Source organism: Macaca mulatta, chromosome 9 (assembly GCF_049350105.2).
Source record: "Macaca mulatta isolate MMU2019108-1 chromosome 9, T2T-MMU8v2.0, whole genome shotgun sequence".
In the NCBI taxonomy this organism is placed as follows: domain Eukaryota; kingdom Metazoa; phylum Chordata; class Mammalia; order Primates; family Cercopithecidae; genus Macaca; species Macaca mulatta.
Window position 1 is genome coordinate 123,249,635 of NC_133414.1, and position 144,179 is coordinate 123,393,813.

The 144,179-nt window shown below is 43.9% G+C and overlaps 1 protein-coding gene, 1 long non-coding RNA gene and 1 pseudogene across 3 annotated transcripts; all 3 read left to right on the top strand.

The window, feature by feature from the left end:
• The first annotated feature begins 4,173 nt into the window (after positions 1 to 4,173).
• Positions 4,174 to 7,970, top strand: ADRA2A (adrenoceptor alpha 2A). The gene has a single exon (XM_015148184.3). The coding sequence runs from the start codon at positions 5,140 to 5,142 to the stop codon at positions 6,535 to 6,537; it is 1,398 nt and encodes a 465-aa protein (XP_015003670.2). The 5' UTR covers positions 4,174 to 5,139; the 3' UTR covers positions 6,538 to 7,970.
• Positions 7,971 to 28,095: 20,125 nt separating this feature from the next.
• On the top strand, positions 28,096 to 32,333 carry LOC699307 (leydig cell tumor 10 kDa protein homolog pseudogene; annotated as a pseudogene).
• An 8,585-nt stretch (positions 32,334 to 40,918) lies between these two features.
• Positions 40,919 to 67,222, top strand: LOC144331348 (uncharacterized). Of its 2 annotated transcripts, XR_013398411.1 has the most exons (5): positions 40,919 to 41,672; positions 42,158 to 42,277; positions 45,853 to 46,140; positions 66,334 to 66,418; positions 66,982 to 67,184. It is a non-coding gene; the product is annotated as an uncharacterized LOC144331348 (long non-coding RNA). The 2 variants fall into 2 exon arrangements; XR_013398410.1 differs by lacking the exons at positions 40,919 to 41,672; positions 42,158 to 42,277; positions 45,853 to 46,140 and adding an exon at positions 46,745 to 46,950 and having other exon boundaries at positions 66,982 to 67,222.
• Positions 67,223 to 144,179: the final 76,957 nt, after the last annotated feature.

Sequence of the window (144,179 nt, forward strand, 5' to 3'; positions counted from 1 at the left end):
GATGAACATGGCAGGTGGTGAATAAACCAGCTCCTTACAGCACTCCCGGAGTTGATGCTTTTCTTTTGGCTTCCATTAACCTTCAGTAACTATGGGATTCCCAAGGGCTTTAGCACAGGTACAAAGAGGTGGAGGAATTAAGCAATAGCTTAGAGGAAGCAACAGAGTTTTCCCTATTGACTCTCCCTTTCCCCCTTGTCAGCAATACAGTGAATTGACAGATGTTTGTAGCTTACTGCAGCATTTGGTTCCAGCTGTGCACACGGCATGGGTAGTAGTGAGAACATTGTGTTCCCCACCTGTTCATCATGTTCAGACTAGCGAGTGTGTGTTTAAGTACAGGCTGTGTCCAGGGCGGGCGGGGGAGGGGGTGGGGGTGGGGGGGCTGGCCTGTATTTATGTGTGTATGTGTGTGTGTGTGTGTGTGTGTGTGTGTGTGTGTGAGCAAATTGCTTCTATTTGTGAGGATTTTGTCACAGCCTAGGAGTCCAGGCTAACAGAGTCATGTTTTCTTTTTCTTAGTCAACTCTTCTTTTCAAAAAGTAAGCAATTAATATTCTCTCCCAGCCAGCTCCCTCACTTCTGTTAGATGAAGTAGCCATCAAAGATATGGAAGTCAAGACAAATTTTGGTATTGCCTGACACTTTAATTTCAGATATAACTCGAGGACAGATGATTTATCTTAAGAAGCTTTCTTTTACTGGTAAATTACCTAGCTGATAGTTACAAATTTATCTTCTTCTACTTACATATTCCTTTTAGGAAAAAAGAGAATGAGAGAATCCTATACTTATATCCTTGAATTAGTTAAGCTACCTCAACTATTAAGAAATCCTGACTTTGGAATAAAATGCTAGCCATCATAGTCACCAACTTCACCAACTTTGGGCCCCTCTTGCCTCTTTGATAGCGTCAGTGTAAGTAGAATTCATTCATTTATTCATTCATTCATTCATTCATTCACTCGTTCATTCATTCATCACACAAACATGTATCAAGTATCCATGCGCGTGTGTCTTGCATTTTGGTATTTATTGAATTACTCATGCACTTGTTAAAAATGCAAATACCCAGGCCCTGACTTCATCCTACTGAATCAGAATCTCTAAGGAGTAGGTACTAGAAATATGATTTTTAAAAAGTCTGTTTTAGAGGTACTCTAGGAATACAGAGATGAAAAGGACAGTCCTTTCTCCCTGCTAGATCATCATACAAATGAATAGATAAGCTAGAGCAAGAAAAGTCCATCTAAGCCATGATAAAATATGTATGGCACCCATGACAGAGAGAGGTTGCTTCTACTAGGAGGAGGAGGGGTTGCCTAACCAGTTGGTGTAGTGCTTGCTCTCCATCAGCTTGGCTGCTGGGGAATGGCCAGTCTCCTAGAGTGTATGTGATGTTGCCTCCAAGAGTGGGCATTAGATACAGAAAGAAGGAATACATCTTGCCCTGTACTGTCCTAATCTAGCAGCCATCAGTGGACTGAAAGGAAAGGGCTAGAGGGAGGATTTGCCAACTTGTCAGTGCTCTCATTTCTGATGAACATTTTGCAGGTTTCTCTTTGGCAGTACGATCAAGGCTGGAGATTCACAGTAAGGAACTTAAAAAGCTCACTGGGCTTACCACCAGGAAAAATGGAGTTTGGCTCTGTCCTTGCCACTTATTAGCTGGGCAGTTTACTTAATCTGTTGCCTAGTTTCCCCCATCTACAAAGGCAGATAAGAATATCTATATTACAGGATTGTTTTGGGAATTATATGATATATAGTACATAAACTGCTTGACATTGTACCTGGCATGTGGTCAGTGCTAATAAGTAGTATTTATTTTTAGTAATAATATCAATAATAATGGACCCCCCTTTGGGTCCCCAGAAATGACTCCTTCTTAGGCCATCAAACCCAAACTCCATATTTACAGTGGCTCTCAACTATTTGCTCTGTCCCAGCTCCCTGGAGGGCTATGACACTGTCATAGCAGTCTCACTGGCTCAGGGCAGTGATTCTCACTCTGGGGTCTATTCTTTCTAGGTTTGTTTTTATTTCCCCTGTTGATTCTGAAATTAGATAGGAAGGAGAGCAGTGTGTTGGAAGCAGGGGTGGAGATGGTAAGTGATGGTCTCCCAAGACTCAGTCCCCAAGATCTGCAAACAGCAACACAGCAAACCCCAGATTGCCATGGGCTCTGATTTTTGTCTCTTAGCATGAGTGTAGCCATGTTTCCATCTGAGCCTAATGGTGATGTCCACAGCCCCTGCCAAGAGCCTCAGAGCAGAGACTTTAGTAGAAGATGGAAAATGAGTGACTCAACATAGTGAAGACATTCTCCAACTCAGCTTCCTTTAGATTGTCCCGAAAGGGAGATTAGAAAGGCTTCTCAGAACTAAGACTGGAAAGGGAGTTTATACCATTAGGGCAAAGATTGGGAGACAAAGGTACTGAAGTCAAATGAGACTTCTGTGAAACACTTTGGAAAGTACAGATTTTGAGACTAACTACATGAACAGCAGCAGCATCAATAACTGTATCACTGGTGCAGGCTGCAGACATCAGCTGGGAATGAAGGTGATTCTCAGGGCCCTTAATTTAGCCCTCAGCCCCCAGCCAGACCTAAGCCTGCAGCTGGCTGCACAGAGAGGCAGCCTGTTCCATCCTTGGAATTCCAGCTTAGGTGACTACATAAGGCATTTTGGTTTAGTGGTTCCTTAAATAAGACGACGTTCCTCTAAGTTTAATCTCTCTCCTGCTGAAATTTCCTACCCTCCTGGGCTTTACCCGTTAAACTACTGCTCATCTGAAAAGTGCAGCTAGCAGGGTGCAAACTAGTGCTCTAGTGACCGTTAAAATCTATCCTGGGCCAGCTAGCACGCACGGAAAAACTTGCCATTCGCCGCCCACCTCCCCCCCCCCACCCCCCGCTATTCTTATCAGAGAGAACATGGAAAATATTCTCCCTTCCTTGGCTACTCCCTCCTCCCCTTACTGAAGGATGGTGTGTGTACATCTGAATGGGGGTGGGATGCGGGGGGTGGAGTTTAGCTTTCGGTCCTCAACAAAAACATAATGGTTCCCAGTAGGCCAGAGCGGGGCAACCAAGGAGGCAGGATCCTGGCCTCTCTCGGATCTGCAGGAAGGGTGGGCTGTGCGGGTCCAGGGTGGGATGCCCGTTCTGGCCGGCGGTGCCTGCTGAGCCCCTCCTGATGTGACTTTATTAGACAAACCCCCACTCCCGCCAGGGGTAGACACACGAGTATCTGCTTTAGGAAGATTTCTGCAACACGACAGGGTGCAATTCAAAATCTGGGTTCTCCTTTCCTGAGCTCAGAAACCAATTTGTTCTGAGATAGGAGAAGGCTCTGTAGGCAGAAGACCTAAGAGATGGGAGGAGGCGCCTGGCGTCAGCGGGTCGCTTCTCAGCCGTGACCACGAGCGGCCAGCAGGTGTCAGTGCGTCCTCGCTTTGTCCTGGCGTTCGGCTCCTGGACCCCTCCCCACCTCTGTCTAAGGGGGCGCGGTCCAGACCCCCGGTCGCGCGTGTCCCGCAGACAGCTTCGTGGCTGGGAGGACACGTAGCCGCTTCTTCCCTAAGCCAAGGTCCGAAGTCTGGCCTGTGCCACTTACCCATAGGTGCTGTCCATTCCGCCCAGGGGTTCCATCCGAACCCGCGCCTTCCTCCCTCTCCAGCACCCCTTTCTCCCCAGCCGCAAGGAGCACCTGCGGACCAGGTCGGCTCTGGCCCGGAGCTGGGCTGCTCCAGATGTAACCCACACCGGAGGTTACTTCCCTCGATTTGGGCAGGGATTCCCCTCCACTTTTTCTTCCCTTTTCTTCCAAGATCCAGCTCCTTGGGGGCACTCACGGGTGCCCGTCGAGTTCTGCTCCGTCGGCCCGGAGCTGCATGGCCAACTCCTAGCAGGGGCCGCTCCCCCGCCCCCCCAACCACCGGGCTCCCTCTTTAAGCCTCTCGCTCAAGGTACGCGCCTCTCCAAAGGGCTGGTCCCGCATGAGGGCAACTCTCCCCGAGGTCCAGCGCTGGGCGCCGGCGCTAGACTGGCGGAGGGGTGGTGCGAGGGGCGGGGGAGGGTCGGCTTCCCACGTGGGGGCTGACGCTGGCTGCTCAGCAACGCCGGCTTGATCCTGGGGCTATAAAACGAGTCCACCGTGAGCGCAGCGGAGCAGTAGCAGCTGCGGCTCCGTGCAGACGCCCAGCAGCCGGCGTGCCGCCGCCCGGCAGCTCCAGCGCCTTCTTCCCCCAACCTTGCGCTCCAAGCCCAACTCGCGCTGTCGTCGGACCCCGGCCCATCCAGTCGCGCTCGGCGCCCACCTGGCGGACGCCCAGGAGACACCCTGCCTTCGTCGCAGCTCCTGCAGAGCTGATCGTTCACCTACCCCGGCCCGCCTGAGGACGGGGGTGCCTTCATGCGGTGCCCACACTCCTCACCCCGCCGCCGCCGCCGCCCCCGAGCTCCGCACAGTGCGCCCCAGCCTCAGCAGGGCGCACAACTTTGGAAGTCTCGCGGCGCTCCGAGAGGCGGCAGGGTCCGCGCCCCAGCCCCGGGCCGGGCCCGGCCAGAAGCGCAGCGTCTGGGGGAAGCCAGAGAGTCGGTAATCGCTTCGGGGATATAAGGAGACAGACATAGGACCCCAAGCTCGCATCAGCACCCCTCGGCTGCCTCCCGGGGTGGGGGCGGGCCCCGCACACGGTAAGACCTCTTGCTTTCGCTCAGGCTCAAGAGTCAAGATATAGATATCGATATGTATATATATATTTAATTTCCTGTCATCCTTCCAAGTTATCAGGCCACCGATGATTTTTGTTCTCCCTTCTTGAAGAATAAATCTCTTTACCCATCGGCTCTCCCTACTCTCTCCCGCCGCTTAGAAATAAAACTTGGCTGTGTTAGGAGCTCGGAGCGAGAAGGCGCCCACCGAGAGCGTCCGAAGCGCGAGCCAGGCGCAGTTCGCGGGACCCGGGCCATGGGCCGCTAGCGGTCCCCCAGCTCGGGCCCGGCCTCCCTGCGGCCCCCTCCCTATGTGAGCTGCAGCCAGGCGAGCGGGGCGCCGGAGGAAGAGGAGGACCCACGGGCGCCGGGCCGGAAGGCAGCTGGCAGCAGGCCCAGGCGAGCGGGCGCCCGCGTTCATGTTCCGCCAGGAGCAGCCGCTGGCCGAGGGCAGCTTTGCGCCCATGGGCTCCCTGCAGCCGGACGCGGGCAATGCGAGCTGGAACGGGACCGAGGCGCCGGGGGGCGGCGCCCGGGCCACCCCTTACTCCCTGCAGGTGACGCTGACGCTGGTGTGCCTGGCCGGCCTGCTCATGCTGCTCACCGTGTTCGGCAACGTGCTCGTCATCATCGCGGTGTTCACGAGCCGCGCGCTCAAGGCGCCCCAAAACCTCTTCCTGGTGTCTCTGGCCTCGGCCGACATCCTGGTGGCCACGCTTGTCATCCCTTTCTCGCTGGCCAACGAGGTCATGGGCTACTGGTACTTTGGCAAGGCTTGGTGCGAGATCTACCTGGCGCTCGACGTGCTCTTCTGCACGTCGTCCATCGTGCACCTGTGCGCCATCAGCCTGGACCGCTACTGGTCCATCACACAGGCCATCGAGTACAATCTGAAGCGCACGCCGCGCCGCATCAAGGCCATCATCATCACCGTGTGGGTCATCTCGGCCGTCATCTCCTTCCCGCCGCTCATCTCCTTCGAGAAGAAGCGCGGCCACGGCGGCCCGCAGCCGGCCGAGCCGCGCTGCGAGATCAACGACCAGAAGTGGTACGTCATCTCGTCGTGCATCGGCTCCTTCTTCGCTCCCTGCCTCATCATGATCCTGGTCTACGTGCGCATCTACCAGATCGCCAAGCGTCGCACCCGCGTGCCACCTAGCCGCCGGGGTCCGGACGCCGCCGCCGTGCCGCAGGGGGGCGCCGAGCGCAGGCCCAACGGTCTGGGCCCAGAGCGCGGCGCGGGCCCGGGGGGCGCGGAGGCCGAGCCGCTGCCCACCCAGCTCAACGGCGCCCCTGGCGAGCCCGCGCCGGCCGGGCCGCGCGACGCCGACGCGCTGGACCTGGAGGAGAGCTCGTCGTCCGACCACGCCGAGCGGCCTCCCGGGCCCCGCAGACCCGAGCGCGGCCTCCGGGGCAAGGGCAAGGCCCGGGCGAGCCAGGTGAAGCCGGGGGACAGCCTGCCACGGCGCGGGCTGGGGGAGACCGGGATCGGGACGGCTGCGGCAGGGCCGGGGGTGGAGCGCGCTGGGGCCGCCAAGGCGTCGCGCTGGCGCGGGCGGCAGAACCGCGAGAAACGCTTCACGTTCGTGCTGGCCGTGGTCATCGGAGTGTTCGTGGTGTGCTGGTTCCCCTTCTTCTTCACCTACACGCTCACAGCCGTCGGGTGCTCAGTGCCGCGCACGCTCTTCAAGTTCTTCTTCTGGTTCGGCTACTGCAACAGCTCGCTGAACCCGGTCATCTACACCATCTTCAACCACGACTTCCGCCGCGCCTTCAAGAAGATCCTCTGCCGCGGGGACAGGAAGCGGATCGTGTGAGGTTTCCGCCGGCGCCCGCGTAGACTCACGCCGACTGCAGGCAGCAAGGCACCAAGGAGTGCTCAGCCCCAGGGCACTCAGAAACCCGGGCCCTGTCTGCTCTGCGTTTCCTCCTCTGGGGTGGCTCTGCAGCCTCCTGCGGGCGGGCGTCTGCTGCTCCTACAAGGGAAGCGTTCTTGCTGCCAGACCCACGCATCCCCAGTTGTTGGTTTGGCCACTCTTGACCTGGAGCCATCTTCCCGGTGGGCCACCCCAATCAGTATTGCTTCCTGAAGGTATTTTCACCTTCTTCCCCTGGTATAGCCCTCACAGCTCTTCAGAGCAAGCACTGGACTACAAGGACATGGCTCACAAAAGGTTAATGGATGGTTACCTAGAGGATTACCTAGCCCTGGCTAATTCCCCTTCCATCCCCAGCTCTCTCTCTCTCTTTTTTAAAACCCACTCAGGGCAGCCCTGACTGCCCTCCCCACCACCCCCTCCACAATGTAAATATACACTATTTTTGATAGTACACATGGGGACCCCATATCTCTTGACCTTGGTTTTGACGGTGAAATCCTGGCCTTGGGAGAGATGCCTTCTAGGCAGACACAGCTGTGTGGTTCAGGCCAAGCCCCATTTGCAATGCAAGCCCTTTCTGGTGTTATGATGTCCCTCTATGTCGTCCTTTTCACCAGCAACTGGTGACTGTCCCTTTGACACGGACCTGCTTTGAGATTTCCTGACGGGGAAAAGATTTCTGTCCATTTTTTTTTCCTGTGCCTAACAGCATAATTGCCTTTTCCTATGTAAATATTATGATGATGGATCAAGACATAAGTAAATGAACCTTTCTGCCTCACATCAGCCCTGTGTATAAAGCCATTATTCTCTGATGCACTGTTCACCCCAGTAACTCACTTTAAAACCTCTCTTTCCAGTGTTCCCTCTCTCCCTGCAGGGCCACTGCTTGAAGAAGAATATGTATGTTTCTATCTTGTATGTATGTGCGCCCCTCCTGCCCCCAAAGTGCTGACTATGGGAAAATCTTTTAGCTGCTGTTTTTAGACACCAAGGAGTGGAAATTATGTGGAAGAAGCAAACCTGATACAATTTGCCCAAGGTAAACAGTTTGAAAAGACAAATGGGCCTGCCAAACTGTACAGTTCCTGCCCCAAGAGCTGTTAGGTATCAAAGTGTGGTCCTTTCCCCCCTCCCTGCTTTTCTGGTTGAGATCATGTCATTGATGAACTGCCAAAGTCAGGGGAGGAGGGCGGAGACCTTGTGTTTACATCTGCGTTTCTACATGTTTTAGACAGAGACAATTTAAGGCCTGCACTCTTATTTCACTAAAGAAAAACTAATGTCAGCACATGTTGCTAATGACAGTGGATTTTTTTAAATAAAAAAGTTTACAGATCAAATGTGAAATAAATATGAATGAAGTGGTCCTCTTGTCTGTTACCTGAGTTTTCAAAAGCTTTAAGGCTCTGGGAACATCTGATTTTGTGGATTTTTTAAAAATAAAAAATGTACATTATAAATTTTTTTAAACGTTCAATCAATAACAAAGCTACCATTTCCTAAGTGTTTCTGACATGCTAGACACTGTGGTGAACTGGTTGTAGGCATTGCCTCGTTTACTTTTCTCAAGAACCCTATGAGGTAAGTTCTGTTACTATCCCCATTTTTCAGGTGAAGAAACTGAGTCTCAGAGCAAGTGACTTGCTCAAGGTTAACAAGCGGTGGAAATGCATTGTACCTAACTTTATCTCGTTCTAGGGCCTGTGAACTTAACCCCAAAACCTTTCCAGAGTTTTGGCATTAGCCCTTCTCAGAACACTCCCAGTGGAGAGGTGTCTATGCAGTGTGCTATCTACACCAGGTGTGAGATATATCCCAAGTATGTAATAAACACAAGGTGTATACATACCCCAGTGTCTATATGACCTAATGTGTCTATATACCTCAAAGTGTGTATCTACTCCAAGGTGTGGTATATGCACCAAGTGTGGAATATATCCAAAATGTATATCTCACCTTAAAGCATGGTAATATATGACATGTAACATATACTCCATAGTGTGGTTATGCACAAAGTATGGTCTAAACACCTGAATAGAACCATGTATTAGTTGGTGGTTTGTGGTTTGAATTGTCTCTGGTCAGAAGGCACGCATCCTTCTTGTTGCATTGCTGTAATAGCAAAGTCTGCTCTGCTGTCTAGGAGGGCTTATGGTCCTCACACTATGGTTATGGCACTTTGAAGCTGGAAGGGGCCTTAACAATCCAGGAGTCCAACCCCTCATCTGACAGATGAGAGGGCAAATGCAGATTCAAGAGGAAGCGACTTGCTCAGGATCCCATGGCGCTAGGTGACAGGGCTCTGGCTCCAGGCTACCTGGGTTAGGGAGCAGCTGAGAGATGTGTAGTAGCCCTGTGCATATAGTCAGATGCAGTGCTGATGAATAGCCACTCATAGAGGAGGGGGGTTTGAGGGGCAAACCCAAGCATCAGGCTGTGGTTTTGGGGGAGGCCAGCTTTTGTGAGCCCAGCCACCTATAATATGTATGGATCAGCTTTGGACGCCCCCCGGAAGCAGGTCCTTTGCACCCTCTGGGCCGTACATGCAGCATCTCCTCATCTTCCTTTGCTTCTCTGGTGCAGGAGAGGGTGTCTGTGTGTGCAGCAGTAGGAGGGTGGAGAGCCCTGAGAAATGATCTGGGCACTGAGGGGTCTGGGAGAGGGAAGACCATGGCTCTGAGGGGGTGAGGAATTCCTGCTGTCACCTGGATCCTCTGAGCCGGCAGACAGGAGGGTGGCCAGGTGCTGGGCTCCAGTGACCCTGGCTCAGAGGCTTCAAAAACCAGCCTCCTGGCCTGTGGCGCCAAGGCTGGCTCCCTGGTCTGGTTCTGTGGCCTGCTCCCCATCCCACCCTCACCCCAGTCTCTCCTTTCCCTCCTCACTCCAGTGCACCCATCGCCCCAAAGGCAAACAGTGCCAGACAATAGTCTGCCTGGCAGGCCCCCAGGCCCCAGGCTGTGTGTCCCAGCCACAGGAGCAGATACAAACACTGCTTGCTGTTGACTCTCGGCTCTGTCCTGTCTGCCAGGGAAGTGTTTGCCTTGCCTCCACCCCCAGAGGGAGAAGAAGCATGGGCTGTGGTGCCACACGGAGGGGCCTCTGGTGTCATGCTCCTTCCTCCTCGTTACAGAAGCAGAGAAGCCTTAGAGGTGGATGGAGGCTTCAGAAAGTGGGGGAGAGAGGGCTGGAACCCAGGCATGGATGGGTTTCTGAGTTCACAATAGGAATCACTGTTTATTCATTTGCAAAGGGCTCAAGCAACAGTCTGGCAAGATGTGGGGTGGGGAGGGAAATTGAGGCAAAATGGCTCCCGCAGGGATCTTGGCTTAAAGAGCAGGAGATAAGACTCTAACCCCCACATTTTCCTGTGCATCGTATCTGTTCCCGAGTATCTGGGCCAAGAGGGTCTGTGTTCGTGGCTGAATCTCCTGTTTTATGTAACTTTGGTTGGGATATCGAAAGCCATTAGCTTTTGGGTCTGAAGTGCGTCTTGCTAGATTTACTCCTGCAAGTGCACTGGGTTGGGGGAAGGGTAGTGCCTTCGTTTGAGCCTGGGCACAAGCACGATCTCCTCCTCCCCAAGGCTTTGTTCAATTTCTTCTGTGCTAAAAGGCTGGAGGAGAGAATGATGAAAACATGGCTTAGGCTTTCCCCTGTCTAGGACCCTATAATCAAATCAGAGATTTAGAGCCAGAAGCATCGTCATCAATCCTTACCTCTTACCTTGTACTGGCAGATCAAGGGACCTGGGACCTAGAACAGCTGTTGGTGGTGTAGCATTCCAGGAGCCCTTGAACCCACTCCTCCCTGTGACTCTCCGTCTGATGCCACATACACCCAACATGAATTCTATTTTGTTTTGGGATGTGGTGAGTGGTTAATCAACCCCAGAGGACCCCCTGTGCCTGCTTTGTGTCATGGACCATCTTAGGCATTGCAAGGCAGTTCTCTTCCTTCCCTGCATGCACTGTGCAAAACTCACCACTTGTCCCTCTGGAGTGAGATGAGGGCCTGCCTCTGCCCTCTGGAAGCTTTGGAGCTACATGGGAAGCCAAGATGTGCCTGTGAAAATCACTAATTAGCCACACACAGCGACAGTGTGGCAGTAGGGGAGAGGATGCGATGTGCCCACCAAGGATAATGGGCATCCGTACTGTGAGTGAGCGGTGGGGGAGAGGTGGCTGTGGCTGGGAGCTCAGAGCATAGAATGTGGGAGTTGGGATGCCCACACTTTGAGAAGGAAGCCCGTGAAGGAAGCTCTGGTTCTAGCAGCTGAGTCCTGTGGGACCAGTGCCAGGCCTGAGCAGTGGCACCTGGGCCCAGGTTAGGCCTCAGCTTTCATCCAACCTTATCCTTGGGGATGGCATGACAAGGTCCTGTCCCCATTTGGGGACACCTGTAAGGAAGTCTACCTCCTTGACTCAGTAGCATAATAGGATCCAGGTACCCAGGTCCAGAGCCCAGTGCCAGGCTAGCCCTTGGGCCTCTGCCCTGGGCCCTGCCACCCCTCACAGTGGGCCTGAGAGTCCGGGGTACAGGATGGGGCACCTTCCTCAGCAGAGGGCACGCCGGAGAGGGAGACCACGTCAAGTCACGGAGCAAAATCACTGACACTCGGATTTGTTTTGGAAATAACATTGATCTATTTGATTACCAGAAATCCTGGGGCTTAGAGTTAGTTAAATACAAAAAAATAGAACAGGGTCTGTTGGAAACAGCCTAGATTGAGGATTAGGAGGCCTGGGTTCTAGGCCCAGTTTTGTCTTTTACCAGTGATGTGATCTTGAGCAAATCCCTCTCTGAGTCCCTGCTTCTTCATTTATGAAATGCAAGTGGTTGGTCTAATATTATTTAAAAGTGTGTTCTGTGCAGTTAATTTAACTACAAAATCTATCTATAATATCTACATTATCTATCGACATTACCATTCTATCTGTCTCTACTGTCTATCACCTCTGTATTAGCTCTTCCCTGTCTGCCACCTATCTGGTGAAGTGCTGGGGTAAGCAGTCTTTAATAGGTATCTTTAATCCTCTCCTTCAGGATCTCTCAGAGACTTTGATGTGCCTGTGTGGTTTGCGATTGTCTGAGAGAGGATGACATGGTGTGCTGATTCCCAAACTCCCTGGACTGTGGAATTTCTTTCTTTTTCTTTTTTTTTTTTTTTTTTAACAGAGCATCTCAGTGAATCATGTTTGCTGGAACACTTGTTGAGTAACACTGGGTTAAGGGATCTCATGGGGCTTTTCTGCTGATCCATTTTATAATTCTATGAAATGCGGGTCTGCTCTCTCCTTCTGTCCAGGCCATAGGTGAGGCACACTGGGAAGGGCCAACCCATGTTCTCTCTGTAGGGACAGCTGGCGCTAAGGGCCATTGGCCTCATGGAGGCTGGGGTAGAAGTGAGGGTTTGGTGTGTTTTCCAAACATAAACTAAGCCTATGTATATGTGTGTGTAACATGTGAGTGTCTATGGGTGTGTGTGTATATGTGTCTGTGTGTGTGTAAACAGGCACCAATGGACACTGAGGACCACTTTGCTCACCTGGGCCTGACATGTGAGGGTATACATGTATGCACCAGGGGAAGAGGTCACAAAGGAAATTAAAGGGGAGTGTGGTGTGTCTCACTGGTTGTCATGTCAGTTGGCCCCTCCCTGCCTGCGAGGCTGCTCCCCCGAGGTGGAATGCCACTCCCCTTCTAGGGCAATGAAGCCAATCTAGGAGGAGGATGGGATGATGCAACGTGCACATTCTGGGGCAGGCAACACTGCTTCTCTGGCAGGCGTATTCTGTAGCCTCCAGGCTGTCCTGTTCTCCGTGGAAGGGGCAGTTTATCTGACTACAGAGAATTCTGGAGGGGATGGGAGGCAAGAGTGAGAGGCTGTTAATGTTGTCCCCAGGTTTTTCAAGGGCAGGGACTTGAGACCTCTTTAAAATCTGTACCTGAGAAAAACAAGATGGCACCCTGTGAAGGGATGAGAGAAGGGGAATTGAAAACGGACTATTTGCAAGGTACAGGCAGGGTTAAGAGAAACTTACAAGGGCCCTGGGACATGCACAGTGGGAAGCTGTCAGCACCTTCAGAAGGGGCGAGGTGCTACCCACACTATTGGAACTGGGACTTTGGGGAAGGATGCCTGGCAGGCACTGCTGGCAGAGGACCCCTGCAGCCATTGCTAAGCTGTATCCAGACAGGGAGAGAGCAGGAAGTATCAGCACATTCTCCACTCTCACTCCTGCACCCTGATCTGCTGGTGGCTGCCCTTAGGCAGAACTCAGAGAGCACAGAAGAAAGAGTAAGGGGACAGCTCACAGGGCTCAGCCTTCCGGGGCTCAGCATGGACAAGGGCAGAGACTATAGCCAGAGGTGCAAGTAGAGAACATCTAGTGTAGAACCCAAAGCCTGAGAAAGGCAGAGTAACAGCACTTTGGGGAACAGGCTGGAGAGAGGCCAGCTGCCTTTCTGCAGTTTGTCCAAGGGCCAGCTGCTTGGGTCACTGGGCATCTGTAGAAGAAAAGCACAGGCCCTCCTTCTTCCCTGACTATGCAGATGCAAGGCTGTGTGTGGGGTTATTATGTGTGGCCAGACTGTGTGAGTATGTGCGTGCGCGCGCGCGCGCGCACACACACACACACTATCCTCTTCTCTGTCTTCCCTGTCACCTGGTCAGGTGAGAGAGAGAGAGAGAGAGATCCCCAGGGACCCATGTGGCTGGCTCTTGGCCACAGTTCTCTGGGTAATCCCCGTCCCATGTCTGTGGCTCAGACAGAGCTCAGAGCTGCCCAGCAGTGATGGCCACTGAGGCTGGGGCCAGTGGGGAGTCTGCTGCTCTGTTTTCAGCATGCTCCCTGGACACACTTAAGGGATTGTTTTTTATGCCCTAGCCCTAGAGGAGACACGGAGACATTTAATGAAAGAATGATAGAGTCCTTCCTTCGTTTATTCATTCAACTCTGTTTTGGAGCCGCCCCAAGCTAATGTTACTAACATTACTCTATTTGTACTAGGTGTTGGGGTAGAGTGGGGAGCAAACTAATTAGGATCTTTACCTCACAGAGCTTCTTCTGTTATTGGGGACAGCTTCCTCTTGTGTTGGGGGAGAGCTTCCTTTGTGGGGAGAGGGCTGCTTCTTTTGTTTGGGGAGAGCTTCTTTTGTAGGGGAAGAGCTGCTTCTTTTGTTGGGGGAGAGCTTTTTTTTTTTGTAGGGGAAGAGCTTCTTCTTTTGTTGGGGGAGAGCTTTTTCTTTTGTGGGGGAGAACTTCTTCTTTTGTGCGGGGGAGAGCTTCTTTTGTGGGGGAAGCTGCTTCTTTTGTGGGGGAAGCTTCTTCTTTTGTGGGGGAAGCTTCTTCTTTTGTGGGCTCCAGCAAGTGGTAAGCCTAGTGATGCAGGTGCCAGGGTGGGTGGGCTCACCATGGGGAAACCTGGCCCAGGTGAAGGCATTGGGGAGGGAGCCTAGAGAAGTGTGCAGTCAGATGAGAGATGAGAGATGGGTAGGAATAGGTCCAGCAAAGGGACTGGGAGTGCTAGGGGTGGGGGGCATTGCATGTTCAAGCAACTTATGAAGTCCACTTTAATAGGACCATGAGACGTGAGAATGGCGAGGCTGGAGGAGGACAGTCCAGATCATGCAGCCACAGGTAAAGGTTTTATCTTGAGGGCTTGGGGAGCCATTAGAGGTGTTTTAGGCAGGGAAGGGACATGATCAGATTTTTTTTTTTTTTTTTTTGGTTCAGAACAATCATTCTGGCTGCTGGGTGGAGACTGTTAGGGGAGGGGTATTGGGAGCAGTAACTCAGAGCGTTAATAGCCTAACTAGGGTGCTGATACCACAGGGAAGGCCAGGAACCCTCACTCCCTCAGGGTCACCCAGTGGCAGCGCCAGTCTCTGTGCAGACCCAGATATTGGGATTTTAGAGCTTCCCTTACCTGCAAAATACTGTATACCACTGCCCCTACCCTCTGTGAATTTCCATCTTCTCCTTGGCTCAGAGCTTCCTATTCATGGTCAAATGCAAACATCTCCTGGAGTGTGAATTCGGTCGGTCGTGGTGGTATGTTGACCTAACAGGCCACGGGACCTGACCTGGTCTGACTCGCTTCTTGTTTCCGAACATCACCGTCTATCGACACAACAGGCCAGGGAAGATTTGAGGAGAGACCGTGGAGCACAAGCACATCATGTCCCCAAAGACTAGTTGATTATCAAGGGTGAATGAGAGCTTGCAAGGACTCACCCCTGCCAACTCCATGGATTCTGCTTGGGAATCAGAAGATCTGATAAGCCCAAAATCTGGAACTCGCACTGCTGACTCCTATGCCAGGCTGTTCAGGCCCTCAAAGATAAAAGTCATCCATTTCCAAGAAGTTAGGGAACTTGCGACTTGACAGGGATGTCTACTTTGCCTGCCATGAGGAGCTCTCAGCAGCACACTCACTGCTCTTGGCTGGGCCTTTTCCTATGACCCTCCACATTTGCTTGTTTGCCTGAAACCTAATCCTTCCTTTTTGAACTCTTGCTGGGAATGGAGCTATCCCTCCCAGGAGCTCCCAGAGAGGGTGGCCCAGGTGAAGGCATTGGGGAGGGAGCATTGGGTTCTACACTAGATATTCTCTACTTGCCCCTCCGACTATAGTCTCTGCCCTTGTCTATGCTGGGCCCTGGAGGGCTGAGCCCTGTGAGCTGCCCCCTTACTCTTTCTTCTGTGCTCTCTGAGTTCTGCCTAAGAGCAGCCACCAGCAGATCAGGGTGCAGGAGTGAGAGTGGAGAATGTGCTGATTCTCCCTGCTCTCTCCCTGTCTGGACACAGCTTAGCAATGGCTGCAGGGGTCCTCTGCCAGCAGTGCCTGCCAGGCATCCTTCCCCAAAGTCCCAGTTCCAATAGTGTGGGTAGCACCTCGCCTCTTCTGAAGGTGCTGACAGCTTCCCACTGTGCATGTCCCAGGTCTTGGAGGGAATGGCTGGTATTCCTGAGAAGGGCACTTTAAAGCTGAAACTTTGGAATCAGGAAGATCGGAATTAAAATCCTGGTTCCATCACATAGCTTTGGTTTAACCTTGAACAGAGGGCTAAGCACCAGTTTCTCCACATGTAACTTGTAGAAGAAGTTGCCAGTGTTTTGGTAGGTTGCTTAGGCCTACGCTTGGCATCTGGTAGGGGCTCATTAGTGCTAACCTTTTCTTCTCCAGTTTGGAAGCTGGGCAGCTCCTTTTGCTCCCGTAACTGCTCTGGGCTGAGTGGGGCTGGGCTGGGCAGTGTTTTAGGGTGATTTGTGACAGAGATTTGACCTCTTAGGTCTTAGCTTTCTCTCTTTACAGCCTGATGGAAGACCTTATGTCTTCAATAGCACAAGAGGGTGGGCCTAGAAGAACTCCAAGACCCATACGTGACCTGAACGACCACGATGCATTTCTAGACTTGAAACTGAGGTCTCCTGATGCCAGGTTAGTGCTCCTTGCTGCTTCGCTGTACCACAGGTTGGTATAACTATCTTCTGAACATAATGCTCATTTCTGCCTCCATAACTCTGCTTCGATTCTCCTGCATGTGGAATGCCACATACATGCTCCCTCTGCTGCCTCCCAAAATCACACCCAAATTTTAAAGCCAAGCTACACCACCATACTTTAAAATTTTAATAGTGGAAAGAACCTGGGGTTTGGCATCAGTTATACTGAGGCTTAATCCTTGGGTCTGTCTTGCTGTCAGTTCCACTCCCCCTCTCCAAAGGTGGCAAATGCCCAATGGGGGTACATGGTGGAGGGCGCCATGCTGCCGCTGAGAGGAGTTACTCATGGGCCTGCCCCCTGCCCTCCCATTCTTGAAAGCTCTGAGGGAGGGTCTTTTCGTCACTCTTTCTTCTCATTCAAATGGATTGGGGCTAGAGACTTGTATCTTCCCCAGTTCTTCTGTGCCCACTGCTGGAGAGCTTTTGGTCAGAAGAGTTTCAGATCTAAACCAAAAGGGTTGGGTGTGGTGGCTCATGCCTGTAATCCCAGCACTTTGAGAGGCTGAGGCGGGCGCGTAATTTGAGGCCGAGAATTCAAGAACAGCCTGGCCAACATGGCGAAACCCTGTTTCTACTAAAAATACAAAAATAGCTGGGCATGGTGATGCATGCCTCTAATCCCATCTACTTGGGAGGCTGAGGCATGCGAATCGCTTGAACCTAGGAGGTGGAGGTTGCCTTGAGTGGAGATTGCGTCACTGCGCTACAGTCTAGGTGATACGGGGAGACTCTCTCAAAAAAGAAAAAAAAAAAACAAACGTAAACCTAACGGAAATCATGAGAAATGCAGATTTTCCCCTTAGAGGGAAAGGTTTCTACCGTATAAGCCGCCCCTAACTCATGAGTTCTCCAAAGCTCTCCAGCGTGGGGCTAAGACGAGCTTAGATTTTGGTGTCTGAGGGACTGGGGTTTGCATCCTGGCCTCAACTCTGACAATCTACATGACCCTGGATATGTTGTTTTTTTCCCCATGGCATCAAGTAAAAATGGGTAAAATATTACTTATCTCATGGGGCTGCTGTAGAATTAAACGAGGTGATGACTTTGCAGTAATAACTCAGAATTTGACATAGAAGATGGCTTTGGTCCTGTGAGCTACAGGTCTGGAGGCAGGGCTGCCTCTGTGTAATCTTGGACACTCTTTGATCCCATCTCCAACACTTGCCTCCTGCTCTGCTAGCTTTGTGGAATGTGGCCTGTGGATCCATATTTCACTTCAGGGCTGCACCAGGGTTCCCTGTTTTTGTCCCAGTGTAAGTTCTGAAAGGGCAGAGCAAATAGGAGGAAGTGAAGGGAACTAATTGGAGTAATTTCTTTACTGCTTTATGCTTTGGTTTACTCATATGTAAAAATTTTTGTTTTTTGTTTGGTAAGAAACAAACACGTTAATGTAAATTAAGTGTTTAGAACAATGTCTGGTGCAAAGTAATTGCTCAGTAATGGTTAGCTATTATTTACTTATTTATTTGGCACTTACTGTGAATTTGTCACTATGCTAAGTCCTGAGGATACAAAATGGGAAAGATCTAATTCCTGTCCTGAGTTTCATGTTGGAGATAAAGTAAATAACTAGAGTAACTCATTGTGTTATAGACAATGCAAGAAATTAGAATCAGTAGTTCTCACCAATAATAGGGCATTAACTCTGCAACATTTATTTCATTTATATACTGGAATATTTTGTGTATTTAAGAAGAAAACAAATCTATGTGAAAACTGTTCATAATACAGATTTAAGAGAAAAAGACAGATGATAACCAGCAGAGTATGATCTCATAGAAATTGAAAAATAAAAAGACAAAAAAACTGGAAAAACAGACTGTTAGTAGTTACCTTTGCAGTCAATTTTTTCCTAAAATTTTCTTCTTACATTTTTCTGTAATGATCATGTATAACTTTTGTAGCAAAATGAAAAATTCTTTGAAAGCAAGAAGGAAACACTATAGTGTCTCCAGTTTAGAGGGAAGATATGTTACTGTCTATTGAAGAAATGAAGGCTGTGATGAGAGAAGATGGACATAATCAATTCATAAAAATTCAAAAATAGATGTTTACAGCAGAAAAAAAACAGTCTCACCAAAAAGGAAATCAACACGATGGGAAAAGACATTAGGTAGAAAATATTCCGAAAAAATTCCAATCCTGCACATTTAAGACTGATTCCTTATAATAAGAGGAGTCTGATATCGATGTTGATGGTCGGCACATAGGGAAATAAATGCATCTCCAATTTGGTTAATGGAAGAACTTTCTAGCAATGAAAGAAATGAGCCTGAGAACAACTGTAGGATATCTCACAGTAAAAAAAAATACGGAAATAATAAAGTCACATAATAAAATCACAGTAAAAAGGAGAAATCACAGAACGCAAGGCCAGGAAAGCCACGGCTGTGCTGGAGGTCGACAGCAGGTGTCCGTTCTGACTGCTGCATGCTCATGCTCTATTGGGTGCCAATATTTTAAATAACCCCTCTAGAAACACATGTGTTCATACACACTGGTATGATATGCAAATTGGGCCTTATCTTCTGGAGAGAAATCTGGCAATATTGTAAGAAGAGCCATAACATTACTTACAATATTATTTTTCTCCATTGTCGCACTCTTGAAAAACACTCACTAAAGAACTAATATTAAGAGAAAAAAAGATGCCCACAATAATGCTGTTTATGTTAGCAAGCATTGAAAACTATCTGATGTCTACTCGTAGGGACATGGCATATTTTCATAACACCACATATCCATCAGGGTTGTTTGCAATGCCCTCTTCATATCTGAGTTCTCATGCAGTCCCACCAGTGGGTGCATATTGTCATTCTGACTTTGTGGTAGATCTATGTGACATGCCAAGGTTACTCAGAGTTCAGTTTCTGCTCTACCACTTCTTCAGGGGCACAGTCCACAGCTCTTCCCATAGCTTGTGGCTGCATGTTTATGATGCCACATCCAAGGACTTTGTTTCCTGCTGAGTTTCAGTCACCTACAACCCATAGTAGGCATCCAGTAAACATTTGGTGGATGAATGAGTTAATATGATGAAATACACTTAAGTCAGTAGACGTGACCATTGAGAACCACGTTAATGCAGGAATGGTGAATGTAAAAATGAGAACATGGTGTTGAGTGTGACAAAGCACACATATTACATGACTGCTCCACACTGGATGTGCACAAAGACGGAGGAAATCGCTCACCTCACAGGGACTAAGTTCCACAGGAAAGAGAACGTAAGTGCTTATGTTTTAAGGACAGAGGAAGTGCTGTCCACCAGGGAAGAGCCTGTCTCCTGGCTGGCAAAGTCCTTGCTCTTAAATTATCAGTGGTTGATATGGTACAAGGGCTAAGATAAAACCTGATGAGATCTGCAGGTGTTTGACTTCCCAAGAGCTGTCGCTCTGATGCATTTTTGTGCTTGAAACAACTCCAGAGTGAAGATGGGATGTACAAAGACTTGTGTGGATACACTTTGTATTAGCCAGGATTCTCCAGAGGGACAGAACGAATAGGATATATGTCTGTACGAAAGGGAGTGTATAGGGGAGAACTGGCTCACATGATCAGAAGGCAAAGTCTCATGAAGGGCTGTCTGCAAGCTGGGGAAGAAAGAAGCAAGTAGTGGCTCAGTCCAAAAGCCTCAAAAGCAGGGAAGCTGACAGTGCAGCCTTCAGTCTGTGGCCCAAGGCCTGAGTGCCCCTGGCAAACCACTGATGTAAATCAAGAGTCCAAAGGCCAAAGAACCTGCAGCCTTCCAAGGGCATCAGAGGAAGAGAAGGAAGCATCCAGCATGGGAGAAAGATGAAACCAAAAGACCCAGCAAGCCAGCTATTCCCTCTTCTGCCTGCTTTGTTCTAGCCATGCAGACAGACGATTAAATGGTGCCCATCCACATTGAGGGTGGGTCTTCCTCTTCCAGGCCACTGACTCAAATGTCAATCTCCTCTGTCAACACCCTCACAGACAACACCCACAAACAATACTTTACCAGCTGTCTAGGCATCCTTCAGTCCAATCAAGTTGACACTTAATAGTAACCATCACACACCTATAGGCTGTCAAGGGCTGTGATAAACACTGCCTGGAGGGTTGTGGAACAATCCTCAGAGAGAATAGCTTTGTGCAGGATCTTGAGGATATGGAGGAGTGGATGTGTTCATGCACAAGTGTGTGTGTATGGGATACACAAACATGTCATATACTATACATATATATGCCTTTCCTCCCTCTATCTTTCTCTATATATCTATATATATGGCAATAAGTGTTTTGAGTTGGGGGAAAGTCTTAGCTTTTAAACACAGGGACAGGGATTGAAAACAGAACCCTGATCTAGGAGTTTGCCAGTGCTCAGGACAGTGGAGTTAGAGGAAGGTGTTCTTGTCCCAGCTTTTAGGCCAGAGACAAAAGGTAGTCTCAGCTCGTTAAGTAAGGATGGCCCTGGATCTGTAGGGAAGAACCAGAAAGGGGAAGGGGGTCAGAACTAATCAGCTCATATGGCTCCGGGCTTCACAGTACCATTCCTGGTCATCCTTTGTGTGTGCAGCAACAAAGGTCAGCCTTTGTTTTGCTCTCTGGGTGACTCCTGTCCTCCATGCCACCCTCCATGGAACCTGCTGAAGCAGAGCCTCAAAGTCAGGGTCACCTGGGCATGTATTCACAGCCACTTCTTCTGGGTTCTCTGTTGTGTGGCCTGGGTCGGGCAGGGTCTTGGCACCCCGTCACTGCACTTGCTCATCTGCAGCATCTCGGGCCTGTGCTCACTGTTCGCGGTGTTAGTCCTGAATCACTCACCGCAACTCACTTGCCTCGTGCTGCCCAATCTTACTTCAGTTGTCCTGATGACTAATGTGGTTACTTGCTCTCAGTTTTTAATTGTTTTGGTTTGTATTCGGTACATGCTGTTGTTGTCTTATGGGTTTTGTCTCCTCTTAGTGATGATGATGATGATGATGATGATACCTATTCGGTGATAATGATTCCTCACTCTCTATCCCAGCAATACAATGAAGAATGTCTTATGCACATTTTCTCTGACCCAGCCCTGGGCTCCTACTATCATGGGGCAGGGATGACTCAGACTCTGCTGATCTCAGCTTTGCAGATGCGATCTGGACAATTTCCCTGCCTGGGAGCAGGATGGGAGCAAAATAGATGGAAGCAGTAGACATATGACACTCTTTGTGAGGTGTCAGCTCCAGGCTCTTTGTGGGGTTGGAGACTTTCTTGTACCTTCTGCATATTCCCTGCTTTTCTGCAGCACTCCCAGCAACCTCTTTTCACTGGGGCGGAGAGAACCATGGTGATGGTATTGAAGGGATTGGATTCTGTCTGTAGCTCATCAGGGTCATGTGTGGGATAGAGGCCACGCATGAAAATCAGCCCGCTTGTTTTGTAGTGAATGTCTGTGGTTTGCATTCCCAGCCATCATTCCCTCTTCTGGCAATAGCCTCACTCCCATCTATGTATTGCTCTCAGTTGGTGTGTTTGGGGTGGGCTCCAAGGTGACTCTATGAGCTAAACCCAGATTTGTAGCCTGCCATTGTATCCCCCACTGTGACCACAATGAGTGGGCCAGGGGCCCATCCCTGAATTGGTCAGAGCCAATGAGATGCCAGAAGACTTTCAATGGAATTGTTGAGAAAGAGGCAGTGTTTTTTCCCACTGCATGTGCCATGTCCATCCACAACCTGGGGCACCATGGAAGATGGAAGAACTCTGAAAGAGGAAAAGAAATGGAGCCCTAATGACACCAATTGAGTCCTTAATCTAGTTGTGTGTGAAGTGAGACCTATCTCTAGACTTTTAAAAAATTTCATGAGCCAATACATTCCCGTTCTTTTAATTAGGCCAATCTGAGTTGAGTTTTCTGTCACTTACAACAAGGAAGTCCTGACAGATATAGTCCTGTGACCTTTGGGTCAAAGTCACCTCATCAATATGCTCAAAGATTGCGTGAATTTGAAGTGAGTTTCTTTGTTTTGCTTCTTTAGTTGGGTGTCACTTTGTCCTTGTGTTATGATCAACTTTCTAATTCAAACTAAGTTGACACTGCCTTAAACAGTTCTTTGAACTTATCTAGAGTCCATCAAACCAAGGTCAGAAACCCATAACCCACATGCTGTCCTATGGGGGCCAACAGGTCAAGTATATAAGATTACTTGGAACAACTCCTTGGGAGGGTGGGAGGAACTTTCAGTTATCCATCAATTTCTGGGATTCTCTTATGTTACTGGATAGGAGGTAGAGGACTTCTGACCATCTGGGCTTCCAGTCTCGGGGTCCAACTTACCATTTGCATGTTTCTAAAGAGGACAGAGCAGTTGTTCTCACAACTATTTCCTGGCTCTGCAAATAGTACAACGCCATCATTGTCCCAGAGGCATGACCCAAATCCTGGCTGTCCTATAACAGGAGTTGTTGCCACCAAGTGACTTATTTCATGGTGAAACCTTCCAGAAATGGGTTTAGACATTGTTGGAATGTGTATGTATTTTTGTGCATTGCATTTTGGGGACATTATTTGATCTAGTTGGCAAAGTGAAGCCAGATGAGCTGAGAGCATAGGTCATTTGGGCTGCCAGCTTTCTGCACTTAAATATTCTGCTTTATTCCCCTCACATTTCTATAGAAGTTCAGCTTTCAAAACTATGCAACAGTATTTGAGCACAAAACTCTGTAAATGCCAATAATCTCTGTAAATCATCTATGTGTGTACATGAATCCAGTGAAAAATAAAGGAGCATTGTGGTCAAATGTGTGGACCCTGAAGTCTGCACACCTGTGTTCCTCATTCACCTGAGGAATGAGGAATGTCTGTCTTGAGGAAGAGAGGAATGTTGGGGATCACATTTCTTTTGTCTTTCCAAAACCAGCTGGGGTGTCACTGGCTCACCAAATTCCTCCATGTTTCCCATTTACAGTCTTTTTGGGCTGCTTCATCACACCATGAAAGGGGATGTATTCTGGATCCTTGTCTTACCATATTATTTGATTATTTATTATTTTTTGGTCTATGTAAGCCTTTCCTCCCTCTCTAGCCTGAAAGTGCTGGGTGGGTCAAGGCTGTGCCTATCCTGCTCCCCACTCGAGGTCTAGCACAGTGCCTACATGTCGAGGGTGTTGGGTACGGTCTTGTTGACCCTTGGGCCTTTGCTGCTATGGTGATGGGGTTGGCCAGTAGGTGTGAGGGAAGAGCCTGAGGGCAGAAGTTAGGGATGGGAGGAGAGGTGTGGGTGGGGTGGCCCAGGGAGTGGGGGTTCAGTGAAATAAGGAGGCTAGAACCTTGCTTCTTTGTACGAGGAAGGTTCATGTGGCCCATTAGCTTCACTGAGAATGGTCCTGGATTCATGGCTTGAGGGGGAGCTAGAGACCTGGAAGCAACCACGGCCATTTAACCAAGGTCCATTGCCCTGGTGATGTGGGGTCCTTCCCCTGGGCCAACTCTTCTGTTGGGCCAGTTCTGTTAGGTGGTCTGTGTCCTGCCCCATGGGGTCTGAAGGACATAGAGGGGCTAATGGCCAAAGAACTATGGGCAAAGGACTTGCCCTTGTTCTTCTTGGATGGGAAGCAAGGAGGACACCTGGAGTTGGTCCCTGATCCTCTGTTGTCTGCAGCCATAGCCTCAGGATCTCATGGAGGCAGGAAGACCTAGCCTTGCTCTCAAAGCAGCAGGCCCTTATTCCTACCACTTCTGCCTCAGCTCGCCCGCTGCGCCTCCTTGGGAGCCCCTCCTCAACCATAGCCCCCAACACATTGGCAGCATGCTCAATTGTTGACCAGGGAAGAAACTTACAGCTCACCAGAGGAGTGACCCTGCCCTTCCATTCCCCACCTGAGATGGTCTGGGGTCTCTTTCTGGATCCCAGATGTGCCTCTGTGTGTGTGTGTGTGTGTGTTTATGAGAGAGAGTTACTATAAAATTGGGGGCAGAGAACAAGTGGAAAGTCACAGAGAGCATTTCTTCCCTCTTGGGTGCCCCAGTCCCCAACCCTATGGAAGCCACCTGTCCTGGGCATGAGGAGGCTGGGAAGGGAGTACAGTACAGAGGGCACAGTGCTTCCAGGACTTCTGACCTCCAGGAGTGTACTTTTGGGAAAGGAACTCAAATGTACAGCAGCTTCTCTTGGGTTACCAAGTGTGTAGACTTGTATAGGCAGCTGGGCCTGGTCCCTGAGCCGAGCCCCAGGGGCTCTGACGCTCCTATTTACTGTCTTCCTGACTTGAGCACACCATCTCCCTTTCCACTGTCTCTACTTTTTCATCTGTAGAATGGGTATCCTACCACCTCACTCCAAAGGTAAGTCTAAGGAGACCACAGGTGAGGCAGCACTTTGCAAATTCTAATGTTCCTTGCCACAGTGCTGATGGACATGGTGGATGACAGAGCACAGGAGCCCCGCACTGAAGTGCTGGGGGTCTGCAGAAGGACAAGGAGGGACAGAAGAGGCTGCTCCAAGGAAGGGCATTTGGTTCCTACAAGAGTCTTGGATCTTTGTCTTCTTGCTCTGGGCCATAAGGAACCAGAGGTGCAGTCGGGCTTTGGGGTGGTGGATGCAGGCAGCTGCAGGGGATGGAAAAAACAGGCACCGTCCCTCATTGCCTCAGATTTATCCAGTTCTTTGTCCCTGGTCTCAGAGGGTTCCTTTCCAGACTATGTTGGGAACTACAGGGGCCCTTGGACCTTCAAGTGTGATTTTTTTTTTTTTTTTAATGGAAGTGGTTCTAGAGAACTCAGGAAGAAAACTGGCATCATAAAAATATGATGTGATGTGGCTAACAAGAAAGCATAACAGGCCTGGCTCTGCATGGCCTAATATAGCCTGGCATTCAAGCCCCAGCCAGGATGTAAATGGGGATTGGTAATTGAAAACACGAGAGGTCTCTCGGATGGGATGACGGAGAGCCTGCTGCGATCTCTGAGGCGGACATGCCAAGGGGATCTGAAAAGCGGCCCAAGGGGACTGTCCTGGGTTTCTAAGTGTGGGTGGGGTTGGGACCTGGATGAAGGCACCCCCCTGCAGCCTCCTGCCCACACTCTGCCTAGCGGGTCAGCATCGGACTGACCAGTTCAATTAGCCCTCATGGGGAGGAGTGGTGGGCTCAGCGCCACCAGAGATCATAAATTCCATCACCCTGACCTCTTGAGAGCAGAGTGGACCAACCTCTCCATTCCCCTGCCCTGCCAGCATCCTGGCTAGCTGGTTTTGGCCCTACATGGACTCTGAGAGAACATGGCCCAGTCCTCCCCCTCAGACAGCGGATTGACGCCAACTTCGAGTGTGGAAGCATCATGGGGGCAATGCCAGACACTTTTTCTTCCTCATCCTCTCTCCTCCTGCAAAGACACAGATCCATGAGTCAGCCAAGAAGCTAAAGGACTCTGATGCTATTTGGTGCTGACTTGTGACTCAGGTCTGGGGAGGTAGAGGGGGCAGAATGTGGGAGAGGAGAAACAAGTTTGGGAGTGAGAATGGTTTCCCTGGGGCCACCTTGCCGGGTGACCAGTTCATCTCTGTTTGCCTTGGGCCTTCCTGGTTTTGGCACTGAAAGTCCCAAATCCCAGAAAACCTCTCAGTCCAGGGAGAACCAGGATGGTTGGTCATCCTTTCCCATCAAAACCTCTGAAGTCTGCTCCTATGGGAGCACCATCTCTGGATTGGTGTCCCACGTGACTCAGCCAAGGACCCAGAGCCTCCTGCTGGCAGAGCTAGGACTTGAATACAAATCCAGGGCTGTTTGCCCCCAGCCTGCATTACTCAGGTCCTTCCAGGAAGTGGGACACCTGGATCTCTCCAATGATCTTGGCCAAGGCCTTTCCCCAGGATGGAAGTGGTGGTGAAATACCCAAAAGAGGGAGGAGAGGGGTGAATGAGTCACCCTTGGAGATCAAAAAATAAGACCCTGCAGTTCACCCTAGCTCAGAGATGTGGGATCCCAAGAGGGGAAAGATGCGATCTCTGCCCTTAAGAAGTTCACATCCTTCTTAGAAAGGTGCAGTGGGCTTGCCTTTGGGTGCCTGGCTCAGGTGCCACTCAGTGCCACCTACACACACTCACCAGGAAAAAATAGACAAAGGGTGTGGTTTATCAAGATTGCATTACTTTTAATTTCCCTTATAGAATGTATTCATTCAAGAAATATGTATTGAATATTTGTTCTTCAGTGTGTTGTTCCTTGTGTATGAAACATACTCTTCTCTTTTCCCCTCCTTCTGTCCTTCACCCCGACGTCCCAATTCCACCCATTCCTCAGGTCCCAGCTCAACAGGTAATATTTATTGAACACTTAGTACGGATCAGGTGCCATAGTAAGCACTTTGCACTGCTTTAATTAAATACATTTAATCCTCATGAAAACCATATGATTCTATTATATCCATTTTACAGATGAAGAAACTGAGTGGTTAACTGGCTTGCCCCATTATGACACATGGCTCTTCACTGTTAGGCTGGGTTGCACCCCGGCTTGCACTTTCCCTGCAAGGAAGGCTTTCCTGAGCCCTAGTGCCCAGTTTCCAAAGTCCCTTTGATTAGTCTCCGCTTGAGCACTTGTCACCAAGCTGTGACACACAGTCTCCTTGTCTGTCTCCTCCATGAGATGGGGTTCCTGGAGGGTTGGACTCCTTCCTGCTGTGTCCCTGAGAGTAGGCATTTAGGAGGAGTTTGGTAAATACATATTGGATGAGTAAATGAATGAATTGATGGATGAGTGAATGAGTTGCCTCAGTGGCCATAGGAGCTCTGAGGTCCTCAGCAAAAGCCTTTGTTTTGTCACTGAGGGGCACTCCACACTGGCAGCATTGGGCCGAGGAGCTCTTGATGGCACAAGGCAAACAGCCCTTCTGAGTAACCACATAACTATGACATGGGGAAACAAACTGATTTTTAAATACTAAAACAAGTTTAAACTTTTTACAGTAAATGACATCTTTTCATGAATTCTTGGGATGAAACTGAGATTTGGAGGAAATTTCATGCTTGTGTTGGTGTCGACAGGCACGTCTCAAATTTCACCCTTCACCCAGCCCCCTGCAAATTCTCCTCTGCTGTTGGAGTGATTTGGGGAAAAGTTTGAGAAATGCCACCCGGAGGAGCTGGCTGGAGCTCAGGACATGGGATGTCTGGACTCAGTGTGGGCTGAAGGAAGGGTATTTCAGGGAGGCGCACTGCAGGAGCAAAGGTGCAATAATGGGGACAGGTGGCCCTCTCCTTTTTCCTTGTTGCTGGAACTGGGTGAGCAGCCAGTCCCTGTGAATGGCTCTGAACATGCCAATAGCTATTGCAATATACGATTAGCAGCCACATAGTACCACTGCCACCACCACCACCAAGTACCATCACTTGGAAAACCTCACACTATTTTTAGTCCCTTTAGCTCAAGAAAATATTATATCATCTCTTTTCCTCCCTACAAGCCAATTCATTGTTGATCTTGTCCCGTCATAAAACCCTGTTCTCCTTTTTAGCTGTGCGAGACCAATCAGCGGTGGGGTGGAGTCCCTCTGCTATTTTCATATTTTGTGTCACTTGTTCACATGGGAAAAATCATGACATTTTCCCACGTTGGGGCCCTGTGCAACCTGGCTTTGAATTTTAAGCATGTAATTGCTCTGGATCATGCAAGGGGGCCGATGAGCTGACCAACCAGCAGGGCTCAGGGTTCCAGGCGCCTGATGTTGGCATGACTGGGGCTCGATGCTGACAATCTTATTGATTTTAGAACCATTTCCAAATAGAAGAGGAGGAACCAGTGCCCTGTAGAGTGGTGGGAGAAAAGAGGGGCAACGTCCTCCATTGAAGGAATCTGCTCTGATTCAGTAGGAAGGCCGGGAGATGCTTGGCAGTTCCAGTTCATTGCAGGTTTACAAAATGCTTTTCCACCTTGATCTCTTTTGGTCAAAATTCTGGGAGTTGGGGTGGGCAGAAGACATGATCTGCCTCCTACAATTGAGGAAACAGAAAGGGCCAGAAAAACAGCCCAGTGCCCCATGGAGCTAGAAATGGCAGAACCGGACTGCAACTGGAGCGGCGTAGTGGCTGATGTGATGGGTCAGGGGTTCAGACAAACATGGATGTATATCAGGCTTTTCCATCTGTTGGGTGAGTATCTGCACAGTCACTTCTCTTCTCTGAGCCTCAGTTTTCTCAGCTGTAAAATAGGGATGATATCCTGTCACAAGTTGAGTAGAATGTGATAATAGATGGGAAGTACGTAGTAAGTGCTCAATATATGGTCCCTATTCATACTATGAATACTACTTTTTGCTGCAGATGTCCCATCTCTCTGTGTATCTTGCCCAGTCTTCCCCTCTCTCCTTCCCAGAGGGTCCCATCTGTTATCTCTTTCAACTTGCAGCCAAATAAGCTTAAAGAATATGTAAATAGTTTAAAAATTCAAGGCACAGACGTGTCTGTTGTGTTCTGGATCTGCCAAGAGACATCGTTGCCATTTCTCTGCCACTTCTAGCTCCATGAGCCCCTGGGCTACTTTTCTGCCCATTTGTTTCCTCAGTTATAGGAGGAAGATGATGGCTTCTGCCCACCCCAAATCCCAGAACTTTGACCAAAAGAGATCAAGGTGGGAAAGCATTTTGGAAGCTGCAGTGACTTGGAGATGTGCATGTCCTTTCAGCAGTGAAAGGGGATTAAGAGAATCTGCCGCCATGGGCTGGAGTCTGACCTGGCATCACCTGGACAATGGCTGGCATTTGTGGAGCTGTGAGTTTCTAAGAAGGAAATTATCTTGGCACCTCAGCAAAGCAATGGGCAGCTGTCTAGAGTCCCATCTGTAGGGGACACACACACACAAAAAAAACACTGGAAATTTAATGTCACAGGCAATGTTTACCCAAGTGCTTTCAGGGAAAGTTTGATGAAATGGGAAGATCGTTTTTGGATAAGCTGTGTGGGATACAGCATAGTCTCCCAGAGTGAGTGCCAAGAGCACAAGATGGTCCCTAAATAGGGTGGAGACAACCTTCTGATGAGCTTTTAGTTTGCTGGGTATATTTGGGGCCAAAGCTGAATGGCTTGGGGAACCCCCTTGCCAGGGGATGCATGGGTCTCTCTATCATGAGTCTGGGCTGAGACTGGAAAGCTGGAAAGGGAGGAAGGTGCAGTGAATATCAGGCATGTGACTGTCCTGCTATTAAACCATTTACCCAGACTGTCCCACCCCAGCCTGAGGTTGACGTGATAGGGGTGCATACATTAGGCAGATGCTGTGGGAACTCCCTGAATGGTTGCCCAGCTCTGGGGTAGACCTGGCCATGCTTAAAGGAGAACAAACCCTGCCAGGATTTCAGGTGGCCTGGGAGGTGGGGGTGCTGGCAGTGAGTGTGTCTCACAAAGGCCACTGTCCTAGAGACAAAGGCTGGATGGAGGCTGGCCCAGTTCCTTCTGTTCCTAATCCTACAGAATCTCCTTGAAATTTCATGGGCCTCAGGGGTCACCATTGGCTGAGGGGTTGAACGCTCCATGGCCGAAGCTTCGCTCTCTGCTTGGTAGTGAAAACAGCCACCTCCCCACCACCCTGTACGGATGAGCCACGGCTCCTGGCCTCCTGCCGTTCACATGGTCTAGGTGGATGGTCCAGCTAGACAGACAGCTGGGCATGTGCTGAGCCCCTGCTGTGTGCCAGCTACCCTGTTAGGTGGCTCCTCCTGTACCCAGTTTTTAATCCTTCCAATACACTTGCAAAGTCAGTGTTAGAATTCCCATTTTATAGAGGAGGAAGCTGAGGCTGGGGTTAAGGATTCTGCCTCTAGTGGCTTGGGGACTCAGTCCTGGTCTAGAAGGACCCTCCCTCCCATGCATGTCTTCCAGTTCTAATGTCCACACTGGCTGAGATTTCCAGTGTCCCGCCCTGCTTGCTGGGTCCTTGTGGGTTTTTGCTGTGGGTCAGGGAACTTCAGGATTCACAGATGCCGGCTGACTTAGGGTCTGGGGTGCTGGGCTCCCACCCTATTAGGGACCAGCCATAGCTGCTGGGGCCTCCTACTCAGGTGAGGAGGAAGCAAAAAGGCAGTTTTTTGTGGGACCCTGCACAGAAGGTGGACGCATGCTCAGGGGAATGGGGTGGGACTCCTTCTCCCTGCACCTTTCCAGTTTTTCTGGGCACTTGGTGGTGGGAACCCCAGGGGACAGTATTGCTTTCCTTCTGCTTTTTGGGGTGGGGCTGGGAGGTGTGAAAAGGAAATGCAGGCCTTGGGCAGAGGTCAACTACAGAGGATCAAAAGACCCATGTGGTATTTACTTGTCCCATTTCCTTGCCAAAGGCCACCCCTGGAGCACAAAGCCCGGATCTTCAGAACTTGAGCCCTGCTGTTGTTCTGGAATTCTGGACTGAGATAGGGCAGGGGGCCATGACCAGATGGATTCTTGCCTCGTTCTAGCCAGGGGAACAGCCGACTTGTTGGGCTGGACCAGGAATATGGCTACCCCCTCACCCACTTTAGGAATCCTAATTGATTTCTTTTTGACATTGCACTTTGCAACTCCCTTCTCCTGCAGGTGAAAGGGCAAATTGGAAGGTAAAACCTGCGGCGGCAAGGCCTTGAATGTTGCTTATCACCTCCAAGAGCAGGGTGGAGAGAGTGACAGCTTTATGATGATTAACCTGTGAGTCTGCTGCACTGGAAAAAAATTAATCTCGAGGCCCAAGACCTCCCCGCCCCCAGCCACTTTTAAATGCTACTTTCTCAAGGCTGTGAACTTGATTCTTCCCCTCCAACTCATTGTGTTTATTTTGAATAGTACTTCTCAGGAACTTTTACATTAAGCTTTCCTAGCTGATGTTGCTTGGTTTGGACTAACGTCAATAATAGGCTTATTTCCCTGGTGTAATAATGGAAACTATGCTTCATTTCATGTGCTGCCTCGGCTAAATTGTGGTGGCAACATGGAGCTCTGTATTGGGAAGAATCTGGGGCTGAGACCAGACTCAGCAGAAAGTAGTGCTGTCATTGATTAGCAATGCCTGTCATGGCCATGGGAGGCAGGAGTGGGGACATCTGCGCCATCCCCTATTTAGGAGATTAAATTTAATTTCCCCACTCCTGTCTGTCTAGTCTGTAGCAAGAAGACCCTTAACATAAAAAGTCAATCCTCTTTTACAAGGGTCCAATATGCTGTGCCCAGTAGGGCACGTTATGCTCTCCAGAATGGTCTTGCTTTTCACCCAGCTTTCAGAGTGATTTTTCTTTTTCTTTTTCTTTTTTTTTTGTGACAGAGTCTCACTCTGTCGCCAGGCTGGAGTGCAGTGGCACAATCTCGGCTCACTGCAACCTCCTCCTCCCGGGTTCAAACGATTCTCCTGCCTCAGCCTCCTGAGTGGCTGGGACTACAGGCGCACACCACCACGTCCAGCTAATTTTTGTATTTTAAGTAGAGACGAGGTTTCACCATGTTGACCAAGATGGTCTTGATCTCTTGACCTCGTGATCCGTCCTCCTTGGCCTCCCAAAGTGCTGGGATTACAGGCATGAGCCACTGCGCCCTGCCCAGAGTGAATTCTCTACAAAATAGATACCATCAGCTCCCTGCCACCTACAGCAACACACGTAGCCCTTCAACACGTGGACCCAGCTTTCCTCCCCGGCATCATCAGCAATACTCCTGCACCTGCACCTTAGAGTCCAGGTGTGCGGAATTTTTCTCATTGTGTTCGGAATTCACAGTGCCCTTTCCTACGTTCTTGCATTGTCATGTGTGTTCCCTTTGTCCGGAACATCTCTTCCTTTCTTCTTATCCTTTAAGATCCAGCTGACCTCTTCTGCCGCGTGCTGGATCCTAGCGCACGGGCAGCGCGAGTTCCAGGCGCACAAGCCACTGAAGAGGCAGCGGCGGCCTCTGAAAGGAACCGGAGCCTGAGGAAAGACGGTCGTGTTACAGCTCCCAAGAAGGCGCGCGTCGGTCAGCAACAAAAGCTTAAGAAGAACCTAGAAGTCAGGATCTGGAAGAAGATCGAACATGACGTGGTGAAGAAAGCCAGCAACAGCCTGCCCAAGAAGCTGACACTGCTGAAGGCCCCGATCAAGAAGAAAGGGGAGGCTGCTGCCACCTCCTCCAACAAGGCACCTTCCTGAGGAGGCTGGCCCCAGCGCAGGCCAACATCGCAGCCCCCGCCTCCACGATAGGACCTTGCAGGTGATCCCACAGGCTGCACTGTCAGGAAGAGGACCCTGCCCCCCAGCACTGGGTCTCACCTAGAACTTCACTGGGAGCCTGGCCTTTGGGCAGCAGATCCTAGGGTGCTGAGAACCCAGCAATGGCCGGGAAGATACAGTCACCAACTTCATCTGCCCCGTCCCCCTTCCCAGGTCCTACCTTCATAGGTTCAACCCAGCGCAACAAACCTGAGTTTATCATTTAAAAAAAAAAATCCAGCTAACATGTCACTTCCTTCGTGAAGTCCTCTCTGATCCCTCCAGACAGATTAGTCCTTCTCTCCATCATCTGTATTCCCACAGCATTCTGTTCATTTCTCTGTCATAGCACAGGGACATATAGACAGACAACTAAAGATGCAGCAAGCTGTTTCCCATTAGACCGGCAGCCTCTGGAGGGCAGAGACGACCATGGGATGCCGCGGTGTTAGCACTGCCTCTGGCTCCCAGAAGACGCTTGGTGAGGGGTGACTGAAGCAATCAACATGAGGATGAATGAACTCCAGGATGTGTTGTAAAGTGACTTGAATTTTGATTCCCATTTGTTCGAGCCTGCCAAGGCTTAAATCGCGTTTGTTGGAATGTGAGAAAAGGAGGAAGAGTGGTGATTAAATGTGCTTGATAAAACTTCTCTATTTTGTGTTTGGAATAAAAATGAGAAGCTTGAGATAAAACGGTGCTTGTTTCAGTGCTGAACAGGCTTCTCCAAGAAGGGCCTCGTGTCTAAGTGTCTAATCTTCCGCTCCAAGTGGGGAGGGTGGCACCAGGCTGGGCACTGTCGTGGGGGGCATTATAAGGGGTGGCAGTGGGATGGAGGTGGGAGACACCGTTTCCCAGGTGGCAGGGCATGGACGATTCCACAGAGGGGCAGCCAGAGCCCAACATGCAAGGGTGGGAGTTAGTCGGGTGGGGCAGCTGTTCCAGGCAGGGAACAGCATGTGCAGGGCATGAGTTGTGTGCATTAACTTCCACCACACCAGGGCGCCATGCTGAGTAGGGGGAGCGTTCCCTGCTTCTTTCTCATCCAGATCCCCAGCTCCACCAGGCTGCATCCCCAAATGTAGTGTTCACTGGTCTGTTGATTTTACTTTTCTTGGGTGGCTAGTAGACATAATTTGTGTGTCTGTGTGGAATATGGCATCTCGTGGAGGTGACTGGTGGTGTAGGCTTCCCTACAGAGTTGGCTGTGACCCTGTTATCATTCTCTCACTTGGTGATATGGTTTGGCTCTGTGTCCTCACCCAAATCTCATCTTGAATTGTAATCCCCATGAGTCTAGGGAGGGACCCGGTGGGAGGTGACTGGATCATGGGGGCAGTTCCCTCATGCTGTTCACATGATAGTTAGGAAGTTCTCAGGAGATCTGGTGGTTTCATAAGGGGCAGTTTCCCCTGCACTCTGTCTCTCTCCTGCTGCCTTGTGAAGAAGGGGCTTGCTTCCCCTTCACCTTCTGCCATGATTGTAAGTTTCCTGAGCCATGTAGAACCGTGAGTCGATTAAACCTCCTTTGTTTATTAATTACCCAGTCTCAGGTATGTCTTTATAGCAGTGTGAAAATGGACTAATACACTCGGCTTCTCTGGCTAATGGGAAAGGCAGGGAGGGAGGGTGACACTTGCAGAGCCACCATTGCAGCCCACCATCCCTCCCATTTCATGACCAGAAAGGGCAGAACGTGAGAAGCAGAGCCGGGATTTGAAGGGAGTCTGTGGGCCCCCTGGGGCTGAGCATGTGTAATGAGCAGAAAGAGTTCGGGCCACTCTGAGTGTCCCCAGATCCTTCCCCCATCTCTTCCCACAGGGCTGAGCTGGTGAGGCTGCCTCACAGGGCCGAGGAAGGTCAGCACATTCAATCTGGTCCCGCAGAGTCTCCCCCAGGGGGCAGCAAGGATTTCACTTGGGGCTCTGCCATGGTTATTCTCTGCTGACCCTGACCAAGGCCATGTGGGGTGGCTGGCACCACGCCCTGGAGTTTACCTGTCCTCTGTGTGCTCATAGCTCAGTAGAGAAACAAGATTAATACTGACAGGCAAATAATACAGTTTGGATACAATCTGAAGCTATTTGGGACACAGGCACATCCTCGGAAAGTTGTGCGAAATGTGTTTGCCATCAATAGTATATGGCCTGACTAAAAGGTCTCCCATGCCCCCTTCTCCCTAACTTACACCTCAAAGCAGTGCTGCCCAATAGAAATGCAATGGGAGCCACCTGTGTCATTGTAAAATTTCTAGTAGCCGCATTAAAAAAACTAAGAAGAGAAGTTGAAGCTAATTTTAGTAAAACATTTTATTTAATCCAATCGATTTGGAATGTTATTTCAACATGCAAGCAATATAAACATTGTTAATGGGCTATTTTACATTTTTAAAAAATACTAAGTCTGAACTGTGTATTTTGTGCTTACAGCGCATCCCAGTTCAAACTAGCTGCATTCGAGGGCTCCATAGTGGCATGTCCTTAGCGCTATTGCATTGGGCGGCAAAGCCTCAAAGACTTAAGCAAGTTATCTAGCCTTTCTGTGCCTCAGTTTTCTCATCTGATGGATGGGGATGATAAGAGTACCTAGAGATAATACATACATAGGGTTTAGCACAGCCCCAGGCTCAGGAAAACCTTTGGTAAATGCTCATTCATTATATTGCTAGTGTTGAAGGCAGGACTGGGGGGTGTGCAGTTCTCCCACTTTGGGTTTGGCTTTGGGAAGCAACTTTCCTTCAACTTGGATCCTGTGTCCACCTCGGTATTAGCTCTTACAGCCCTTTAGTCTACTGGTCCATTCCTTCTGGCTTGCTGGGACTCCCGACACCTCCCTGGGCAACGAGCTGCCGGGCTATGATGTTGGTGGGTGGAGGGAGAGGTGTTTTTCAAAGGAGAGGACCACACTTCTGATCTCCTAGGGGACCACTTTGTTAGCTTGGTTTGTATCATGGGTATCTAGTATATTAAATCCATGAGGCAGCTCATGACTCCTTTCAGCATGCTCAGGAGAAAGCCCAAAAGCCGGTAGGGTAACCTGTATGGCATTTTGCCATTTGGCCAGTTTCTGTCATGTGCAAATACGACAGTCCTCATTGGGAGCTCTGGAAGTAGTGTTGTCCAGAGGAGAGGAGCCCAGCCTTGCTTCTTGCCTCTGGGCTGTGCTTAGTGTCTGCCATTCAGAAACCCTTCAGTGATTAGGGTTGAAGACCAGTGTTTCCTCAGCCCTTGGTGGGATCCATCAGCTCCCTGGAGAAAAGAGGTTGCTTATCACAGCCAAGTAAGGGGTCAGGGCTTGGTGTGGATGTCAGCCCTGGTCCTGGCCCCCCCACTGTGGGCTGCTGGGCCTAATGGGGTCTCCCTGAGGGGCCTGCTCCTTGCCTCGCCTCTTTGCCTTGTCATCTTCCTTTCATCGTTTCATGGATTCCACAATTCCTCCCATTATCATTCATTTAACTAATACTTATTGAATACCAACTGTTTGCTTGGCACATGGTATACAATGGTAAACCCTGCATCCATAAGCTCACTGTCTAAGAGAGTAAGGCACTAATCAAACACTACAACCCCAGCCAGTGCCTGGGTGCGAGGGAGGGCCAGCTGGCTTGCTTGGTTTAGTGTGTGGTTGGGGTATTGGCATTGTTTTTCAAGCTTTCCAGGTGATTCTAAGGTGCAAGCAAGCAGGGCTACAGCCCGCCAGTAGGGGCAGGGGCAGGGGCAGGGGTTGGGGGGTGTGGAGGGAAAGCATGTGGTGGGGTGGGGGTTGGGTGGGAGGAAGTGCTTTGAATACTATTCCTGGGTACTCTCTGCAGCCCAGGTACAGAATCCGAAGCACTTCCTCCCACCCCTCCCTTCCTATCTGTGTGACTGTATGTGGGACATTCTGATACAGCCCCATCAAAATGCAAAATTGCGGTTTTTAAATTTTTTCTTTTAGTTTTTAGAGATAAGGTCTAGCTCTGTCACCCAGGCTGGAGGGCAGTGGCGTGGTTATAGCTCACTCCTGGGTTCAAGTGATCATCCCACCTCAGCTTCCCAAGTAGCTAGGACTACAGGCAGGCCACCATGCCTCGCAATTTTTTTTTATGTTTTATTTTCATAGAGATGGGGTCTCACTGTATTGCCCAGGCTGGTCTTGAGTTCCCAGCCTCAAGCGATCCTTCCACCTGAGCCTCCCAAAGTGTTGAGACTATAGGCCTGAGCCACGGCACCTGCCCCTCCTTGTAATTTCCAAGTAACACACCCATCAGTTATTTTAACCTTCCGTGTTTTTGTTGTTGTTGTTGTTGTTGTTTTCCTAACTTAAATGGTACCTGAGCCTCACTCCAGGATTTGGGATAGGAGGCGGCTGAGGAAGTGGGGAAGGATATTTGTTTTCACACAGTACTTGGTAAATCATGAAGAAAGTTGAAAGCATAATATTACAATTTTTAAATTTATTTTGTTGAATAGGCAATATATTTATGTGGTTAGAGAAAAAGGTTTAGAGTGAAGAATCTCCCTTCCAGTTTTACTTCTGTGCAATTACCACCCCCTACCCTTAACAGGGAAGCACTTTCATTTTTGTTTTATAAATTTTAGTTTAAAACTCCTTTCACCTCCCAGTTTTTTATACCAGAAGCAGTGTAATGTAAACACTGGTCTGCCCCTAAACAATATATCTCTTGGAGCTCTTTCTATGTCAGCACATAAAGAGCTTCCTGATTCTTACTTTTTTTAAAAACAGCTGCACAGTACTCTGTTGGATGGATGTACTATAACATCATAATTTATTCAACCAGTCCCTATTGATGAACGTTTGTTTGTTTCCCGACTTCTTCTGCTATAATAAATTACGCTGCAGTGAATAACCTTATAAATATGTCACTCCACATGTTTGCAAGTCTGTCTGTGGGATAAGTTCTTAGAAGTGTGATTACTGGGGTTAAAGGGTATAAGCATTGCAATTTTGATAGATTTTACCAAATTGCCCTCTGTAGGGGTTCTCCCACCAGTAACGTATGAGGAAACTTGTTTCTCTACAGCCTCTCCAACGGAGTGAGTTCTTAAACTTTTGGCTCTTGGCCAACTTTGCTAGATAAATGATACTATCTCAGTGTAGTTTTCATTTGCACTTTTATTATGAATAAGGTTGAGCATCTTTTCATAGAGTTAAGGGTCAGTTATAAATTTGTTTTCTTTTAACATTTAAGTTCAGGGATACATGTGCAGGTTTGTTACATGGGTAAACCTGTGTCACGGGGGTTTGTGGTACTGTAAATTTGTTTTCTATGAACTCTTTACTCACATCCATTTGTGTGATTATCCTTTTCTTACCAATTTGTAAGAGCTTGTACATTTTAGAAAGATTAGCCCTCAATTTGTGATATGGCTTATAAATATGTCCGCTTAGATTTTTCTTGCTTATTATTATTATTTTTTGAGAGACAGGGTCTTACTCTGTCACCCAGGCTGGAGTGAGGTGGCACAATCACAGCTTGCTGAAGCCTCGACCTCTCAGGCTCGAGCTATCTTCCCCCCTCATCCAAGTAGCTGGGACCGTAGGTGTGTGCCACCATGCTTGGCTAAGTCTTAACTTTTTTGTAGAGACAGAGTCTTGCTATGTTGCCCAGGTTGGTCTCGACCTGCCAGCCTCAAGCAAACCTCCTGCCTACGTCTCCCAAAGTGCTGGGATTACAGGCATGAGACACTGCACCTGGCCTGCTTGTTATTTTTTTTTTCCATGCAGAAGTTTTAATTTTTATTAATCAAGTGGATCAGTCTTTTATGAGTTCTGGAATTTGAGTGTTGGCTAGAGATATTACCCATGGCTATATAGGAATTCTGCTGCTTTCATCCAGGCATTTCATAGTTTCATAGTTTTTAGTTTTAAGTCTTTGATCCCTTTGACATTTATCCTGAAATTTAGTGTGGGGTATGGATCCGACTTTATTTTTCTCCAGATGGCCACCCAGTTGGTCCCATACAGTTTATTGATTAAACTATATTTTCCTCACTCATCTGAGATGTCACCTTTATCACGTCCTCAGTTTCACACATAGCGGGGTCTATTTCTTACATTTATATTCTGTTCTATTGGGATATTTGTCTGAGCATATGCCAGTGACACTCTGATTACTGGGAATAGATAGCATGCTCTTTTTCATAGCTCCTCTTTTTCTGTTTCTATGGATATGTTGGTTTACTTTTCTACACGAACTTTAAAATCAGCTTGTCTACTCTTGTAACGTCACCCTCCACCCCTAATTGTGTTAGTATTTTATAGACCAGTGGTTAGGAATGTAGATGCTGGAATGAGACTGCCTGCATTCAAATCCCAATTGCCATTTTCTCTGTGAGTGGGCAAATTTCTTAGTTTTTAAAACTTTAATTTCCCCATTGAATATTCCACACAGTATCCTGTTATGAGAATATTCACAGAAGGAACCCAGCTAACCCTCATTTCATTTACTAGGTACCAGGTACAATACACTTATTGCTGATGTTATGATTCTAATAATCATTATTGGAGTGTCTCCATGACAAAGTGTCCCCACACCAAAACAGCCATATCTCAATGTCATGTGTCACTGGAGGGTGGCAGAAGGAAGGGCTCTGGTAGCTTAGTTTGTCTATGACCATGAGATTGGGTGTGGAGGGCCTTCATGGCCTCTTGTCTCCAGTGGAAGAGCCTCATGTGTCCTGAGATTTAACACATGTTGCAACCTCTGGGGGCTGGGAGTGTTGGCTGGACACACTGTGCCCTTCTCTCAAAACACAACCCCCATCTTTCCTCCTCCCTCCACTTCTCAGCACCTCTCCTCATCATAGATACATTCTTTGATTAAAGAAGAGAGAGGCCTGAATAATAGCAAGAATGATGAAAATAACAACATTTGCTGGTATTTCATGCGTCTTTATCCTCCCAACAACTTGGAAGGAGTAGCTGGGAAGGAATCTAAATCATGGTGACCATTCAACAGTTGTCAGGATTTTTGGTTTTGATGCATAGCTTCCAATAAACCCTGTTGGGCTGGAGCTTGACATCTTCCTCTTGCTACAGAGATGTGCAGCAGTGAAAGTCAGTCTCAGGCCAGATTCCACCATGTGAAATTCCACCAATGAGAGGTAAGTGTCCACCAAAGCCTCACCCCCATGCCTGTGAGTGCAGAAAGTCCTTGGCATTTGGACAAGCACCATGTGTAAGAACACTCCAGGAGAAGGAAACAGTGTTTTGGTGGCAGAACCTGCCATCCTTCTAGGAACACCAGGTGGCAGACCCCTCCATCATGTACGGGTTGGGGCACACAGAACCAAAGGGAATTCTAGTCCCAGAGCTGTGCTGGGCCCCTGGGTTTCTGCATGCTTGAACCCTGTTTATGCAAAGGCCAGAATGCTGGACAGTCTTTCTAACCAGCCCCAATTCTTGACCCCTGTTATTTACCCAGGACAAGTGTGTCTGACCTACATGAGGTTAGGCTATAAACCCTATGGTGTGAATTTAGATAAAGGTAGTTGAAGTCCTTGATAGCACCTTCTAGAGCATGTGTTCCTGACAGGGAATCTCAACTGTTTACTCTTTTTCTTAGGGTAAAGATGAAAGTAAATTTATACACACGTCTACATTTCCTTCACATTGTTTATACTTAAGTATTTTAAAGTAATGAGATAACAGGGATTTAATTCAACCTGACTTCACACATGGGGAAACTAAGGCTGAAGAAGGCAAGTAACTTGCCCAAGGTTACATGGCCACTAAGTGGGGTTCTGGAATTGAAACCTAGGTCTCTGCTGCCCAAAGCCTAGGCCTCTGCCCTGCCCAACTTTCTCTGAACAAGGCTTAGAGCTCTCAAAATCCTCAGTTCAAAGTCCCTCAGTAGTGTCTGATGTAAGGTCTCTAACTTAGGGTGGCTTCAGACCCTCAGCTATGGGTCCCTGAAAGCTGGTCCCTGAGGGACTGAAGGAACTCGGGGGGTAGGAGCCCAGGCCCAGATCCAGGCCTGGAGTCAGGCCTTCTGCATCCAGCTGTGTGACCTGAGGCAGGTTACTGCATGTCCTGAGCCTTAGGTTTCCCTTCTGAAGAGTGAGAAGGATGATTCCTGAATGAAACAGTATGCATCAATATTTAATTCAGTGCCCAGTACATACTAGATGTCTGCAAACTGTTGCTGTCATTGTAAGGAATAGAACACTCAATGCAAACAGGTTTAATCACATGAAAGGTGGTGTTTGGTTCATGCAACTGGAAAGTCCAGAGGTGGGTGGGTTGCAGGATTGGTTGGTCCAGGGCCTCAATAATGTCACCAGAGACCTAGTCCTTTCCACCCCTCTATTCTTGTCTACAATGACTGCCAGTAGCCCCATGCTTCATGGCTGAATTCATAGACCGAGCCACGGCCTGGTGATCCCTCTGAGTAGACGGGCTTCAGTCACAGGCTGTCTTTGGGACCGATGACTCTGGCCAGGAGATGGAATATGCTGGTTGGTGTGAGGCAGTGGGGCCTACCCCTCGAACTGGAGGCTTCATTTCCTCCAGAGAACACGAGTGTGTGTGTGTGTGTACATGGAAAGCAGGTGGCTGGTCCAGGGCCAACCAGGGTTCAGTTAGGAAGAGGAAAAGAGGGCCGGGAGATGAGTGGGCAGCTAACAAATATTGTGGTTTTTCTTATCCTTTCCCTTTTCTTCAGAAAGTACAAGGAAGATTCCTCCTATGACCCCATCTCTACCCTGTGGCGAACCAGTTTCTTCTCTGCTGCACAGGGGTCACCGCTGTCTTTTGTTGCTCACATCCGTTTGACACCTCCAACCTGTCCAAATGGGGTCCCCCAGAATGTTTCTCCAAGAAGCCTTCTGGAGACTTCCAGCCCTCAGGGAGCTGTCCACCTCTGAGGACCTCGGCCTCACAAGTGGTCTCTCAGCGACACTTTGTCCCACCATGCTTTCCTACCCTGTGGTGACTGACTCCCTCAGAATGAGTGGACGCTTAGGAGCCATCGTCCTGACCATGCCCCTGATCCCACTCTTGGCCCTTTGCCCAGCAGGTGTCACCCCAGCCTTGGACTGAGCTGCTCCTCACACCAGCGCAGGGCTGGGCACCGGCCTTGCTGCCTAAATCCTCCTGCCCTTTTCCCCCTTAGGGCTTTCACACTTGCTGTGTCTTCTGCCTGAAAAGTTCTTCCCAGCGCTGGAGCTTTCATTTCCATTAGAGCCCAGTGCACATGTCACTTCTTGGTGAGGCCCCTGACCACCCAAGAAAGCCACACTCCCTATGATTCTTTATCTCAGCACTTATGTTTCCTTCAGGCACTTTCCACAATGTGCAGTTGCTTCATGTGTAAGAACGCTGTCCCACAGAGGCTGGGGCATGGCTGCTGCAACTCTTTTATCCCCATAGCCCACAGCAGATGAGACAATCAACTTTCATTGAATGGACTACCGAGGGTAAGTGTTAGTAGGCCTGAAATCCAGCATGAACTCGGGGTATCCGTGTGACAACCGCTGCCCTTTATCCTCCTTCCTTGTCTCTGCCCATTAGTCTATTGTGGTTTCTGTTTGGGTCCCGGTGAACATCCCTGTTCCGGCTGGGCCTGGAGCCACCCTCTGAGTCACAGCCTGCCTGGTGGGGGTTCCAAGCTCCCAGCTAGCTGTACCAGTCTCCGCACTTCCCCAGGAAGTGGCCTCAGCTCCCGTATCTCGAGCTTGTCAGCACCCTGAGAGCATCTGGTTCTATGGGTGTGCTGGGGACAGGGTGCTTCCCCCATTCATTGCTTCCACACCGACCTCACCTGGGAGGCCAGCCTGGTGTCTTCATCTGTTTATCTCTCTTCGTCCTTGAAACTGCATGACCCCCAGCAGCGCTCCAAGCAGAGGTCTTACACTAGCCCAGCTAAACTCTCCCTTTCTTCCTCTCTTCTCTCCCCTTCAAGGGCCTCGTGCTTGCTTCGTCACCCCATGCCAGAGCCAGGGATGGTAATGGCCATAGCCCTCGTGAGCCCTCTCTGCGTGCCAGGCAGGCGTGCTGCAGGCTTACCCATGAATGAGCCCAGGTGAGTGCTCTTCTCCCCATCTCACAGATGAGGAAACTGAGGCATGCATAGGTTGGGAAGTGAGTTGTGTTTGTTGGCCAGGACTTATTTTGACTGGTAACTACATGGTTCAGGCTGGCTCATCAAAGGGTGCCCTTGTGAGTGGCCTGCCACCAGTGGGACCGACAGGGCTCCCTTGGTGCTGCCAATGAGAGCGGTGGATGCCTCCACGTGGAGTCCCGTCATTAGCCCAATATTCCTGACTTCTCTTCTCCCAAGGCGATAGGAAGGATAAATGATTTAGCTGATAGGTGAATTTGGGAGAACAAACAGGTCTCAGGAACCCTCACCTTTTTCTCCTGCCTGCAGGGTGCCTGGGTTGCTACTATTGTTGGTCACGGAGTGAGCCAGGAGAATGGCAGCCTCCCTCCCCTGCCTGAGCTGCCCTGGAGCAGGACTGGGAGGGTTCAGGGCTGCGGGAATGGAGTAGGTGATTTGTCTAGTTCTGGGATTTGATATCAGAAGACTCAGGTGCTTGCAGCTCTCAGCCCTATTCCCCCAAATCAACTTTCTCAGCTGCTAAAGTGATATTTCAGTCTCTCCTCCTCTTCGCTTCTCTCTCTTCACCATTGTTAGGACCTAGCAGGCAAGAGAAGGCCATTTATTGGTCCCCCTCCAGCCCTAACCCACAGCTATGAGGAGGTGCTGGGGGGTCAGTGGGGCTCTCTGACCCCTCCCAGGCCGCCTCAGGAGATGCCTGGGTGCCATCTCAGAAGCCTCTCTGGATGACAAACCATTTTGGAGCGTAGTCTGCTGCCAGGCGAGAGAAAGGAGGGGATTGGGGTAAAATACAGGGTGCCTGCTTAAAATAGAATTTCAGATAAACAATGGGTAATGTTCTTAGTATAAGTATGCCTCAAGTATAGCACGAAACATAATACATTAGAAAAATCACTCATTGTTTACCCGAAATTTGAATCTAACAGGGCACCCGGCATTTTCATTTGCTAAACCTAGTTTTGTTTGGCAACCCTAGTTTGGATAGGCTCTGGATGTTTCTCAAGCATGACGTAGGGAGAGAAGAGGAGATGGGGTCCCCATATCTCTCAGAAGGCCTGCAGCTATCAGTAAGAAAACTCTGAGTCAAGGGGCATAGTCAGTGAGGAAATTTATCGTTTCTCATATCAAGGAGTCCAGGGCCGGGCAGGTTCCCCCTTCAGGCTCAGGAGCTCCAGCTCCACCCAACCCGAGGCTCTCTCGGCTCTGTCCCTGGGATGCCCACCCCCAGGGTGCAGCATTCAGATGTGGGTGTGATGGCCCAGCCCCCCTACAAGGAGCCCTGTCCCTATGGCCCTCTGGCAGGCTTGTGCAGAGAGGAGGGTGGGTGTCTGAGTGATTTGGAGTCTCCAGCTCTGAAGGAGGGAGGAGGTTGAGATGATGCCCGCCCTTCCCCTCGGGGTGGGCTTTGGTGGAGGTGGTGAGCTCTAAGATCGCCCTCTACTCTATGGAAGCTTCCGGGACACAGCAGCACCTGCAGGCGCATGCCTTCCTTTCCCAGTCAGTGTTTCTCTGAGCATCCTGGGCTGCCAGTTTCAGATTCCAGGCACTGAAGGACCCTCCACAAATGTTTCCCTGCTTCAGGGGCTCACGCCTGCCACCCCACCAGTACTGACCCACGTTTCCCTGTCTCTGTCCTCTGCCAGGAGCACATCTCCTCCACCAGTCTGTAAGTTCCTCTCTGAGGAACGTGCCCTGTGTCCCCACGGAAGCATTTCCAGGAGCCCTATGAATCCACGTTGTTTCAGAATCTGTGAGAGGTCCCTGTGGCCCTGCCTAGCCACCCCAGGCAACAGGTGTTGGTGCTGCCATCTCCCTGCCTCCCTCTGCACCCCAAGTACTGGTTCTCCCCTGTTCCTGGCACACAACCTGGCACATGACAGATGTCCAACTGTTAACTGAGTGTCCCAAATAAGCCTAGTGGCAGGAGCCCAGGCTGGCTGGGGATTAGGGGGTCCAAGGCCATAGCCACCCTCAGGTCTGTCCCAATCCATAGGTCCGACAGTGGGCGGGGGTGGCCGTTTAATCGAGGGCAGGGAAGGGTCAGGCAGAGGCTAGACCATTCAGGCTAAAGCTGCTTGAGCCTGACAGAGCTGGGAGCAAGGCTTGCTGGGGAGGTGCCTGGAAGGAGATGTGATTTGAAGCAGCTTCCTTGGCATAAGCTGTGGGCTTCTGCAACCCTGCAGAGCTCCTGTCTCCCTTGGTAGGGCTTAGAGGGTGAGGTCCCAGCTTCCTGGCCTTGGCTCCTGCTGACAAGGGTGAGGAAGTGAGGGAGGTGACTGCCTCTCCGATGCCAGTATCTGCAAAATGTGCAGGAGGCACATTTTGTCAGAACGATAGTATGCTGGTTAATTTTATGAGTCAACTTGGCTAGGCCATGGTGCCCAGACACCTGATTGAACACTATTATAGATAGTTCTATGATGGTCTTTTTTAGATGAGATTAACATTTAAATCAGTGGACTGAGTGAAACAGATTACCATCCATAACGTGGGTGGGCCCCCTCCAATCAGTTGAAGGCCTTAATAGAAAAAAAAACAAAAACAAAAAAACTGACCTCCCCCTTAATATAAAAAGACTGAAGAAGAAGGATTTCTGCCAGAAAACTGCATTTGGACTTGACCCGGGAGCCGTGAGTATTCTCCAGCATGATTCAGTTTGACGAACACTTGCTTAGCGCCTCCTCTGTGGCAGGGTAGGATATCGCTCACGGGGAGTAACGCCCACATTTCTGCAGTACCAAATGCCAAGAATCAGGTTAAATGTTTTATGTATCTTTATCTCTTTTAACCTCATGACATTCCTGTGAGGTAGGTATTATTCTTATTCTTTGTTGTTGTTTTTTTTTTTTTTTTTTTTTTTGAGATGGAGTCTCGCTCTGTTGCCCAGGCTGGAGAGCAGTGGCTGGATCTCAGCTCACTGCAAGCTCCGCCTCCCGGGTTTATGCCATTCTCCTGCCTCAGCCTCCTGAGTAGCTGGGACTACAGGCGCCTGCCACCTCGCCCGGCTAGTTTTTTGTATTTTTTTAGTAGAGACAGGGTTTCACCGTGTTAGCCAGGATGGTCTCGATCTCCTGACCTCGTGATCCGCCCGTCTCGGCCTCCCAAAGTGCTGGGATTACAGGCTTGAGCCACTGCGCCCGGCCAGTATTATTCTTATTCTTGTTCTCATTTTTCAGATGAAGAAACTGACGTTCCAAGAGGTTCAATGACCTCACAAGTACATGGGCAATGCGCAGCAATGTGGAGGCTCCAGAGAGGGCAGCAGAGTGGGGCTGCTCCTGGGGGCCACTGCTACTGCTGAAGCATGGGGAGGAGGCCTGAGGGCAACCCTGAGGCCATGGAGCAGATGGCCTGTGTACCAGTGGTTGTCAGATGGGATAGTGTGACTCTCTGACTGTCCTGGCAACATGGTAGCCCTGGCCTGGGGGTCTGGGGAAAGGACAGGCCAGTGTTTTCATGGGGGGCAGGCTGTTTGGACACTGCCACTTCCCTGGCCAACATATGCATTGATTCTTTTTCCCATTTGGCTCCCACAGGGCCTGGTAATGGAATTGAAGATATCTGAATGAATTGTCTGATGCATCATGACTAAGCTTGGAATGTGCCAACTGTCCCCCAGGAGTGGCCCTTGGACAGCAGAGCTGGAGTGCTGGGACTCTGCGTGCAGGAAGGAGGCCATGCTCTGGGAGAGCCATTGACAGAGCTGCTCTGGAGTTCTGGAAGTGCTTGGAGGGTGTGGGCAGTTGTCACACGAATCTGTTGCACCAGCCTGTTGGCTTTCTGGTGAAGGGGTGGTGGCACAATCTGCTGCTGTGCCTCTGGTGGTAGGTGGACAATCAGTCTACACAACCTTCTTCATTTCTGGTCAGATTTGGATACTCCCAGGCTTTGTCACTGATCTCATTTTGACTTACCAGGAAGCTCCACATCTTGGTCTTTGTTAATTTCATGGAGAGGATAATTCTCATTTTATTTCCATGAACACTCCATTTCAAGTCTGTTCAGGAAGCCTTTCATCACCTCTTTTGGGCCTCCACTTCCCTCCCACCTCCTTCCTACATCTGTTCTTCTCCAGGGTGAATGGTTTCAATTTTATCAACGTTTCTTCCTGTGGCTATATGTTTAGGTCCTTTCCTCATGCGGATCACCAAATACAAGATTTATTTATATCCTACCTAACATGTACTCTTTAAAAATCAGGTGCCCATAATAATGATAGCAGCTAAGAACTTTTATTGAGCTCAAACTCTATCCACATACTTCATGTTCATTTTCTCTTTTAATCTCACAATCACCTTTCGAAGTCAATATTGTTACCTCCCACTTGATCAAAGAGGACACTGAGATTCTGGAAGGTTAAGTACCTCACTTGCTCAAAGTTACATAGCAAATGAGGAGTAGAGCTGGGATGAGACCTAGGAATCTAGGCTCTGAGGTCCTCTACCCTGCTGCTCAAAGTATGGCCCAGAGAACAGTGGCACAGGCAGCCACCAGGGCCTTGTGAGAACTGCTGACTCTTACACCCACATCCAGACCTCCTGGATCAGGAGGCCGGTGGTTCACATACATGCTCAAGTTGGACTTGAACTACAACTCTTCTCTGGATCTCCAACCTGCCCGCCTACCACTTTCATGTAAGCCAATTATTTACAATACATCTTTTTCCCCTCTCTATTAATCTCTCTCTCTCTCTCTCTCTCTCTCTCTCTCTCTCTCTCTCTCTCTCTGCTGTTTGTTCTTTTTCTCTGGAGAACCCTACCATACCTTCTCTTTTCTGGAGTCAGAATTTACAGTTTTAAGCAGACTTGGCTCTAGGGGTCAGAGGAGATGGATGAACACAGAGGGAAGCCTGGCTGATGTTTTACCGAGGGACAACCCTTATTTATCTGAAGAAACAGATAGTGTTCCTTATCCTATAACTCTCATTGGGCTCTTCTCTGCAGAGATGGACAGTGATGTACACCTGGGCTCTGACCTGGGTTATTCAGTCACATCTCACATGCTTACACCCATGCCTACTGCTCCCATGGCTCTGGATCCTCTCGGTACCTATCTCCCTGGTGACCAAGCTTAAGGGTACCTCTCCTTCAACTCTGCTGCTTGGCCCAGGGCAACTCTGAGGTCATAGCAATGTCCCAATCAGACTGGTTAGGAGGAGGAGGGGTTGGGGCAGAGTGAGGCAAGGGAGGCTTTCAGCCGTTCAAATATCATGTGTCAGGTTTTGCTGTTTTGTGGTTTTATTTCTAATTTTCTTACCCTACTTGAAAAAAACAGGGTAAAACACTGAGCTTCTTGGTTCTGTAAGTCAATAGTTTTCACCAAATTTGGAATTTTTTTTCTATTAATGTCTCCAAAGATTTTCCTGGAAAAATTCCCATTCTCTTTTCTTCTAGCATTCAAATTATAGACATACAAAGTCATTTGATATTTTCCTATTAGTTATCGAGGCTCTGGTTATTTTTCTTTAATCTCTTTCTGTTCTTCAGATTAATACTTCAAATGGATTGTTTAGTTTGTTAACTCTTTCTTCTGCTATCTCCTATTTGATGTTAAACCCATCTAGTACAATTTTTGCATTAGCAATTGTACAGCTCTCATTTTTCTTCCTGTTGAGATAGCCATTTGTTTATGAATTAGGATATTTTCCTTTGATTCCTTTAAGTCTGATGTCTTGTTGGGGTACTCAGCATGTTAATGAGGTGTGGGTCACAGCGCTAATATCCACCAGCACTCTTCAGCCTCTCTATTATGCTTTCAAACTTGTAGTAGGCATTCTCTGATAAGACCTAGATAGTTACACCCTGAACATATACAGCCCACTCCTCAGTCTTCAACTTCCAGGGTGCAAGACTTCTAGACTCTGTCCTCAGCTTTTCCCTCCATGATATCCTGCCCTGCAACCCTCAGTTGCTTCAGCTGCCTTGAAGTCTGTTTTCTGCCTCCTCAGTCCTTTGGTACTGCCATGCTTTGTTTGGACTCATATTCATTGCTCTGAAGTTGGGAAATTTCCCTAGAAAGAGAGTAGGGGTGATTATTGAGCGTTGCTTTTGTTTCCTCTAACATAACACCTAGTAAATTTGAATTTTTATCTTCTGTCACTTATGTTGGGCCATAGGATTGAGTAGTTTCTCTGGCCTTTCTTGTTCTTACACAATGGCATTTTGCCTTTCAGTTCATCTGATTGGTCACAAGACTCCCTTCCTCCTTTTTTTTTTTTTTTTTTTCTTTGTTTTTGAGACAGGATCTTGCTCTGCCACCCAGGCTGAAGTGCAGTGGTGCAGTCACGGTTCACTATAACCTTGACTTTTCAGGCTCAAGTGATCCTCCCACCCACCTTAGCCTCCTGAGTAGCTGGAACTACAGGTGTGCACCACCACGCCTAGCTAAATTTTTCATTTTTTGGAGAGATGGGGGTCTCGCTATATTGCCTAGGCTCATCTCAAACTCCTGGCCTCAAGCAATCCTCCCATCTTGTCCTCCCAAACAAAACACTGGGATTTCAGACATGAGCCACTGTACCTGGCCACAAAGGCCTTTTTTTATTGTAATAGGTAGTATTTATTCCCACTATATGGCACTCACTGTGTTAGGCATTGTGGTAAATGCTATGCATCTATTTCTCACTCTCATATCAGCCTCTTCAGGGAGGTGTTCATATCACCCCCATTTTACATGTAAGGGAGGGGAACGTAGAGGGGTGAAAGGGCTTTCAATGGTCACAAAATAAGGCAATGGCAGTTGAGACCCGAACTCAGGACTGTTCTGTCTCATGCCATGCTCTTAGCCATTGTTCTCTTGTTTCTATACACCTATACACAGCCAAACTTCTCTGCCATTTCAGCCACTTAAAGCACTAACATAGGTTTCTGGAAAACAGTTTCCTCTGGCACTGATTGTTTCTGCCAATGTACAACACAGTATACTCCTGCACTTGATACCGCTGCACTCACCAGACACTCTCTCCTTTCCGCACCATAGCAGCCTTTGATCAAATAGTTTCCAGCACCATCTATGGCTAGAGCACTGTCCTAGGGACCCTGGGACTTACAGACTCTTAGTTATGTCATCCATTTTGCAGAGGAAGAGAACCTAGAAGGGACGGGCCTTGCGAAAGGCATGTAGCTGCCACAGTGCCAGCACTAGAACTCAGCTCTTCAGATTTCCAGGTCTATCTGTTAAGATTCTGGCAGGAAGCACATGACACTTGGATTGTAATTGAGGAGAATTCAGTGAGGGGACTATTTACAAAGAGTGGGCAGAGTTAAAGGACACTAACAAGGGATGATGAAGGATGCCAGGATTAGTTACAGCAGAAAACCATTGCTACACCTGTGCCTGTAGAGTTTAGGGTCAGGAGAGCTAAAGCAAAGGAGAGGGCCACCTGACAGGAGCTATGCCCTTGGGTAGAGGAATGCAGCCCAAACAAGCTCTGGCCCATCAGGGAGGGAGTTGGGGAAATAAATACCCTGATGTGTCTCTCCTCCCACCTTCTGATCTCCTCTTAGCACCTCTCATTGGCTGAAACCCTCTGGAAGTCAGACACCAGGGAAACCTTGTTGATGCAGTTCATGGAGTTTGGCTTCCCTGGACACAGAGCAGAGCAGAGCAAAGTGGAGGGAGGCTCTGGAAGGGCAAATGGAGAGTAGCCAGCACCTCATACTGATGCCTCTACTCCCTCTGCTCCAGAAGACAGATCATCTCCACTCTTCAGAAGTGTGTAAGGCCAGATAGAGGGGCAGGTGTGAGCAGGTAACCAATAACCCAAGACTAAACCCCTGTGTGGAGCAGAAAGATTGCTCACCAGGCTGGATGTGCATCTGCCTCAGGGGATGGGGTTCTTAGGGAGCGGTTCTCCTAGGTAGGGCTTGCTGCTCTCTGCACCTCTGGAGAGAATAGGATTCTTTCAATGCAATTAAATTGAACAAGCATTTATTGCATGTGCACTGTTTGTAAGGCGTTGGGTCTCTAAAGATGCAGAGGCGTAATCTTCCTCTGCCTTTGAGAGATTCAGAGAGGCATGTAGGTGACCAGCACAACGTTACTTTTCTGCATGAATGTTGGGGGAGACAGATGTGCTTTTTGGTTCACCAGCTGACAGGGTGAGATTTCCGTGGTGGGTGTTGAGTGTGTGCCTGGACTTGGGCATGGCTTTGGGATAAAAATGTTTTAAATCTCTGCCTTCTGCCCTGCCGTCTCCCTCAGTTTCTAATTATAAGAGGAGTGGCAAAGTGTGGCCATGGCGTGAGCAATCAGGTCTGGGAACTTGCCAGGGTAGACGTTTTCCTGTTTGTTCTGAACTAAGACATCTTGATCCAGTGGCTACTCTGAGAGTATGGGGAGTGGGCACGGGTGATGGTGGAGATTCCCAAGTGTCTCAGGGACAGGCATTATAGAATGGTGGCTCTTTCCCTACTGGGGGTGGGGGGTCTGTGAGTGAACACTAAAGATTGGAGCTTCCAGTCCTCTGTAGGTCAAATCCTACAACTGTGCCTTGATGGTATAATCGTGAAAATCGCTAAAATACATTGCCAGACACTATGTTAACTGCTCTGCAAGCATTCTCTCGATATGTTCTTACAGCAATCTTAAGTAGTAGGTATTAGGAGCAAACCGAACCTATGAAGGATTAAGGGACTTGCCCAGGGTCACACAGTTGGTACATGGCAGAGCCTGAATTCCACTCAGGCCTGTGTGCCTGTGGAATGTTTCCTGGATGTGGAGGTGCTGACAACGGTGTTGGACTTCAGGAAACAGTTTGGCTCCTGAACCATTTTCTGCATCATTCTCTGCTTGGGAGGATTGGACCCTCTTGTTCTGAGCATATGAAGGACTCGCTGACCTTTCCTGATGCTCCTCAGAGCCCAGGGTTCTCTGAATGACAGAATATGCAGGAAGCCAGAGCAGGCCTCTGGAGGGCAACCCAACTTAAATAAGCTCTCTAAAAAGCAAGGAAGGTGGAAGGAGGCTGGGGACCAAGAATGCAATATAAAACTTCACCACCCAGGCCTCCCTCCCGACCTGACCGGCCACCTCTCCTTCCCGTCTTCCCATAAGACCAGGGGAAGGCATTAGAGGGCAAGCAGAATTGATGTGAGACATGGTGGGATAGAAGACACTCATCCTTCAAAGCTTAGACGCCCTTCCCTGGAATGCGACCCTGTTGTTACTCTTTGCTCTTGGTTGACCTGCTTTGGTAGGAAGCAGGATGTGCTCCACTCAGCCCTCTGGTTCACATCCTTCTCCACTGGGTGTGGTGTCCACTGTGCTGTTGACCAGGGGCTCATTCAGCCACTCATAATATGTGAGGACTCCACGGTTCACAAAACCCATTCATGTTTCATTTGATCTTCACAACGGCCTCATGAGGAAGGAACTCACATCATCCTTAGTTTAGACAGGAGGAAACTGAGGCTCAAAGGTGTCAGCTCATCCATCCCAAATCTCCAAGCCAAGATGGATCTGGCGGTTTATTCCACCAGCATTGGTTGAGCCCCTGTCAGCTCCAGGCCCTGCTAAGCAAGCTGCCTGGACAAATGTGGTGGCTGGGCACAGAGGGCAGAGTCAGCACATTTCCCAGTTTGCTGCCTCTGCCTTCAGGAATCAAGCCATTTCCTGAGTACCATCTCTGAGCTAGGCACTCTGGCGGGTGAGTGAGGAGGACACCTGCTCAGTTATATCATTCTTGCCCTCTAAGAGCTTGCAGTTTCCTTGGAGAGATGAGAATTTTGGGTGTAATAGTAACCAATGCCACTAGGCCAAATCAAGGCTGCTTGGGAGAAGTAAAAAATTCAATAGGCCAGTTGGCCTCAGCTGCAAATGGTCCTTAGAATATCAGAGGAGGTGGGATTTATGCTGTTTTCTACAGGAAGAGCAGTTCATGTTCATGTAGGGATGACATGTAACAGTATTCTAAGGAGGAAGACCATCATAACGGCCTGGAGGGAAGAGAGGAGGAAACTGGAGATAGGGAGGCCAGTCTGACATAGACTGGGGAGGAGAGGAAGGCAGTGTGGGTCTTTGTACAGGAGAAAAGAGAGATATATTGAGTTCCAGAGGGAGCTTTCAAGCTGGGTCCTGCAGGGGGAGAGAGAAGACTGAGACGGTGGGTGTTTATGGAGGGTCTTGTACCTTAGGTTGTTGGGTTTAGCACTAGTGTCATTTACCCTCAGGGCCTTGGCCTCAGCTTCAGGCTGTGTTGTCCTGCGAGTACAACTGACTTTTCCCCATGTGCTTCAGGATCACCTCCGACTCCCCTTGCCATGGGGGAAGGATACCCAAGGATCTGGGTCAGGCCATGAACACTTACCCAGGTTCTGCACAAGCGACCCCCCACTCACCTCTCTGAGCTCACCTCCAACCACATCTCCTGTCACTGACCACTTCATTCACAAAGCCCCTGCCACACTGGCCTTCGCCTATTCATCCAGCACAGTAATCTCTTTCTATCACTGGGCCTTTGCACTTGCTATTCCTTTTGCCTGGAATAATTTTCTTCTAGCTCAGCACATGTACGGCTCTTTCTCATCCTTGAGCTTCACTGGTCAGTGTGACCTTCTCTGACCTCTAATTTTACTAGGGAGAGGCCAAACTGTGCTCCACTGCCTAAGAGCTTCAATTTCCTCAGCAACTCCACTGTGGCTCTGCAGAGATGAATGCCATCAACCGATAAGGGTGCCAGAGGCCTTGGGTCACTGAAATCTTCTTCCCACAGATGCTCAGCCCTGGCCATGTCTGCAGGGGGCTGCAGTCTTTCTCTGAGCACAGTTTCCTGCTCATGTCCTCATCTATAACATGATAACAGAGTAGCATCACTCAGCCCCTGGAGATGAAAGCAGGAACTATAGGGTACTAAGATCTGTGTTCTGGCCACTGGCAGATCTAGACAACATGCAAGGTCTTCTGAAAGATTTAGCACCCACTGGGGCACTTCAAGATCAGATGCACCAAGTTCAATGCCAAGGGGACCCAATTCTGTCATCTCAGAGGCAGACATGTGACTGCCATTATCAAGATATTAGATATCATATCTTGATATCATTATCAAGATATCAAGAGTCAGTCCCTCCTACCTCCCAGTAACTCTTCATTACATCACGCTATGTATATTACCTTGAGGGCACTTACTATCTGCTGTAATTTCCTGATTACTGTCTTTGTATTCCCTGTAGAATATAAGCCTTGTGAAAGTGTGGACCTGGTCTATCTTGTTGCCCACACAACATGTACTGGTCATAGTAGACAATCACATTTGCTCAATTAACGAATGAGCACCATTTCTCCCCAAATCTCCTTGGTCACACTCAGACAGTATTAAGGGTGAACAGGGCTCAGGAAGTGAACAGGTCTGTGGACCTCTTGGAGTTATAGGCATGCTTCTATATTTGCATTTTTTTTTTTTTTTTGAGATGGAGTCTTGCTCCGTTGCCAGGCTGGAGTGCAGTGGTATGATCTCGGCTTTCCTCAATCTCCGCCTCCTGGGTTCAAGGAGGCGATTCCCCTGCTTCAGCCTCCAGAGTAGCTGGGACTACAGGCATGCACCACCACACCCAGCTAATGTTTGTACTTTTAGTAGAGATGGGGTTTCACCATGTTGGTCAGGATGGTCTCGATCTCTTGACGTCATGATCCACCTGCCTTAGCCTCCCAAAGTGCTGGGATTATAGGCATGAACCACCGCACCCGGCCTCTATTTGCATTCTTTTCCCTGGGAAGTAGATTGGTGGTAATCATTATATTCTGTACCAAATGCTTCTGGCTCTCCATCTTCTGGGCAGAGGATATAATTGTACTTCCTTGGCCCCTTGGAAATGAAGCATTGTTCTAGGATTTGTTTTGGCCTCTGAAATGTGAGTGGAAGTGATGTGTGTCTCTTTGGGGCAGACACTGTAAGAGCAATGTATGATTCACCATGCTCCTTCCCTCCACCTTGATCGCACCATGATCGTGGGTTGTATATTGAGATGGAACCTCTATTAGTCTGAGTCTCTGAATGACTTCAGTGAGCAGAGAACATACTGACCCATGCTGGAAATGTAGCAGGAGCAGGAATTAAACTTTGGCTGTGTTAAACCATGGGGATTTTGCTTATACGGCCTAACCCATCCAGACTGATAAAGAGTCCCAGGTTTTTATTAGGTTCTCAGAGGAGTCTATTAGCCAAACAAGATCAGGAACCACTGGCTCAGGGGTCAGCTGGAGTTGTGTGGAAATGCAAAGAAGGTAAAACTTGTGTGTAGTACATGTAGTTCCATTATGTGCGAGATGCTTTGCTGGGTGCTTAATGTATGTTATCTCATCAAATCTCCAACAACCTTGTGAGGCAACTAGTATTAGCCTTATTTTGCAGATGAAACAGGCTTAAAGAGTTTAAGGCATTGCCATTAGAAGTGTGGTCTGCAGACCAGCAGCATCAGTATCAACTGAGAGCTTATTAGAAATGAAGAATCTTGGACCCTTTCCTAGTCCTGTTATATAAAAATCTGCATTTTGACAAGGTCTCAGGTGATTTGTGTGCACGTTAAAATTTGGGACACATTGATTTGGGGAGTTCACCTGATGATCTCTGTCTAGCTCATAGACAGGGAACCCAGGCAGCGATCATTCAAGAGATGGGATGACATCCCCACTCTGCCCTACCATCCCTTGCAGGTAGAGTGAGAATCAGGATGTGCAGGACTTGAGTTAGGCATTTGATCTCCCTCCCAGCTCGTGTGCATTGGCTCCCCTGGCAGATACGTCTTCAGCCAGTTTGAATGGTTTGTGGTAACCAAAGCTATTTATTGACTTAGAAAACCACTCAGACCATATGTCTAGGGTGTGTGTTCCTCCCACCTGTGGATTTGTTGAACAAACAGCAGTCATGGGCTGGAGGTGAAGTCAGACTTGGGTCTACAGTGAAGAAGTCTCACCCGCACTATACCTGACATGAATGGGGAGCTGGGGTAATATCTTGATAATGGCAGTCACATGTCTGCCTCTGAGATGACAGAATTGGGTCCCCTTGGCATTGAACTTGGTGCATCTGATCTTGAAGTGCCCCAGTGGGTGCTAAATCTTTCAGAAGACCTTGCATGTTGTCTAGATCTGCCAGTGGCCAGAACACAGATCTTAGTACCCTATAGTTCCTGCTTTCATCTCCAGGGGCTGAGTGATGCTACTCTGTTATCATGTTATAGATGAGGACATGAGCAGGAAACTGTGCCCAGAGAAAGATTGCAGCCCCCTGCAGACACGGCCAGGGCTGAGCATCTGTGGGAAGAAGATTTCAGTGACCCAAGGCCTCTGGCACCCTTATCGGTTGATGGCATTCATCTCTGCAGAGCCACAGTGGAGTTGCTGAGGAAATTGAAGCTCTTAGGCAGAGGAGCACAGTTTGGCCTCTCCCTAGGAAAATTAGCAGACTGTTCTTAGCTGTTTTCTTTCCACGTATTTAGATTTTCCATGGAAAAGGCACAATGTCCTCTCCCTCAGTTAAGATCTAGTTATCCATTCAGCTAAGTGAGAAATCTCATATTACAGAATTATTAATTCGACAAATATATATTGGGTACCTGCTGAGTGCCAAGCACTGGGGCTAGGAAAAGTAATAAAGTGTTTTTTTGCATTTGTTTAGGCCCTGGGCTGGTTCAGATATAAAGAATAAAACAATAGTGCCCTGTCTTCGATTGCCCACAGTCCAGGGAGGCAGGATTTCACATTGCTGCTATGAGGACGATTGAGGTGTATGTAGAGTAATTCCTGGGCAGGCACAGAAGTAGACGACAGTGTGGGGCAGTGGCTTAGTGGGCTGGCTGAGGACTCAGACCCGGATTCCTGTTCTGGCTATAGAATTTGCTTCCTGAGAGCCACATCTATTAGACAGATATAGCAAGAATATCTGGTGGTAAGGATAGGAGAGCACTGCCATTGGTTGAGCCCTTATTATAAGCTCAATGTTGTGTTAAGGTACCCAAGACACAGGATTATTGGAGGCTTGTGCAGCTGGTACTGAGAGGAGGTTAGGGGTGAAGGGGCAGTACCATTTGAGAGCCTCATTTATTAGCTGGGGAGTGAGTTGCTCAAGGTGCCAGATCCAGCTGGTGGCAGAGCTGTCTGTTGTTCCCAGGCCTTCAGTTTCTTTCTGCGCTGACTGGGCACTTGCCCCACTTTCCAAAGCTGGGCTCGGGTTTTGTTCCGATATGGAAATGTGGCTGCAGAGGGGCTGAGGGTAGCAGAGACTCACCCAGGATGGCTGCCAGCTCCCTTCCTATGGATCAATGGAGCCCGCACCTCCAGTTGGCAATCTGTAGAAAAACAAATTAAAACACAGAAGCTCTCATTTCCTTCCCCCCCCTCACCCTGCCCTGACAGATTTATTTTGGAAAGCGACAGGAGGCTAATGGAATCACTTAATTTCCCTGATAATAAATTACCCCCAAGTGCAATAATTAAACGTTTCACAACAAACAGTTTCCTTCTGCAAAACCTCCCTCATAGGTCTCTCCTGGTCTGCCAGTCCTCTTTCCTCCCTCTTCCTCCCCCCTGCCCCCTGCTCTGCCCTGAGTTAGCCTGGTCTGTCTAGTGAGTCATCTTTCATTTCTGGGCTTAAGGAAGCTGATGCAGGCAATCGCCCAGGTCCAATAGGAGGACCCTATAGGATTGTGGAACAGAAAAGAATGTGTCATGAGAGAATCAACCAGATCAGGGTTTGAATCTTGGCTCTGCCACTTCCCAGCTGCATGACTTGGGAAAGTCACTTAATTTCCATTTGCTTCAGTTTCTTCATTTGCAAATGGGGATCATACCGCTCAGCTGGCAGAGTGTTGATAATGTTTAGAACCGGTGCGTGCAAAGTCCCTGGTGCATAATAGGTCTTCAGCAAATAGGAACTGTTAAAAATTAATGTTTCCAGTCTACTTTTGTTTTTTTGACGTACACTGCCCTGAATTGTTGGAGTGGGGGAGAGAGAGAAAGAGAGAGCCAGAAAGAGTGACAGACAGTAAGAAAGAAACAAATAGAAAGAAAGAGGAATAAAAAGAAGGAAAAGAGGTGAGCTGAGGTGGGCGTCTCAGATCATCGCAGGGCTGGAGAGAGCAAGTGAGGCTTTGTCAAGTGGTGCTCAAACCTTTATGTAATCAAAAAGCATGCCACAGCCAAGGGACGGCACATTAGCCAATCTTCCTAGCCAGATGTCTGAGGCTTCACAGCAAGCCGAAAGGAGCCAGCTGGAATTTGGAGACCTGCCTCTCTTCCCTTGCAGCTCAGAAGCTGGGTGCCTGTCTGCACATTAGCAGATTTGGAAGCAATGATGGCATTTTCCCCTATGATGCATGATTAATGTACAATTGACTGTGGAATGCACAGCTGTTGGATATTTTCAAGGCAAAAGACTCCATAAGACTAAGAAAATACGTGGGTTTGTGTGATACAAGGTCCAGCCTTGGTGTTAGTTATAGACAACAGGTAAGGGTCAACCCTGCTGGCCCTCTGGCCTGGACGATGGGAACAGGGTATTTGGTCATCTTCTCACTGTTAGCATCCCTGGGAAGGATGTTCTGCAAAGCATCCCGTTTTCTCATGGTTTCCTCCTGTGTCTTCCATGTGTCATCATGCATGTCTGGCTCCAGCACTGGGCCCAACTCAGTTGGGATCCACAATGGACAAGGCCCTCCAAGGCCAGTCCAGAGGGGTATTAAGGGTGTTCACATCTGTACTAAGAAGGCAGAGGAAGGGGAAAGTGTTCCAGGTTGGGAGCTGCAGAGAAGCAACCACTTTTAATTGGCAAAATGAGGAATGCTTTGCGGACTAGTGGGTGAAAGGAATTCTATGAATTAAGCCTCTGAAAAATGTTTTCAGCCTGTTATTTGGACCTGACAGAAGCTATGACTTTATTTTCTTGCAGGGTCAGTCTACCTCTTTGTGTCTCAGTTCCACCCTTTATAAAGAGAAAAGGATAGTTTCTGCCTTACTTGAAAATTAAATGAAGTAATGCCCATAAAGAATACAGCACAGGCTTGACCTGCCTGAGTGCTTAAGAGTGGGCAGCTACTCTCCTGCTCTTGGGTGGACTAATTCAGTCAGCCTCATGGGTAGCAGGGGTCCTGCCCTGATCCCAGGGTTCCCTTTCCGTCCTCTCTCCCTTGCTTCCATTAGAGAATCATGACTCCTTTGTGCTGGAATTGCTTTTCGGGGCCTGAGCTACCTGAGGGGCAGGGCAGAGTGGGGACAGGTTGCCACAGCTCTTCCTTCTCCTCCCCCTGTTCTTTCCTGCCTCCTTTAAAGGTGCTGAGCAGTGAACCCCTCATCCACTTAGACCAAGAGCCACCTTGGGATGTGCATTCTGCCTGCTTTCAGCCAGGAAAAGCAAGGTGCCTCTTGGGCCTTACTGCAGCTCACTTGAGAATGAATTTCAGTTTGTTTCAAAGGTTAAGTTTTAAGTTAAGGGAATTTATCTGGGAACTTGCGGGGGGCGGTAATCGAATAACCACAACACACCGAGGAGGAAAGCTGCAGACGCCTCGCTTTTTGTTCAGGCAACCTATGAGATTAACTGGGTGGGAAGGCAGTGTTATTTACCCATCAATCTTGTGGAGAATGTGGTTCAGGTGGGTAACCTGAGAGGCTTGAGTGGCTGGAGCTGAGCTGGTGAATTTCAGTTTCAATTTAGAACTGAAAAGGCCTTTACAGCCCAAGAATTTCCTTTACAGGAGCCAGGGGACCAAAGCTCAGAGAGTCCAAGAGTCTCTTTTATAAGCAAGGGACCAGTGTTCAGAGAGGGGCCCTTGGTTATCTGTGTCCACCCAGCTTTCTGTTCTTTCGACTGGGGCAGGTTAACTCAGACCTTCACGACAGCCAGCTGCAACACGTGAACTATATATCCTTGAAAGGAAAAGTGTTCTGTAGCTGTGTGTCCCATAATCAACAAATATTTGTCAAGAGAAGGGATTTGCTCCTTTGATTTAAACTATTGTTTCCAGAAAGCCCAGTGAAAATACAAATATGTTTTCTGGGAGTGTCAGCCTGTTAAACTATTAAGCCGATAACCCCAGTTTGTTGACTTAGTTCTGGTTACCTAACGCCATCATCTTCAGGAGCCCCAGCAGGTCATTTTGGTGGCCGGATATGGAAGCTCAGGACAGGACTACAGGGTGGGGTTGTTTTCAGTGCAGGGCCAGCCGGAGAAGTCCCACGCTCAGGAGAAGAATGGCCTAGTTCCACCTTTTGCCAACTCTGTTGGCAAGGTTTCGGACACTCCAGAGGAGGAATTGAAAATCATGTCCCTTCAGAATCTTCCAAGTGCAGATCTCCAGAAAGGAACTAAAGTTGGCCAACTTGGGAAGTGTCCCCCATTGCCAGCTTGCCAGCTATTGTATTGAAACAATTAAAGGGAAATTGAGAACTATCCCCATCACTGTGTTGTCACTGAAATGCAATATATATATATATATATATATATATATATATATATATATATATTTAAGTTCCCGTGTGTACTTAATGTTTAGCTCTCACTTATAAGTAAGAACATGTAATATTTGGTTTTCTGTTTTTCTGTGTTAGTTGTCTTAGGTTAATGGTTTCCAACTGCATCCATGCTGCTGCAAAGGACATGATTTTATTCCTTTTTATGGCTGTGTAGTATGTCGTGGTGTATATGTACCACATTTTCTTTATCCAATCCACTGTTGATGGGCACCTGGGTTGATTCTGTGTCTACTCTTGTGGGTAGTGCAGTGATGAAAATACAGGTGCATGTATTTTTTTGGTAGAATGATTTATTTTCCTTTGGGTTTATACCCAGTAATGGGACTGCTGAGTTGAATCAGGTGGTTCAACTCTCAGTTCTTTGAGAAATCTCAAAACTAGTTGCCACAGTGGCTGAACTAATTTACATTCCCACCAACAGTGTATAGGCATTCCCTTTTCTTTACACCCTTACCAGCAACTGTTACTTTCTGGCGTTTTAACAAAAGGCATTCTGACTGGTGTGAGATGTTATGTCATTGTGGCTTTCATTTGCATTTCTCTGACGATGAGTGATGATGAGAATTTTTCATACGTTTGTTGGTTGCTTGTCTATCTTCTTTTGAAAAGTGTTTGTTCATGTCCTTTGCCCAATTGTTAATGGGGTTGTTTTTTGCTTGTTAATTTAAGTTTCTGATGGATTCTGGATATTAGACTTTTGTTGGATGCATAGTTCATGAATATTTTCTCCCATTCTGCAGGTTGTCTGTTTATTCCCTTTATAGTTTCTTTTGCTGTGCAGGAGCTCTTTAGTTTAATGAGGTCCCATTTGTCAATTTTTATTTTTGTTTCATTTGCTTTTGAGGACTTAGCCATAAATTATTTGCCAAGGCCGATACAGAGAAGGGTATTTTCTAGTTTTTTTCCCCTAGATTTTTGTAATTTGAAGATTTACGTTGAAGTCTTTAATCCATCTCAAATCAATTTTTGTATACAGTGATAGGTATGGGTCCAGTTTCATTCTTCTGCATGTGGCTAGCCAGTTATCCTAGCACTATTTATTGAACAGCGTCTCTTCTCCATAGTTTATTTTTGTCAACTCTGTTGAAGATCAGATGATTGTAGGTGTGCAGCTTTATTTCTGGGTACTCTATTCTGTTCCATTAGTCTATGCGTTTTTGTACCAGTACCATGCTATTTTGGTTACTGTAGCCTTGTAGTATAGTTTGAAGTCAGGTAATATGATGCTTACCTTTGTTCTTTTTGCTTAGAATTGCTTTGGTTGTTTGGGTTCTTTTTTGGTTTTATATGAATTTTAGAATGGATTTTTTTCTAACTCTGTGAAAAACGACATCAGTAGCTTGATAGTAATAATGTTGAAATGTAAATTGCTTTGGGCAGTGTGGCCATTTTAATGATGTTGGTTCTTCCAATCCATAAGCGTGGGATGTTTTTCCAAATATTTGTGTCATCTATGATTTCTTTCAGCAGTGTTTTGTAATTCTCCTTTAGAGATCTTTCACCTCCTTGGTTAGCTGTATTCCTCGGTATTTTAGTTTAGTTTTTTTTTGTGTGTGTGGCTATTGTTAATGGGGATTGCATTCTTGAATTTGTTCTCAGCTTGAACATTATTGGTGTGTAGAAATGTTACTGATTTTTGTACAATGATTTTGTATTTGACACTTTAGTGAAGTCATTTCTCAGCTCTAGGAGTCACTTGGTGGAGTCTTCAGAGTTTTTCTTAAGGTATACAATCATATTATCAGTGACGAGACATAGCTTTACTTCTTTTCCTATTTGAATGCCTTTTATTTCTTTCTCTTACCTGAGCCCTCTGACTAGGACTTCCAGTACTATGTTGAATAGGAATGATGAGAGCAGACAACCTTGTCTTGTTCCACTTCTCAAGGGGAATGGTTTCCGCTTTTGCCCATTCAGTATCATATTGGCTGTGGGTGTGTCATAGATGGCTCTTATTATTTTGAAGTATGTTCCTTTGCTGCCTAGTTTGCTGAGGGTTTGTATCATAAAGGAATATTGGATTGTATTGAAAGCTTTTTCTGTATCTATTGTGATGATCATATGAATTTTGTTTTAAATTTTGTCTACATGGTGAATCATATTTATTGGTTTGTGTATATTGAAGCAACCTTTCATCCTAGGAATAAAGGCTATTTGAGTGTGATGAATTATCTTTTTGATGTGCTTCTGACTTCAGTTTACTAGTCTATTCTTGAGGATTTTTGCATCCATGTTCATCAGGAATATGGGCCTGGAGTATTTTGTCTTGTGTCTCTGTCAGCCTTTTGTATCAGCATGATGCTGACTTTGTAGAATGAGTTAGGGAGGAGTCCCTCCTTGATGTTTGGAATAGTTTCAGTAGAATTGGTACCAGCTCTTCTTTGTATGCCTGGTAGAATTTGGCTGTGAATCCATTTGGTCTAGGTCATTTTTTGTTTGGTAGTGGTTTTTTTTAAATTACTGATTCAATATTGGAACTTGTAATTGGTCTGTTTACGCTTTCAGTTTCTTCCTGATTCAATCTTGTAAGGTTGTGTGTCTCTAGGAATTCATCCATTTCTTTGAGAGTTCCTGATTTGTGTGAATGGAGGTGTTCATAACGGTCTCTGAGGATCTTTTGTATTGCTCTGGTGTTGGTTGTAATGTCATCTTTGTCATTTCTGGTTGTGCTTATTTGGATCTTCTCTCTCTCTTTTTTTTTTTTTTTTTTTTGTTAATCTAGGTAGTAGTTGTGTAAATTTTGTTTAACCTTTCGAAAAACCAACCTTTGGTTTCACTGATCTTTTGTATGGATTTTTTTTTGCATCTCACTTTCATTCAGTTTGGCTCCAATTTTGGTTATTTGTTTTCTTCTGCTAGCTTTTTTTTTTTTTTTTTTTTTTTTAAGGAAAAAAAAAAGCAAAAAAAAAATTTCTGATTCCTCTAGATGCAATGATGGATTGTTCGTTTGAGATCTTTCTAACTTCTTAATGTAGGTATTTTGCACTCTAAACTTTCCTCTTGACACTGCTTTAGCTGCATCCTAAGATTTTGATATGTTGTGTCTCTGTTTTCATTAATTTCAAAAAATTTTTTGATTCCTGCCTTAATTTCATTGTTTACCCAAAAATTATTTAAGGACATCTTCTTGGTATTGGTTTCTATTTTTAGAAGAATAGAGCACATTGGTCTGAGAATGTGCTTGGTATGATTTTTATTTTTTTGAATGTACTGAGACTTGCTTTATAGCTGAACATGTGGTTGATATTAGAATATGTCCCATGTGCAGATGAGAAAAATGTATATTCTGTGATTGTTGGGTAGAGTATTCTGTAGATGTCTATTAGGTCCAATTGGTCAAGTGTTGAGTTTAGGTCTAGGATTTCTTCATTGGTTTTCTGCCTTATGATCTGTATAACACCGTCAGAGGGATGTTGAAGCCTCTCACTATTATTGTGTGGCTGTCTGAGTCTTTTCGTAGGTCTAGGAGAACTTGCTTTATGAATCTAGTGCTCTAATGTTTGGTGTGTATATATTTAGGATAGTTATATTCTTGTTGAATATAACCTTTTATCATTATGTAATACTCTTCTTTGTCCTTTTTCACTGTTGTTGGTTTAAAGTCCTTACATTATATAAGAATAGTGACCCCTGCTCTTTTATGTTTTCTATTTGCCGGATTGATCTTTCTCCATCCCTTTACTTTGAGCCTGTGGGTATTGTTACATGTGAGATGGGTCTCTTGAAGACAGCAGACAGTTGGGTCTTAATTTTTATCCAACTTGCCACTCCCTGCCTTTTAAGTGAGGCATTGAGATCATTTACATTCAAGGTTAATACTGATATGTGAGATTTTGATCCTTTCATCATGTTGTTAGCTGGCTGTTTTGTAAACTTGATTGTGTAGTTGCTATATATTGTCTGTGGGCCATGGATGCAGTATTTTACATTCCTACCAGCAAAGCACAAAGCTTCCGATTTCTTCATTTCCTTGCCAACACTAGTTATTTTCCACTTTTCTTGGTTAATTGCCATCCTAATAGGTATAACTATATATAAAATATATATACACACACACACATATGGTTATATACATATGGCTATACCTATTAGGATGGCAATTAATATTTGGTTATATTAATAGGTAATACTAGGTTATACCTATTAGAATGGTAATTTTTATATATATATAAAATACATATATATTTAAAGTTGCTCTTTTCTTGGTCACAAATATCACAAATGTCTTGGAACAAGAGCCAACACATTGTTTTAATTTTTAAAAATAAAAACTGTCTGACTTCAACAGACAAGTGGCACATGATGAAGATTCAGAATGCATAGTGACATATAGTCAGGTGAAACGAGCAGATATTTGATAATGTGCATGTGCATAAAATTGGTCACAAATAGTAACTGTTTACCCTAAAGGAAGGAACTTTGTCAAATTTTAAATAAACAAAATAATGGATTTTTTCTGCTAATTTTTCCCAATATCATACTCAGCATCTCATGTGTGAGAGATGGTTTTCCCAGAGGGTTTCCCTGGGTCCTGTCTCTAGTTCAGATAAGGCACCTTTTCTGCCATAGAGTTAATCCTTCAGTTCTGGTCTCCGCTCTTTTTTCATCTTCTTGTTTTGGATGTTTGTGAGATAGATACAAATACAATTCTGGGTCCCAAAGCTGAGGGTCAGAAAAGAAATCTAGCAAAGCCACAGAAGCATGGTCTGTATACACGACAGATATCTATTGATCACCATGCCTGGCCTGGGTGACATATAGCAATTGCCCCCTTATCTGAGGGGGATATGTTCCAAGACACCCTGTTGATTCTTGAGGCCTCAGATAGTACTAAACCATATATATACTATGCTTTTTCTTAAACATACATGCCTATGATGAAGTTTAATTTATACATTAGGCACAGTAAGAGATTAGTAAACATAACTAATAAAATAGAACATTTATAACAATACAGTATAATAAAAGTAATGTAAATGCAGTCTTTCTCTCTCATAAAATATCTTATGGTACTGTATTCAACCTATATTTAGACTGCAGTTGACTTCAGGTAACTGAAACTGTGGAAAGTGAAAGTAAGGATAAGTGGGTCTACTGCAAGTATTGATCTTGCAGAACCCCTACAACAAGGCAGGCGGAGATACTCTTATTTTACAGATGAGGAAATTGTTACCCAGAGAGGCAAATGATTTGCCCAAAGTCCCCCAGCTGGTTAGTGTCAGAGCCAGCACTTAAACTTGGGTCATCTGACCGAAAGCTTTTCTTCCTTGCAACATTGCCTTTTCCTTCATAACTGAGGTAGTTGAATCAGAGGCGTGTGAATAGTTGACTTCCAACAGCACCACAGGAGAGCGCCTCACACAATAAACACTCATTGTGCTGCAAATATTTACCAGGAGCCCACTGTGTGCCTTCCTTGTGAACACAACCTCCAGTGTTGTCCAAAAGCAGGAGTCAACCTTCAAATGGCCTGTGTGCTTTTGAAATTTCATTGTGAAGAGATTGATCATGTGAGGAAAGTAGTTCCACCTCAGACCTCCAAGAAAGCCTCTTGAGTGCCATTGACATTTAGGAGAACAATGCAAGAAAATCGTCCGCAGAGGGTTTTCTCAGTTAGAAATAGGACCTGCATATTTAAAAATCTTATCTTGGGAAAGATATTATGTTTTTCAATTTCTTTTTCTTGTTTTTTTTTTTTTTTTAGTTACACAGGCTGTATTGCTGGGATCTTAATGTTCTTGACAACGATGACACTGAGGAAGGAGCTATTATTTACTTAGCCAGATGATTTTTTTTTTTTACTAACATTGAAGTTTATTTATTAACTTATATGTGCACTAAAAATTATTGACTTGGTACTTGATATGTACCAGGTATTAGACATTTAAAATTAAAAGTTGACCAGGACATGACCCTGACCCTTGCCCAGCTCACTATTCATGAATAACAGTGGAGGCAGATACAAAAACCTTTAACTAGCATAGAATGTAAGAAGGCCTATAGTAGACAATTGTACAAAGTACTGTGCAATGCGGATGTAGTAACAACGATCTCGCCCTACAGAGATCAGTGAAAGCTATACTGAGCAGGGGACATTGGAGTGGGGTATTGGAGGATGAGTAGAAGCTTGCAATATGTAGAAATGGAAGATTAATGTGGGAAGTGGTTAGAGACTGAGCTTGATAAGATTCATAGAGGGAAGGCTGAGGCAATTGGACTTTTATCTATTGGCATTGAGTACCTGTTGAAGGAAAGGTTCTGAATGAGTTACTGAGAACACAGGGCTCCTTTCAGCACCTTATTCCCTGACCACCCTTTCTCAGGAGGCAACGATGCTAGGAAAATTGGTAAACCTGTGCGTCTGAAAATGTGCTTGTGATAAACATTCTATAAACCATAAACTAGCTTTCAAATTACCTACAGGATACTTCTGGATGTTTTTTTTTAAATTTCTGAAGGATCTTCTAAGTTGCAGTAGTTTCAAAACACTTTTCAGCTCTTCACCTCAAGAGCCTCCCTGCTAAACTGATTTTACCTTTATTGGCTGTTCTTAGGGTTTAATGAGCTCATGGCCATGATGTTCCAGGTGCACAGGACTGAAAGAGTAGGATTTCATCGAGCCACCTTGCTGTTTTACAGGTAAGGAAGCTCAGTTATGAAGAAGGTGAATGTCTTGAACAAGGACACACAGCTGGTAAATGGCAGAGCCAGGATTTCAACCTGGTTGGCCTGGCTGCAGAACCATGTTCTTAACCATGATGCTGTTCTACTCCAACAAAAACTCTTAAGTACAGCCCAGTCACTCACAGTCTGCAGGGAGAGTCTTAACATTTACCAGGGAACACTGAATAATGGAGAGAATATGGATATGTAGTTAGATCTGTGGTTTAAATCTTGACTTCATACATTTTCAGTCATTAGACTTCTGGCATGTCACTAAACTTCTGCAGAGTTCAGACTTACCTTGTGGAATTATTGCGAAGATGAGAAACCATAGTCAGGGAACATAGAATAGGCCCTGGTTCATAGCCCCTGCATAGTAAACGAAGGTGATTTATAACAGTAATCGTTGTAATAATTATGGTGAGTTTCTTTTGTGAAGTAGGGATCTTTTCCTCACCTCAGACTTCAGAATATGAGGTAGGTAGGTGTTTATGTAATAAGGTTTGTTGGAAATGTTGATAAACCCTTCTTTTTAACAGGAAATCAGAACCTTGGAAACTCAAGCCAATGCACACCAACCCCATGTACATGGTTTTATACTCCATGCAGAGCATGGAAGAGCAAGAAGTGGTGGTCTTTCCTCCCCGTAGGAGCTGACATCCTTCTTCTTCATGGCTCTCCGCATCCTCACCTCACCCCCACTGTCTGGGAAATGCTAGAGAAAAATGAAAGAAAATGCCCTGTGAGCACTAGAGAGAGGTATAATTCTGGCTAGTGGGAGCTGGGAAGACTTCAAGAGAAGGTGGCTGCGGCTGGACCCTAAAGGACAGGAAGGACAAATGGAGATGCCTGGGGACAGGGGACCTTTTGGGTGAGGGGTAAGGGCAGAGACAGCAGCTGGGAGCACTTTGCTTCTTAGCTGAGGATTGAGCTCCCAGGGATGAGGGAGGCAAGCGGCCTGGAAAAGTTCTGGAAGGTAACGAAGATAGAGGAAAGGGGCTGTGAAAAGGCGGCATGGCAGTGAGTCATGGGACTGGCTGTCGTTCTGGAGATGAGCAACGAGGGCACTAGCGTGGAGCCAGCTCAGGGGTTTTCAGGATAAGCACACAGAGGTGCTTTGCCGAAGCCGACAGAACCTGCCCCTAATGCATCCAGGGGACACTAACCGCTTTAGTCTATTCTCTGATGAATAATTTCTCCAACTCTAACTACATTAGGGACACACGGGGCTGAGGCTGGGTGCTCTGTCTGTCAGATATCGTTGCCACTTAAGTGAGTGATGCAGTGTGGGCCGGCCACAGTGCCCGGGCCTGCGGACAAGGCAGGCAGCCAGGAGAGCTGGCCCCAGAGGTCTTATTTCTTTGGTAGTGTAATCAGATTGGAGGCAGAATGTTTTTCTGTCTCCTCCCTATAATCTCTGTTTTGGTACCGTTTCCTCTCCTCTACCATTCTGATCCCTGTTTTCCCTGCCTGTTGGTATGTCAAACTTCTCTGCCTCTCATCCTTCCAGGCCCACTGCCCACGCAGGACTGAGACAGAGGAAAGACCCCAGAGTGGCCCATTCTCTATTCTGTACTCCCAGTTGGCGGAGGAGGAAAGGGAAAGCGTGCTTATTAAATTTCCCAAAGGTGCAGCGCCAGGATGCTCACGCATCTCATGACAGCAACAGGAGTCAAAAGACCCCACCCAGCAGGCTGGAACTCAAGGAAAATGATGGCATTCTGCAGGGATAAATTAAAGGCTGGCATTTAGGTTCAAAAAGCCAACTATACAAGACCAAAAAAAAGTCTCTGAGTTGTATTTTTTATTAAAGACTTAACATGGACTAATTGTGTGGCAAAGCTACCCCAAACGCTGAAGTTTACAATACGAAATGCTGTTGTTAGAAAAGAAACTCATATCCATTGTAAAATAACTTGAAAATTTACAAATATGAGAGAGAGAGAGAGAGGTAGAGGTAGAGAGAGAGCTGTGTATATGGAGATTACTTAATCCCATCTCTGACAATTATCTGTTAATCCACTTGATTATAACCTTCTATTTCTTTTCCCTAGGCAGGTATTCGAGATATATCTATAATATAATTGTATTTTTGAAAAGATTTATTTGCAACTTGGCTTTTTTTTTTTTTTAAACAGAGTCTTTCTCTGTTGCCCAGGCTGGAGTGCAGTGGCATGATCACAGTTCACTGAAACCTTGTTCAAATAAGCGTCCTGGGTTCAAGTAAGCCTCCTACCTCAGCCTCCTGAGTAGCTAGGACCGCAGGTGTATGCCACCATTCTTGGCTAATTTTTAAATTTTTTGTAGAGTTGGGGGGGGGGGTCTCTCTATTTTGCTCAGGTTGGCCTTAAACTCCTGGACTCAAGGAATCCTCCCCTCAGCCTCCCAAAGTGCTGAGATTACAGGTGTGAGCCACCACACCTGGCCACAACTTGACTTTCTTATATAACTAAATATTGTAAATAACTTTCAAAGTCATTACTTTTCCATAATGACATTTTTATGTGTTGTAAAATATCCTATTTTACAAATTTGCATAATTTATTTATAAAATTCTATTTTATACATTGATTTTTCCTTGATTTTTCTGTAATGTAATGAATCCTGGGCAGAATAGCCTTGGAAATAAATTTTTATGTACATCCTTGAGTATTTCCTTAATATAAAGCCCTAGAAGTAAAAGGCATAGAATTTAAAGGGTTACGAACATTTTGAAGGTTTGCTTATTTGTTTTTGATGTGTGTGATCAAATCATTCCACACCACCAAGTGTGAGAGTATCTCTGTCTCTCCATATTTTCCCCAGGACTGGGCACTATGATGTTGAAATATCTTGCCAGATTTATATGGGAAATGTGGTATCTTGCTTTAATTTGTATGTTTTGAATTATTAGTGAGGTTAAATATTTTTTATTTCATATTCGACATTTTAAATCTTATGAATTACCTAGTTGTGTCTTTTGCCTAGCTGCTATTTTCCTTTTCTTAGTTGCTTTAAAAGTTTTAAATGTTAAGACTACTAGCCCTTTGTCTGCCATCTAGGTTGCAAATATTGATTTTCATTGCACTTCTTGCCTTTGATTTAGTGTATGCGTATTTCAGGTTTTATATTGGCAAACTCATCAAAACGTTACTTAATTTTTCTTTGGTGTCATATAAAAACATCTCTCCTGACCTCAGATTATATGTTCCCCTATATTCCCCCTGCCCATACATTTTAGGTTTTGTTTTTTACATTTAAATCATCACAGTTCAATTACAATGCAGTGTAATATCCAAATAAAAGGAGATAAGTTATGAGGAAAAAGATTTTGACTCAATACAGAATGAAATTTCTAATAATTAAGAACTATATAGAAAGTAAGGGACTGACAACCGAGGAATCAGCTAATCCCATTGCTTGACTTTCTATCAAGTTTTAAGAATTGCATGGCATTCTGTAAGTGCTCAATTAACATTTGCTGAGTGAATGATGGAACAAGCGACCTCCACAGGATCTTTCAACACTGATTCCCTAATCTTGGCTCACTTCATCTCCACAGATCATTCCAGACTTGGAAATTGTGGTTCCTAGGGGTGAAGCAGGCAGGCGGATGGGAGGTGGCATGGAGAGAGTCTACTTCTCAATTCTCAACTTCCAAATGTAGAGTAAAGGCTTGCTGGGCTTGGCCGTTTGCTGGACAGTGGGAAGGGAGGGAAATAGGTAAGTTAACCCATCCCTAGCCAAAGGGAATTACAAGCAAGTTGGGGATGTGAAGCAGGCATCCCTGAGAATTGAAAAAACAACATAAAGGCAGAGGGCTGTAGCAATGGGCGTGTGTGTCGGGGATGGGGTGAGAGGAGTGGGGAGTACTGCTGCTGTGAGTTCTTAAAAATAGGCACTATGCGTTTTATGAGTCCCAGAGGTTTGCTCCAAGTGGTTCTCTCCTGAAACACTCTTTGAAATTCTCCATTATGGAAAATGGAAGAAATCACACCGAGAGTTAAGAGTCTTTTCTCTACGTTTTCAAATGACTCTGACTCAGCGGAGAAGAAAATGTGCGTACTCATTGGATTCATAAATGAAGATGTGACTATACATGTGTCTATACACATACATACACATACAAACCCGTGTGTGTACAGGTACATATGTGCCTGTCTGCTGTTTCTATTTTTTCTGTATAGAGATCACTGTACTTTCCAGATTACACCAGCCTGGACTAAAAGTAGGGTCTTGATGATAGAGGAAAAATAAGGATTTCTCTGGCTCTACCTCATGCATTCTATGGAAATGCCAGCCCTCCTTAAAGGACTGGTGAGCACATCTGTTCTCCTGTTGGTAACCCAAGGCATCCGCTGTCTCTGCTGCTCCAGCTCTGGCTTTCTCAACTTGGGGGATGCAGACAGCAGCAGCTCTGCCTCCATTTCTGTGGCTGTTCCTGCCATCTGCTGTCTGTGCCCAGTTGGCCAGCACCCATGAGGCAGAGGATGATGTCTGCATCAAGGTGCTACCTGCTGTAGCAAATGAGTCTGCCATTTTTTACCCTCCATTGACAGGGTACATGTGGGTCTTTGAGGGCTGGGCTGGAATATGGTTTCATGGGCAGCTGTATGTGAAGCTTCTACCCCTTCCTGACACTGGCTTGTCATGTTTGGACAGAACTTGGACAACTCCACTTCTGTTTTTTTCTAGTCTCCTTATTTCTTCAGGCAAGGCCTTCTCATCCAGACATGGCTGAAAAGTCTAGGATAGGCATAGTTTATGGGATGTCCTTAGCTGCTGGGGACTAACATGGTAGATTTGAGCGTGGGCTCTGGAGCCAGCTGCTTCAGTTTGTATCGGGTGAGTGATCCTAGCCGGCCACATGGCTTCACCTCTGAGCCTTGGTACTCATATGTAATGTGGAAATGATAACAGTATCTACCTCACATCATTGCTATGGAGATTCTCTGAGTTAATTTACATGAAATGATCAGATGAGTGCCAGGCGGAGAGTTGACATGTAGGTCAAAAAAATGTTAGCAATGATTATGGTGACTTCAGACTCATTCTCTTGTTTATTTAGATTTTGTTTGGTTGGTAAGTTCTAATCTGCATACACTCTCCATGGACTCCAAAGAGTTGAAAGCATAAAGAATAAAGGAGAGTATTATATAAATATTATAATAATTGCAGGTTTGAATTCATATATTAGACTTTAGAGCCCTCTAAGTGCCAAGCCCCGGAAGACCAATGGCCTGCCTGGACCAGTTTTCCTTCCTTCTTTCCTGTGTCCCTCCTCAAATATTTTTTTGAGCAAGACAGACCTGGCTCATATTCTTAATGAGCTCCAGTTATTATAGATAAAATAATAATTGGGAGAGAGGGAGAGAAATGAATGATTCTTTGAGTGGAGAGTGGTGTAGGGCATGAAATATTGGATAAAACACAAGTTTTGGAGTCTGACAGACCTGGCCTCATCATTTCTAGTGTGAACTTGAGTTGATTCACCATTTTGAACTCAAGAGCTATAAAATGGTCTTACTAATTACCTACCTTATGGTGTGGGGGTGAGGCTTACAGGAGGATATTCATATGGTAGCTACTCAATAAGTGTTCATTTCTAACCCCTGTCTGGCCCTTTCCCCCACACAATCAAACCAGTGTCATCAATTGCCTGCCCCGATATAGACCTTGGAAGAATTTTTAAGTCATTAAAAGATAATTTTTAAAGAGTTTACCAGGAACATCCATCCCTATAATGTTTCCTCTTATCGGATTTGTTTTTGTTTTTGTCTTTTATAGGCCAGGGCTTGTCTACAGTGGGTACGCATGAAATCTGCCAATGGTAGTGGGATCCATAGATGGCAGTGCCATCATTGCTGACTGACTTCCACTTCCGACTGCTGGTGTGACGTGATGCGAGCGATTGGCGCATTTTGTCACTTTCTGTCTGTTCCCTATCCCCTCTCCTACCCACCCCACATCGGTGTTTTGGGAAGAATGGTTAAGTACATCAATCTTTAAGAAAAGTAATTATTAAATCTTTCTTGTCATCAAGATGTTGTGGGGTTGTGTGTCATGCATGACTCTTGGCAGCATCTAAATCTGGATTTTAGAAACAAGATAAATTTTTCCCTTGGCCTTTTAATTTTACCTTTTCCCTTTGAAAATGTTCAGCTTCTATAGCAATCTAATGGTTACTTTTCAGATATTTCCCTGACTTAACCAGTAATGAAATGATTTCCCCCAATTTTCCCATCTGAATAGCTCTGCTGAGGTCCAACAAATCACATAGGGCTGAGTGGTTACTGCAAGGAGTTTTGCTGCTTACAAAATATAGTTTTTTAGGTTGGTTAACTTCTCTTCCCTGGAGCCTAAAGTGTGAGGCTTTAGAAATATGCTCATTTGAGCCTACTGGCTGGTTGGGCTCTTGGATGAATGAATTGGGGCTCAAAGTGGCTGCCACTGAGGAGTAACAACTGTCATGTATTGAATACCTGATTACCCTGTGGGGGCAACTGGAAAAGTGCTTCCATACATTATTTCATTTAAGTTCCCTAAAAAACAGCTAGTATTAATCGAGGGCTCACTGTGGGCTAGGTTACGCTGAGTGATTTCATAGCATTTTTATTTGATATTCATATTATCTTATGAGGTGGAGTTACTTGTTTAGGATGCAAGTGACAGTAGTCAACTCAATTCCTTTGATGCCCACACTCATTTTATTGGTTGATGCAATGAAAAACAAGTCCTTGGGTTAGATCTTAATGACTAGACTTGACTGGATCCAGGTACTCAAATGATAAGATCAGGACTCCATTTCTTTCTTTCTCTTCATACTACTTAGCCTTCCTTTATATTGTGTTTGTTCTCAGTAGGAACTCCCTATGAGGTGACTAAGATGGTCATCGGTAGCTCCAGCTTCCATTCTACCAGCTTAGAAACCTAAGTCAAAAGAAAGTGCTTTTTGCCCAGTGGCTCCAGCGTTTGCTGTCAGTGGATACATTGAGTCTCATGTTCATACCTGGACCCAGGAGGAGGACAAGGCTGCTTGGCCAGAGCCAGGTCATGTGTGTGCCCCAGGTGCTTCAGGAGAGGAACAAGGTCCACTCCATCCACAGCACATGGACTGACAGTGGGAGGAGATGATGCTCCCAAGGAAAATTCAGGCCATTTAATCCAAAGATGACAAATGTCAGGCATCTAGCATTGTCCTATTATAGGGTCCATTTCATAGAGACCGAGGGTCAGAGGATTTGTGTAATTTGCTCCAAGATCTCACCACAGGAAAATGCCAGAGCTGGGATTTGAATCCTCATCTGCTGTATCCTAAAGCACATCTCCTTTCCATTATTTGGCTTATTTTTTGGATTTTCCAAAGATATTACAATCCCTGCCTCAGAAGCACCTACTGGGTCTTTCTGCTGGCTTGGGTTGCTGTAAGTCAACCGTGAGCAACTGGAGCCAATTATCAAATAAAAAGTTAGCCAGTAACACAGGCAGGATTATTAGAAAAGAGCTCTGAAGGACGGACTACTAATCTGGTTCCTGTACGTGGGGAGTGGAGCCCAAAGACAATGTCATGGCAGATAGGCACAGAGCCAGTGTTTCTCAGGAGGCAGAGAAGTCACCAATGGCTACTTCCTCTTGAATACTACTTCCTGGGGCCTGGGACCCTTTCCCCTTTGGTACAGGAAGCCCCAGAAGCCACAACCTGAGAGTTTTGAGGTGATGCCTCCTACTGCTGTTCAGGAAGGGATGTGATGATTGTGGCTTCTGCTGCTTCCCCTACTGAGGGAGAGGCATGAACCTGCCACCCTGATATGTCAGTAGAAGGCCTTCTGCTGGGCAGTGTTCTCAGGGTGCACAGTAAAGATGAGCATGTGGGTTTAGTCTGTTCTGGCACTAGCAGCTCCCCTGCAGTTACATCAAAGCAATTGCTCCCGACACTGAGAATAAAAGCCTTTCATGTGCTCCCTGGCTACTTGCCCACAACCCTGGAGTCTTGTATCTGCAAGTGCCGGATGGAAACCTCTGGTTGCACCTGGGATGATTTCAGATGGGACATACATGGATATAGCATTAAATAACAGGGATCACGTGGTTGGAAACATATTCTCTTCTCAATTCTCCATCACTCCTTCTGATAAGCATCTCCCTGAGATGTTGTCCTTGATGTACATACCTCCCAGCACCAGACCAACTTTCATTTTCTTTCTGACACTAGCAGGATGAGCCAGCTCCAAATGCTTGGAGCCTGTGGCAGGCAGGAGCATCGAACTGGAATTCCATGGCATTGCATTTGATTTTATTGTATTTCTCTATTATGAAAGGTGGCACTAGTTTTTTACTTACAGTAAGCAGGTAAATTTTGTGTGTAAAATACATTTATTTTAGTAAAATTAGGTGAGTGGATTGAAGGCAAACTTTCTAATGATATATATCTGTCAGAGTTCTACCAGAAAAAACAGAGGCAGTAGGAGATATATAGGAAGAGATTTATTGTGAGGAATTGGCTTATGTGGCTGAGGGGTGGTCTGGCTAGGCAACTCCAAAATCCAGTTTGCAGGTTTTCCAGAAGGGCAGTCTGGAACTCTTAAGCATGGGCTGAATCTTGAGTCCGCAGGTGGAATTTCTTCTCCATCAAGGAAGCCTCAGTTTGGCTCTTAAGGCTTTTAATGCTGATTGAATCAGACTCACCCAGATTACCTAGGATAATCTCTTTCTTAAACTCAACTCATTATGGGCCTTAATCACATCTACAAAATACCTTCACAGCAACACCTAGGTTGGTATTTGATGGAATAACTGGGAACTGTAGATAGCTAGGTCGACCTGTAAACCATCTCATTATATAATAGCAGGTGACACAGAGTCTGGTCCAGGCTGTGGAGATCAGTAAATGATGAGCAGTTGGCAAACCTGAGCCTAGCAGGTAGGGTGACTGGCTAAGATGTTAGACTCCGGGTGAAGGAGCTGGGGGTTTGAGGTCTGCCTGGGAGTGAGGCTGTCTATGTTGGGTAATGAATATTTCAGCAATCTTGGGGTTGGCAGTAGGGGGTGGGAGGTGAAGTGGTGGGGAGCAGAACACAGCATCCTGCCTTTTCTGCCTCCTCTTCTCAGGTACCTTTTCCAAGGGGCCAGCTTTTGCCTGCTTCTACTGCCCTGATTTCATCACTGGTATCTGTTCTACTTAATAGGGGTAAGTTTATTCTTAGTCTCTGAAAAAGGCGGATGCCAGTCATTTAACCACACAGTGACTGCAGTGCTCACAACCCCACCCTATCTCCCGTGGAACCCCTTTCACTGAAGACTTAGGTGTCAGAATCATTGATGGACTTCATTTTTGCAGCTCTGAGGTCACTTCATCCAATGAGACTGGTCACCGAATTGAAAATGTAATTACATAATTATTAATCAAGTGGTTTTTTCCTCCAGATTGAAGAAACAACTAGGAAGCAACTAGGAAGGTCCAACTAGGAACTTTTTCAGTGAAGGCAATTAGAAAGGGATATAGAAATTGTGCTAAGATGAGAAGGTTGACTTTATGTAAGTCTCCAGGGGACAGGAGGAAGAGGGGAGAGGAGTCGATTTTACTTTTCAAAGACTAGGATTTTCTGTTTGCTCTGGAGACCTTAATTAATTTTCTGGACCGTGAAGCTGTGTCTTCGTGAAACACAGAGGGCTGATCAGATTTCCAGGGCCTGACCTTGGAGTCATGGTGGTAAACCAACATTGCTGCTGACATCTGAGATTGACATGCTGACAGGTGAAGTGTGGCCTGGAAATCTCTTTTCCATGACTGCCAACTGTACAGCTGTTTGCCAGGGTAATTGCTTTGTGCCAGGCCTCTTCCTGAGCTTTGGAAGCAGGAGTTCCTGCTGGTAGACCAGTTGAAGGGTTGGATCGCTTTCCAGTGCTAGTGAGTGGGGATGGGGGATGGGTGGGTTTGGGTGCCTCTTTACTATCACTGGCATTTAGGAGACAAATAATTTTCTGAGGGTCTCTAGAGGTAAATTGTCATAAGTCCGTTGATATGAGAAAAATATATATTTTAACTCTGTTTTCGTGGTCTGAAATTTTCAAGTTTTCAAATAACATCAAGCCAGATAAACAGGTTTCGTTTCAAGGACCAACCTTAACAAAGTGGTAGGGATGGCCTGGAAGGCAGGCAGGAGTCCAAGCCTTCCCTGGGTGGAAAGGGGAAAGCATGATGCAGCTCTTACTAAGTTCGCCATGGTTAGTGTGCGTGTAGGTAAGACAGTGGCAGAGGAATGAAAGGCCAAGCTGATAGCGGTGAAACTATAGAATGTAAAGGTGAATACTAAGACCAGTGTAGAATTTCTCTGCTCTGTTTCCTTAATTAGATTGCAAACTACCTGAGAGCAGAGTTAGGGACTTGCCTATTTGCCTCCCAGATTCCAGTGATAGTAAAGACAGAGTGACTTTGTCATGCCCACCCCCCTCTCTGGACTCTGATCCTGCCGAGGATATTCAGCTGCAGTGATGAGTAATGCCGATTTTTCTGAACGATGAGGAGGTAGGCCTGCAGCTCACCTCGGAGCAGCCCTCCACCTGAGTCTCCTTTGGATTATTTAGGATTTGCATTTGGCTGCATGGGATACTAGCTTGACGTCATGGCTTAACCCCAGGTGGGTTTATTTTTCTCATATAACAAGAATTCTGGAGGTGGGATTGCCACGGGCAGCAGCTCTGCCATGCTGTCAGTTTTCCAGGTGTGACCTATCTTTGCACTCCACCATCTCCAGCATGTGGTTTTCATTCCCCTGCTTGTTATCTCGTGGTAGTGAGATGACTGCTTTCCCTGTTGGCCTCGGATCCATGGTCCAGGTAGGAAGGAGGAGAAGAGGGGAGGGCATCAGGCACTTGCCAGTCTCTTTTTTATCAGGAACATCCAGCAGAATTCTGTTGCCATATTTACACCTCACTGGCCATAACTGGGTCACATGGCTGCTTCTAGATGCAAGGGGATCTAGCAGGGTAATTGCTTTGTGCCAGGCCTCTTCCTGAGCTTTGGAAGCAGGAGTTCCTGCTGGTAGACCAGCTGAGGGGTTGGATCGCTTTCCAGTGCTAGTGAGTGGGGATGGGGGATGGGTGGGTTTGGGTGCTGCTTTACTATCACTGGAATCTGGGAGGCAAATAATTTTCTGAGGGTCTCTAGGGGTAAATTGTCATAAGTCTGTTGAGATGGGAAAAGGTATATTTTAACTCTTTTTTTGTGGTCTGAAATCTTCAAGTTTGCAGATGACATCAACGCAGGTAAATGGTCTCATTTCAAGGGCTAACCTTAACTGAGTGATATGGGTGGCCTGGAAGGCAGGGAGGAGTCCAAGCCTTCCCTGGGTGGAAAGGGGAAAGGATGATGTGGCTCTTACTAAAGTCCGTCACAGTTTGTGTGTGGGTAAGACAGTGGCAGAGGAATGAAAGCCCAAGCTGATAGCGGTGAAACTATAGAATGTAAGGGTGAATACTAAGACCAGTGTAGAATTTCTCTGCTCTAGTTCCTCAATTAGATTGCAAACTACCTGAGGGCAGAGTTTGGGACTTGTCCATTCGTAAGACAGAATGACTTTGTCATGCCCACCCCCCTCTCTGGGCGCTGATCCTGCCGAGGATATTCAGCTGCAGTGACGAGTAATGCTGATTTTTCTGAACGATGAGGAGGTAGGCCTGCAGCTCACCTCGGAGCAGCCCTCCACCTGAGTCTCCTTTGGATTATTTAGGATTTGCATTTGGTTGCATGGGATGCTAGCTTGACTTCATGGCTTAACCCCAGGTGGATTTATTTCTCTCACATAACAAGAATTCTGGAGGTGGGATTGCCACGGGCAGCAACTTTGCCGTGGTGTCAGTTTTCCAGGTGTGACCTATCTTTGCACTCCACCATCTCCAGCATGTGGTTTTCGTTCCCCTGCTTGTTATCTCGTGGTAGTGAGATGACTGCTTTCCTGTTGGCTTCAGATCCATGGTCCAGGTAGGAAGGAGAAGAGGGGAGGGCATCAGGCACTTGCCAGTCTCTTTTTATTAGGAACATCCCGTAGAATTATCTTTCCATGTTTATACCTTACTGGCCATAACTGGGTCACATGGCTGCTTCCAGATGCAAGGGGATCTAGAGGGATATACAGAGGTTTTGTGCTTAAGAAGGGCAGAACACACATTGGGCAGACAAACAGCAGGGATAAGCACAGTCTCCCAGACACCTCTTGTCCTGCTCCTGTGCCCCGAAGACATTCCCTTCACCTCTGACCACATTCCTTCCAGCCTGCAGCCTCCCAAGGATCTTCTCCGCTTCCTCCCCAACCCTCTTCTACTCCTGAAGCCCCTGGCTGGTCATGGAGATGGCTCTGCTCACAGATCTCCTCGCTGTGGGGAGCACAGTTGCCGAAGAGACTCAGCTGCCCACTTTTGGGTCCACTGTGATGTTCATGCTGAGACCACAATTCCTGTGGGCCTCACCCAGCCAGTGGGCACAGTGAGGACACGAGAGATCGCCATTCCTGCTCAGTGTGGGACCCCTCGAATGGGCAACCTTTGCTCAGAGCCTCTTGATCCACCCGGCAGAGACTTTCCCAGAGCTGGTCTACACTATGAGGCTCTTTCTAGCCAATCCTCCTTTTTCCCTCTTTCTCCTCTCGTTGGTGTTAGACTTGCATTGTGAACGAAACGTTCTCCTCTCCTCTACTGCTCTCTTTCCTTTCATCCTTTACAGACATTTCCCCAAATAAATCTCTTGCATATCTGTTGCTCTCTTGACATTTACTTCTTGGAGGACTGAAACTGACATGCCTCCCCTCGCACATATTCGTGTCCTTTCTCTTACCTGGAAAATTTTCTTTGTCTGTGATCTTCGGTTTGCAATGAGAGAGGCATAGTTTTACCTGTAATCTTCTCATTATCCCCTGACTTCTTAAAACAGGAGTGTCCAAGATGGATTCTTTGAATTCTTAGGCTACTTTTTTTTCTTGCCACAAAATCAGTCACATTTATTGAGCATCTGTTATGTGCTAGGCCCTGTTGTAGGTGCTAGAGGATACCAAGATTTATCTATCTCAGGCCCCACCCTGGTGAAGCTCACAGGTTGGTGGGTTTAGGAAAGAGCCTCATTTTCCATTGGTGGATGATGTGTTCTCCCCACCAACCATCTCTCTTAACTCCGTGGCACCTTTCTTGTCCGGCATTTCTACCTTTTGAGCCTCTCTGCCACTTTTCTGGCAAATTACAGAAGAAGCAAAGCAGTTGTTGCCCCTGCATCCAGCACATCAGAAGTCCAGGTAATACAGGCCTGGAGTAACCATGGCAACCTTAATGGAGCTCAATGACCCAGCATAAATCTGGCCGAGCTCATTGTGAAATGGGAGGGAGCTCTGTCTGTTCCAAACTGTTTGAAGGAAAGGTGCCTTGCACTCCGTGGGTGACTGACAGAAGGTTTCCCCAGAGCACAGAGGAAAAGCCGGGGGATGCGACACTCAGAGTGAAAAGGAAAGGAAGACTTGATGTTGGTGAGGAATGGTTTTCTATGGTCTGTTGACATGGCCTGCTGAACCAGGCTGATGTGTTCTTCTGGTCATTTATTTCCATGCTCTGGGCCTGCCTTGAACCTGCTAAATACATTTTAAAAAGGCTCCAGCTATGGAAGGAACATGAAACATTTTCGATATAACTACACACGTGCATGTGCACCCGCCGTTTCAGGTACAAAGATGAGGTGGAACTGCCTGGTGCTCAGTTCCTTGCAAATAGTCTGTTCTCTTCTTTCCCCTTACCTGGCTGGGAATAGCTTCATGCAGTGTGTACTGCTGATGCCGCTTTCTTTGCTCCCTTTGCTGGAAGCTACCTTCTGCATATCCTCTAGGCTTTGACCCAAGTGTCACACCCTTGGAGTGGCTTTCCTTGACACTCAGAGCAGGTGCCCCGCCTCGTGACTCTATCACCCTTTTCGTTTTTTTTGTATTCCCATGCTCATTTCTTTATGTGCCTGTTTGTGATCATTTTCCCCAGTATTGTGAATTCACAGGGAACACTTCAATCTTGAAGGATTTTTTTTTTTCCTAGAAGCTGCCCTTCCCTGTTCCTCTAGCTGCTGTGGCATTTAGGTAAATTCTGGCTGCAGGCTGTCCATTCATTCTCACCTGTCTGAGAGCACAGTGCTTCTACTCTTGGGTAGCAGGGAATCAAGCATAGAGGGGCGGTGTGGGAGGGCAGCAGGAAGAGCTGGTACGACTCTCCATTTCATGTGTGAGTGTGGTGTTTATACCCCTTTATCCTATTGCTTTATTAAAAGCAATCTGAGCCGTGTACAGCAAGCTGGGAGGTCGCAGGTAGAACCACACAAATGTCTCTATTTAATTCACAAGCTGATTACCTCCTGCTGTTTCTAAAAAGATAAAAGGAAAAATAAACACTCCTCAACCCTGCCTCTTTTGAACTTCTCTTTCAGAAGATGCAAGTCCTGATCCTTTGGTAATAGCTGTGCAGTAGAAAGGCTTGTGTCTACTGTCACTCTTCTAGGTTCTGATCTCCTACTTCCCTTGCAATCCTGATAGGGATAAGCAAGATTACTGATCGTTTGAATGGTCTATGGCTAGAAGATAATTTATTTTTATTTTTTGTCTTTTCTATTTGTTTTTAATTTAAGTTCTGGGATACCTGTGCAGAAAGTACAGGTTTGTTACATAGGCATACATGTGCCATGGTGGTTTGCTGCACTTATCAACCCGTCATTTAGGTATTAAGCACTGCATGCATTAGGTATTCATCCTGATGCTCTCCCTCCCTTTATCCCCCCATCCCCTAACAGGCCCCAGTGTGTGATGTTCCCCTCCCTGTGTCCATGTGTTCTCATTGTTCAGCTTTCACTTATAAGTTAGAACATGCAGTTTTTGGTTTTCTGTTTCCATGTTAGTTTGCTGAGATGATGGCTTTCAGCTTCATCCGTGTCCCTGCAAAGGACATGAACTCATTCTTCTTTGTGGCTGGTAATGCAATATTTTGGGGCAGGGTCTGGATTAAATGCCCTTTGGACAAAGTTTTGGGGAGAGGATGATGTAGTAGTCTCACGTGGTGTATATGTGCCACGATTTCTTTATACAGTCTGTCGTTGAAGGGCATTTGGGTTGATTCCATGTCTTCGGTGTTGTAAATAGTGCTGTAATAAACATACATGTGCACGTGTCTTTATAATAGAATGATACATAATCCTTTGGGTGTATACTCAGTAATGGGATTGCTGGGTCAAATGGTATTTGTGGTTCTAGATCCTTGAGGAATTGACACATTGCCTTCCAGAATGGTTGAACTAATTTACACTCCCACCAACAGTGTAAAAGTGTTCCTATTTCTCCACAGCCTTGTCAGCATCTGTTGTTTCCTGACTTTTTAATAATCGTCATTCTGACTGGTGTGAGATGGTATCTCATTGTGGTTTTGATTTGCATTTCTCTAATGACCAGTGATGATGAGCTTTTTTTCATATGTTTGTTGGATGCATAAATGGCTTCTTTTGAGAAGTGTCTGTTTGTATCCTTCACCTACTTTTTGATAGGGTTGTTCGTTTTTTTTTCTTGTAAATTTGTTAAAGTTCCTTGTGGATTCTGGATATGAAACCTTTGTCAGATGGGTACATTGCAAAATTTTTCTCTTATTCTGTAGGTTACCTGTTCGCGCTGATGGTAGTTTATTTTACAGTGCAGCAGTTCTTTAGTTTAACTGGATCCCATTTGTCAATTTTGGCTTTTGTTGCCGTTGCTTTTGGTGTTTTAGTTAGGAAGTCTTTGTCCATGCCTATGTCCTGAATGGTATTGCCTAGGTTTTCTTCTAGGGTTTTTATGGTTTTGGGCTTTACATTTAAGTCTTTAAACCATCTTGAGTTAATTTTTGTTTAAGGTGTAAGGACGGGGTCCAGTTTCTGTTTTCTGCGTATGGTTAGCTAGTTTTCCTAGCACCATTTATTAAATAGGGGATCCTTTCCCCATTGCTTGTTTTTGTCAGGTTTTTCAAAGATCAGCTGGTTGTAGATGTGTGGTAGTATTTTTGAGATCTCTGTTCTGTTCCATTGGTCCATATATCTGTTTTGGTACCAGTACCATGCTCTTTTGGTTACTGTATGTTCGTAGTATACTTTGAAGTCAGGTAGCGTGATGCCTTCAGCTTTGTTCTTTTTGCTTAGGATTGTCTCAGCTATACAGGCTCTTTTTTGGTTCCATATGAGATTTAAAGTAGTTTTTTCCTAATTCTGCAAAAAAAGTCAATGGTAGTTTGATGGGATTAGCATTGAATTTATAAATTACTTTGGGCAGTATGGCCATTTTCACAATATTGATTCTAGAAGATAATTTATAAATGATCCTGATATGCTTGTGTCTAGTCTGGTGCTGGTAATGCAATATTTTGGGGCAGGGTCTGGATTAAATGCTCTTTGGACAAAGTTTTGGGGAGAGGATGATGTAGTAGTCTCACATTCCATTGGTCAGTGAATGCAGCCATAGACAGACATTTGTATCAGTCCCAGTAATGTTGGAAGTTTTTCAAGCCGATGATTGCCTTCTCCCTTGTTAGATTGCCTGCATGCCAGCCTCTCTATCTGGAGAGGTGGGGGAAGCCCAGTCCTACCAGGATGAACGAGGAGGGACTGGCAACTGCATCAACACCATCTCAGCTTGCCTGCTCTCTGCCCCTCACCACCCCTCTCCCTTTCATTGAATTGTTTTTATCATAAACTCACAGAATGGCTGGGTTGTAATGGTGTGGTCCCTTGGTAAGGACTGCTCCTGCCTTTGGGTTGAGCTCTCCAGTTCCTGAGATTTCCTGATTCTTTTACTGTGAGCCCTCACCTTCTGCTTGTGGTCCTGGCACAGACAGGCTTGACTGTCCGTTGACTGTCTGTTGCTGAGGCTGGTGTGATGAGCTCCAAGTCTGTCCTCATTAATGTTGTTTACTAGGTGCTTTGTAGTTATTGAATAATTTTTATTTCCCAGCTTACTTGTCCCTTTAGCCACAATTGTCACTTTTCTGTACCTCTGGAAACATAAGGCTTTTGATGTCGGCTCTACCACCCCCCAATAAGACATGATAAATGGCTGCAGAGGCTGAGCTGTCACCTGATGTTGGGGAATAGTTTATTCGAAGTGATATTTTGTTTGCTCCCAAGTGGCTTTTCAGATTCCTCCAGCAAATATTTTCAGAATCACTTAATTCCTTGGAGCCCATCAGAATTCTTCTTGTGCAAACAGGGCTGCATTCTTGATCACATTAAGGCACTTAAAATGTACTTAAGGGATTTGATTTCCCCAGCCATCACCCACCTCCTCTCCTCATCAAGTGAGGGCTCCTTTGACTTGTGGGTTTTCAGGGTAAGATTAATTTTCTTTGCAACATCTTTGACTCTCAGGAGTGGTGAAATTGTGGTTGGATCAGTCCTGGGAAACCTTGAGAAGGTTCATGGGCTTGAGGGGTGCAAAGGTGGGATCAAAGAGGAAAGAAGCACTGGCATGTGAGACTGAGAATTTACAAATTGCCTTCACCTACAAGTCCTTAAGGCCATCATTCTTCCAGTTCTGGATGTTTCTTCTTCAGCAAGAAGAACAAAGTGGATCAGCTGTACAGTGTCAGATATCCTATGCTGGGCTAAGGGGAGGCAGAGAAAATCTCTAGGCAAGATGTCCCTGAGATTGAGCGGGCATGGAAGCTGTCATTCATTCCTGCGTCAGCAAATGGTATTTCAGAACAATAACAACAATAAGAAATGAATACTGATTTAAACATGTTCAGTGTGCCAACAAATATTTTACATTGTATCTATAATAATACTAATTAAAAATAGATATCATTCATTGAGCTGTTAGCATGTTTCTTGAGGTGCTTTGCATGTATCATCTCCAGTCATCACAAAAACCATGCCCAGGCAGGCAAGTGGAATTATTTCCAATTTAAAGAAAAGACACACCACAGTGAACATGTCCAAAGGGAGTTCTTGATTCACCCTGTTCCTTCCCAGGCTTGCCCATCAGAGCAAATAGCACTGCTCTCCACCATGTAAAAGCTACAAACCTGACTGTCATCCCAGATTATCTCCCCTCCCAACTCCTGGCCTTCAGCCCATAAACTTGTGCCATTTCTATCTTGTACCTTGAGCTCATACATCTCTCTATTCCACCTTTACCAGCCTTGTTCAAACCTGAATTGTCTTCTGATTTCTTTTGTTCCTCCAAATGTCTCCTCCACATAGCATCTGAGCAGTCTTTATAAAACACCAGTCACCAGAGCACTGTCCCATTTAGCATTCTCCACTGACTACCCATTTTCAATCTCTCCTTCCACCCCATCACACAAGACTCTATTCCAGTCCCTGAAGGACACCCCTATGCTGGAGGCTTCCTGAGTTGTTCCCCCTGCCTGGAGCACTCTGCCTCCTGCTGCTCCTATGACCGTTCCTTATATTCTTTAGGTCTTGTCAGTCTCCCTTGTGATTCTCCATCCATGGATTCAGCATAATTTCCTCATAGGTTTAGGGCAGGGCTCAGAATCTACAGTTTTAGCAAGCTCCCCCAACCCTGGGTTTCTGATGCAGCTGATCCGCAGCCTGCACTGTCATGGGAAATGCATAGGACAGTTTTCTGATGTGCTGCTACAGTTCAAGACAGTTTTTCAGGAAGCCCCTGCAGAAAAGTTGAATGAGACTTGAGACTTTCTACGTCCATGATAAGAGCAGCAGGTATTTTGAAAACCACAAACTCATTTCTCAGTTTGGTTCTGCAGTTGTGTACCAGGCTTGGCTCCAAATGTCTCATTCTTTGAACCTCAACAGGAAAAGTTGCCACCATTAAAGATCTGGAAAAGGTAGCTGCAAAATTAATTTGGGTAACAGCTTTGTATTTGGAATACATGTTCAGTCTCCCAAGGGGACTGCTGTGGACAGGGATGTTTGTGGGAATGGAGGTGTCTGCTCTGTGGTCTCTACAGTAGCCCTGCACCCAGGGAAAGCTCCTCTTGTGTGAGGGGTGCTTGTGCCAAGCTTCACTGCAGAGCATTTTGGGTTAGACATTCTCCATTTTCATTTGAGAGATCTGTTGGTGTCTCAGAGCCATGGATTCTAGAGCTACACTGATTCTGGCAAAGATTTGGAATATCTCCAAGGGATGTGTGCAATTTTTGGAAAGAGGAGAGAAAGGGTTATGTAAAGAAGATTAACATACAAAAAAGTGAAATAACCACTAGGGGATGCCTTCAGTTCTTGACTTATTTCAGTTATTTGGAATCTAGGAAAATGGAATTTTGCCATATTGAGTTTTCTCTACATAGATGGTCTTTATTTATAATTGGCACCTTTTCTTCAAATGATTCCATTTTTTACCAAGTTTTTGTGTAAGTCTAAGCTTGGATTTTTCTGGACTTCCCTTACTAAAGTAATGAAGAAAAAATATACATACACATACACTTTTTCAAAAAGAGTTTTCCTTCAAGTCATCTAGGAAACTATTTCCTCTATTCCAAACATAAAGGAGAAATCAGTTAAAAAAAAGAGAACCAACCAACCATCTTCTTTTCTCCCCTTTCATTTTTCATCTGTCCTTCCACAGACATTTACTGAGCATTTATTTTGAGTTTGTCTTATTCACATTTGCATTCCCAGAATGTAGGATAGCAACTTGTATAGTCTTTGTCCTCACTAAGCTTCCAGTTTTGGAATTAGAATGGAGAACAGGGAGATAGGCATTCAACAGATAATAACAATGTTATTTCTATTTTCCTAAATATGAAAAAAAATACAGGGTACCATGGGAGCTCAGTTTAGAGGGTCTAGAAGACATCCCTGAGAAGGTGGCATTGAAGCTGAGACCAGAGAGATGGGGAAGGGTGTGGTGCATTTGAGCAACTAAAAGAAGGCAAATATGGTGTAGAATGGTGAGAGATGAGATTGGAGGACATGCAGCCCTCTGTAAGCCAGAGCCAAGTCAGTGTACTTAATTTCAAAAGCAGAAGAAAGCCATTGGTGTTTATGTGAGGTTATGTGAGGGCTTAGTTCTTAAATCTCCTCTAGTGTTGAAATTGATTGAAGAGACAAGAAGACAAGCCAGGAGGCCACAGAAATATCCTAGCAGTAAGATCATGGTGGTTTAAAAGGTATGATAGAAATGAAGTTGGAGAGGAATGAATATATTGGAGAAATATCTGTAAGGTAAAAGTACCGATGAATGAGGGAGAAGGAGGTGTCAGAGTGATTGCAGCATTTCTGTTTTGAACATACAGAAGTGCTTTTTTTCTGAGATGTGGAGCCTGGAGAGGGCTGGGATGGGAGAAGATGACCGGTTCAGTTTTGTGCTTGTGAAGTTGAAGCTGCCTGTGAGTCGTCAAGAAAGCAACTCTGCCCCAGAGAGATACATTTTTGGAATTTCACCATTCGCTAGTGCAAATTTTCCTTGATTTTGAGTGACCCTTGCTTGCTTAAAGAACATTAAACTGCTATGCAGGATTCATGAAAGTGCCAGACATTTGTTCTGCCAACTTGCATTTTGAATAAGTGGTATACGAAACTCCTTCAAAGTGGAAGTCTCTTAGCACTGTTCTATTTCTACAACTTTTGTTGTTTAGCTGAGAGTCTAGTGTCCAGAGAGCTAGGGCAGTGGGCACAGTGGTACCATGCTTGCTTCATCAGCTAGGGAGCAGATGGAAATAGCACACCTGAATATCTAGGCTAGAGAACAACTCATGAGTTTCAAAAGCCATTGGAAAGTCAGGTAAGTAAGCTCCAAGGAAGGAGATCAAGGATGCCAGGGGTCAGAGAAAAGCCTTGAGTCAGGAGAGGTTGGTGGGAAAATCAGTAGAAACCAGCCTGTGGAATGCTCAGGGCATGGAGTCATAAACAAATGTGTGGTGCTGGGAAGGGTGGAGGCCCGTGCTGCCCAAGCTTCCCACGGGAGGAAAGAAACCATAACTGTTGGAACTTGAGCAGAGTGCCAAAATGACATGAAATCGCTGCAGAAATTGTGAAACGTAGCTCATAGCCCTATTTGTTTAGCAACAGCATAAAAAGCACCATCTTCTATACCCCCATCAAAATAGAAAATAGCAGCAGAGAAAAGCTAAGAAGAAAAGCAAGGGCTTTCGTTTGGACATTGGAATTACTTTTTCACGGGCTGTTCTATCCAACAGTCCAATTTCCTTAACATTCTCTCTCTTCTCTTTCTCTTTCTTCCTTTCTCCCTCCTCCATTTCCATCCCCTAACCTCCTTTCTCCTTTACTCCTTTTGTCCTATGGTTTCACATTGCCAGAAGAATTAGGCAGGAAACATAAGAAACATTGGAGAAACTTATGAAGTCTGGGTGGAGGACCGTGCCAGGTGTTTGGTGCTGGTGATGCAGCAGCAACTTGAATCTTGCTACAGGGCTGATGCTAAGACAGGTTCTGTTTTCCCTATCCCTCCTCTAGGAATGTCTTATTTGTTTGCTTTGAGAATGTGGAACCTCAGGTGAGAGGAGGTGAGTTTACTTATCTGTAAGGGAGAAGAGAGGAGATAGGTGTTCATTTGACTCAGTGCAATCAGTTCATTCTCATTTGTTTTTTTTTTCTTTAAGTTATAAAGTTGTGAAACCCAGTTAGATTTGTGAGTGTTTTCCCCTAGCTGTTACCATGTTGGGTGGACCACTTAATCTTCCTGCTCTTCATTGATTTTACCACAAATTTCAGATGACAGTGATAATCCCTCTCCTACCTTCATGACAACTTAAAAAATAAGGATTAAATAAAATAACGGGTAATTTCCTTAAAAAGAAATTAGTTATTGTTATTACCCTTACTAGGAGTTTGAGGTAGTTTGCAATAAAACTCATATACAATAGAGCTATAGAAATATGGGTTAAAAAAGGTAACAAAGCAATGCAATGGAATGCAGAAGAGCACCTTCATATAGCAGAAACCCTAGGCCAAAGGAAGTGCATACACAAGGCTGAGTATGGAGCTTCCTGGCAGACAGGGAATAAAGGGAAATTAGCGGCTAAAAGATGCTCAGCATTTCATCAGAAACCATAGATGTTTTACCAGCAATTACTGTTGGTAATTTCACCCAAGTTTCTAACTTAGGGTAGGCTCAGAAGCTATTTGGTGAACTGAAGAAACATAAATGAGAGCCATGATCCTTGCTCTCTGCCTAGTAGGGGAAGAGTTTATTATGTGAACCATTGTGTAAGGAAACAAGTACACAGGAAGGGGCCTGTCTCCAAAAGCTATTACCCCAAACCAGGAATTGTCTTTTTAGGATCATTTCTTTTATCGAATCCCACCATTTAGTCAGTTAATTGCTTTTGCATCGCCATTGGTTATGGATACTGTACCAGTTCTGTGCGGAGGTGAAGGAAGGCTGTATGTTTCAACTTCTAGAATTTATCTCAGTAAAACACCCCTTCATGGGCACAAAGAGATGTGCACAAAAGACTCATGGCGGTATAGTTTGTATAGCAAAAGTAATGTATATAACACAAAGCTATATACATTATATACAGAAGTAGTTATATAAACCACAATTCTCCCTAAAATGGAATACTATACAGCTATTAAAAAGAACAAGATAGAGCCATGTGCTTCATCAAGGAATCGTGCTCCTATTTTACATTGCTTAGTGATAAAAATAAGTTGCAAAACAGCCTGTAGATAATGATTTCATTCTTAGGAAAAATCTCAACATTGATAACTTATTATTATTATTTTTGAGATGGAGTCTCTCTTTTTTCTAGGCTGGAGTGCAGTGGTGTAATCTCAGCTCACTGCAACCTCTGCCTCCCAGGTTCAAGTGATTCTCCTGTCTCAGCCTCCTGAGTAGCTGGGATTACAGGCACCTGCCACCATGCCTGGCTACTTTTTGTATTTTTAGTAGAGATGGGGTTTCACCATGTTTGTCAGACTGGTCTCAAACTCCTGACCTCATATGATCCACCCTCCTCGGCCTCCCAAAGTGCTGAGATTACAGGCATGAGCCACCACGCCCAGCCAACTTATGTATTTTTAATGTACTACTTGTTGGCAGAATATGCACCCAGTTGACAGTGGTTATCTTGTGACAGTGAGAATCTCGGGACATTTCAGAGCCTGCACTTTGTATTTCCATAAGATTTGAATTTTATGTTGCCTAGTATTACATTTGCTATCAGAGAAAGCAATAAAGATACTGTGTGGGGAGCTGGGGAGAGCATAATGCATAGGTTATAGACCCCACCCTTGTAAAGGTTAAAGTCTAGTAGGGGAGAAAGCCACATAAAACAAGTTGTACCACCATCTGAGCCTGCAATGACAGAACCGTGTACAAGGGGCACAGGAGCTGTGGGGCAGGGCATGGGGTAGAGGCTAGAAGAGGGTAGCAGAGAAGGTTATCTGAGTGTGTTCTGGAAGGACACATAGAGTGACCATGACAAGGCAGCTCTATGCCAAGTAAAGATTCAAAACGGTCACGAGCATGTTGGTAACTTCAGAAAGTAGCTCAGTCCCCAGGACATTCTGACTCATGAAATGCCATGGGAGGCCAGACAGTGCAGGGGACATTTAGAGACAGATGGTCCAAGGGAGGAACAGAGGGTCAACTCAAATTTTCTACAGACCAGCCACATGATACTGCTTCTTCCCTCTCTTGGAAGAACTTGGCATTAAATCAGAGCTTAGTTGCTGATCTAAGGACAAATTCCAGACAATTCTAATTAACCCCCAAGCTTCCTGTAGCACATTGTTCTTAAATCTTGACTTGATGGTCCAGAGGCAAGACATGCATGTCATCAGAGTGAATATTTATCTAGAGATGAAATCACTGAGATACTTTGATTGATAGCAGGGTGAAGAACAGAGCTTCAAGTTTCTTGCTGACAAAAAGAACTCTGAATTTTTCACAGTGTCCTCGCATCCTTTTATCCCATGAAGGGGTCTCGTGGACACTTCGGAGACCTGCTTCCATTTTCTCTGGCCTTTAGAATTGGACTCTGGTGTCACAACTACCTGGAAAGCTCCTTGCTTGACCTTGGCATCCTGACTTGGTGAGGTTGTTAGGGAAGGTAGTTTAGGGAGGAGAAAGTGAGCAGTCTCTCTCCAACCCTATTCTTCTGCTAAAGAGTTAGGAAGAAGGAAACAAAGAGAAATAGGCAATTTGGTGGGAAAGATGGGAGAGAGTTAGGGCAAGGACTGCTTGTCTGAAAGGAACTATATATGATCAGAGATTTTAATCCATGCTGAGTGGGAGTCTATTTCCTATGGATTTTTTCCCTACTGCCTGGCCCCATACATAGCCTCTGGACTCCCCTTTAATCTGTGAAGCAGGCTTTGGGGTGCTCACATCTCTCTCCTAATACCATCCTCCCTTGCAACGCTCCTGAGGATCTTTTAGAGCAATGTATATGGTTTTCTCCCCACCCCCTAGCAATCTTATTGCACATAATATACATTTTGAAAACTACATGAGTCATAAATGTGTCGCTTGATGAATAGTCAGAAACAGAACACACATTTCTATTCAACGCCCAGATGAAGACAGAGTATTGCCAGCATGCAAGAAGCTTCCCTTGAATACCAGTCAGTACTTGTCCCCCACTACCCCACAAGAGACCTGATATCCTAACTTCTAATGCCATAGTACAGATTGTCTGTTTTTAAACTACAAATAGACTCATACTTTTGTGCATCTCTAGTTCTTTGGTTCAAATTTGTTTGAGATTTATCTCTGTTGCATTTATTTGTAGTTTGAACATTTTAATTGTGTAGTATTTTTATGAATACTCATCCTACTATTGCTGGATGTTTGGTTATTTGAATTTTAGGATGTTATGAGTAATGCTGCTATAAACGTTTTTGTACATGTCTGTAGGTTAACATATATGCATATATCTGATGGTTATGTTGCCAGGAATAAAATTTCTGGATAATAGGGAATGCATATGCTCAATTTTAGTAGAAATTGCTAAACAGTTTTCAATGTGCTTGTACTAATACACATTCCCACCAGTGGCAGCGTATGAGAGCTCTGGTTGCTTCACATTGTACCCAACACTTGCCAGTGTTTGCCTTTTTCATTTTAACCATTCTCGTGGGGTTATGGTGGTATCTGATTGTGGTGTTTTAATTTTGTATTTTCCTGATGACTAATGAAGTGAAGCACCTTTTCGTCTACTTATTAACTAACTTGGATATCCTCTTTTGTGAAGCACCTGTTCAAGTCTTTTGCCCGTTGTTTTATTAGATTGTCTGCCTTTTACTTATTGGTTGTAGTTCTTTATATATTTTTGGGCAAGTTCTTTTTTTTAAAAAAATCCTCTTCCTGATATCTTTTAATGTACAGAAGTTCTTAACTTTAATTTATCAATTTTTTCCTTTATGGCTAGTGTATTTTTGATTTAAGAGATCTTTCTCTACCCTAATGTACTAAAAATAGTCTCATGTTTTCTTCTGAAAGTTTTATGGTGTTGCCTTTAATATTTAGATCCACAGTTCATCTGAAACTCTTTGTGTATGGTGTGTAGTAGAGGTCAGGGCTAATTTTTTCCCCATATAGATATCTAAGCGAATCAGCATCCATTATTGAAAAGGTCATCTTTTTTCTGCTGAACTGTGTATCCACTTTTGTCGTAGACCAGATGACTGCCATCTTTCTATGTTTCTGGATAATCTTCTGTGTTGTTGGTCATTTTGTGTTCATCCAATACCTCACTGAAAATTTGATATCAGGTAGCGTAAGTTCTTCGTTGCTTTTCTTCAAGACTACTTTTTGCTTTACATGCATCTCTATATATTTCAGTATCACTTGTCACCTTCCAAAGGAAAACCTGCTGAAATTTTGAATGAGATTACACACAACTGTAGATCAATTTGGAATTTGACATCTTTCCAGCAATGAGTCTTCTAATTCATAAACATGGTCTATTCCTCCATTATTTGCACCTTCTTTCATTTATTTCAATAATGTGTTGTAGTTTTCAGTGTAGACATCTTTTTATTGTTTATTATTAATTGTATTTTATCGATCAGTTGTCCTAGGAATTTTTCCATTTTATTAATCTTTCAATGTCTCAACTTTGAAAACTTTGTTGATTGAAGCCGTGTGTTTTCTTTTTCTTTTTGGAAACATTTTTTTTCTTCAGAAGTTTTCTTCTGAAGTAATTTTAGAGTTACAAGAAGAATTGTGAAGATAGTGCAGAGTTTCACATATATTTTTCACTAGGCTTCCCCTAATGTTAACGTCTTACACAACTGTGGTACATTTCTGTAAACTAAAAAACTAGCATTGGTACAATAAATATTATTAACTAAATTGCAGGCTTTATTTGCATCCCCACAAGTGTTTCCACTAATGTTTTTTTTCCCCCTCCTCATTCTGGAGCCAATCCAATACACCACACTACATTTAGTTGTGATGTGTCCTTAGTCTCCTCCAGTCTGTGACAGTTTCTCATTATTTCTTTTTTTCTTCATGGCCTTGTCATTTTGTTGGTTCAGTGTTTTGTAGTGTCCCTCAGTTTGGTTTTGTCTGTTATATTCTCATGATTAGATTGAGATTATGGACTGGGGAAGGGTGCCTCCAGAGATGATGACTCCTTCTCATTACCTCACATCAAGGGCTATATGATATCAATATGACATAGTACTGGTGATATTAACTTTTATCACTTAGTTAAGGTGCTGTCTGTCAGGTTTCTCCCTTAGAAAGTGACCATTTTTCCCTTTCTATATTCTGTTCATCAGAAGATAGCTGCTAAGTCCAGCCCTCACTCAAGTGAGAGAAAGAAAACTCTGCTCCCGGGACAAAGGAGTAGCAAAAATTTTGTGAACATTTTACAACTTTCACTGTAATCAATTAATATTGGTGGAAGATACTTTAAGCTCTGCAAATATCCTGTTTCTCAAAGTTCACCCACTAATCTTAGTATAGATCAGTGAAAACTGCCTGCAGCAGCTATTGCTGTGGTACTCTGATAGTGATTTTCTACTTCTCTTATTCCTTCCACTTTTAAAAAAGCTAGATTTTTTCTATTAAAAATTGTCTCTTCTATCCGGGCGCGGTGACTCTCGCCTGTAATCCCAGCACTTTGGGAGGCCAAGGCGGGTGGATCATGAGGTCAGGAGATCGAGACCATCCTGGCTAACACAGTGAAACCCCATCTCTACTAAAAATACAAAAAAATTAGCCGGGCGTGGTGGCACGTGCTTGTGGTCCCAGCTACTTGGGAGGCTGAGGCAGGAGAATCGCTTGAACTCAGGAGGCAGAGATTGCAGTGAGCCGAGGTTACACCACTGTACTCCAGCCTAGGTGACAGAGTGAGACTCTGTCTCAAAAAAAAAAAAAAAATTCTCTTTTCCTTCATTTATTCACTCATTCATTCATTTAAATCAGTATGGACTCCTGAATATTTACTGTTTAGGTTATACTCTCATACTACTAATTATTTTGTTGCTCAAGTTTTTTGAGCTGTGGCCACTGGGGACTCTTTCAGGTTGGCTCCTGTGCCTTTTTGACTGATAGTCTCTCTCTCTGTACTCCCTTATTTTCTGGTACTATTGGGTGCTTCAGACCTCAGACTAAGAACCGGCCATTTCCTTTTATAGGGAAATGGTATTTAGAAGCCAAGATCTGCTGTTGTGCTCATTGCTACTGGGATGTCCACTGGTTCTACTCAGTGGGCAAAGCTAGTAAATGTTTATATTTATTATAAAAATATAATTAAGTGTTATGTAGAATTATATTATAAAATATAAAAGCACACACACATATACACAGCTATATGTACTATTCCACATCTAAATTTATTTCTGAATCCATTTATATATGCTTGTATAAAACATGAGTTTCTGTTGATATCTCTGACTCAAATCCGGCGCCACAGGGCTCATTTTAACCCCTTCTGCTTTTGCTTGTTTCTTTTTTCTCTGATAGTAGAAAACCTGGTTCTCATTATGTACCACATATTTATTGTTCAATCTTAGTTACATATGTAGTTTTAGGCTTGCTAACCTGGGCTACTGTGAGAAGCAAATTTATCAACTAGAGTGCTATGTTATTGTACAGTTCTTTTTTTTTTTTTTTTTCTGAGACGGAATCTCCTCTGTTGCCCAGGTTGGAGTGCAGTGGTGCGATCTTGGCTCACTGCAAGCTCTGCCTCCTTGGTTCACACCATTCTCCTGCCTCAGCCTCCTGAGTAGCTGGTACTACAGGTGCCTGCCACCATGCCAGGCTAAGTTTTTGTGTTTTTAGTAGAGATGGGGTTTCACCGTGGTCTTGATCTCCTGACCTCATGATCTGCCCATCTCGATCTCCCAAAGTACTGGGATTACAGGCATGAGCCACCACGCCTGGCCTATTGTACAGTTCTTTATGTCTTTAGTCTTTCAGTATCTAGACAAAACATTGTTTTCCAGAGGGACTTAGATCAGCTCCGTTTTTCCCTCTCCCCTCCAGGGAAGTTATGCCATACATTTGTAATTTGGTTAATTCATTTGTCACTCATGTAAACTTTAATCAGGATAAATCTTCCATTATCTGAGAGGAGCAGATTATGAATCCAATAATATACTTAAAAGGGGTTAGGCCAGGTCAGAACTCCCCTCTCCTTTTCTCAAGATTCTAACCATTTGGAATAAGCACATGATGCCAAGTGGGAATCAGATCATAGTATTAACCTTGTTATTGATGAAGATGAATTGCAGAATACATCAGGGCACGCTCCTCTCAAGCGAAACTTTCCTGAGGCAGAGATAGACAGCAGCTTCATTCATGTTCCTGCAAAGGAGATAAACTCATCCTTTCTTGTGGCTGCATAGTATTCCATGGTGTATATGTGCCAAATTTTCTTTATCCAGTCTATCATTGATAGACATTTGGGTTGGTTCCAAGTTTTTGCTATTGTGAATAGTGCTGCAATAAACATAAGTGTGCTTGTGTCTTTATAGTAGAATGATTTTTAATCCTTTGGGTATATACCCAGTAATGGGATTGCTGGGTCAAATGGTATTTCTGCTTCTAGATCCTTGAGGAATCACCACACTGTCTTCTAGAATGTTTGAACTAATTTGCACTCCCACCAACGTTGTAAAAGCGTTACTATGTCTTCACATCCTCTCCAGCCCCTGTTGTTTCCTGACTTTAATGATCACCATTCTAACTGGTGTGAGATGATGGTATCTCATTGTGGTTTTGATTTGCACTTCTCTAATGACCAGTGATCATTAGCTTTTTTCATGTTTGTTGACCACATAAATGGCTTCTTTTGACAAGTTTCTGTTCATATCCTTCACCCACTTTTCTAGTAAATTTGTTCAAGTTCGTGTAGATTCTGGATATTAGCCCTTCGTCAGATGATAGATTGCAAACATTTTCTCCCATTCTGTAGGTTGCCTGTTCACTCTGATGATAGTTTCTTTTGCTGTGCAGAAGTTCTTTAGTTTGATTAGATCCTGTTTGTCAATTTTGGCTTTTGTTGCTATTGCTTTTGGTGTTTTAGTTATGAAGTCTTTGCCCATGCCTATGCCCTAAATGGTATTGCCTAGGCTTTCTTCTAGGGTTTTTATGGTTTTAAGTCTTACATTTAAGTATTTAATCCATCTTGAGTTAATTTTTGTATAAGTTGTAAGGACGGGGTCCAGTTTCTGTCTTCTGCATATGGCCAGCCAGTTTTCCCAACACAATTTATTAAATAGGGAATCCTTTCCCCATTGTTTGTTTTTGTCAGGTTTGTAGATGTGTAGCGTTATTTCTGAGGCCTCTGTTCTGTTCCGTTGGTCTGTATGTTTGTTTTGGTACCAGTACCATGCTGTTGTGGTTATTGTAGCCTTGTAGTAGAGTTTGAAGTCAGGTAGCGTGATGCCTCCAGCTTCGTTCTTTTTGCTTAGGATTGTCTTGGATATACAGGCTCGTTTTTGGTTCCATATGAAATTTAAAGTAGTTTTTTCTAATTTTGTGAAAAGAGTCAATGATAGCTTCATGGGGATATCATTGAATCTATAAATTAATTTGGGCAGTATGGCTATTTTCATGCTATGGATTCTTTCAATCCATAAGCATGGAATGTTTTTCCATTTGTTTGTGTTCTCTCTTATTTCCTTGAGCAGTGGTTTGTTGGTTTGTAGTTTTCCTTGAAGGAGTCCTTCACCTCCCTTTTAAGTTATATTCCTAGGCATTTTATTCTCTTTGCAGCAATTGTGAATGGGAGTTCACTCATGATTTGGCTCTCTATTTTTGGTGTAAAGGAATGACCTTTGCACATTGTTGATTTTGTATCCTGAGACTTTGCTGAAGTTGTTTCTCAGCTTAAGGAGATTTTGGGCTGAGACAATGGGGTTCCAATCCAGCAGCACATCAAATGCTTATCCTCCACGATCAAGTTAGCTTTATCCCTGGGATGCAAGGCTGGTTCAACATACGCAAATCAATAAATGTAATCCATCACATAAACAGAACCAGTGACAAAAACCACGTGATTATCTCAATAGATGCAGAAAAGGCCTTCAATAAAATTCAACACCCCTTCATGCTAAAAACGCTCAATAAACTAGGTATCAATTAAACGTATCTTAAAATAATAGCTATTTATGACAAACCCACAGCCAATATCATACTTAATGGGCTGGAAAGCGTTCCCTTTGAAAACCAGCACAAAACAAGGATGCCCTCCTATTCAACATAGTATTGGAAGTTCTGGCCAGGGCAATCAGGCAAGAGAAAGAAATAAAAGATATTCAAATAGGAAGAGAGGAAGTCAAATTGTCTCTGTTTGCAGATGACATGATTGTATATTTGGTATTTCTTTTTTGACTCATATTTGTTTAATTTCCAGATATTTGAGGATTTTTCAGATATTTTCTCCGATTTCTTTTTAACCTAATTTCATTGTGGTCAGAAAAACATACTTTGCATGCTTTAAATTCCTTTAAACTTATTGAAATTTATTTTATGGTCCAGGTGATCTTTCTGGATCCATAAATGCTTGGAAACATTGTATATTTTGTTGTTAGGTGATGTGTCCATAAATATCAATTAGGTCAAATTGATTCAAAGTGCTGTTTAAATCTTCTATATCCTTAGACTTTTTTTCTATTTTAATTAATGAGAGAAGAGTGTTGATACCACGAATGATAGTTCTAGTTTTATCTGTTTTTCCTTTGGTCTGTTAGGTTTTGCTTCATGTATTTTCAAGATTTCTTATTGGGTACATATGCATTTAAGAGATATCTTCTCAGAATGCCTCCTTTATCTTTATAAAACACCCCTTTATATTCCTGGTAATGTTCCTTCTTCTAAAGTTTCTTTGGTCTGAGATTAAGATAATCATTTCAGCTTTCCTTTAGTTAATGTTTGCATAGTTAATCTTTTTTTGTACTTTTAATTTACCCGTGTTTCTATATTAAAATTAGATTTCTTGTAGACAGCAAATCGTTGATCTTGCACTTTCCCCTGCATGGCAGTCTGAGTTTTAACTGAAGTGTTTAGACTACTTACATGTAATATGATTATCAATATGGTTATGTTTAAATCTGCCATTTTACTAGTTATTTTTTAGTTGTCTGATCTATTCTCTTTTTTTCCTTATTTCCTGCTTTCTTGTGGATTATTTTTCATATTCTGATTTTACCACCAATGGCCTATTAGCTAAATGTTTGTTTTATTTTATATTTTAGTGGTTGCTCTTAGATTTACAAATTTGTGTATGATATAAGAAACTTGCTCTGTATACTTCAATTCCCTCCCTTTTTCTATTGTGGTTGTGCATTTTACTTCTGTATGTCTTATAAACCCCACAATGCATTATATTATTTTTGCTTTAAAAAGTCAAATAATTTTTAAATACTTTTTTTTAAAATGGGAGAAATGACTTTATACTTACCCATATATTTACCCTTTCTGGAACTCTTCATTCCTTTGGGTTAGGTTAAAATTTGCATATGAAAATTAGTTCTCCAATTTCCGTATTTCATATATTTTCTGTCTGAAGAACTTCCTACGATTTTTCTTGCACTTCAGGTCTACTGTAGACAAAATAACACAGCTTATGTTTGTCTGAAAAAGCCTTATTTTGCCTTCATTTTTGAATAGATTCAAATACAATTTTAAGTTTACAGGTTTGTTTTGTTTTTTTTTTTGATTTAAAAGAAATCACCTTAAAGCTGTCATTCTGACTTGTATCACTTATGACTGGAAGTTGGCAGCCATTCTTGTCTTGTCTGTATGTAATATTTCCCTCCCCATCCTCCATTGCTTTTAATATTATTAGTGTCTTCTCAGCAATTTTATTGTATAACTTGGTGTGGTTTTCTTTATGTTTATATTGCTTGGGATGTATTGAGCTTTTGGAATCTGTAAGGTTTACAGTTTTTGTCAAATTTAGAAAAATTTTGACCATTATTCTTCAAATATGTATTTTTTGCTCTTATCCTCCTACCTCCAACACTATATACTGTTCAATGTTGTCCCACAAATCACTGGGACTCTGGTAATTTTGTTAAAAAAAAAAAAAAAAAAATCCTTTATTTCCTTCTCTCTCTCTGCTTCAGTTTAGGTAGTTTGTATTGCTAAACCTTCCAGTTCTTTGGTCTTTTAAATATAGTGCCTGATGTACTTTTAATAGTGGGTGGTTAATTTTATGTGTCAACTTGACTGGGCCATCCATGGTGCCTACATAATTGGTCAAACATTATTCTGGATGTTCTTTGAGGGTTTTTTTTTTTTTTTTAATTTTGTTTTTGTGGATAAGATTAATGCTTAAATTGGTGGATTTAGGAAAGCAAATTGACCTCCATAATGTAAGTGGGCCTTATCCAATCAGTTGAAGGCCTCAGTAGAAAAAAGGCTGACTTCCCTTGACCCAGAATTCCTGGGAAGAAATTCTGTCAGCGGAGAGCTTGAACTGAAACATCATCTCTTCCCTGGGTCTTCAGTCTGCTGGCCCACCCTGTAGATATTGAACTTGACAGCCTCCACAATTGCATGAAGCAAGTCCTGGAAATAAATCTCTCTATGTATATTCATATCGTATTGATACTGTTTCTCTGAAGATCACTGACTAATATAATTATATTCAGTAAATTTTTCATTTTTGCTTGTTTTATACCTCTCAAATTCCATTTGGTTCTTTTTTCATGACTTTTATATCAGTACCTTCTATGCTCATGTTATGTTTTATTCCTGAACATGTTTATAATAGATGTTTTAAAACCCTTGTCTGCTATTTCCATCATTTCTGGATCTGTTTCATTTGACTGTTCTTTCTTCAGTTATGGGTCACATTGTTCTGCTTCTCTGTATGTCTATTCTATTTTTAAAAACTTTTATTTAAAGTTCTGGAGTAAATATGCAAGTTTATTATGTATTTTGTGTCACAGGGGTTTGGTGAACAGATTATTTTGTCACCCAGGTAAGAAGCATAGTACTTGATAGGTAGTTTTGCGATCCTTACCCTTCTCTCTTCCACTTTCAAGCAGGCCCCAGTGTTTTGATCTCTTCTTTATGTTCTTATGTACTTGATGTTTAGCTCCCACTTATAAGTGAGAATATGTGCTATTTGGTTTTCTGTTCCTGTGTTAGTTCACTTAGGATAATGGCCTCCAGCTCCATCTATGTTTCTTCAAAGAATATGAGTTCGTTCATTTTTATGGCTGCATAGTATTCCATGTTGTATATGTACCACACTTTCTTTAGTCTACTGTTGATGGGTATTTAGGTTGATTCTATATGTTGCTATTGTGACTAGTGATGCATGCATTGTATATATGGTAGAATGGTTTATATTATTTTGAGTATATACCCAATAATGAGATTGCTGGGTCAAATGGTAATTCTGTTTTAAGTTCTTTCAGAAATTGCCAATCTGCTTTCCACAATGCCAGACTAATTTGCATTTTCACCAGCACTGTGTGAGAGTTCCCTTTCCTCCACAACCTAGCCAGCATCTGTTATTTTTTGACTTTTTACTACTAGCCATTCTGACTGGTGTGAGATGGTATCTCATTGTAGTTTTAAGTTGCATTTTTCTAATGATTAGTGATGTCGAGATTTTTTTTCATATGCTTGTTGGCCACATGTATGTCTTCTTTTGAAAAGTGTCTGTTTATGCCCTTTGTTTATCTTTTAATAGAGTTGTTTGTTTTTTGCTTATAAATTTGTTCAAGTTCTTTATAGATGCTATATATTAGACTTTTGTTAGATGCATAATGTGCAAATATATATATTTTTACCATTCCCTAGGTTTTCTGTTTACTCTGTTGGTAGTTTCTTTTACTGTGCAGAAGCTCTTTAGTTTATTTGGTCCCATTTGTCAATTTTTATTGTTGTTGAAATTGTTTTTCACATCTTCACCTGAAATCTTTGCCAGGGCCTATGTCCAGAATGATATTTTCTAGATTATATTCCAGGGTTTTTTTTTTTTTTTTTTTTTTTTAATAATTTTAGGTTTTACATTTAATTCTTTAATCCATCTTGAGTTGATTTTTGCATATAGTGTAAGGAAAAGGTCCAGTTTCAATCTTCTGCATATGACTAGCCAGTTATCCCAGCACCATTTATTGAATAGAGAGCCCTTTCTCTCTTGCTTGTTTTTGCTGACTTTGTCAAAGGTTGGATGGTTGTATGCGTGTGGCATTATTTCTGGGCTCTCTATTCTGTTCCATTGGTCTATGTGTATGTTTTGGTAATAGTACCATGCTGTTTTGGTTACCGTAACCTTGTAGTATAGTTTGAAGTTGTGTAGCGTGATGCCTCTAGCTTTTTTTTTTTTTTTTTCTGCTTAGTATTGCCATGGCTATTTGGGTTGTTTGGGTTCCATATGGCTTCTACAATAGTTTTTTTTTTTTTTTTTTCCTAATTCTGCGAAGAATGTCATTGGTAGTTTGATAGGAATAGCATTGAATCTATAAATTGCTTTGGGCAGTATGACCATTTTAACAATATTGATTTTTCCTGTCCATGAGCATGGAATGTTCTTCCATTTATTTGTGTCATCTCTGATTTCTTTGAGCAGTGTTTTGTAATTCTTGTTGTAGTGTTCTTTCACCTCCTTGGTGAACTGTATTCCTGAGTATTTCATTTTTTTTGTGGCTATTGTTAATGAGATTGTATTTTTTGTTTGTTTGTTTTTAGACAGAGTCTTGCTGTGTCACCCAGGCTGGGGTGCAGTGGCTGATCTCAGTTCACTGCAAGCTGCACCTCCCAGGTTCATGCCATTCTCCTGCCTCAGCCTCCCAAGTAGCTGGGACTACAGGCGCCTGCCACCACGGCCGGCTGATTTTTTTGTATTTTTAGTAGAGACGAGGTTTCACCGTGTTAGCCAGGATGGTCTCAATCTCCTGACCTCGTGATCCGCCCACCTCGGCTTCCCAAAGTGTTGGGATTACAGGCATGAGCCACTGCGGCCAGCTGAGATTGTATTTTTTGATTTGGCTCTCAGCTTGAACATTATTTGTTTATAGGAATGCTATTGACTTTTGCACAATGATTTTGTATTGTATCCTGAAACTTAGCTGAAGTTGTTTACCAGATCAAGGAGCTTTTGGGCAGAGACTGTGGAGTTTCTAAGCATAGAATCATATTGTCTGCAAACAAGGATCATTTACTTCCTGTCTTCTTATTTGGAAGCTTTCATTTCTTACTCTTGCCCAGTTGCTCTGACCAGGGCTTCTAGTACTATGCTGAATAAGAGTGATTCAGCATAGTAGACAAGAGAAGGCATTCTTGTCTTTTGTGGTTTTCAAGGGAAATGCTTCCAGCTTTTGCCCATCCAGTATGATGTTGGCTATGGGTTTGTCATAAATGGCTCTTATTATTTTGAAGTATATTTCTTTAGTGACTCGTTTGTTGAGGGTTTTTTTTTTTTTTTACATGAAGTGATATTGAATTTCGTTGAAAGCCTTTTCTGCATCTGTGGAGATGATCATGTGGTTTCAGTTTGTGTGATCAGTCACATTTACTGATTTGTGTATCTTGAGCCAACCTTGCATCCCAGGGGTGAAGCCTATGTGATCATGGTGGATTAGCTTTTTGATTTGCTAGTGGATTCAGTTTGCCAGTATTTTGTTGAGTATTTTTGCAGATGTTCATTAAGGATATTGACCTGAAGCTTCCTTTCTTTTTGTTGTGTCTCTGCTAGGTTTTGGTATCAGGATGATCCTGGCCTCACAGAATGAGTTAGGGAGGTGTCCCTCCTCCTCAATTTCTTGGAATAGTTTCAGTGGGAGTGATATCAGCTCTTCTTAAACATCTGGTAGAATTAGGCTGTTCATGAAGTTTTTTTTTTTATTGGCGGGCTTCTTATTGCTGATTTAATTTTGGAACACATTACTGGTATGTTTAGGGATTCAATTTCTTCCTGGTTCAGTCTTGGGGGGTTGTATGTGTTTAGGAATTTATTCATTTCTTCTAAGTTTTCTAGCTTGTGTGTATAGAGATGTTCATAATAGTTTCTGAGGGTTTTTGTATTTCTGTAGGGTCAGTGTTAATGTCCTCTTTGCCATTTCTGATTGTGCGTATTTGAATCTTTTCATTTTTTCTTTATTAGTCTAGTGGTCTATACGTCTTATGAATTTAAAACTCCTGAATTCGTTGATGTTTTGTATGTTCTTTTTGTTTGTTTGTTTGCATTTCAATTTCATTCAGTTCAGCTCTGATTTTGGTTTTCTCTTGTCTTCTGCTAGCTTTGGGGTTGGTTTGCTCTTGTTTCTCCAGTTCCTCTTGTTGTAATATTAGGTTGTTAATTTGAGATCTTTCTTTATGATGTGGGTGTTCAGTACTATTCCCTCTTAATACTACCTTAGCTTTGTCCCAGAGATTCTGATATGTTGTATTTTTGTTCTCATAAGTTTAAATAATTTATTGATTTCTGCCTTAATTTTATTATTTACCCAAAAGTCATTTAGGAGCAGGTTGTTTAATATCTGTGTAATTATATAATGTTAAGCAACTTTCTTAGTATTGATTTCTGTTTTTATTGCACTGTGGTATGAGGGTGGTTGGTATGTTTTGTTCTTTTGAATTTGCTGAGGATTTTTTTTATGTCTCATTGTGTGGTTGATTTTAGAGTATGTACCATGTGCAAATGAGAAGAATGTGTACTCTGTTGTTCTTAGGTGAGGCATTCTGTAGATATAAAGTTCATTTGGTCAAGTGTCTAGTTCAGGTCCTGAATATCTTCGTTAATTTTCTGCCTTGATGATATGTCTAATACTGTCAGTGGGGTGTAGAAGTCTCTAACTATTTTTGTGGGGTTTTCTAAGTCTCTTCATAGGTCTCAAAGAACTTGCTTGATGAATCTGGGTGCTTCTGTGTTGGGTGCATATGTATTTAGGATAGTTAGGTCTTGTTGAATCAAGCCATTTACCATTATGTAATGTCCCCCACATTTTTTTCTTTAAAATCTTTGTTTCAAGTCTGAAATTAGAATAGTAATCCCTGCTTTTTTCTGTTGTCTGTTTGCTTGGTAAATTTTTCTTCACTCCTTCAGCCTGTGGGTTATTTCTCATGAGATGGGTCTTTTGAAGACAGTGTACGTTTGGGTCTTGCTTCTTTATCCAACTTGTCACTCTGTGCCTTTTAATTGGAGGCATTTAGCCCATTTACCAAAATTAGTATTGATATGTGTGAATTTGTTCCTGTCATCATGCTGTCTATTAGTTTTTGATTGCATGCTAGACATTTTGAATTTTACATTATTTAATGATGGATTTTTATTGTTACTATTGGTATTAGTTGGCTAGAATTGCCATTAAAAAGTACTACAGACTGGATACCTTAAACAGTGGTAATTAATTTTTTCACAGTTCTGGAGGCTGGAAGTCTTAAATCAAGTTGTTGGCAGGTTTAGTTTTTCCTGAAGCTTCTCTTCTTGGCTTGCAGACAGCCACCTCCTTCTTATTGAGTTCTTACATGGCCTCTTCTCTGTGTGTTCATTTCCCTGGCATCTTTTTCTTTTCTTATAAGTACACTAGTCATAATGGATTAGAGTCCTGCCCTTATGACCTCATTTAATTGTAATTACCTCTTTAAAGGCCCTGTTTCCAAATACAGTCACATTGGGGTTTAGAAATTCAACATATAATTTTTTTGGAAAAAACAATTCAGTCCATAATATTATTGTTTTAGTTTCATTTAATGAGTGCCAGGCTTTGTTCTGAAAGGTAGTTTTGTTGCTTGGGGATCAGCTTAATCTTTTGAGGATTGTTTTTAATTTCGTTAGGGCAATTTTACAGTAGCCTTTACTCTAAATCTGGTTTAGCCCTATTGTTGTGGCATGGCCTTCTAGACTCTCTACTGAATATTGCAATGATCAATAATGAGTCTCTACTCTGGCTGGTCAGAGCTTAAATTTCTCTTAGTGCTTTTAGTTCTGGGAAGTTTTCAGCTCATAGATTTTAATTTTCCTGGCTTTGTGGAATTTCACCATGCTAATATACAGCTTAGAACTTGGCAACAGACTAAAGGGGACCCTTGAGTTATCTGAAGCTCTTTCTCTGCATAAGTCTCTCACCTGTCTGGAATTCTGCCCGCACCGCCCCCCCCCCCCCCGTTCCCGCCAAAGTCCAGCTGTCTTAGCCTACTCAAATTCAGGTTGCTGTATCCTCAGTCCAGCAAGATTTCCAAGCCCTCCTTGGCATTCTCCTCCCTGTCTATGGTCTATAAAGTGCCTCCATCAAATTGCTAGGGCAATAACAGGGCTCACCTAATATCCATTTTTTTCAGAAGTCACAGTCCTATATTGAATATCTGGAAACCATTGGTTGTATGTCCCATTTTCTAGTTGCTTATAGTGAGAAGCCCTATCCATTATTGTTGCATATTAAGACCTGTACCGTCTAGACTTTTGATCTGCTTTAAAAAATAAACCTTCTTTCAAAAGTATTTTCCTCATCATTAAAAACTATTTAGGAACATCATTTTAAATGGTCGCCTCTTATTCTATTGTATAAGCCTGTATATTTTGACTGAAGAGCAAGGAAGGCCAGGAATAGGTTCAGGTGTGTGCTGGAACTTGGCCTGGGTCCTCATGGGGCATTGGCAGATGGAAGGGGGAGAAGGAGACACTGAGCTGGGGTAAGTAGGACATGAACTCTGGAGCTCCATAAGGACAAAGCAGGTGTCCTCTAGGATAAGAGCACTTTCATTCATTCTCTCAAATCATGTCCTGACTTTGCATTTTGTCAAATAATTACTTATACTTGTGAATAGGTATCCTGCTGTCCAAGCTGCTGGATGTAAGTGGGAAAAGTGTGAGTGTTGGAGGTCAGACATATTTAGCTTGAGGTTGAGCTTTTTCACTCAATAGTTATATGGTGTTAGGAAGGTTGTGCTACACCTTCACAGCTTCTTTTTGCTCAAGTGTAAGGTAGGGAATGAGCATAATTTGCTCATAGGGTGATCTGCAAGTTGAACTGAGATAATATCTTCAAGTGCACTGGGTATAGTGTCTGAGTCATGGTAGGTTCTCTCTAGTTGGCTGTAGGGTTTATTTATAAAATCAGGTGTAAAATGCTGGGCTGGGGGCCTCCAGGCCCCCAGGATTCCCCTAACCTGATCAATTAATTAACTAGGCTAGAGATTACCAAATAGGGTCCAGAAAGAATGGAACAAAAACAAGTACATTTTGGTGGAGCTAGACTCTGGAAAATCTGGAGTGTGGAAGATCAGGAGCAATTAATGTAAATAGGAGGAGGACAAAGCTTGGCCCCATGTAGCGTGCAGGAGTGTGAGAGTGGCACAGGGAGAAGGCATGGATAGGGATAGAGTAGAGAGGCACAGAGCACGGTACCACCTGATACCCCAGTTGACTCTCTGTGTCATTTCCTTGTCTCTCTCTGCTTACAGACCAGAAAAGGAAACCAGGCAGATGATCTCCACCAAGGTTATCATCAAATTCATGGTTGTGAAAGTCTGGTGAGTCTGCCAGATAAGGCTTACCTTTATCTGACAGTGGTCAGGCCTGGCTGTATGGGCAGCTGTTTTAGTCCCTCACACATAGCATGACTGGTCAGCCATCCAGCCTTCCCAGGAGGGCTGCCAGCAGCTGCTACCAGGACAGGCTGTTACACTAATGAGGATCACCACTGAATAATCTGCATTCAAGTTTTAGCCACTTAGGTGCTGGACCTTTACCAAAGAATTTTTTTTCACTCAATGTGAACAGAAAGGCTGGGCTAATATTTTTTATGAATTAGCAAAAATTAAAAGCCCAGAGAGGCTTCAAGAGCAAAATGTTAAAAAGCGCTATGGCAATAATTTATCCTAATCATCTTTGTTTGGATAGGTTCCTCATCCAGGCAGAACGAAGTAGTGTTAAGGGAAGTCTCAATGGTGCTCCTGTCTGTTTAGAAGGGCAATCTTGTCAGTGCTGCCATGCACACTGCACATTTGTGCACTGCACAACCTGTTCAACTGTGCATAGCAGGAACTCCTTTGTCAAGACTGGCCCTTGGGATGTTCGAGAAGTTGTGAAGTTGGTCTTTATCAGGCTTTCATTTCAATTCCTTTCTCTTTTATTTTCCTCTCCTTTTCTTTTTAAATAGCCAATATGTAAAGTGTGTATCTTGTACTAATCCCTGTGCTAAATACTTTGTATGCATTATTTCGTTTGATCCTCACAGGCATCCTGTGATGTAAGTGATACTCTCTCACCATTTTACAGACTGAGAGTTCAGGGGCTGCTTGAGTTTAGAGAGTTGATGAGTGGTTGAGGGTGAGCCACCATGCTCTGTGCTTCTCTAGTCTATCCCTGTCCATGCCTTCTCCCAGCGCCACTCTCATACTCCTGATTGCTAGACAAGGCTCAGCTTCAGCCTCCTCCTGTTTATATTAATTGCTCCTGATCTTCCACACTCTGGATTTTACAGATTCTAGTTCCATCAAAATGTACTTGATGTGTTCAGGCCCAGCTCTGTGGACAGCCATTTCTGTCCCATTGTTCTTTTCTTCCCCTTGTTCTTTGTTTCATTCTTTTGGGACACTGTTTGGTAGTCTCTAGCCTGGTTAATTGATTGATGCAAGCACAGTGGGTAGGTGCTAGTGGGTTAAGACTACCCCTTTGAGTCTGGCTATGCATTTTCATCTAGACAGAGAGCATATATTATTCTCAATGATTTCTGAAATGGTGGAAATTTCAGGTACCATAGTGGTTGCTGGGAGATCTTTAGATTGAGGAGCTGTTCAGCCTCCTGTTCAAAGCACTTCAGCAGTGAGAAAAAGAAAAATCACTGCACATACTATGAAAATCTGGATTTCAGTCTTGGTTTTATTGTATTCTGCTTGTTAGAATTTCTAATTTACCACATTCTTCTTGTTAAAATTTCTGATTCCTGTTTTCTTCATCTTTTAAGAAGGGAGGTGTCCGATATCTATCACCCACATGAGTATTTTAAAGCTTAATCTTTCTTGTGAGAGTGTGTGTGTGGAATTCATGTGTTCTAGGCATCCTCCATATGAGTCTCAGCTCCTGTACACCATTGCAACCATTATTTCCATTGCAGGAGGTGCGAGCAGGTGTTAGTGGTGAAGGGTAAACAATGCATGTTCACTTCATCTCTTTTGTTTCTTGCTAGTAAAAGAAACCCAAGTTTCATTTTCTTGTTCTCCCACTTCTTTACTTCATCTGGCCAGTTATTTCCTGATCTGTTCATCATTTCTGCTGTTCTAGTATCTCTGTCTTTTACTACCTCCTTCTGGAAAGCCTATTTCTCCATCTTGTTTGCCCACCCTGATTCATCCCGTAAAACTCACCCCCTTGTTGGGTCACAGCTTCTTTCTTGCCACTTACTCTGATTCTAGTTCTTATTGTACCAGTTAGTCATTTCCTGTTTGTTCCTACACATGGCCTGACACAGAGCAGGTATTTTATTGAATAGCTGAGGAAATGAGAAGGGAAGATAGTTAATCATTTAATTTGATAAATAAAACAATAGAGGTCAGAGAGATTACACAATGTTCTCAGCACCCACTGCCAGCTAGGAGAGAGTTGTTAAAAGAGGGCACGGTTTCATGTTGCAAGAATGTCTTGAGATAGTCACAGATGAGTGGCAGCATGGGAAGATTCTAAAGATGTTTCCAGAATCTACTTGAGACATGGCCAACTACTTGTTTGCTTGGTTGTTCCTTTATTTCCTAATTTATTCAATATTTATTGACCTCATGTGCCATATTATTGTACGTGCTAGAAATATGACTAGTGAACAAAACAAAAATCCATGTCTTGGAGCTTATATTCTAGTCAGAGACAATATAATAATAAGTAAAGTCAGGGATAGCTACTACTAATAAATAATAATAAATAAACTAATAATTTCTTCAATAAATAAAGAGATCTGATAAGCCACATGGGGATTGGCATTATGAAGAGAAATAGATAGCATTAGGGACAGGTGGGGTAGGGGGAACTACATTACCTGGAACGATCAGTGAAACTTTCTTGGAGAAGCCACATTTGAACAGGTACCTGAATGAAGTAAGGAACCAGCTATTCATACATCCTCCTGGTTTTAAAAAAATGTTCTAGGCAGAAAGAAGAGTGAGGTCAAAGGCTCTGGGGTAGAAGCAGGCTTGAGAACAATAACCACTATATTTTCCCTAATTACAAGATGACTGCAGACCTTTCATTTTGTATTTTGTCCTTTTGCATCATAACTCTTGTAAGATAAGCCAAATAATGTTACAAATCCACCTGATTATAGATAGTAGGCATATTCCTGGAACTGTGGACTTGTCCATATGAATTTAATTTTTGTAATTGAATCTTATTTCAAGACATACAAGGAGCTTGCCATTTTAAGAGCCCCCATGGTTAATCCTTTTATGGGGAGAATAATCAGCCTTAGAGGATGCTTCAGGGTCTTCTCTTTCTAAAACCTTACGGTTTTATGTCCCTAGAGAGGCTGAACTTTCATATATTTTCATGAAGGTGGAGATAACATAGAACTATATACATGTAAATGGCAGCCAGCAGTCAGGTGAAGTTTCATCAGAAAAGATTTTTTTTGTTCTTTCCTGAAATGTAAGGCTTATCAATCTTCTACCTTCCTTCCCAGCCTGTATTAATGTTATGCAAAGTTGACAAATCTTGGCATAAAGAAAACAGAAATGTCTGTTGACTAGGAAAGACAAGACCATCAAGCAGCTGTTTCCTAAATCTCTGTTTAAAAGAATAAGGCAACATTTCTTCTCTTAATGTCAGTAACTCTCTGCCTTTCTTTTTTCTTTCCTTTCTTCTCCTCTCCTTTCCTCTCCTCTCCTCTCCTTTCCTCCCCTCCCTTCCTTCCTTTCTTCCTTTCCTTCCTTCCTTCCCTTCCTCTCTTCCTTCCTTTCCTTTCCTTCCTTCCCTTCCTCCCTTCCTTCCTTTCCTTTCTTCCTTTCTGTCTTCCCTTCCCTTCCTCTTTTCTTTTCTTTTCTTTTGACAGAATCTTGCCCTGTCACCAGGCTGGAGTGTAGTGGCATGATCTCAGCTTACTGCAACCTCTGCCTCCCATGTTCAAGCGATTGTCCTGCCTCAACCTCCCGAGTAGCTTAGGACTACAGGCATGCACCACCACACCCGGCTAATTTTTGTATTTTTAGTACAGATGAGGTTTCACCATGTTGGCTAGGATGGTCTTGATCTCTTGACCTCATGATCTGCCTGCCTCGGCCTCCCAAAGTGCTGGGATTACAGGCGTGAGCCACTGACTGGCCCTGCCTTTTAAATTTCAGTTCACATTTACTGTGTAGTGATAAGAACAGGTAAGGATGGTTCAGTTCTGAGCCTTCTTCCACTTTCCTGATATTATTATCTTGGTTATTATAAACAAATAAGGCATAAAATGAATCATGCCAATTTCATGTGGGATTTCACATGAGAGTATTCTCACGAAAAGTCTTGGTTTTGGCATAGTGATATGGTTTTGCTGTGTCTCCACCCAAATATCATCTTGAATTGTAGTTCCTGCAATCCCCACATGTGGTGAGAGGGGCCTGGTGGGAGGTAATTTAATCATGGGGGTGGTTACCCTCATGCTGTTCTCATGATAGTGAGTAAGTTCTCATGAGACATGACAGTTTTATAAAGGGCTTTTCTTCCTTTCCTCAGGACTTCTCTCTCCTGCTGCCTTGTGAAGAAGGACGTGTTTGCTTCCATTTCTGCCATGACTGTAAGTTTCCCGAGGCCTTCCCAGCCATGTGGAACTGTGAGTCAATTAAACCTCTTTCCTTTATAAATTACCCAGTCTTGGGTATTTCTTTACAGCAGCACGAGAACAGACTAACAAACACGGTGAGTCCTTTTAAGAGCACAGCACAGGGATGGTGTTGACAACATGGCTCCTCCTTGAGATATTTCTTGTGAATGGATTGTTTTGGTGCCTAGCTAGTGTGTAACATGACAACTTCATAAGCTGTTTAAACCATTCATTAAAATTTTTTTTAGCTACTAAAGCAAAAAGAAGAAAGAAAGGCAGAGAACAATAAAGTAATATCCAAGGATAGAGTAATATTCTAGCCAGAACACAGAGCCAGCCCTCAAAAAAGCTAATTCAGAGGGCATCAGCCATTCATGGATCCTTTCAGGCCATCATCACTAAACAGAATCACAGACGTAGTCTGGACCCTGTTTGCAAGTCTGCTTTGCTCAATAGTTGATGGGGCAGGAAGGCTCTTTTGGCCACTTGTTTTTACCAGTGGTGAGGCAACAGGAATGTGATGGCTGAAGATGATTTTCTATGCTGTGTTTGTTTCCCAGCCGTATAGAGAGGTAATTGTTTTATCATGATTTTGTTGTGTCTTCTGGAACTTGGGAGGCTCAAGCAGTTCCACATTTAGGCAGTAAAGATGTACAGAGAGTTATAACCCTGAGAGTAACTCCCATCAGCAAGGGCCATTTATTTGGTATCGGTAAACTACTATCACCCTATGAGATCATCATCACCATAATTTTGTAGCTATCATCTTCATCTCCATCCTCAGTCTGATGGCGGACAAATGAAGATATGTATGGAAAACCAATGGCTGAAGTTGTTAGCCTTTCCATCCTCAAACACCTTCTGAGTTCTTTTTGCCTTGAGCTGATATGGCTCTGATTTGACCCACTCATTTGTAGCTCTTCACATTCAAATTTTGAGTGGAGTTTGTCTGTCTTTAGCTGGATGGTAAGCTCTTTAGAGATGCCACTCAGGCATTCTCCCTATAGATAGATACTTTATGGCTGCTCTGGGTCAGGCACAGTTCCTGGGTCTGGCTGCGTAGGACTCACATGGCCATGGCAGTGCTTGTTACCACTCTAGAGTCCACTTACCCCTGGCAATCTTATATGTGGACATTGCACCTCCAACAGGCCCTGAATCACTGCCAAGATGTTAGTGCTGATGGGAGCATTGACTCTGACCACTGCTTCTTTGGTCCAGTTGCCTGCAAAGAATGTTTATGTTAATGATACAGATGGAATGAATGGCAAGGATCATGATTCCATTGTGGAGTCAGCGAAAGACACAGTCACTTAATTCACTTTTATCCATTTCTTCTCATATCCTCGAGGTAAAGGTCAAGATTTCTCTCTGTCTCCCTCTTTCCTATTGGATAGCTGGGCAAAGATCTTCCTCATGTTTTCAACTCTAATAAAGAGTTTTTATATTAGAGTTATTTAAAAAGTAAATTAAACAGAACACAACACAGATATTTAAAAGGTTTTTTCTTCAGAATGTTATTGTTGAATTAAATATCTTGTGAGAGGTTAAAAGTAAAATGATCATTGAGTAGACCTCATTGCATGTGCTTGACCTATTCTTGGAGGGTTGCTTGTTAACTGAATTTTGTAACTCAAGTTCTATTTTAAATTCACCCTGAAGAGTTGTTATTTAAAGCAATCCAGTAAAGAGAATAATTACCAGACCCCCGCTGCTGAATATTAGGGTTGGCGGGGGCAGTGGATTTTTTTTTTTTTTTTTTTTTTTTTTAAGGAGGGTGGGAACATGACTCTTATGGCCACCCTGGTTTTATCCCCAGGCTGGTGGGGCCTGGGAAAGTATTTTTTTTTTCCGAAGGAAGTTTGGGAATAGTGAAAAAAGAGAAAGTGAATTGAAAGTTCTGTAGAGAGTGGACAATGGCTGCATTTTTCTCCATTGTGGGAAATGGATTCCCCTCTGGAAGGGATTTGATGAAATGGCCTCAGTTCATTCTGAAATGGCTGAAGGAGAGTGGGGACATGCCCTGCTCTCACAGTACCTAATCATTGGACAGAATGTCATTTCCAGGAGCCCAGGATGCAACATTATAGGGAAAGGGGGATTTCCATTCTTATGGGGAGAGGTTCCTAGGATGTATTTGGAGAAAAGGCAAGATCACTTGTTGGAATATCTGGATTAGCCACAGAAATCCTATAATTTGCATTTATTAAGACATTTTGTGGGTTGTGATCTTGAGAAGAAACACAGAGAAACTTGGTTCCAAACTTAACATTCCACAAGGAAATGGAATTTTCACTGCTCCTTTCTGACATAAAAAGGTCATCTTGTTGTTTATCTACAAAGCCAGGGGAGCCTGAGCTGTTGAGTATTTTGCATTTGGAAACACTGGCCCAAATTCAAAGAAGCCTGATGCGCTCTCTCTCCTTCCTGCCCTGTTTTGATTTAAAGACACTGGCTTCATGAATCATTAGATGAAGTCTTGGATTAAAGCTTCTTATGTTTCAGAAGATGAGGGCCTTGGTCCAAAGGAGGAACCCAAAGTCAGGGACACCCCAAAACTCCTAAGAATGTTGATACTGAGAATAGAGCTGCTATAATGCTCCTTGTCTCTGGATTACAGGATACATAGACTCTCTTGTACTGAATGAAATCACTGAAAACCTTTGGCAAGATGGGAATCTTAGACTCATTCTGAAGTTTCCTGCAAAACCTCAGAATAGTTACCCTCTGAGCAGGGTGGTGACATCATAAATATGGCCCAGTGAAAAATGAAAATTAGGAGCCCCTTGTTCAAAGAGCAGGAAAAAAAGTACGAAGTTATTAAAATATGTTTTTCTTCTAAAATATTTTACTATATAATGTACTTATAATTTTTTATACTATTTATAGTTATATAATAGTGATACATGAGTAACAAAAATATTTTCGGTGTCATACAATAAAAAGTAATTTATTAATTTGGCATCTTATTGACAATAAGGTTTTTCTGCCTCTCTTTTTCTGCAAATTACTAGGTTATCAAAATTTATCAAACTTTTATCAATTTCATCTTCAATTGATACAAAAATGAAAAGGACATTTGTTGCTCTTTGCCAAGATGACAAATAATTTTTGACAATTTTTAATTTTCAGAAGCATATTTCTGCTAACGCAATGGTTACTGGAATTGTGTAGGAGAATCTTATTGGCTGTAGCAGGATTTGGATACATTTTTGAGAAATTATTTTGAAAAAATACTTTAGGATCTGGGCATGGTGGCTCACACCTGTAATCCTAGCATTTTGGGAGGCAGAGGCAGGTGGATCACTTGAGGCCAGGAGTTTGAAACCTGCCCGGCCAACATGGCGAAACCCTATCTCTACTAAAAATACAAAAATTAGCTGGGCGTGGTGGCGTACACCTGTGATTTAGGTACTGGGCGTGGGGGTGGGGGAGAGCTGAGGCACAAGCATTGTGTGAATCCAGGAGGTGAAAGTTGGCAGTGAGTGGAGATTGCGCCCTGTTCTTCAGCCTGGGTGATGGAGTGAGATGTTTCAAAAAAAAAAAAAAAAAAAAACTTCAGTATATACCTAGAACTGATGATTCTTGTCAAACCGTTTTTCTAAAAAGATTTAACTCTTTATACAAATCTGTTTTGTGTAAGTTTGGATTTAATTATCAATGTAAATATGTGTGTGTATATATATATATACACACACACACACACACAGTGGCATTTTAATGTTTTCTCAGGCATTTCCTGTAACTTATAGAGAGCCTATAAGCAACTGAAAGTAGCTTTACAATTTGCATATACAGTTAACACTTGAACAACACAGGTTTGAACTGTGAGTCCACTTACACACTTTTTTTTCAATAAAAGTACACTGAATGTGCCTGCCTCTTCTGCCTTCATGTCCGCCTTCTCCACCTCTGCCACCCCTGAGACAGCAAAAGCAACCCCTCCTCTTCCTCAGTGAGAAGACAATGAGGATGAAGACCTTCATGATGATCCATTTCTACTTAATGAATTGTAAATATATTTCCTCTTCCCTATGATTTTTGTTTTTTAAAATTTTTATTTATTTACTTCTTTTGAGATGGAGTCTGGCTCTCTAGCCCAGGCTGGAGTGCAGTGGTGTAATCTCGGCTCACTGCAACCTCTGCCTCCGGGGTCCCTGTTCAAGCAATTCTCCTGTCTCTGCCTCCCGAGTAGCTGGGATTACAGGCACGTGCCACCATGCTCTACCATATATTCTTAGTAGAGATGGGGTTTCACCATGTTGGCCAAACTGGTCTTGAATTGCTGAATTTGTGATCGGCCCGCCTCCGAAAGTGCTGGGATTACAGGCTTGAGGTACAGCGCCTGGCACCCCCCTCTTCCCTATGATTTTTAAAATAACATTTTCTCTTCTCTAGTTGTATTGTAAGAATACAGTGTGTAATACATATAACATGCAAAATACGTGTTAATGGACTATGCATGTTATTAGTAAGGCTTCCAGTCAACCGCAGGCTATGTAAAGTTTTGGAGGATTCTAAAGTTACCTGCAGATTTTTGACTGTATGTGGTGGGGTGGCATTCCTATCCCCGACATTGTTCAAGGGTCAACTGTGATCAAAATGCCTGTTTATATAGCCTAATGTGTTTCTTCAGTACGAGGAAAACTTAATCCAAAAATTATTTCTTCTTAATAATTGGTTCATTGAAGTTTTACATGAAAATGGCATTCTTTTCTGTTGTGACAATTTCAAAATTTAATTTCTAATTCAAAGCCTGTGAATATTTGTAATGTTGCAGGAGTTATCAAAACTGGAGATTCTAAACTCTAAAACATTCTAATAACTCTTGGATATATTTTATTGCAATGTTCATGTGTACATTTTTATTTTGTAATGATTTACTAACAAATTACATTGCCTGAGCACCAGCAAGTTCTGTCCTGACACTGAAGATGGAGAGTTAATGTTTATGGGGATATCATAGGGATGGGCTCCAAGGACTGATGGGCAAGCTGTCTTCCCACCGCTGTGATCATTGCTGCTGCTTTACTGCTATTGCTGCCACTGTCATTACCCATCTGGGCTCAAGTCCCATCCCTAGTTGTCCCCTGAGGACCCCATGGCAGGCTGGACTGCCTCTGGTATGCCAGTTCAGTTGCTTGGCATGCACACAGCCCCTTGCATGCAGTGCCCCAAGGCCTGTGCTTGCATGGGTTGCTGCCTGGTATATCCTGCTCTGCTCACACACGTGCTCTGTTGTCTCATCAGACTTCATTTGCAAAACTCTTGTCCAAAGATAAAATTATTAAGAATTTCAAGACAGTACCAGTAGATCATTAAACCAAGCACAGGGCACCTTCTGAGAACATTTCTGGCTGTGACTCACATGAGGAGGCCATGTACTCATGAAGTCGGTCCCATCTTGAGATACAGAGTATGGCAAGTAGAAGGGATACAAGTTACTCACCACTTGCAGCCTACCTTAGTTTTGGTAGAGCGTCTCCATTGCCAGGAAGTTCACCCTCATATCTAACCCTGGTCTCAAGTTTATCCTTTCTTCAAAGATTTTACTATTTATATTAATATGCATAGCCCCTCAATTGATTTATCAAAGTTCACCTAATAAGCACAGGCTCACCTGAGCAAAGACTAGCACCTGTTCTGTTATCTTGGGACACTGATTTCTGATATTCCTGGCTTTGTTTATAAACCATGAGATTTCAAAACTAGCAGGGGCTTCATTGTTTACCCAGTCCAGTGGGAAACCGACCTGGCTGGTTATCTGAATATCATGGGGGCTTATGAAATAATTGTATTTCCTGTTCATACCCCTAGAGATTCAGATTCAGAAGATCTGGGATGAAGCCCAGGAATCTACACTTTAACAAACAGCTGGGGATTCTGGTGAACAGCCTGGCTGGGGAATGCCTGGTGATTTTTCCAAGGTTAGGAATTTGTTTGAGGCTCTATAGTCTTGTTTCCTTCTCTGTCCCTGAGTCCAGTGCTCATCTCACTTTCTCCGCTCTGTCTTGGCTTTATCTGATTCAGCAGTCCACGTCCCATCTGCTGTGCTTTCCCCTCCTCAGCCCAAGGTTATAAAATGGAAGAGACCACTCTGGCTGGTTACTCCTTTTATATGAAATCCGTCTGTAGCTCTGTGTAGCTTTCAACCAATGGAAGAAGGAAGGTACTGGATTGTCAGGTCCTTGATAAGCTGGCACCATCCAGTGAAGCAGGATGTGTGAGTGTGTGCATGTGTGAGTGTGTGCATGTGTGGGTGTATCTATGTATGAATGGGCTAGGCAGAGATCATGGTGGATGAAATATATCATGATGGACTCTAAGTGCTAGGGTACTTCGGACTGGAAATACCAAACCTGTTGAGGGATTGTATCAAAGCCGAAAACTCATGAATGGTTCAGAAAAGTCAGCATGGCTTAGCTCATCGAATATGTGAATATACATTTTGAGGCATAAAATAAGTAGTACTTTTACCACTACAAGACTGTTTTGTGTCTATAATAAACAACCCCCCTCCCAGTTTTAGTGGCTTTAACAACTCACATCACATGTCCATTGCACATCTACTGGAAACTTGGTTCTATTTTTTCTCTTCCTGAGATTGTTGGTTGATGAAGCAGCCCATCCCAAAATACCGTAGTTTTTCTAGCAGAGGGAGAGATAAGTTTGGAGCATCCTGCACAGCTTGTAATGCTCTGGCCTATAAATGACGCATGACTTCTGCTCACAACTCGTTGGCAAGAACTGGTTACATGGGTCATAGACAGGAGAAACAGGATCATGCTAAAATGATTTGTAAGCTGTAAAGCACTCCACAAGTTCATTGATTTTTTGAGATATCTTAAAGATGGTACAGCATTATCCAGTAAACATACCATCTGAGGAGTGGGAAAATCCAGAAATAGGCCCTTTTAGAAGGACTAGATCTATGTATGAATAATAGATTCCTGTCAGTGAAAACTGAGAAGCACTCCTTAGCTGTAGGAGCCACTTTGGAGGCTCTGGCTGAGATGAAAATGTTTTAATATAGTACATTGTATCACAGACCCAGGTGGTAAACTGGGCTTCTTCTTGGTCCATTTTCTGGGAATTTTTCTAATTCTTAGTCTTCTATCCCTACCTCCTTGTAAATCTTGATGTTGAGGTTGGAGCTTGGTGGAAATGATTAGAGATCTTAGAGTCTGGAAGGGGGGCAGCATGGGAATTGGATTTTTAGTTCTCCTACAATTTTATGTTGTCACCTAGCTCTTTAAACTTTTATTCCCTGGCTGCCTTGTCTCCTCATCTCAGTATTTGATACGCTATTTGCTTACTTTGGACAAAAATTCAGATGAAACTGGAGGCCCTCGTTCTGTCTTGGAATTCAGGAAGGACTTTGAGGTTATTACCAAGAGATGCAAAACTGTGTGTCCCCACATGTGATTTAGGAGAGCCAAATAGGATCAAAGCATTCTATGTTCGTATTTCAGTAGCAGTGAAGAGTAAGGCATGGAAGCAAAACTCTCTCTCTCACATACACCCCTCCCAAAACAGAAACAAAAAGACCTCAACTCTAGACATACTAACACTTGGAGGAGACATTCAACTTTTAGGAAAACAAGTTGATTTTTTCATTGCCATGTTGTGTCTTAAAGAAGGTAGCATGGGGAAGGTGGCACATGAATTCAGAGCACGGCTCTGCTACATATAAGCTGTGTGAACTTGAACAAGTTACCTAACGACTTTGTGTCTCATTTTTCTCCTTTATAAAGTGAGATGATTCAAGTGCTTATTCCTAGGGTTGTCTTTGATCATAATGGGAATACATAATAAACTTGTAACTACAATCTATTTAGTGCTCAGGGTGCTATGTATACCTGGTGCTGTGTTGCTGCTGGTGTTGGTATTGTTGTCATCCTCATCCACAACAGCAAATTCTTCTCTCTGGTCTCTTAGCCAGAATGAATTGGGAAAGACAGAGTGATGGGGTATGTGGAAGAGTCTAGTTGTCTTCTGGTACTATTATTCCAGGTTCAGTTGCTGTATAAGTTTATTTTCAATATTTTCCTTCTCCTTTGTATAATAAATGTCAGTCTCTCTTTCAAGGAGCATTTCAGTCAATGTGCTTGTGTTTTCAGTTAACACATCGCTCAGTGAACTAGTAAGTGTCGCTTAAAGAAATATGGATCTTCTGAGCCTCTTTAAGAAAGGCAGAACACAGGAGTTTCTGCAGGCAGCAAATTGCTTTGCCCAGTTAAATGAATCTGGGACCCCAAAGGTGAATGTTGGCCTAGAGGCTCATAATTCACAAAGTTCAAGAGAGTTCCAAGATTGGAGGGAGGGCTTCCCATCATTGCTTTATTTCTGTTAACTAACTTTATATTTAATACACCTGACAAACTCCATCACATTTTAAAATGTCAGGTTTATTGAGGCATAATTTTCATAAAATTTACCATTTTAAAGTTTATAATTTGGTGAGATTTGACAAATGTATATAGTCATGTAGCCACTACAATAAACATACATTTTCATTACCCTCCAGAAATTCCCTGTGTTCCTTTGCAGTCGGATTCCTCCCTGCGAACTCTACCCCCAAACCCATGGATCTGTTTCCTGTCCCTATAGTTTTAACTTTTGTGGAATGTAATATAAATGGAATCATAGAGTATAGTGGAGGCTTTTGTGTTTGGCTTCTGTCACTTAACATAATGCCTTTGAGATTCATTCATGTTGTTGCATGTATTAGTAATTTTTAAAAAATTGCCAAGTAATGTCCTATTGTACTGATGTAATTTTGTTTATCCATTCACTTAATGAAAGAGATTTGATTTACTTGCAGTTCTCAGCTATTCTCAATGAACTGCTATAAACATTTGCATACAGGTTTTTGTGTAGGCATAGATTTTCATTTCTCTTAGATAATAAACTAGTAGATTGCTGGGTTGTATGGTAAGTATATATTTAATTTTATAAGAAATTGTCAAGTTGTTTAAAGTGGATGTTCCATCTTTTCTGCTCCACACATCATCAATACTTGATGTTGTCAGTTCTTTTAATTTTAGTTACATTAAAGGTAAGTAATGTGAACATCTTTTCATGGATTAGCTAATTGTTTACATTTTTTGGTAAAGTGTCTATTCAAAGTTTTTATAAAATTTCTAATTGCTTTTTTCTTATTGAATTGTAAGATTTCTTTATGTATTCTGCATTTTCATGCTTTTAGTCAGATATATGATCTTCAAACATTTTCACCCAATATTGTTGCTTTTCTTTTAATTTTTACAGCAGTCTTTTAGACTTTTGAAGAACAAAAGTCTAAAGTTGTTATGAAGTCAGATTTATCTTATTCTTTTTCTTTTATGGTTTATGCTTTTTGTGTCCTATCTAGGATATCTGGAGTAATCCAAAGTCATAAAATTTTCTCTTGTTTTCTTTAAGAAATTACATAGTTTTAGCTCTTGCATTTAGGTCTCTATATATGGTCTGAGATAAATATTAGAGAACCTCCTTTCCCCTCCCTCCTCCCTCCTGGTCATCCGTCCATCTGTTTATTAATATCCAACTGTTTCAGACCCAGTTTTTGAAAAGACTCTCCTTTCTCTACAACATTGCCATGAATTTTTGTTGAAAATCAATTGGACTCTCCATTTTATTTTTCTATGTTTATTCTTACGCCATTACCACACTGTTTTTTTTTTATTTCTGTGGCTCTATACTAAGTTTTGAAGTCTGTTAACATGTGTCCTCCAATTTTGATGTTCTTTTTCAAAATTACTTTGCTATTCTAAGTCATTGGAATTTTCATATACATTCTAGAATCAGCTTGCCAATTTCTACAAAAAAACCTAAGATTTTAATTGGCATAACTTTTAATCTATAGGTTAATTTGCGGAGAATTGACATCTTAGTTATGAGTCTTCTACTTGCATTGTGGATCTCTTATTTATTTAAGTCTTTAATTTCTCAGTAAAATTTGTACTTCTTGGTGTACAAATACACTAAAAATTTTGTTAAATTTATTCATAAATACTTTTTCTTTGAGGCTATTGTAATGGTATTTTAAAGTTTCAATTTCCAATTATTTGCTCTTAGTATATAGAAATATACTTGATTTTTGTATATTGACCTTGTATCCTGCAGTCCTCCTAAATTCACTTATTAATTCTGGTAGGTATTTTGTTTGGTAGATTCATTGGGATTTCCTACATATTCAATCACGCCATCTACAAATAAAACACTTTTGTTTATTCCTTTCCAATACATTAGCCTGTGTTTCCCTCCCTCACTCCCTCCTCCTCTCCCTTCTTGTCTTCCTTCCCTTCTTTCCACCTTACTGCACTGGATAGTACCGTTAGTATAATGTTCTAGCAGAAGTAGTGAGAGCAGGCATCCTTGCTTGTTGCTAGTCTTAGGTGGAAAACTTTTTTTTTTTTAAATCACTAAGTATAACGTAAATTGTAGGTTTTTCATAGATCCTTTTTGTCAGGTTGAGTAAATCCCATTTTTCCCTAGTTTACTGAGTACTTTCATCATGAATAAGTGTTGAATTTGTTAAACACTTTTTTTCTTCATCTTTTGAGTTGATCTTTCTCTTCTAATCTGTTAATGTAGTGAATTATTACATAGTTATTTTCAAACTTTGAACCAAATCTTGTATTTCTGTGACAGTACCAACTTGCTCATGATATATTATCATTTTTATATTTTACTGTATTAGATTTGCTAATATTGATTTTTTGGCTAATCAATATTATTTGATAAAATTTGCTAATATTGCAGAGATATTGATCTGCAATATTTTTTTCTTGTACCATCTTTGTCATATTTTGGTATCAGGATAATTTTGGTTCATGGAATGACTTGAAAAGTATTACCTTCCATTCTATTTTCTGGAAGTATTTGTGTAGAGTTGCTTATATTTATTTCTTAAAAGGTAGGGCCAGTTCCAGTGGGTCACGCCTGTAATTACAGCACTTTGGGAGGCCAAGGTGGGTGGATTGCTTGAGCTCAGCAGTATAAAACCAGCCTAGGCAACATGGTGAAACCCTGTCTCTACAAAAAAAAAAAAAACACAAAAAATTAGCCAAGCTTGGTGGTGAGCACCTGTAGTCCTAGCTACTTGGGAGGCTGAGACAGGAGTGTTGTTTGAGCCTGGGATGTAGAGGTTGCAGTGAGCTGAGATTGAGCCACTACACTCCAGCACTCCAGCCTGGGTGACAGAGTGAGAGTCTGAAAAAGAAAAAAAAAAAAAAGTAGCATTCACCATTAAAGCCATCTGGATGGACTTGGAAATTTCCTTGTTGGAAAGTTTTAAACTACAAATTCAATTCTTAAATGTATATTATATTATGATTGTTATATTTTATCTTGAGTGAGCTTTGAGGGTTCATGTCTTTTATAAATTTGCCATTTCATCTAAGCTACTGAATTTGTTGGCATAAAGTTATAAATTATGTTTCCTTATTGTAAAAGTTTATACTATCTGTGATGATGTTCCCTTTTTAATTCTTGATATCAACAATTTGTATCTTTTTTTTCTGTTTAATTGACTTTTTCAAAGAAACAACTTTTTTTTCTCTCTTCCATTTATGTTCTGACTTGTATTTCTTGATGTCTCTTTCACTGATTTTTGTTCATTATTTCCTTCTACTTGCTTTGGGTTTAATTTCATGTTAATGTTCTAGTTTCCTAAAATGCAAGCTTAGATATTTTTCTTTTTTAATTTATGCAGTTAATATTATAATTTTCCTTCTAAGCACTGATTTAACTGCATCTCATACATTTTTATGTGCTGTGTTTTCATTTTAATTTGCACCAAAATATTTTCTAATTACTATTCTTGTAATTTCTTTTTTGGCCCATAGGTTATTTAGAAATGTGTTGCTTAATTTTTAAATATTTGGGAATTTTTTAAAGCATCTTGTTTTTAATTTTTAGTAACTCCATTGTGCTCTGAAACATATTTTTTATAATCTAAATACTTTCATATTTGTTGAGATTTACGATCCTGGATATCTTAGTGAATGTTCCATTGCACTTGAAAGAATATGTATTCTGCTGCTGTTAGAGCTCTGTAGATGTCAATTTGCTCGAGTTGCTTGAAACTGTTTAAGTCACATATCTTATTGATGTTCTGTTACTTGTTTTAAAAATTATCAGTAGAGGAGTGTTGATATCTTCAACCATAATTGTAGGTTAGTCTGTTTTCCCTCTTTGTCCTTGCTTCACATAGTTTGAAGCTCTATTATTAAAGATATAAATTTAGGATTGTTATTTTGTCTTGATTAAATGACCCCCTTATTACTGTGTGATGATCCTCTTTATCCCTGGTAATATTCCCCATTTTGAAGTCAATTTTTTTCTCATACTAGTATAACCACTCCAGTTTTATTTTGATTCATATTTGCATAGTTTATCTTTTTGTCAATCCTTTTTTAATATATGTTTTTATTAAAATGAGTGTCTTTATGTAAAATTAGATATATTTAAAATCCAATTTGACAATCTCTGCCTTTCAATTAGGCTGTTTAAGCTATATTTAATGATGTTATTGATGCGATTGAGTTTAGACCTATTTTGCTGTTCGTTTTCTATTTGACCCATTTGTTATTTCTCCCATTTTAATCTTTGTTTGCCTTTCATTGAATTGAGGATTTTATGATTCTATTTTATCTGTGTTGTTGGATATTAGGTATTTTTTTTTGTTTTACCTTTTACTGCTTACTTTAGGATTCACAATATACACTCAACTTTTTAATAGTTTACTTTAAAATAATATCACTTCATATATAGTATAAAAACTTTAAAATATAATTCCATTTAATTTTTCCTATTCTTTGTGTTACCATTATCATCTATTTTACCCATTTATCAAACATTGTATGCATGTTTGATATATGCATACAATGTTGATATAATAAACTGATTATTACATTATACAGTTATCTTAGAGACATTCAAAGTAAAATAATATCTTTTACATTTACCCATTTGCTTCTGTTTTTGTGGCATTTTCCTTCCCTACTCCTTTTTTTTCCTTCTGTTAAATCGTATAGCCACACGTGTATCTAGTATCATTTTTCATTTATTTAAGTCACTTTACTTAACATTTCTCATAGTGTGAGTTCTGCTGGCATTGAATTCTTTCAGATTTTGTTTATCTGAGAAAACAGTTGTTTTGTCTTTATTTTTGAAGGTCATTTTTACCATGTGTAGAATTCTGTTTTCCTTCCTCCCTTCTTGTAGTACAAAAAATGCCATCCTTTTTTTCTGACTTGTGTAGTTTTAGACAAGGAGTCAGCTACCATTCTTCTTTTGTTCCTTCGAAATTTTTTTTCTATTTGCTTTTAAGATTTTCTCTTTATTATTAATTTTATTAGTATGGTTATTATGTACCTAGGTATATTTTTATCATATTTTTATGCTTGAATTTTTCAGAGTTTGTTGTACCTGTAGTTGGTTGTCTTTCATTAATATTTGAGGATTGTTGGTGATTATCTCTTCAAATACTTCTTTTGCTTTGTTTTCTTTCTCTTCTCCTTGGAAGGAGAAGCATTGGGGTTGGAATTCCAATGCTATGTTTTTTATATCATTTTATGTTCTACAGCCTTTAGATGCTCTGTCATGTGGGTGTTTTTCCTTCTTTTTTTGTTATTTTCTATTGACCGATCTTCAATTTAACTAATTCTTTCTTTTACTCTTTTCCGGCCTTCTGATCAGCCCATTTAAAGGATTCACATTTGATATCATGTTTTTCATTTCTAGTATTGCAGTTAGACTGTTTTGGTGTTTCCATCTTTCTTTTGAAATCTCCACATGCTTATCCATATTGTACACCATTTCCACTAGATCCCTTAGTAATAACTATTCTAAAGTCTCTTCTAATGTCTAAGCCATCTCCTGGTCTGACTCTGTTAACTTCTTTAAGATTTGACAATGGATCATTTCAGACAGTATTTTTTCTTGCTTTTTTAAGTGAATCTTGTAAAATTTTCCAGGCGTTTTGTATGAAAGAATAGTAGAGCTGAGGCAGACAGTATTTATGCCTAGAAATGGGCATACTGCTTCTGTTTTCAGCTAATTAGTGTTAAGTCGATGTAATCAGGAGTTCAACTGGGTCTGAGTTTTGCTGCTGTTATTGTTACCCCTAGTGCAACACACACTTTAAATTACTCCAGTCCTGCATTGCTGCCACCTTGTGCTTAATGTAAGGCCTACAGTACCTAATGTTAGTGTAGGCCTTAATGTAAGGCCTACAGTACCTGTAGTATCAGTGTTCCTGCTCCACCCAGCTTTCAACAGGTTCAACATACTATACCATAGACAATTCCCCTCTCTGTGCTCCTTTCCTTACCATAGGTAGATTGCTGTTGTTTACAGCTCAGTGCAAGTTTCATGGTGGGAGGAGGGGGAATCTTGGTTCTCCTGTGATAGCCTCAGTCTTATCAGGTCCTGTATTTTAGAACCTCAGGGGTAGAGTTTTCTTAGCAACTCTGCCCTTCCCCCAGTGGGAATAGACCTCTGCTTTATCAATGTAGCAATCTTGGCTTGTGTGTTTCTTGGCCCTTCCCTGCAGTCAGTGGTTTCCATCTACTGTCAATGTAGCTTGAAGAAACAGCTTTGCTTTTCTTTTTTTTGAGATGGAGTCTCGCTCTGTCGCCCAGGATGAAGTATGATGGCGCGATCTCTGCTCACTGCAAGCTTCGCCTCCCAGGTTCACGTCATTCTCCTGTCTTAGCCTCCCGAGTAGCTGGGACTACAGGCACCTGCCACCACACCCGGCTAATTTTTTTGTATTTTTAGTAGAGACGGGGTTTCACTGTATGAGCCAGGACGGTCTCGATCTCCTGACCTCATGATCTGCCTGCCTCGGCCTCCCAAAGTGCTGGGATTACAGGTTTGAGCCACCACGCCCAGCCTTGAAAGAACAGCTTTTCTATCCTACAGCCAGTGGCAACTGGCATTTGTCTGAGACTGCGAGGTCAGAGGAATGCCAGTGAGGGAGAGCTTCTCAGATGTCTTGTCCTTCACTCAGTCTTTCTCCTGGGCACCTATTAGAGGCCTATACAAAAGAGCTAGTTAGTGGATGTGGGCTTTCCTTGTGTTTGGGACTCCCAGGGATATTAAACTGTCATGTAAACTTACAATTAACCTTTAAGAATTTGTTAAACTTTCCGTTGTTTCTTTATTACCAGATTTTATAGTTGCTGCCTTTTCTGTCATGTTCTGCAGAAGGCAAATAGCTTCTGTGTTCCCATCTCTGCTCTCAGAGGGGATCACTACTCTTTGGAACTCAGTTCACCTGATTGCCTTTCAATTGCAACTCTCTGCTGGGCTTAAAAAAGTTCTTGTTTTTAGATTATCCCACTGGTTTTGTTGTTAGAATGGGAATGATATTCCTTTGTGACTTGCCACATCTTAAGTGGAAGTGAAATGCTCTATCCATATTAAACTGTGTATGTACACTTCTCATATCTTCCTTGAATTCTAAAAAAAAAAATGAGTGCTTCCTTAAGATTTACTCACTGGTTCAACTAATTGTATACCAGTTACTTAAATTTTTTTTTAATCAATCACTTTGGTAATATAAAGAATGATATGGAAAATCCACTCCAGAAAAATGGATATTTGTTCATACAGACACAATTTTTAATATAGCTTAAAGTGATTCAATTTCAAGAAGGTGGGTCTTGGTAAATATAAAAAAAGGTAAGAGCCTACTGTGGTCATACTGGCTGATTCATTCAAATATTAGATGCTTTTTGCTTTTTTCTTCCTGGTTCACTTATTTTCTGTTACCATGATTCCTGGTTACTTTGTTAAGAGGGCTGAAAAGGCCTTGAAACAGTAGAGTGCAGCAGAATGTACTGGAAAGTGTCCTTGAGCTTGGAAACAGGAAAACTTGGGTTTAATCTTGGGTCTTTCACCAGCTAATTGTTTGCCTTGTGGTAAAGCTCTTAATCTTGCTATTCTTCAGCTTTATTCTCTGTAAAATGGGGACATTGAGGGAGCAGAATCTTCAAGCATACAGGAGACAAGAATTGGGTCAAAGCAAGCATATATAATTTGTTATTTAGCCTTATCATTGTAATTGAAAGGATACTAAGGCAACAATTATACGACCACTCACAGAATGCCTCTATTCTGATAACACACACACAAGTGTGTGTGTGTGTGTGTGTGCGTGTGCATATATATATGCACATATGCATACACATATATATATATATATAGAGAGAGAGAGAGAGAGAGAGAGAGAGAGAGAATGAGAATGAGACAGGGCCTTGCCCTGTCACCCAGGCTGGAGTGCAGTGGTGCCATCTTGGCTCACTGCAACCTCCGCCTCCCAGGTTCAAGTGATGCTTGTACCTCAACCTCCTGAGTAGCTGGGATTACAGGCACACGCCATCATGCCTAGCTAATTTTTGTATTTTTAGTAGCAATAGGGTTTCACCATGTTGAGCAGTCTGGTCTCAAACTCCTGACCTCAAGTGATACACCACCTTAGCCTCCCAAAATGCTGGGACTACAGGCGTGAGCCACCACACCAACCTTTACACACACATATTTTTTACCTTTGCTTATTATCCTCTGGAATCTAGCAGTCATATTGAATTAAGACCCTACTCTTATGACTTTAACCTTAATTACCTCATTAAAGGTCCTATCTCCAAATACAATCATATCATGGGTTAGGGATATGAATTCTGGGGGACACAATGCAGTCCATAGTATTATTTCACTGTTGTCTAGATTAGAGAAAACACGCGCATATGTACACACAAATACATGGTTTCAAGTTAGGCAAAAGAATCCAGTTTTGCAGGAGAATTCTGCCAGCTATATTCAGACAGGAAAGCTGCCAAGTCTAAGGGAGTCAGATGTTTGGCAGGAGGTCACAGTAAGCTGAGGGCCTTGCCTGATGTTCCCTCTGAGCATGGCCTTGGCCCACAGGCATTGATCATATAGCAGTAATATTGAGCTCATCCATTGGATGTGCAACTCACTTGGTTCTAAGTTGACAATATTTAGGGTAGGCAATACTTATTTATTAAGTTGGTGCAAAAATAATTGTGGCCATTGAAAGTAATGACAAGGCTGAGGAGGGTGGCTCACGAGGTCAAGAGATCGAGACTATCCTGGCCATCATGGTGAAACCCTGTCTTTACTAAAAATACAAAAATTAGCTGGGTGTGGTGGTGCATGCCTATAGTCCCAGCTATTCAGGAGGCTGAGGCAGGAGAATCGCTTGAACCCAGGAGGCGGAGGTTGCAGTGAGCCGAGATTGAGCCACTGCACTCCAGCCTGGTGAAAGAGCAAGACTCTGTCTCAAAAAAGAAAAAAAGTAATGAAAAAAGTGCAATAACTTTTGCCCCAACCTAATATTTATTTTTTGGAGACAGAGTCTTGTTCTGTCATGTAGGCTGGAGAGCAGTAGCATGATCTTGGCTCACTAAAACCTCTGCCTCCTGGATTCAAGCAGTTCTCGTGCCTCAGCCTCCTGAGTAGCTGGGATTTCAGGCACCCGCCCCCATGCCCAGCTAATTTTTTCGTATTTTTAGTAGAGGTGGGGTTTCACAATGTTGCCCAGGCTGGTCTCAAACTCCTGAGCTCAGGTAATTCACCCGCCTGAGTCTTCCAAAGCGCTAGCATTATAGGCGTGAGCCACCGTGCCTGGCCGAGGGTAGGCCATATTTAAATTTATAGATGCTGTGAGTTCACTCCTGATTATTAAATGTATAGCCATTAATTTGGGTTTCCCCCATGGTCACTCTCTCCTGCCCCGTTGCCGTGCCTGGAGAGCCTCAGAGACCACAGCAAAGACTTTGACCTACATCCTCTGAAATTTAGTGGCCTCAGATCACCAATTCCCCCAATTCCTCCACGGTTCTTCTCTTATCTCAAATCCTATTGATTTTTCAAGTCTTTTATCCCCACCCACCACCTGGTGTGATTTGAAAGCCGGCTTTTCACCTCTGTCCTCTCTCAGATTCCTCCTTATCAGGACAATTTAAAGTGCTCCTTTCCTCCTAGACCAAGTGCACCTGTCGTACACCTGGCTTTTCTCATGGGCTTCTCCCCTGCAGCTTCCACATGTTTATTTCCTTAAGAGCCAGGTGGTGTGGGTGCAGAAAGAGACTGAGAGATCGGGAAGGAGAGCTTTGGAGGAGGTGTGTCCTTTATCTAAAAGGCTGAATCTACAGGCTTTGAATTCACCCGAGGAAAAAGAGTGATGGGAGGGAGGGTTCTTATTATCGAGAGAGTAAAAGGCTCAAGCAATACACGCAGTGAAAAATAAGCATCCTATTCAAAGAAATCACAAGCTCATGAATGGTCCAGAAAGCCACTTTGATCTACCTGCCTTAATGATTCTCTTCAGTTTGTGTCAAAATCAAAATGTACTAGTCTTATTTTAGGAAAGCCACACTTGTAGATGAACACAGTATATGCCTCTCTAAGGGGCCCTGAAATATTCCAAATACGTTTTTTTTTCAGTTGTAAAAACCAAGTCATGGTAAAGTCAGAGGCACAATGTGTGAGCTCCATAGCTCCTTTGGGGGTGGAGGCAGTGGCATTGTTGATGCCCTCATGTTCCTCGTTCATGATGGCTCCTTTACCTGGGCTTTTCCCATTGAGGCCTGAGTGATGATAAACGGGTTTCTGAGAGAGGACCCAGGAGTACTTTGTCTTGATCTAATATCAACGGACACTTTGGGAGGCCGAGGCGGGTGGATCACTTGAGGTCAGGAGTTTGAGACCAGCCTGGCCAACATGGTGAAACTTCATTTCTACTAAAAACACAAAAATTAGCCAGATGTGGTAGTGCACACTTGTAATCCCAGCTACATGAGAGGCTGAGGCAGGGGAATTACTTGAACACGGGAGGTCAAGGTTGCAGTGAGCTGAGATTGTACCATCGCACTCTGGCTTGGGCAACAGAGTGAGACTTCGTCTCCAAAAAAAAAAACAAAAACAAAAAAAAACCAAAAAAACGATAGAGCCTCCTGGGCTCCCAGAAATGGAAAGGGAGAGACACAGGGGCTTTTCCAAGCCACACACTCTTTTATGCGAGGCAGCAGCTTTCTTCTACACACCTCCAACCCCTCTAACCCCTCTTGTGATGTTTCTGAGAAGAGCATTTCAGTTAGTATAGTGCTAACTTCGCCCACAGGGGAAAAACATGCACACTTAAGGTGTCAGCAAGGCAGACATCCCAATGAGGAATTCATTTTCTTTTATTTTAATGTCAATATCTATATTCATACACACATATATACGATGCAGATGTAGGTACCATATATATTATATACATAGATCTTAAAATGAGACTAATTGCACATGAATATAAATCTTTTCTTGTATCTACATCTATATCTACATACATATATATACTGGAATGATGTGGGGTAGCAGTTGGGGCCTCAGAACTTTCATGTGTCCCTGAGGAGACAGGTTCCTTGACTACTGTAAACCCTGGGATGGGCACCAGGACCACCTGCAGCATTCTTTTCCCCGGAATTACTGAATAAGGAGAGGAAAATAAATCTTTCTGGGGGGAAGCTTGGCCTTTTCCAGATGTGCTAGACATCTCTGAGTGGTGTGACAAGCAGCTCAGGACTTCCCTGCCATTCACAGTATGGGAGAGGTGCCTGTCTTGTGACACTGGTCAAACAAATACCCTCAATTTGGGTCCAGCTGGGTGCAAATGTGACAGTAAGCACAGCGAGTTTGGAATCTGTTGAGTTTCATGATTTATTTTTTTATTCCTAGGCAATTTGCTAACTTCTAACAATTCCAGAAATGAATTCACTCTTGACTCATCGGGAAAATGTGTAGGATGTGAACTGGGAGCCAGGGAGTCTTGGGTTAAACTGTCAGCTCTTGCACTGGTCAGCTGTGTGAACTTGATAGTTACTGAATCTCTCCGGGGTGAATTTCCTTGTCTGTAAAATAAAGCATTACATGACCTACTTCATGGAGTGGTCAGGATGCCTGAGCAATGTTCTCTTCCCTCCCCAACCACCGCCCTTCTTTTCTGAATTCCTTCCTCCTCTCTTTTCCTCCAACCTTCCCTCAGGTTCTGTATTTCCCATACCAAATCTTGGTATATTTTTTTGGAAAGATCCAAAAGCTCAGCTGGAGGAGCACAGACAGAGCCCACGGATGGGGCTGGCTGGGAGAACACTATGGGCATGGGAGGGCCCAGCAGACAGGATTGTCTAGGTAGGGAAGGTTAGATCAGGATTTGGGGACCTGCAGCCTACCAAGGGCAGAAGGCCTGGCTGTGCACCCCACTTCTTGTCAACAGAGTCAGGGGCCTACTGGAAGATACTACACGCCAGTCATGGGTCATGATCAGAGGCTTCAGATGACTGACTGTGGGTGACTGCAGCAGGTGTTCAGAGTGGGGAGGGCCACTTCAGGAGCCCTGGAGTCCATCTGTGACCCAACAGGCTTACGCCGAAGGGTGCTTGGGAGAGTTGGATTGGGACAAGTCTCCTTCTGATTGGGTAGGACTCTCCTGCTCTTTTTAAAATTTCAGTTCTAATTTCCTTCTCACCATTGCTTAGCTGGCTCCAAATCCGCAGAATGCACTGGGAATATGGATCACATTAGAATCACTTGAGTGTCATTCTGATTATTTGCCACGGCTAATATGGATATTTTTCTAAAGCAGGCTCAAAGGAGAATGGATGTATGTTCTCCCCAAATTAATTTGTTGTGAAAACAAAGTCACTTCAATTCCCTGGATTCCTTTAAATACTTGATCTTTCCTCTGGTTTTCTGGCCCTGGTCCTTCATGACCCATCTCTTTTCTGGGAACTATTTTCCTGGCTTAGAATCCCAGCCCTGCTCTGAATGAGGAAGAGGGGAGGCTGTCCCCAGATCACTTTGGAGGAGCCAATGGGAGGCCCCCCTCCCCAGTCTTTTGAGCAATAGAGGCGCACGCCAAGGTCCTCAGCAGAGACTGTTTCTTAACGTCTGTCTGAAAATAGCTTCCCTGTCATAAAGTGGGCCCCAAGGGAGTTGCCAAACTGTCCAAGGAAACTATATATATGTACATTTTTAATATGTGCATTACATATATGTAAATATATATGCATTATATATAAAATATAAAACATATATAAAAATAATAAGTTTTATTCATGCAATCTTCTATACAGTTTGAATTTAGTTTTTTGGCTTTTGAAAATGAGTCATTTAATGTCAACTGTTTTCCCAGATCGTTCTCAAACCTCCTTCTCCCAGTCCCTCTCCAGCCTGGCTAGAGCCTGAATCAAAGCTGACACATGAGAGTATGTCCTGGTAGGAATTAGGGTTTGCTGCTGTTGCCCTTTCAGCTGGCTTCCTGGCTGATTGGGCATGGCTTAGATCAGGGTACTGTGGATTTTGTGAATAAATTTTTCTTCTATCCTTCTCATTTACTTTAAATTATTTTACTTATTCTTCAAGCATATATAAAATATTTGCTATATCCCAGATGCTGTGCTCAGTGCTGCAGGGAAGAGGGATCTGAAATTGAATGTGGGTTGTGGCCTTGGCAAGGGTCTTGCAGATTGGTCGGAGGGGTAAGCTATGTTCCCAACATTACAAGGGAAATAATAATGACATTTGTTGAATTCTTACTATTTGTTAGACTGTGTTAACTAGTTTTCATATATGATTGTCTTTAATTTTTATAATACTCAAAGCATGTATTTTTCCCATCTTAGAGACGAGAAAGCAAAGGGTGGTGGAAGAGAATAGCTTGCTCTAGCTCCTAGGACTAGAGCAAGGATTTGAAGCCAGATCCATTGAGCTCCAGGCCTGATAATGTAAAAAGTGATCAGTACCACAATAGTGATAATTCTTTTATTTCTCAGTTTCTTATCCAAAAAACAGGTATGGCCACCCTGCCATCCTCCTCACAGGGCGGTTGAAAGGATAACAGTGAACGTGAGAAAGTGCATTGAGCTGTTTTAAGAGCCACAGGGAGAGACCGGTGGTACTTGTGTGTGTGTGTGTGTGTGTGTGTGTGTGTGTAGTTTATGGTTAGAGAGTCCAGGGAGAAAAGAAGACAGCCTGTTTGACCTTTCCACCCACATCAACTGCATCAGAATCTCTAAGGAAGGGGGGCCCCATGTGACGCTATGCTCATTAGTAGGGAGCAAATCCAGACCTGCCCTGTCCTAGCTATGTGACTGCTATGGTTTGAATGTTTAGCCCCTTGAATACCATGTTGAAATCCAATCCCCAATGTCGGAGGTGGGGCCTAATGGGAGGTGTTTGGGTCATGAAGGTGGGCGTCTAATGAGTGTCTTGGTGCCATCCTCATGGTAACCAGCGCATTCTCTCTGTATGATTTCCTGCCAGAGCTGGTTTGTAAAAGGAGCTTGGTGCCTCTCCTCTCCTCTCTTGCTTCCTCTCTCACCATGCTGGCTCTCCTTCCCCTTCCATCATGAGTGGAAGCAGCCAGAGGCCTTTACCAGATACCCAATTGTACAGCCAGCATAATTGCAAGCCAAATATTAAATCTTTTTTTCTTTATAAATTACCCAGCCTCAGGTATTATTTCATAACAACACAAACAGACTAAGACAATGACCTTGGCCAAGTAAATTCCCGTTGGAGAGCCTCAGATGTCTTATTTGTAAGTCAGGAAAATGATACCTGCTCTTATAAGGATTGCAGTGACAATGGATCGCGGCTGTTAAGCCTTTGGCATAGGATGGGTGCCTGGTCAGGGTGTGTTGGATATCCCTTCCTTCTTCTGATTTTTCCAACCTCCTGGAGTCTTGCTTTCTCTGTAGTCCATATTGTGGTCCCACTTTCATGAGGACAAGTTAGCAGCATATGCTAAGTTAACTTCTGAGATCTTGGCTACTAAGTGTTTCTGGTTTAATACCCACCTTCCTCAGCTACTGGAAGAGGAAAGAGATGGGAAAACACTCAGAATCCACAGGGATGACTCTGTAACATGGAATTCCAGGCTCTGCCAGAGGTTGGGGAGAAGGTCAACATGGAGGAAGTGGCTAACTCTAAGCCCCTGCTAGGCTACCTTCTGACTCTTTGAGAACATCTAGTACTTGAACCCCTGTACCTTGCATTTTTGTTTGTCTGCAGTTGTTTAGCCCCTCTTCTCTCTGGTTTCCTTTGCCTTGATTTTTCTCCACTAAAAAGTGGAGGAAAAACAGAAGAAAACAGCCATCTCCCTTCAAATGGGCTGTGTTCACAGTTTCCATGGAAAGAACCCACCCCTTGAAGGGCGGCAGAAGAGGTGTTAGAGTCTGACAAATGTCAAGAGAAATTGATCACAGGAAGGTAAGATGGCAGGGAATCAATTGCTCTCCCTCCTGGGAAGACACATTGGACAGACAAGCTGTCAGGAAGGACATGCACAGCTTGTACCTTGTAGCTGTGTTTGGGGTGGAGGAGGGTGCCACCTCCTTTCATCTTTGTTTATCCAACATCCTCAATGTGTGCAGTATAGCTCTCGGTAATATGAAAGATACATATGTGATCTCTGGCCCCAGGAGCCCCAGACTCACCAAGGAGGCAAAGCATAGAACTCAGGAAACTCTTGGCAACTCATCTTGGGGATATTGGGTTCTCAGCCAAGGTGCAGGAGACCCAGAGTTCAGTTCATCCTACTAGGCTCAGAGCAGCTTCCTGAGAGAGCTGATCCTGATGGCCATGACAGGGCAGGGGTGTGACTATTTTTTAAAACATGTTCACATCTTTGCACAGAGTGAGATAAGTCAAGCATGTTGCAATAAAACTCTGTTCATAACACTAGGGCGGGCTCATTCTGGTGCTTGCCATGCTAAGTGCTGTATGTCTGTGAGCTGCTCTAGTAAGTGTTATTATTTTTGCTGTTGTGGTTTTCTAACATTTTCTGTCAAAGGCTCAGATACCATGCCTAGGTGAGGCAGTCATTGCACAGGTATACTGCTGTGACTCACTTGAAAATCCTTTGATGACTCTGAAGCCCAAATTTCATTGTGGGCCCCTCCCCAGGAAATTGCTGCTCTACTTATGAACTGAGAGAAGATACTGTGTTCCTGGGCTCCTGATGACCTGTCCCAGGTCATCACGGCCATGCCCCTTGAACTGGATACTTCTGCCATGCTGAGCTATCATGTGGGCCATGCGGACTCATGCCTTTGCCCAGGTAGCTCCTTCTGTTCCTCAGAACGCTGCTTCCTCCCACCGTGCTCCACCTGGAGGACACCTACTCATCCTCAGAAGCTTCCAGCCTCAGCCCTTCCCCTGTACCTCTGTACAGTCTTCCCAAAGAAGGCTGAAGTGCTCCTCCTTTGTGTCCCAGCACACTCTACACACACCTTCATCACAGCAATTCCTTTGCATCAATTTTTCCCACCAGCCTCTAAACTCCTTTAAGCGTGGGGACTGGACCCTGCTCACCACTGTTTCTTCACCCAGCTCCTAGCACTGGCCTGGTCCATGGTAGGACTCTACACATGTTTGTTCAATGACTAAAGGACCATGAGGGGGACAGAAACAGTACCAGACTGAGAATCAAGGGACATGAACTTTAGACCAAACTTGGGTGGGGGGCAAATAACCGTGTGACCTTGGCCAAAGCAGCCCCACCTGTGTGAGATTCCCTTCACAAGAGCACGTGGGGAAGTACAGGTAAGAGGTCAAGGTTACAGAGAGTTGTCTTTATTTCAGGGTAGGCCTGTGACCGATATGGAGAAGAGCCAGGGGACAAGCTTTTCATCACGAAAGGAAACACACAAAGGTCGGACTCATTCCAAATATGAAGCCCTCAAAACCAGTAATTTAATCATCTACATGAATTGAATGTATAGTTCCGGAAAGGATGCACAGGGCCTGGAGTTTGGTTCCAGTGTCCCCTGTTGGCTGGGCTGGATGACTTTGGGGAAGGCCTCTCTGACTCTCAGGTACCTCAAACATGCTTGTCCATTATTTGTCAAATGTAGCTGCCCTCACAAGGATGCTGCGAGCATCATGGCAGGTGATTTACAGGAAAGCACTTGGGAAGCCATGGGGTGCTTAGAAACAGAGGGGTTGCAGGAGTGGCTGCTATGGGAGGCCCCCTGCACCCCAGGTGCTGAGAGTCTTGGCCTTGAGGGTGCATAGCTGTGACCTTCTGAGACCTCAGAGCAACAGGTGTCTCCTCACAGAGGGTCCCCTCCACTCTCCCTACCTCCAACAGCCCCTGGGTATTGCTTATGATGTGGAAGAAGACTGGCCTCCTTGCCATAGGAAGGGAGCAATGTGTGGTGCAATTGGCGCCCCGGCAGGCTCCTCCAGGGTGGCCTGTAAATCCCTAAACAGTGTCTCTTAAGTGCGTTGCTGTCATAGTCATTCTGTAAATTCTCCAGAGAAGGTCATCTAATCATAAATATCAAAGTCAATAAGAGAACAAGAGTTACTACATCTAGCTTTCAAACACAGCCTTCAGAGCCCTGGGGATCTGGAGGGATGCCCCTGGGACTGCTGGTGTGTGTGTGTGTGCATGTGTGAAAAACGGAGCCCACAGGCTGGTGAGGGCTTCCCTGGACCATTCACCCTCCACATTTTGATGATGAGGCAGCTGAGGCCCAGAGAAGTGAAGTGATTTCCTCAGGATCACACAGCTAGTCAGAAGCAGAGCAGCGTCCAGAACTCGGCTTCCCTTAATCCAAGATGAATACCCTTTCAATGGCACCTCTCCACCAGCCAGAGCCCTGCCAGGAAACACAAGGCTGATGGATGATTTGGTGAAAGGAAGACTTGCAGAGCAGTGGGTAGGGTTATGAGGATCAACAAGGGATATTGAGGCACCCACAGAAAAAGCAAGAGCAGGGGTCTTTGCTACCTCTTGGCTTGAAGCATCAAGGTCAGAAAACAGTGTTATTGGAACCCAGTGAGAAATGAGGGGGAGAAGTGGCTGCCCAGTAGGGGCTGATATGCAGAGGGGAGAAGCCCCTGCCAGCACAGTGACCCAAAGATGGCCCTCTGACCCCTACCTGACCCTCGAGTCTTCTCACCTGCTGGTAGGCAAGCAGCAAAGGAGCCCTGAAGATGCATTTCCTGGAGACAAACCCCCAGGGCAGAGAAGGATGGAGATTGATGCCAAGGAGGCAAACAGAATGACCACCATGACTTCATGATGTAGCCATTCCCTCCTCCAGGGTAGTGGACAGTGACAGGGCAAGACTCCAGCACATTGCAGGGCAGGTTTCCTGACCCCTCTGTGTACTTTGTAGTGAATTTAGTATTTGTGAATGTGCCTCATGTTCTCTCAGCCTCAGAGCCATCTACTGTTCTGAGAGGGGCTTGTCTTCCTGAGGACCATGATGGAGGAAAATGTTCCTCTTGTGAGAATAAGAGAATGAGTGACAGGACAGAGAATTCCCTGGTCAACTCTCTACCAGAAATGTACCAGGTTCCACAGTAGATGGGCTCTGCAGAGTTGGCATGAATGATTCACGGGAGTGTGCTTGGTGAGTTTGGACAAACATTGAAATTGGGTTTCGCTAACAAAGCCCTACTCCACCATGACAGGCAGGGTGCCTTGAATCCTAATTTTCAGATTCTGAGGGACAGCATTTGCATGCTGTCTCTATGAAGACTTTATTCAAAGCTTGCTATTGATTGTGGTCTTGTACGTCCTAAAGAGACAGCTTGCTTCTACAGAAATAATTTTATGATTTATGAAATGCTGTCTCCTTTATAAATTCTTTCCCCTGAGGAGCAGACCCTCTCCTTGGCAGAAATTCTTCAGGGAATGCCCAGGGGACCAAGCAACACTCGTTATTTTTAAGTTGAGCATATTCACACTGATTTCAAGGACAGTGTATGCACTTGTTGATTCAATAAACATGATCCCGCATAAGGAATTATTGAGTAGAAGGCTATGCTGGAAGGTGGAATAGAAAATCTGCCCTCAGATTTCCAGAACTCAACATGACCAAAGGAAGTGATGCACATTAAAATTATGATTCTGTTTTACACGGTCAGGCCTAGAGCATCTGCCACTACAGTCTGTTGGCTGCTTGCCTTGCCACGCAAATTTGCTTTCCATCCAGCCCAATTTGCTCTAGTGAGGGTCTCCCTGGATGTCATTAGCAATGCTTTATCTTCTGATAATGTGAGGAGTGTTGTGCCTCTGAACATTATTGCCTGCAGATTCTAGTGCGTGCAGTGAAGAAAGTTGATGGTATCTCAGTAGATCTTACCCTTGGGAAGTTTCTTTCTCTACTTTGCATTCTTTTACTAGGGCTTTAGAAAATCTGTTTAACTTCGAGGCATCCCCACATTATATAGGCTGGATATGCAAAAGTCAGTCTAGAAGGAGCTAGTTTTTGAAATTTCTTATAGGTCTTCACAGAAATTGTTAGAGAAGCTGATATAATTATATAGTTTATATAATTATATGGACAAGCTGGGCTTGGTGGCTCATGCCTGTAATCCCAGAACTTTGGGAGATTGAGGTGGGTGGATAACTTGAGCCTGGGAGTTTGAGATCAGCCTGGGCAGCATGACAAAACCCCATCTCTTCTAAAAATACAAAAAAAATTAGCTGAGTATGGTGGCCCATGCCTGTATTCTCAGCTACTCCAGAGGCTGAGGTGAGTGGATCACTTTAGCCTGGGAGGTCAAGGTTGCAGTGAGTAATGATTGTGCCACGTGGGCAACAGAGTGAGACCCTGTCTCACATATATATATGTACAAGCTAAGAATGCCTCTACCTTTTAGTATTTGGTAGAGGCGACAACTTGTCAGCTATTTCCTTTTCATTCCTCTTTTACTCAATAAATATTTATTGAGAAATGATTGTGTTTAAGGCATGTGGTAGGCACTAGGGATATGGCTATAAAAGAGGACCAAAAAATCCTGTGTAAATGTAGCTTTTTATTTAAAATGTAGTGGAATCTTTTGGTACATCGATCCATCTCCCATCATCTATTCATGTTTGTTTCACATTGACTTGCATTGCCACATAATTCCATGTGGCTGAAAGAGCTTCAGAGAAACACTAAGCCCCATGCCATTATCAATAATTTAGCTAACAGGTCAAGTAAATCTACAGCCTATGCAGAGTGAGGGGACCATGGTGCCTGAGACCTTGTTAGTAGGACTGGAGGATTGGGGTATAAGGTTTCCCATGTGATGAGAAGGATGTAGAATGTCATTTGAAAGGGGGAGAAAATCTTATGGTCCATAACTTTTCTCTGGTATCTCTTGATATTTAAATTTATAATCTTTCATTGATAGCTGCATGCATTCATTCAAGAAATGTAGATTAGACTCCAGCCATGTGCTAAGTAATAGGAATATAGAGATGAATACAATGTCATCTGTGCCTTCAAAGGGTCACAGATGATTAATCTTCAGGAAATATGAAACTAGAAGTCAAGATGTGTCTCCTTTGTTCTCTAATCTCAAGCTATTTGATAGTTTGAAAGAGGTGCTGTTTTTGTCCTCATGACTCTTTTCCCAGAAGGTTGGGTCAGGCTCTCAACATTCCCTAGTGGTGGACTTCAGCACCTGCACCTTTGGGATCCCTTGGTGGTAGGGTTTCTGGCAATCAAATGTTCACGTAGACTTGGGCTGGGTGTGGAAACTCAAGGGTAGCATAGAGTTTTTCAGCAGGCGTTCTGGGGCCAAGACTGCCCAAATGTGAGTCTAGCTCTCTGCTTACTAGTTGGATGACCTCAGGTAAAGTTACTTACCTCTTCTTCCTCCCATTTACTCATATGTAAAATGGAGATAATTATAGTTTCTAAATCATACGTAGATCTCTTCTGTATGAAAGTGTGGTGGTGGGTATGTGATTGTGTATTTCTTAAAATGCATAGAATGACAAACCACAAAAAATATATCTTACTGTATGTAAATACAGAAAAATCAACCAGTATATATGTGTGTGCGAGAGAGTTAGAATGCAGACTTAGGGCAAAAGAATGTAACTGCATTTTAAAACAAATCATGTAATCCCACTGAAAGGAAGAAAGGAGTTAACTGAAGGAACCTTGGAATGCAGTGTATGTTTAAAGTATCTAGTAAAACAGACAAAAGAATTGCACAGAAACATAATACTCCAGTTGGTAAATTTGTTTCTCACAAGGGTTTGGGTTAACAATTCTGAAGGTGCTTAAGTTTATCCTGATCATGACTAATGATTTTTGAATCTGAGGAATCTCTCTTTTACCCTGAAAATTTCCTACTATCATGTTTTTGGATGTATCCTTTCCTTCCCTTCATCATCTATTTTCCTTACTTCTTGCTCTTTCTTCCATACTCTTTACTTCTCTTCCACATTCCCCATCTGCTATCTCTATGCATTACTTTGAGTAAGTTTTGATATTGAATGTTCACTTACTAATTCCCTCTTTGGTTGGCTATGTCTACAGTTTAACCAGTCATTTACCTATGTTTTCTCTTTTTCTTTAAATTTCAGTGATTATATTTTTATTTCATAAAATTCTGTTTAAATATGTCTAAAACGTATTTTTTTCTAAATTATTTTCTTGACTCAGAGCTTCTATAGTTACATTTATCTTTTTGAAAAATATTTTACAACAACTGTGTTAAAAATGTTCCACTTAATCTATTTTAACTTTTTATTTTTTGGAAAATTTTAGGCTTACAGGAAAGTTCTAAAAATATTACTGAGAAGGCCTGTAAACCCTTTACCCTGCCTTCTTGTATATTAATGTTTTACATAACCATAGAAGAATAATCTCAGAAATTAACCTTGGTACAATATCATTAAACTACAGAATTTATTCAGACTTCAGCCGTTTCTCCACTAATGTCCTTTCTCTATTCTAAGATCCAATCAGATCCCATGTGGCATTTATTTCCCTATTTCCTCAATCTCCTTCAATCTGTGACAATTTCTCTTTCTTTTCTTGTTTTTGGTGACCTCAACACTTTCGAAGAGCACTGGTCAGTTATTTTGTCGATGGTCCCTCAGTTCATGTTGGTTTAACATTTTCTCCTGATTATACTGAGCTTATGTATTATTGAGGAGATGCTGCAGAGGTGGTGTGCCTTTCTCAGTGCCTCGCACCAGGGAGCACAAGATATTGATAAATACTACTGATGATGTTGACCTCAATTCCTTGGTTAAAGTGGCATCTGTCAGGATCCTTCACTGTAAAGCTGTTATAGCCCCCTTTTTAATTACTAAGAATTTTGGAGATACTTTGAGACTATATAAATACTTGGTTTCTGCTTAAATTTCTCCCCACTCATTTTAGCATCTTTTTATGGATCTTGTTTGCATTGATTATTTTTGTGGTGTTTTAATAGTGATTTTGTATTTCCTTCATTCTTCCACATTTACGAATTGAAATTTCTTCTGTAAAGAGAAATTGTCTTGTTTCTCTTTCTCTCTTTTTAAATCTATCTTAACATGGACCCATGGAGATTTATTTTATTAACTGGGGGTATAATTCAGTTCTACCCTTACTTGTTTTGTTGCTCAAGTTATTCTAATTTTGGCTACTAGGAATTCTTTCAGGTTGGCGTCTGTGCTCTTTCAACACAGCACCGTCTTTTAGAAAAGCACTTCTTTACTTTCTGACATCAGAAGAAGATCCAGACTCATCTTTCTTTTATACTGCCTCAGCTGTGGAATTAATCTGTTCTCCAAGGAGCTCTTATTTCTTTTATGGAGAAATGGTATTTAGAAACCAAGTTCTGGGTGCTAGGTGTGCTCACTGCAACCTGGGTCTGGTATCATTGTCTCAGCAGACAGAGATAGGAAAAATGTATGTGTGTACTAACTCATATACACGCACAGCTCTCTCCCATCCCCCACTCCAAAATACAAAAATGCTGGGTTCATGTTGATACATCCCACTCTAATCCAGCACCATAAGATTCACTCTGGCCTGCTTTTCCTTTACTTATTTGTAATTTCTTTCTCCTACATAGTAAGAAACTGGCTCTCACCGTTTATAATGTATTTACCTACTTGTTTAACTTTAGTGTACTACAAACATATATTGCATTCCAGAGTTACTTAGTTCAGTTACCTTTTTCCTCAGGGTGGCTATGAGATTGATTTGAAATGTAGTTAGTCATTTATCAGTCTGCCTTCCAACTCTTCATCCCCCACATGCTGGTTGATTAAAACTATGTGCAGTACTATGGATTTTAACAAATGTCCAGACATGTACTTATCACTATAGTCCCCTACAGAACAGGTGTATCATCCCTGAAATTCCCTGCTGTCCTTTTACATTCAACCCTCTCTCCAGCAGCCATTAATTTATTTTGCTTTCCTATAGTTCTGCCTTTTCCAGAGATTCATATAAATGAGATTGTTTAATATGTAGCTTTTGGGGCATGGGTTCTTTTATATAATAAGGTGCATTTAAGATTAATACATGTCCCATGCATCAGTTGTCCGTTCCTTTATTGCTGCGTAACATTCCATGGTAATAGTAAAAAACAAAACAAAACAAAAAAATAAAAATACATTCCATGGTATGAACGTACCACAGTTTGTTGATCTGTTCGTCAGCTGAAGGACATTTGGATTGTTTTAGTTTGAGGAGATTATAAATAAAACTGTAATAAACATTCATATGTGGGGGTTGATGTGAACATAAGTTTTCATTTTTCTTGGGTAGATAACTAGGAGTAGCATTGATGGATCATATGGTAGGCGTGTGCTTATATTTGTGTAAGGATCTACCAAACTATTCCCAAAGTGGCTGTTTGAATTCCAACCAACAGTTTTTTGTAAGCATTCCAGTTGCTCTGTATTCTCATGAGCAAATGATATTGTTAGTGTTTTCTGATTTTAGACCTTCTAATAAGTATGTAGTAGTATCTCATTATGTTTTCTACATTTCTGTAATAATGCTGAAAATCCTTCCATATACTTATTTGTTATCCATCAGTCTTTTTAAATGAAATGTCTATTCATATCTTTGGCCCATTTTTCTATTTGGTTGTTAGGTTTCTGGTTGAGTTTTGAGGGTTCTTTACTATATGCTGGATAAAAGTCCTTTGTCAGAAACATTATTTGCAAATAATTTCTCTCAGTCTATTCTTCTTACCTTTTTAGCAGTCTTTTACAGAACAAAGGTTTTAAATTTTAATAACGTCCAATATTTTTTTGGATTGTGCTTTGGGTGTAGGATCATTGCCTAACCCAAGGCCACCTAGATTTTCTTTTAGAAGTATTACATTACATACGTTTCATTTGTAACCTATGCAGCTAATTCTTGTGTCAATTGTAAGGGATAGGAAAAGGTTTAATTTTGGGACATGAATGTCAAATTGTTTTGGTACTTTTTTTTTTTTTTTTTTTTTTTTTTTTTGAGATGGACTCTCCCTCTGTCACCCAGGCTGGAGTGCAGGGGTGCAATCTCAGCTCACTGCAACCTCCGCCTCCTAGGTTCAAGTGATTCTCCTGACTCAGCCCCCTGAGTAGCTGGAACAACAGGCACCTGCCACCATGCCCAGCTAATTTTTGTATTTTTAGTAGAGATGGGGTCTCATATTGGCCAGGCTGGTCTCAAACTCCTGACCTTGTGATCTGCCCACCTCAGCTTCCCAAAGTGCTGGGATTACAGGCATGAGTCACTATGCCTTGCCAGCACCATTTGTTAAAAACACTCTCCTGATGGCCAAATAGGAACAGCTCCAGCCTCCAGCTCCCAGCGTGAGCAACACAGAAGCCATGTGATTTCTGCATTTCCAACTGAGGTACTGGGTTCATCTCACTGGGGTGTGTTGGACAGTGGGTGCACGACAGTGGGTGCAGCACAACAAGCGAGAGTTGAAGCAGGGCGAGGCATCGCCTCACCTGGGAAGTGCAAGGGAGAAGGGAATTCCCTTTCCTAGCCAAGGGAAACTGTGACACACAACACCAGGAAAATCAGGTTACTCCCACCCTAATACTGTGCTTTACCAAGGGTCTTAGCAAATGACACACCAGGAGATTATATCCTGCGCCTGGCTCGGAGGGTGCCACACCCACGGAGCCTCCCTCATTGCTAGCACAGCAGTCTGAGATCTAACTGCAAGGTAGCAGCAAGGCTGGGGGAGGAGCGGCTACCATTGCTGAGGCTTAAGTAGGTAAACAAAGCCTCCAGGAAGCTCGAACTGGGTGGAGCTCACCACAGCTCAAGGAGGCCTGCCTGCCTCTGTAGACTCCACCTCTGGGGACAGGGAATAGCCAAACAAAAGGCAGCAGAAACCTCTGCAGATGTAAATGTTCCTGTCTGACAGCTTTGAAGAGAGTAGTGATTTTCCCAGCATGGAGTTTGAGATCTGAGAACAGACAGACTGTCTGCTCAAGTGGGTCCCTGACCCCCAAGTAGCCTAACTGGGAGACATCCCCCACTAGGGGCAGACTGACACCTCACACCTCACATGACCGGGTACACCTCTGAGACGAAGCTTCCAGAGGAATGATCAGACAGCAACATTTGCTGTTCAGCAATATTCACTCTTCTGCAGCCTCTGCTGCTGATACCCAGGCAAACAGGGTCTGGAGTGGACCTCGAGCAAACTCCAACAGACCTGCAGCTGAGGGTCCTGACTGTTAGAAGGAAAACTAACAAACAGAAAGGACATCCACACCAAAACCGCATCTGTATGTCACCATCATCAAAGACCAAAGGTAGATAAAACCACAAAGATGGGGAAAAAGCA

What these genes read in the sequence shown, in the direction of transcription:
- ADRA2A (XM_015148184.3), top strand. Translation starts at nt 5,140, where the DNA reads ATGTTCCGCCAGGAGCAGCCGCTGGCCGAGGGCAGCTTTGCGCCCATG.